The sequence below is a fragment of the Nothobranchius furzeri genome, chromosome 18 (assembly GCF_043380555.1).
Source record: "Nothobranchius furzeri strain GRZ-AD chromosome 18, NfurGRZ-RIMD1, whole genome shotgun sequence".
In the NCBI taxonomy this organism is placed as follows: Eukaryota; Metazoa; Chordata; class Actinopteri; order Cyprinodontiformes; family Nothobranchiidae; genus Nothobranchius; species Nothobranchius furzeri.
The window spans coordinates 19,451,791-19,595,257 of NC_091758.1; the positions used below are offsets into that span (position 1 = coordinate 19,451,791).

The window sequence follows — 143,467 nt, forward strand, 5'->3', positions numbered from 1 at the left end:
CAGGCGAGGAGGATGCTGGGTTTGTTCCTGAACTGAACCTATTGAAGAATTTGTTCAGTTCATTGGCTGTGTCCAGGCTGCCATCTGTGCAATCCTTCCTCTGCTTGAAGCCTGTGATCTTCTTCATCCTTGACCAGACATCTCTGATATTGTTCCTCTGTAGTTTGTTCTCCAGCTTCTTCTTGTATGCCTCCTTGCTGTCTCTGATCTTGATCTTCAGTTGCTTCTGTATACTCTTCAATAATTCCCTGTCTCCCTCCTTCATCAATGACTACGGTCCTGTTGCACTTACTCCCATCCTTATGAAGTGCTTCGAACGGTTAGTCATGGAACACATTCAGTCTGTTCTGCCCCCCTCCCTGGACCCTTTGCATACCGGCCCAATCGCTCGACCGATGACGCAATCTCCACTGCACTCCACTCAGCACTCACACATCTGGACAAAGAAGACTCATATGTCCGAATGCTGTTCATAGACTTCAACATTCAACACCATCATCCCCCCAACAGCTTACTCAAAAACTGGTCCAACTGGGTCTCAACACCTCACTGTGTAACTGGCTGTTGGACGTCCTCACTGGAAGACCACAAGCAGTACGGGTCGGCAGAAACACATCCAGCACCATCATTTTAAACACGGGGCCCTTCAGGGATGTGTGCTGAGCCCCCCCCCCCCCCCCCTTCACTCTGCTGACCCACGACTGTACACCATTACACAGCTACCTCTTCATCAAGTTTGCGGATGACACAACAGTAGTGCGTCTCATAAACCACAGGGATGAGACCAACTACAGGAACGAGGTGAGCTGCCTTACCACATGGTGTGCTGACAGCAACCTCTCTCTAAATGTGGAGAAGATCAAGGAGATTGTTGTGGACTTCAGGAGAGCACACACTCAGCATGCTCCTCTGACCATCGACGGTGTGTCTGTGGAGAGTGAGCAGCACCAAGTTCCTGGGTGTGCACATTACAGAGGATCTCTCCTGGATGAAGAACACAATAGCATTGGCTAGGAAATCGCAGCAGTGTCTCTTCTTACTCCGCAAACTAAGAAGAGCAAGAGCACCAGCCCCCATCCTGTACACTTTCTACAGAGGCACCATCGAGAGCATCCTGTCGTGCGGCATCACTGTGTGGTTTGGAGCCTGCAACGTATCCTGCCTTTAAACCCTCCAACGTATAGTGAGAGCAGCAGAGAAGATTAATGGGGTCTCTCTCCCCTCCCTACCAGACATTTACAGCACCCGTCTCACAAAAAAGGCCCTTCACATTGCGGCTGATCCCACTCACCCAATGCAAAGCCTCTTCGAGCTGCTGCCGTCAGGGAGGAGACTGCGGAGTCTCAAGGCTAGGACCAACAGACTGAAGGACAGCTTTATCCATCAGGCAGTTAGGAAGCTAAACTCCCTCCCGGCTCTCCCCCCTCTCCTCTCTTTTCCCCCACAGTCTCTCTGAACTTGGTTACTTTTTTATACTAAATGTTTATTTGCTATCTAGCGAGAGTTTGAGAGTAACGTAATTTCATTTCTCTGTATGTCCTGTACATGTGGCAGAATTGACAATAAAACTGACTTTGACTTTGAAGGCTCTTTTTTTCTCATTTAGCAGATTTGTCAGTTCACTGATGATCCAGGGTTTGTTATTAGCGAAGCATCTCACTGTTCTGATGGGTATGATGTTGTCCACACAGAAGTTTATATAGTCAGTGACACGTCCAGTCAAGACATTGATGTCCTCTTCATATCCTTGGCAGAGAGTCATCCAATCTGTGGTCTCAAAACAACCCTGCAGGGCTTCTTCAGCGTCCTGTGACCATTTTCTCACAGTTCGTCTTGTCACAGGTTGCCTCTGAACAAGTGGTTTGTATTCTGAACAGAGAAAAACAAGATTGTGATCCAATTGTCCCAGAGGAGGTCTTGTTTTGGACATGTATGCATTCTTTACATTTGCATAACACAAATCCAATGTCTTGTTTTCTCTGGTGGAGCAGCTGACAATCTGTTGAAGTGTTGGAAGTGTATCAGAGAGCGAGGCATAATTAAAATCACCAGATATAGTCACAAATGCATTGGGGTGCTGGGTTTGTAGCTTAGCGACAACGGAACTGATGGCATCACATGCATTTTCAGCAATGGCTGAAGGTGGAATACAAAAGGTTGCCAAGACAACACTGGTGAACTCTCTTGGCAAATAATATGGGCAACAACTTACTGCCAAGAGTTCAACATCTGGGCTGCAGAGACGACATTTCACTGAAACATGACCTGGATGGCACCATCTGTTGTTGACAAGCACTGCCACTCCACCTCCTTTTCTTTTCCCGCTCCTCTTCAGATCTCTGTCTGCTCGTACAGTCAGGAATCCTGGCAGAGAGATGCTGGAATCGGGTATATGGTCCTGCAGCCACGTCTCAGTGAAACACATAACACTGCACTGCCGAAACTCTGGCTGAGTCCTTGAAAGGGCTTGGAGTTCCTCCATCTTGTTGGCCAGTGATCTCACATTGCCCATTATGATCGATGGAAGAGATGGTTTGAATTTCCTCTTTCTCTGTCTCCGTTTTGCTCCCGCTCTGCACCCACTCTTCTTGCGTTTTAGCTGATTTGGGATTTGTGGCTTCAGTTGAGGTTTTATTTCAGCCTTTCCAATGTTAATCAGCTGCTCCCGATTGTAAACCAGCTTTTTGCCATGCTTACGCATCATAACAAATGCTCAAAAAGTGAAAAAAATAGCAGTAAAAATCCTCCAAGCTTCACAGCACCAGAAACAGAAAAGTAAAATGTAAAAAAAAAAATAATACAGTTTTTCTTGAGAAACTAGAAGACCAAATCAGAATCAGATGAATTTTATTGCCAGCACTCCTTTCAGAGCGTAGGAACTTGACTCCATGGTACAACCTGACCAAGGTTACACACACACACATATAGACAAGACAGATACAGGCAGACCATGGGAGCAGCCATAACGGCGCTCCTTTGTAGATGAGTAAAGGAATACATGAGGGAAGTTCAGGGAGGGAGAAAAAAAGGCATTAACAGGGTTACACCAGCAGGGTGTAGCACTCCAATGCAAAAAAACCACCCGACATGTAAGCAACAAACGTCACAGTTCACAACATGAGACCCGGTAGGTAGGGGGGAGGGGCTGGGATCATGGTTTCCTCAGCGGGGGCGGCCTGTGTGGCGCTCAACCAGCTGTCTCCGCAGGTGGGAGGGAGGTCATGAGGAAGCAGAGAGCAGTGAGTCCTTCAGCTTGATGACCTCGGTGGAGACCACAATCTGAAGGCGGGGGTGGGGGGGGGGGTATAGAGATTCACAGCATTTGTCAGCATTCCTTCCAGCGTGGGGGTTTTGCATGCAACTCCAAGGCTGCTAATGGCGTCAGATTCGATAACAGAAACTTTGTTTGGGTCAGACAGAGATAATTTTTCCTCTCTGCCTTAAGTCTGTATTGATCATTCAAGTCCTCCAGTGAAGCCAATTCAGTGATTAAACATCTCCACACCGTCCGGTGACCCTTTCCGAGATGTTATCAATCCTGCGTGCTAACACCGGTAACGCAGCCAAGACATTGTCCAGCTTGCGATTCACCTCGAGCAACATCCCAGTCTGTGAGGTATCCACACGGACGGTGCCGTCCATGGATGCAGGTCGCCCTCCAATCGCTCCCGTCATCCCAATTTTATGGAAAGCCAGATATCCTCCCACTCCAATCAGAAGAAATCCAACGATCATCAGGCCAAATATCCACAAATCTTCGACGTCCTCAATGGACAGCTGAGAGAGACAGATGATATTCCACTTCTTCCAGGAATCAAACATATATCCCGCTGCATGTGTCCCCTGAGGACAAGCGTGAGCCCCCTCCTCCGTCCTCATTGTAGAAAAAATCTTATCAATCGCGTTGAATGACCAATTAATTAAGTCCATGTTGAAAAATGCTGAAAAAGGTGATTGCAGAGGAAATGCAGAGAAGTGCTCTGTAGGCAGACGGGACAAAAAGAGCCTTGGGAAAACACAGATAAGGGAGGAAAAGGCAGAAGCGTCTGCTCCCTGTGAGCGCCGGAAGAAGAGCCAAGAAAAGTATGTCCAAGAAAAGGCAAAACTTACATAAAGTCAACAGAGCTACTCCAACATGCAGCAACCCAGAGCAGCGCAGTTCCGGAAACACCGCCATCACCCGCTGCAGCCTGTGGCGGGGTGCTGTGGGCCGGCTCCAGCCCAGGAATGAGCTCACCCTGCCTGCTGGGAGGGTTTGCAATACCGCCATCCTCTGCTGGAGACCGTGGTGCGGTGCTGCGCCCTGGTTGTATATTCTGTTATTGTTACCGGTACTTGTCTTGCAATGTGAAATGCTTGGTCTCAGATTTTGTAAGAAAAATAATAACATTTCCACCAAAATGCAACTTACAGTCCAATGCAACTCATACATGTTTTTTTCTTCTTCATTACACATTTTATGGCTGGTGTGACTTATACTCCGGAGCGACTTAATACTCCAGAAAATACGGTAGTTGCCGGTTGGACCTCGGCAGTAACTCCCCACGTGATCATGAAACCTCCCTCTGTTGTGCCATGGCACACTCACCATTTATAAGACAGACAATTACCGAAATATTACTACCAAGCAAGGTGGAACGAATGCAGCTAAATTCGCGCATCGCCGTGCCGTCACTTTTATAGAACACTATTGCGATAATATTACTCTGATTTGCCGGCACGGTGTGTTTTGTAAAAAATGCCATTGACTCCCATGTTAAAAATGCCAACTTCACGGCAGAAATAAAAGTGTTTGCAGCAGGTACAAAAAAAAGGTCAAGTTTACTATCATGACAACGATTTTTTTGTACATGTAAATAACCTTGAACTTATGAATAATGAGTGTGTCCTTTTGATTTACAGGTGTCCAATGAGCCGTCAGCGCTAGCACTAGCAGCTTGCCCCCTGCTTGTTCCAGAAAAGGCTTCAGCTTGACGTTAAAAGTATTACAGCCTAAGCTGAGGGTAGCAGAGTCGCTCAACCACGGCATTCTGGCTGAAAGCGCCTTCCATCCTCCATTAGCTTTAGTTAGCTCGTAGCTACATCTTCTCAAAATTTGTTGGATGTCATCTGCCCCCACCCTCACTGCCCCTCCAAGAGCTCAATTTTTGTATTTTCTGGAAGAGGCAACATGCGAGACACAGCCAAGATGGCGATGGTGGGCTTCAATTCAGCTATTCAAAAACCTACGGGTGACGGTGTGTAGTGCTTGTCCATATTATATATATGGCCATGGACTAAAACACGCTTCCAAGACATGTCAGACATTTTTAAAGAACAAGCAGTCAGTCATAATTCTGGCAGGGAGCATGGTTTCTGGATCTGAAAATCTGGAATAGAAATAAGGAACTGGAATTGTTCGAGTTCAAATGATGACCAATTCTAATGGTAAATGGTAAATTGCCTGTATGTATTATAGTGCCTTCTAGAGTCCTGGAACCCCCCAAGACGCTTTACAACACAATCAGTCATTCACCCATTCACACACTGGTGGGGATGAGCTACGAGGTAGCCACAGCTGCCCTGGGGCGCACTGACAGAGGCGAGGCTGCCGAGCACTGGCGCCACCGGTCCCTCCGACCACCACCAGCAGGCAAGGGGGTTAAGTGTCTTGCCCGAGGACACAACGACAGCGACAGACTGAGTGGGGCTCGAAAATGCAACCTTCCGATTACGGGGCGAGTTAATCCTGTGCCACCGTCGCCCACCAATTCTAGGGAGCAGCTTGGACCATGTGGTACAGAGGTGAAGCTCCAGGGACCATGGAGTAAAAAGTCAGAGGTACTTGCAATGTTGACTAGTGGAAAAAAACACCCACACCTTTAGACTAGTTTCCTGTTTGTTTCCATTGAAAACAAGAAATGTTCGATGATCTCAAACTTTCAGTACGCTGACTGTTATGGTGCTAAAGGTGCATGACAACACCCCACATCTCTGACTCACCACCAGAGAAGACCCTTTTGTTGGTGCTGTCAAAAGCCAGGCAGAAGATGTTAGAGAGGTGCTCTCCCTTCAGCTTTACTGGCTTTGAATGGGAGTGAATGGCTTTCTCCATGTGCCACAGCAGCACTCGTCTGTCATCTCCTCCTGCAGCAAAAACAGGAAGCCTGTCAACATGTGTGTAGAAACCAGGAATTCTCACAAGTTCTAACCTCGACTCGTCTGAAGTAAATTAAAGAGGTCTTAAATTAAAGTGTATAATTTATCATGTTCGCCAGACGACAGGTCCGAAGTTTAAGAACTCCCTAACTGGATCGAGCTGAATTCAGCAGGTATGGAGGGCTTCCAGTCAACAACAGCGAAGAGTAAACATGCCAAGTTGAACCAAAATGGCAAACCACGAGATGCAACACTGGGCCAGATGATTATTTTTAATCCACTCTGGACATAAACAGCCCTGTGATTCCAAGAGGGTGTGATTATTACATACAGCACAGCGAATCTTTAGTGGTGAAGCCTAACATTTTTAAGGCCGACATATAAAACTGGACCCATGTTGCTGCTCAGACAGAGCTGTTGAGTGGCTTAGAGCTCGACAGCTAGCTAGCCAAACAAGCTAGGCTAAGTTAGCATCAGCACATAGGAATCGTTTCAGCTGACAGCCTGTCGAGCTAGCATTAGCATGCTAAGGAGTCTGTCAACTTACCGGACACCAACCACTCTCCGCCGTTGTTGGAAAACTCTATGGCATTGACGCAGCCAAAATGTCCCTCCATGTTTTTCTTGTAGAGGCTGGTGCAGCCAGCCAGCCTGCGTCTCTGGAATTCCTCCATCATGAGCGGCTGACCTGTCAGCTCCCTGCGGGACAGAAAGCCCACCGAGGAGCGCATTCCGCAGCCCGTCAGGTCCTTCATTTTCTCCAAAGAAAGACGCCTCGCTCCGCAGGTATTTCCACCAAAGCTCGGTGCGCTTGGGTCAATGTAGCGTACTCTCTGTTGGGTCTACATTATGGAAGATCGTAGAACCGCTGTCTGTCAGCCTGCTGCTGCGTCGCTCCTCCTCTCTAGTTCGGGTAGCCGCTGTGTGCTCTGGTAGAGGATCTCCCTCTCCCTCCCTCAGGCTCAGCCCATTCTCTACCACCAGTCAGGAATAGTAATAATAATAATAATAATAATAATAATAATTTCTGATTTTTTATTTTACTACTATAGTCTGAATTATTTGTTCTTTAAACGAGTTTCCACTTTTTATAATTAATTATTCAGATGGAACTAACTTTTTAATATTAACAAGCATCAGTCTTCCAATTCACATAGGACAATCAATTTCCCTCTGGGATTAATAAAGTATTTTTGAATTGAATTGACTGTAATTTTGCCTCCAATGAAACTTTTTAAAATTATAAGTAAAGTTTTTGATTGCACTCATCCCAGAAAGAAAATGCAAAGTGCTTCACAAAGATCAACAAAACAAAACAAAGTCAGAAAGTCATCCCAAGAACAAAACAAGATATAAAACAAAACAAAAAAATATATTGATCATTTAAATCACAAAATCTCTGTTAATAAGGATCACAAAGCTGAAAATGGTTCCCCAGTCTCTGGAGAGCCATAAAGAAAGATTAAAGGAAAAACGGCCCAATGACCACAATGTTCAAGGTTTTTAGAATAATCTGCCTGGAAAGTCACTTATTTGGAAATTTTGACAGCTTTTTGCTCGTTTTCTAAGCAGCTGAAATGTTTTATTTTATTTACCAATAAAACTACAAATGGTGTAAATGTGATAAAAATGCCCAAACTGGGGGTCTGCAAACAGAAGAGCAACTAATTTTGTCTAGTTTTAACTTGCACAAACAAACCTTTTCTTTCTCTTTTTTTTTTACTGCTGAACAAAAGCAGCTGTGTCACGACTGAACCTGAGATGACAGCTGATCTTTATACCTGCCCCAAGTCCCTGAGCAGGAAAAAAAACAATACCTGATTTGTGTTAAAACATCAGATCAGAGGAAAATTTGTTGTTTTTCTAATGTGACCCTGATCCAAGCTCAATCTGACGGTGATTTTTCTCCCTATGATTGGTATTTTTAGTGGCCTCCTCTAAGATGTTATTAGGAGAGATGCCACCATTTTAAAAGTCCAAGCTCTTACAATGACATCAAATCTGTTTTCTGTATCAAACTCACACAGCAGGTAAGAAAACCACATATTTTCCCTTATCTGAGGGAGTTAAAACTCTGAAGATGTTCTTTTATTCACATTTCTCCTTTTTTGTTGTAGACCTTTTGTAGGAACTTTTTCTTACTCTTGTTTTTAAATCTTTGTGTTTTCAGTTAATTTCATGAAAAAAATTATTGTGGAAACTATTAAGATCTGTGAAGACATCTTCTGCCAGGATTTTTCTGGAAGCCGATGAACATTTTGCTGCACTGATTTCACCATCTGCCTCCATGTTGCTGTCAGGGAAGGATTTGAATGCATAAATTGGGTCAAAGGCATAAATTATAATGTCTACATCTTGTAAATCACCAAGTTCTGCCTCGATCACTCCACAGACGTACATCTGAAGATCTTTCATCCCCCTTAGCATTCCAGCATTCCCATGGGACAAAACAGATTGCGTTCATGGGATCCGGAATTTTAAGAGGTTATGAAAGTTTGCTGATGCAATTTCAAAGCTTTTAAATTGTTTAATTTTCATAAAATGGCCATAAAAACTCTTTGCCAAGTTCCGGCGTACACATTATCATGGTCCCTCTCAGAACCACGTAGGGCTAGGCGATATGGACCAAAATTTATATCTCTATCTTTTAGCTGAATTCCAGTATACGATATACAGGGTGGGCCATTTATATTCAATTCAATTCAATTCAAAGATACTTTATTAATCCCAGAGGGAAATTATTATTATATGGATACACCTTAAAAATGGGAATGATTGGTGATATTAACGTCCTGTTTGTGGCACATTAGTATATTTGAGGGGGTAAACTTTTCAAGATGAGTGGTGACCATGGTGGCCATTTTGAAGTTGGCCATCTTGGATCCAACTTTTGTTTTTTTTTTTTTTTCAATAGGAAGAGGGTCATGTGACACATCAACCTTATTGGGAATTTCCCAAGAAAAAGAATGGTGTGCTTGGTTTGAATGTAACTTTTTTTCTTTCATGAGGTTTTTTTACAAGTTTCTCTTTGTTCAAATCAAATCAAAGCTTTATTTATAAAGCGCCTTCCGCAACCCTGTCAGGAAGCCCAAGGCGTTGAACATGGTACAGTACAAAGTTAAAGAAAGTGAATAAATCAGAAAATAAAAGCAATTCAAATTACAGATTACAAATTACAAAAAAGGTAGTAGAAGACAAATGTGTAAAACAAGGGAAAAAGTGAACCAATGAAAACTGTGAGATAAAATCAACATAAAAGAGGGCCAAATTCAAACATGTTCAGGAAATGCCAAGCGGAGGAGGTGGGTTTTTAGGCAAATCTTGAAGACTGGCAGAGATGGGGACAGCCTAACTGAGGGTGGCAACTGGTTCCATAGTGACGGTGCTAGTACTGAGAAAGCCTGGTCCCCGCGAATACGACACCTAGAACGAGGGACAACGAGCAGGCCTTGGTCAGAGGAGCGCAGAGCGCGTGATGGGCAATGTCTGTTCAGGAGCGTGGCTAGATGGGGGGAGCACCACCCTGGAAGAAATTAAAAACAAAGACGAGGAGTCTGAAGTGTGAATGATAGCAAACCGGAAGCCAGTGCACGGAGGCCAGAACCGGACTGATGTGGTCCCGTTTCCTGGTCCCAGTCAGGAACCTGGCTGCGCTGTTCTGCACAACCTGTAGGCGACGCAGTGATGACTGACACAACCCTGAATAAAGAGAGTTGCAGTAATCAAGCCTAGAAATTACAAAAGCATGGAGTACCCGCTCCAGGTGGGCTCTTGACAGCATGGGCTTGATTTTTGCAAGGCGTCTCAGGTGAAAGAAACTGGGCCGGATCACAGAGTTGATGTGAGCATCAGATTTAAGTCCAGCATCAAGTTTCACCCCCAAACTGGTCACAACTGGTTTTGAGTAGGGAGAAAGAGGCCCAAGATCAACATGACGATCCACATTCCTGCTATTGGGGTGAAAAACAATGAGCTCCGTCTTTCCCTCATTCAGATGCAGAACGTTGGCCATTAGCCAAGACTTCACCTCGTTAATACAGGACACAAAGGACTGGATGGAGTGTCCTTTCTCCTGACACAATGGAGAGTAAATCTGGCAATCGTCAGCATACAGATGGAATGATAGGCCATGTTTACGAAAGATTGACCCCAGAGGTAGCAGATAAATGGCAAACAAAAGATGACCAAGGATCGATCCCTGCGGGACCCCCCAGCGGAGCCCCTCCCAAGATGAAAAAACATCACCCAGTTTAACACAGAATGTCCTGTTGTGGAGATACGATCTAAACCAATCCAGAGCTGACCCTTTGATCCCAACCCATCGTTCCAAGCGGTCCAGTAGAATCGTGTGGTCAACTGTGTCGAAGGCTGCTGTCAGGTCTAACAACAGAAGCACCACAGATGTACCCTGATCTAGTGATAGATAGATGTCATTTAGGACCCTCAGTAGAGCAGACTCTGTGCTATGGCCAGACCTGAACCCTGATTGGAAAACCTCAAACAGATCAGAGTCAGCTAAATGTGAGACCAGCTGCTGATAAACGACTTTCTCAAGCAGTTTTGATGTAAAAGGCAGGGTAGAGATAGGCCTGTAATTTTCGATCACAGAGACATCAGCACCAGGTTTCTTCAGGGTAGGCCGGATAACTGCTGCTTTCAAAGATGCTGGGACCACACCTGTGCTGAGGGTCCCATTGATAATCTGACCAAGTGAAGGGCCAAGGCACGGAAAGGCAGCCTTCCAGAGATGAGGCGGCAGAACGTCAAGTGGAGAGCCAGATGGCTTCTGCCTCGCAACAAGCTTATTCAGCTCAGAGTATGAAACAGTATTGAGGGAGCTCAGGGTGGGTGGTGATGGAGGAACTGGAACAGGGTCAACAGAATTACCAGAAATGACTGCTCTAATGCCTGACACTTTATCCACAAAGAATCTGTGAAAAGCTTCAGTTTCCAGCAGCTGTAGGAGACATTAAGCTAGGCTCCTGATACACCAGAACAGAGTTTAGTGTTTTGTAGAGGATCTTAGGATTATTGGAGTTAGTTTTGATGATGTCTGCAAAATAGGCCATTCTGGCAGCCCTCACATAAGCAACCAGTGATGCTCTGAACAACTCACGCGAGACCTGTAGGCCATCCTTTTCCCACTTTCTCTCAGAGGATCTACACGCCCGCCTGCAAGCCCGTGTGACATCAGAGAGCCAAGGCTCCCTCTAGACTTGCAAAGTTTGAGAGGGGCAACCACGTCCAGGACCTGATTACAAAGTAAATGAAAGTGTTGTGAATAGTGTTCAGTGTTAGATGGATCAGGGTTAAAGGTCTCTAACCTTACAGACATACTGTCCACAAACTTTGAAATAGTTTCTGCATCCAGGGCTCTGAACCTAGTAGCTGGAGCTTCACACACAGGGACAGGACATGGCAACGTAACATCACAGAGTATTGGAGAGTGGTCAGAGAACACAGGAGGCAAAGTCACAAGGTTCATGATGGGGAGACCAAAAGAGAGAACCAGGTCCAGGGTGTGACCCCTGGCATGAGTTGGGGATGATACCCATTGAGTTAAATTGAATGAATCTAGCAAATTAAAAAAAACCTTTAGCAAGCACATTGTCAGGACAGCAGATATGGATGTTAAAATCACCAAAAAATAAGACATAGTCATATTTTAGGATGCAGTCTGCCACAAGATCACAGAAATTATTAAGGAAGTTAGAGTCAGTCTTTGGAGGCCGATAAATCAGCACAACGAGCAGGCGGGGGGAGATGCACAGTTCAAATAAGCATAGTTCAAAGGAAGAAAATGACATGGTGGGTGTACAGGTGCTGGCCAGTAAATTAGAATATCATCAAAAGGTTGAAAATATTTCAGTAATTCCATTCTAAACGTGAAACTTGTACATTATATTCATGCAATGCACACAGACCAATGTATTTCCGATGTTTATTACGTTTAATTTTGATATTTATAGGTGACAACCAATGAAAACATCAAATCTGGTATCTCAGAAAATTAGAATATTCTAAAGGCCAATGAAAAAATGTTTGTTTCTCTAATGTTGGCCAACTGAAAAGAATGAACATGAAAAGAATGTGCATGTATAGCACTCAATACTTAGTCGGGGCTCCTTTTGCCTCAATAACTGCAGTAATGCGGCGTGGCATGGACTCGATCAGTCTGTGGCACTGCTCAGGTGTTATGAGAGCCCAGGTTGCTCTGATAGTCGTCTTCAGCTCCTCTGCATTGTTGGGTCTAGCGTATTGCATCCTCCGCTTCACAATACCCCATAGATTTTCTATGGGGTTAAGGTCAGGCGAGTTTGCTGGCCAATCAAGGACAGGGATACCATGGTCCTTGAACCAGGTGCTGGTGGTTTTGGCACTGTGTGCAGGTGCCAAGTCCTGTTGAAAGGTGAAGTCTGCATCCCCATAAAGTTGGTCAGCAGCAGGAAGCATGAAGTGCTCTAAAACTTCCTGGTAGACGGCTGCATTGACCCTGGACCTCAGGAAACAGAGTGGGCCAACACCGGCAGATGACATGGCACCCCACACCATCACTGACGGTGGAAACTTTACACTGGACCTCATGCAACGTGGATTCTGTGCTTCTCCGCTCTTCCTCCAGACTCTGGGTCCTTGATTTCCAAAGGAAATGCAGAACTTGCTTTCATCAGAAAACATAACTTTGGACCACTCAGCATCAGTCCAGTCCTTTTTGTCCTTGGCCCAGGCGAGACGCTTCTTGCGCTGTTTCATGTTCAAGAGTGGCTTGACACACGGAATGCGACACCTGAATCCCATGTCTTTCATGAGTCTCCTCGTGGTGGTTCTTGAAGCGCTGACTCCAGCTGCAGTCCACTCTTTGTGGATCTCCCCCACATTTTTGAATGGGTTTGTCGTCACAATTCTCTGCAGGGTGCGGTTATCCCTAGAGCTTGTACACTTTTTTCTACCACATTTTTTCCGTCCCTTCGCCTGTCTGTTAATGTGCTTGGACACAGAGCTCTGCGAACAGCCAGCTTCTTTAGCAATCACCTTTTGTGTCTTGCCCTCCTTGTGCAAGGTGTCAATGATTGTCTTTTGGACAGCTGTTAAGTCAGAAGTCTTCCCCATGATTGTGGTGCCTTCAAAACAAGACTGAGGGACCTTTTAAAGGCCTTTGCAGGTGTTTTGAGTAAATCAGCTGATTAGAGTGGCAGCAGGTGTCTTCTATATTCAGCCTTTTCAGAATATTCTAATTTTTTGAGATACCAAATTTGGAGTTTTCATTAGTTGTCACCTATAAATATTAAAATTAAACGTAATAAACATCGGAAATACATTGGTCTGTGTGCATTGCATGAATATAATGTACAAGTTTCACGTTTTGAATGGAATTACTGAAATATTTTCAACCTTTTGATGATATTCTAATTTACTGGCCAGCACCTGTAAGCTGTTTACAAGGAAAGCTGGATTTAAAAACAACAACCAGCCCTCCACCTCTGCCCCGTGATCTGGGGATATTAAAACAGGAGCAGTCAGGTGGTACCAGCTCCAGCAGGGCGCTTGAGTCACCAAACGGGATCCAGGACTCACAGATGCAGAGAAAACCCAAGTCATGCTGAATAAAAAAGTCACAAAGAATAAAAGTTTTGTTCAGCACAGACCTGGCATTGACCAGACCAAACCGGGTCTGCGGCGGGGCTGCAGCACCGATTTCGCGCACAAGCCCAGTCTCCTTTAACTCTGTGCCCGTAACCGAGCGCAGATTCTCCCAGCAAACCCCAGTCTGGCGAGATCTTCGAGCCGATCGGCTGTGGCGCAGTGCCGATTCACCCTCAGAGCCGGCCAAGTTCCCTGGGCAGGGCACCGAGTAATCCAGGAGACATCTCGGAACCACCGGGTCAGAAGCTGGGCCGAATCGGGCCAGCCGCTTCTTCAGGGATCCAGGCCGACATCTCACGCGCCGGCTACCTCTCTTTCCCCGTCTTCTCCGATGCTTCCTTCTCGAGCTGGGGCGGACAGAGGGCTGACACATCACGGCTTGGGTGGAGAGAGCACGCGGGCAATTCAACCAGCAGCACCATCCGTGAGGTTCCCGGCTCACGCAGCCCGGTTCCCAGCGCGCGCTGCCCGCTACATCAACAGAAGGACGAAGCCTCAGCAGCACAGCTCGATCATATGTCAGCAGAGGATCCACACCATTCAAAAAAAGCATCAGAGACAACAAAAATGCATAAAAGCCAATAAAACGCCAATAAAAACCAGTAAAAAGCAAGGTGCCAGTGCATAGAGGACGAGCAGCTCGCACCTGCGCGAGCGCCATCTTACTCAAATTACTGTTACTATGTTCACAGCCATTGACATGTCGACGAGGTTAACATGTGAGGAGCGGATCGAAATTGTGTTGATATCTGGTGAACGTAGTAACCAGGTCATTGCAGCAGATTTCAATGCAAGACACCCTACGAGACCACCCATCTCCCATACTACAGTTAGCAAACTGCTTGCTAAGTTTCATGAAACTGGTTCATTGTTGGATTTGCCAAAATGTGGATGCATGAAAACTGTCACTAATGAAGAAACATCAGTCTTAGCTTCATTCAGCAAGAGCAAGTAGCACTCGCCGCATGTCAGTGGAGAGCGGCATTAGTCGCACATCCCTTATGCGGATATTAGCTACTCACAAATGGCATCCTTACAAACTCCAGCTACTGTAGCATCTCAACGAGGATGGCCCAGACTGGCGCACAGAATTTGCAGAATGGGCAAAACAAATATTGGAACAGCGCCCTCAGTTCACACAGAATATTTTGTTCAGTGATGAGGAAAACTTTTATGTGAATGGTGCAGTTAACAAACAAAACCACCATTATTGCTCTGACACTAACCCACATTGGATAGATCCCTCCGAGACTGTTGGAACAAAAAACGTGATGGTATGGTGTGGTATATGGGGTACAAAGATAGTGGGGGCCATTCTTCATCAATGAAAACCTCGAAATTGCTACATGATGATGTGCTTCCCTGTTTATGCACTGAAGCGGCCACGTTTCCTGAGTTTTTCCAGCAAGATGGTGCACCACCACATTATGGGCGTCAGGTCTGAGCATTCCTAGATGAACAGTTTCCTGGAAAGTGGATTGTCATTGTGGGCCAGTTGAATGGCCCCCAAGGTCTCCCGATCTGACCCCCTTAGACTTTTATCTTTGGGGTCATCTGAAGGCAATTGCCCATGGTGTGAAGATACGAGATGTGCACTGTGCAGCACCTGAAACTACGGATACTGGAAGCCTGTGATGGCATTTCTCCTTCGGTGTTGCTATCAGTGTGTGAAAAGTGGGAGAAGAGAGTTGCATTGACAATCCAACACAATGGGCAGCACATTGAACACATTTTATAATGGTCAGAAACTTGTAAATAACTCATGAAAGAATAAAGTTACATTTAAACCAACCACACCATTGTTTTTCTCGTGAAATTACCAATAAGTTTGATGTGTCACATGACCCTCTTCCTATTGAAAAAACAAAAGTTGAATCCAAGATGGCAGACTTCAAACTGGCCACCATGGTCACCACCTGTAGCTGACGTTGAAATGTTTGTGTTGGTTGCCATGACAACACCAGCAGGGCATCTGAGATCGTTACGTTGTCTCTGTTTGTTTTTTTTTATTTGGTACTCATATTGTGTACCTGTGCAGTGGAGTGATACATCTTTCTTATAAGAAATGTTTCTGTTGAGACTGTTGTGAGGTAGTCGCTTCCTGTGAGTCGCGGGAGAGACAACACAGAGCGGTAACACGGCGGACTTTCGGTATATACATCTTTTCTACTGCTGGGTTTACAAGGCGTACACGGTAAAAAACGTTATACTGTTCTTTGTTTAGCACTTGTGCACTTTGTGAAAGGAAATAAGTGGCTGAGATGAATATCATATGTGCTATTGATATTATTTTAGTGGTTTCTAGTTTTCACGGTGCTCCATAATTGTGAGAGAGAAATAAAAGAATTGTGGACATCAGTACGAAGCGTGGATTCTTTTGACCAGAGTAGATACAACATCACCCATCTTGAAAAGTTTGCCCCCTCATACTGTATATACTAATGTACCACAAACAGGATGTTAATATCACCAACCATTTCCATTTGTATCCATAAAAATGGTCCACCCCGTATATCTTGATATTTTTTTCTCCTGTAAAATGTTTACAAATTAACTCCCATCAAGCTGTCTTGCGAAATTGTATTTACAACCAGGATAAACAAATCTCCTCATCAGCCATGATGAAAAGGCTCGCTAAAACACAAACTTCCCCAAATAATTAATAACCACGTAGCCAGATCCAATGATTAAGGCAGAACATTGACCCAGAGGTTTCCTGATCGAGATGACATGTGAAAATACATGTAGTGACCACTTTGTCTAGCGGAGAGTGGTAGCTGCACCTGCTAACTCTAGAAATACACTGATTGTTTATTTCTATTAATATAAATGATAGAGTCATCTTGTTTCTTGTCTGTAATGATACTGATATTTTTAAATATCGATAGATTGCTCAGCTCTAGAAGCACACAGAGTTCTGACAGATGTGGGCCAAACTCAGGTCATCCCGTAAAGTCAGCCATGATGACGATCAAAGGTGCATTGTGGGGTCCAATTCAAGGACGGTTGCACCAAGGGGGTCTTGTGTTTGACTTGTAGAGGGCTCATGACTGTCCCCTGAGGTAGTCTGAGGGACAAGCTGTAGGGGGAGCACTTGTAAGGGCAATCTCGTTCTTCTATGGACAAAGCAAGAGCCGAGTTAGCCATCAGAGTAGCTGTCAAACTTCCCCACAGCGACCTTCTCACAAGTGAGATTACAACCATTAGCATCATCAGGCATTTAAAACTTCAGAACTTTTTCTGCACAAGAGAAACTTTAGTGTATAAATGGATCTACAGCATCCTAACCTATCCCTCATCTGTTGGCCAACCCAGCTGCTGTCATTTGATAATATCTCACCCAGCTAACAAACTGTCCTCTAATTCCTTTGCTCCTTATCAGATCATCCTGATTTACCAGCCCCTCCATGTTCCAGCAGCGACCTATGGTAACAAGGTTTGAATGGTGACCAAAAGAACACAATCCTGGATTAGATAGGCTAAAATGTTCTTCTGGCCAGACATGAGGCCATTTGGGTACCTGATGAGGACGTTTATTAGTTGCTTCCTCCTGGAGACACGTCCCACTAAGGCAAACTTTGGGGTTGACCGAAAACTGGAAGGATTGTATAACCTTTCAGGTCTAGGATCCTTGGGATCCCTCAGATGGAGTGTGTTGTTGGAGAGAGAAGGTGGATGGATGCATGGATGAGACATCCACCAGGCTGTTTTTGCATCTTATTCTGTTGTATCTGATGAAGGCATGCCACCAAAACAATAACAAGTCAGTTTTAGTGTGTATAGTAGTTTTAATACTCCCTTTTTTGGGGATTACAGTGGTAGTCTTTAAGGAACTCAGCTTCAACAAGCCTTCTCTGAGAAAACGTGAAAATAAAAACATCTAAAGACATCCATTCTTTGGTTCTTTTTTAAACAGCATAGTAAAGATTTGTTTTTACCTTTTAAGCTGACAAGTTTCAGCTAACACTGTAGCCTTCCTCAGAGCACCGCCGACGTTGGTGGCATCACTTCCTTTTCTGTTAAATGCAGGCAGCAGAGGAAGGCTACAGTATTAGCCGAAACTTGCCAGCCTAAGAGGTATAAACAAATCTTTACTACGCTGTGTTTAAAAATGAACCAAGCAATGGAATTTGACGGATCACACAGAATGAACATATAAAAGATATCAGAAAACATCTTTTAAACAGAGACAACAGAGATATTGTTCGTTTAAATACTGAAAGATGAGTTGCCAAATCGGGATCATCTATCCCTCACACCAACAGGCTGCATTCGTGTTGTGTTGCAAAAATCAATAAGCTGTAGTCGTTGCTGTTGGTCTGGAATCAGCGCCATAGCAGCCAGAGATGTTTTCTACTCTGATTTGTCAAAATTATGCAATTTAGGCACTTCTTAAACATCAACAAGGGTTATGATCAGACTTAAAGAAACTCTGAGTAATAATGTTTTTTAATTTTGCTTGACAACTAAAACTACTGACGGATACAACTACACATCCCATCGAACACAGAATATTGAACTAAAGTCTAAAGTAGTCAACGAGGCCCCACACTAAGCAGAAGGTCTTTTTATCGACTTTGCATATAAATTATGTCCAATTGTTTGTGCTGTTGTCCAGCTATTAGAGCCGCCACTATAACTACAGCTTGGGGGGAGTGTCACACATTAATCTACATCAGAAAAACATTTAAAAGTGCTTTACATTAAGGTACCTTTGATACATTCAACTCTACAGTTTGAAGTTTTCCTAAAGTACCACAAAGGTAATATGTTAGCTGCAATTAACAAGTAACCCAAAATAATCTGCTTTTAGCTCAAGAGCTGGAGTGCAAAGGAGGGAGAAGATTTTGGAGGAAGACATCGAACAATTTCAGTTCCTCAATAAATTTTACCCATCAGTTCCTATTTATGATCAAAGTTCAAAGGTCAAGTGAGAGGCTTTTCACCCAAACATGAGTCCAGAGCTTAACAGGTGCTAAAATAAATACAGAGGTCGAAAGAATCTTTTAGTAATCATATTTACTAATGGACACTCCTATGTTTGAGTTTATTAAACCTATAAAGGACGAATCTTTGCTTACTAGGATCATTAACATTTAAATGAACCTTTTTATATATTCAAAACTGCCCACTCCCTCTGATGGTAGAGGAGGATATAACACAGAGTTGGACAAGCAATCATAGACTAAAAGATAACTAAAAACAGGAAAAAGATAAATGTCTGATGCACAAATGTCAGATTTATGGGAAAATGCTAATAATACAGTTGCTGTTAATCATGATTCAAATGTTGCAATTTGCGGACGGTCCCTACCAAGCCAAAATTCATAGGTGGGCCCCATATGGATATCTATTTATACATCTATAAATGGCAAACCGTATGGGTGTTTGTCCACGGTTTGTACAGTGACTCCACTGGGGGTTGCCCACAAAGGTTTGAACAGACCCATGTATGAGTCAAACCATCTGGGTCCTTCTAAAAACCCATGTAGAGCTTGTTAGTATCTAGTGGAGCTTACACATTAGCGTTGGCACGGTCGGGGTTTGATCGGACTGTATGGAACTGGAGTTCAGTCTTCAACGGGTGATGCGGTTTCACTTATAAAAATACAAATATTTAAATACATAAATCCGAGGGACTTCTCAAGAATGTGGAAATCCCAGAGTCTGTGGGCGACGTTTAAAACACGCGGAAAGTCTGCTCCATAAGGTAAACCAAAGGCGGACATGAGCTATGTTGCTGTTGGAGACTCTGAACCACATTATTTTATTAATTTGCTGTGTGTGTCCTCATAATCTTGTGCCACACACACCCTGATTTCTCCCCTGAGCAGCTGTCTGCTCGCTAGGGCAAGAGCTCCGATGCAGAGCAGGCACGCACACACACACACACACACACACACACACACACACACACACACACACACACACACACACACACACACACACACACACACACACACACACAGAGCTATTCTCTTCTCCCGTTCCCACACTGAATGGCAGCTCGGTGCTACAGACATAAGTTTACTCAACAGCAGCCAGCATGAAAATGAATCGTGCATGCGGGAAAACCCCCGCTGGCTCATTCTTCTCGCAGATCGGAGGCGGTAGGCGTAATTTCAGCTGGCCGATCAGTCCATAGTATCGCCTCGGTCCCAGTCTGACCGCTGGGGAGAAGGTCTGAGAAAAAGAGTCACCTCGGTACCAAAAACGCAAATCTGACCTGGGTGTGAAACCAAATCCGGTGTCGTTTGATACCTTTTGGGGGCGTGCCAACACTAATGTGTAAGCGCCATGTGGGCAAACCCGTGTGGCCACCGTGGAAGCCACGGATAAACCCAGTTGGCACCCATACGGTGTGCCCATAAATATCCATATGGTGCCCACCCATGTATGCTGGCTGGGACAAACTTTTCTCAGTATCAGAATTGTGTTTACCTGTTTCCATGATTACACCAAAAACAAATTTCACCACCACATCTGCTGTAAACAAACACCTAATGTTATTTGCAAGTTTCTGCTAAAGTTGATCAAATGGACCTTTTAAAGCTGGTTTTATTTCTGATACTTGGTGAGCTCCATACATTAGCACACTGGTGTCACTCGGGAGTATCGTATGCAAGCAGATTAGGTAAAGCTGACCTGTGACATGTATGACTTTTGAGACATTTTAACAAAGCTGGATAATAAATTTGTTGATTAAACGTTTGGTCACGTTTTAGCATCAAAGCTAAAATAGCTAACCTAGCTCCATTCCTGACCTAATTAGGTCAAAACAAAAAGTAGGTGGATAATTTCACATTTAGACTAAGCTAGGCCAGTTTTTATGCTACGCTAAACTAACTAGCTCAAACTGTTGTCTTGATGACTCTTTTTAATTAAACTCACAACAAGAACAAAACAAGCACCTCTAAAGTCATTGGTGTAATAATTTTTGTTTGTCCTCTAGTTCATTTTCCAGACAAGGTTTGTTTTGTGACTCATCCTTATGTATGAATCGATTACTTGAGCATCACTAACGGAGATTAGGAGAATAAAGGTGAAGCCTCCCAGCTGAGTGTATGTTTTTTGAGAGCAGGGTGAAGCCAGACTTCAGTTTTTATACAACATTCAACCAATTGCACATTGGTCTTTTTTTTTGTTTTTTTTATTTACTTTCTGGTAAAATTAATAAAAAAAAAAGATTTCTGAAATCTGCTAAACCTAAACCTTCAGCAGTTTGAAACCAAACCATTCCATATCAGCTGATCTTTATTTATTTATTTATATATTATGCTTTATTGAGTGTGCTGCTGGCTAAGTGCTTTAAACCAACATTAACACACACAACAAACCAACAGCAGAGTTAAACCTGGGGACTTATTCAACACATTAAAAGGTTAACATGATTATTTATCATGTGTGTTCTCATAAGTTTATAAACATCAGCAGATTTACTTTTTAAAAAGCAGAGTAAAGAGGTTTTTCTCCTTGGCTGCATTGCTCCAGAAGGTTTTACATAAATAGAGGAGACAAAACTTAGCAAAATATTAAAAAATCAGATGAATGTAACAATAGGGAGTAAGACTTTAACTTAAAACAGCAGAATAAAACAACATGTGCTGGAAAAAAGGAGGAGGGGGTCAAAATTTGTTGGCACAATGGGGTGGGGACTGTCCTCTGTCTCTATCCCTTTGGCCACTAGTAGGGCCCTTTAGTGTGTCCAAAGATCCCAATAGGGAAGTGTTTGACATGTGAGGACCACTGGGCCGCCAACTGGAAAAACTTGACATCATTCCACTCGACACCATCAATTAGAACTGCAGGGAAGACACAAAATAACGATGGTGGGTGCATGTTGGTCAGAATGCTTATACATGTAAATTACACTATTAATTAATTAATTAATTAATTAATCACGGGATGTACATCTGCAACAAACTCAATGTGGGAGTCAACCTAGATCAAGATGGCCACCAAGGCAAAGGGAAGTCAGAGCATGCAATAATGACACTTTTAGAAGATAAATGTTTGCATGGTGTTAACTAAAAGCAAAATAAACGTATTTCACCAAAATCTCTAGGAAGTAATCACTGAATGAACATTTACAGCTGATTAAGAATTGGAGTCAACCCAATTCAATATGGCTGCCAAAGCCAGCTGAACACGGAAAACAGAAAATAACTTCTCAGGTACTGAAATGTGTTCCTCAAAGAAATGCTAAGCTTTTAAGCCCCAGTGTGTGATGTTTTTACCACTTTACTATCAAATCCTGTGTTTTCAGTTCACAAACTTGTCCTTTTTCACTAATATTTCTCACCAACATCAATTCTAAATATTCCTCTCAACTTGAAATTATGTATTTTTATATACATAAACTGTGGTCGACGCTCCATGGACATCCACCATCTTAAAATACAGTAGCTGTTTAGGGACATACAAGCTCCACGTTACCCATTTGGACTATGACTGTAACCTGAAGCATGGAGTCTGCTAATTCAACTAAGAAATAGAAAAGAATAGCTACATCATTGCTGTACTTGTTAGTTTGAATAAAAAAATTAAATCAAAGGACATACAATTTGTCAGTTCGTCATCATGTACACACAAGGCAGTTGTTCAGGCCCCCGCCCGCTGTCAGCTGGACGCCAGCCTCCGATTAGTGTCTCTGACTCCCAAACTCACCTCAAGTTGTTCACTAGTCTTTTCTCAGTACCAGAACACCCAAACCGGTCCCAATGTGTCTGTTCCAAAGTCCTTCTACTCAAGTGTCCTCTCTTCCCGCAGCCTGCCGTCTCTCCCAACGCGCTCCAGCGCTCGTCCGCTAGCCAGTGGCTAAGTCAGCGTTGTTTACTTTATCTCCACAACACTTTACTAACAGCGATGTAGTTCTCCACGCGTTACAGAGACGCTCCGACACAGAGGGCTTCTTCTCAAATGTTACCTTTAGACTTGGGTCTCCTTTTGCTAGTTGTCCATGGAAGTTTACACACAGCATGTCCCCGGCTCTAGCTGTGGCTAACTAGTAGCTCATGAGGCCAATCTCCACCACGCCAGCCGTGAGCCACGATTAGCTGGTGGCTAAGTCAGCATTGTTTACTTGATGTCCACAGCGTGTCCCCGGCTCACCAACCCTCCTTCACCAGCCGTGGCTTAACGAGCAGCCAGTGATCCCTCCATAGACTGTAGCGGCAGCCACTTTGTTTACATCGTGCGTACCATGATCCACGTGAAGCGGGTGTTGTGGGAAATTATGTTCCCCTGAAATATTCTGTTTCCCTTAGGCAGACATAATTTTCCTGTAAAAGTTTATCATAAATGTTGTGAAAATAGTCAGAAGTGTGATTTCCCGACACAGGGGACAGAATAATTCAGGGGAACACAATTTCTCACAACACCTGGCCTCCCAGCTGACGTCACCCCTCCTCCGTGTGTGAATCGTGACCGCTTCAAGATCTAACATAACTAGGTTGCTTCCTTCAGAACTGGTAGGTTGATAAACAGTCATAATCATAAATGATTTTTCAAGAGGTTGAGCAGCTTGGTTTAAGCTTCGTGTGGGTTAGGCTAGACAGGTTAGAAATTGATTGTACAGTCAAACTCATGAGTGAGCCACCATAGCTGCAATACTTTCTCTGAACTGCATGGCGCTAATGAGTCACATTTTTTCATCATGATTTCAATGGATTTCACACATGGGGCCTTTAATGTTAAAGCTCACTGCTCTATCAAGTCCTTCTGAAAGAAACTAAGAACCATCATCCCTCACAACCTCAGGTGGGAGCTAAACGTAACCCCAGTCGCCTAAAAAGCACAAAGGTTGTTTTTTCTGCAGCTGCTGCACAAATTCATCCAGCCACTTTAAATGATGGTGCACTTCTACACGGCCACAATCAAGTCCAACCTCTTCTCATCCATCTCTGTCAGTGTGTCTTTGTCATTGTTCAGGATTGTTGCAATAATAAACACACATTTGAATTAACGAAGTATGTTTATCTGCTCTTGTAGTTTCACTAGAAACATGAAAAATATCATGTTACGGTACATTTATAATCTGTTACTGACTGATTCACAGCCTGATTTTAATTATTTAAACTCTGACCCTAACCCTTTCTGTGGTTTGGTGATCATACTCCTTAAAGATGTTACCTCTCAGCATGGTCTGCTGGTGCTTGGCAGTACAGATGAGGCGACTGATTCCATCGATCACTTGACTCTTTGACTCCACTTCTTTGTCTTTGCTTTTTTTGGGCAGAAACATGACTGGCAGAAGGTAAAAAGAGACATCCACATGTGTATTAAAAGAGTTTTCATATTTTTGTGCAACATTTGAGATCAGCAACTCTAGCTACAGCCTTCTATGATGAGTGAATGAGTAGTAGTGCACCTAGAGCCCAACATACCCTTCTTATTCTTCTCCTTAGTTACAACAATCATAGACATGCAGGGCTGGGGGCCTGGCTCTGTGCCCCCTGGTGGCAGCCGGCTGACCTGCAGCGAGCGGAAATTGCACTTCAGAGAGTTTTTGGAGGAGGAGTCCCGCTTCTCCACGTCTTTCTTCCTCTCTGTTGGAGCCACCCAGTAATCTACCTGAAGACCCATCAGCTCTGTGGACTGGCTGCTAGAACTGAGAAAACATGGAACAAGACATTATTCTAGGAGCTAATTTGTTATATAACTGCATAAACAAGTGTCTGGGTGACACTAGTCACATGTGTTTTTTTTTTTTTTTTCATTTAAAGCAACACTAGATAGTTTTGACTCATCATAATGGGCATCACTCTAGCCCTCTGGTGACCAGAAACTTCCCTTAACAGTTTTGTGGTTCGGGTAGGAATACTAGTGGGAGGTCTCGACCTGCTTTAAGCTGATGGATGTTTACTGTGCCAGGAGATGTTATAAAAGCTAGCATTTAAAGGTATCGCAATCAATGTTTTTCTTCCGGGTGGATCACGTCAACCATTGGTCCGCAAAAATGTCAATTTCTGGTGAAGCCAATCCTGGGTTATGTTTCACTTCCTGCGCATGCGTACTCTGTGCACCCCCGCACTCTCATGGAAATCAGGAAGAGGCTACAGCGGTCCAGTCCGCTCCCCACAGATGCCACTGTTGCCGATTTTCTGCTCGAGAGGTAAGCTAACGTTCTGCATGCTATTTTTTAGAGCCTCTTATTACACATCACGGCCGGCAGCTACTTGTAAACAGGCGCTGGGAGAGTGTTGCGCAATGTGGAGAGGGCGTTTCTTTCCTGAAATTCAGAAGACTATTTTCATGTTCAGCCTACATGAAAAACCTCTTGAAGATCTGGGATTTAAGCCCCACAAATGCAGGTCTGGCAGCAAAAGGATAGTTACGTTTGTTTAAATGTGGGGTTGTGCGGTACCTATGAGCAATAAGTGTCTTTCCTGCAGCAGAGAGAAATCAGAGCGATCTCTGCTTTGAGAATCAATGAGAAAATGTCACGGTGAAGTTGAACTAACCATTACAGGCATGTAGTAACAAAAAGGAACTGATTCTACTGTTTACCTGTATGCACAAAAGCTAGTGTTGATGGAGGGAGAGGGAGGGGGTGTGGGCGAAGCCTCTTTCAGGGCAGGTGAGACTTGTGGAGGGGTGGAGGAGAGGAGGGAGGAGCCTAGAGGTGCTGCATCATCAGAGTCACCTGAAAAATAAACCAAGCATAGATAAACAATTTATGACATATTTTGTATTTAATCAACATTTTGTTTTCCTCAAACTGAAAAGCGTCACCGCTGTTATTCATCATTTTCAGGTTATCTTTTCAACATTAAGGGTTCTCTGAGACATTCACATTCACACAAAGGCACTAAGTGAGAAGAAAAGAGGGCTATCAACATGTTCTCCAAGTGAACTTCATATTTGTAACAAAGGTAAAGTTCCTCAGCTGGAGTGAAGTTCTCTTCAGGTGCACGAATCACCTAAACCACGTAACCCTAACCAAATTCTGCTTTTCTGCGACTCCTTACAGCTTTGATCAAACTGCCGTTGCACAAAACACAAGTCTGAACGCCTTGCCTGATGTAGCAGAGGTTTGCTCCACAATGCCGACTTTCACCATCTGAAGAATGAACACAGAGAAAATCAAGATGCACACAATCAGCCACCGAAGAGCTGCACGGTCTGACAGATACACACTTGTTTTACAGATGATGGGAAGTCAGAGTAAACCGCCACTTACCCCAATAAATGGGATGAACTTCTGACACGAGTCTTCAGTGGGGCTGCAAGGCAGCAGAAACCAAAGAAAGTTTACAAAGAAAGCAAGAAAATAAACATTTCAATATTAAAGAGAAGATTAACAAGGGGTCAGATGACAAATCTATAAGAATTACAGTCAAAAATGACCAAAAAATTTATAATATTTTGATTTCAATTTAGAGAAATAGCCTCTACAGTTACCAACACTGATATCTGGTGATAAAATTAAGATTACAAAAACAACTGTATTAAACCAATGCATCTATACTGTGTTATGCAGACCAGCTAAGCATGCAGTGGCTTTCTAACTTAAACTACTGGATTCATTTCCTGAGACTTGCAGACTTCTGACTGCAGCAGATCAAGCAGAAAGCAGAACATGCAAACTACTGGCCAACATCTGGCCTGGAGGAAGCCATCCAATCAGTGCAGGGACAGCTTTTAAGTGCCTAGACAGAGTCTGCTAGGCATTGGGCAGGCAGCAAGTCCAAAATTGGAGCTACAGCATCATAAAGAAGTGGATTAGAAGGAAGAGCACCAACCTAAATCCTCTGCTTTAATGCACTGCCTCTGAGCAGTAGTGCATAATTACAAACACACAAGGAACTATTTTCCTGGCAGCATCCAGAAAAATAGAAGACTAATTAACGTCAGGTTATCCTAAATGTTCATGTGGGAGGTTGTTGCTCTTGCCTTGGAGAAATCTGCCATCGCCCCCCCAGGGAAGAAACAGAGAGACTAGAGAGGGGGAGAGAAGAGAGTCTACAGTAGGTAATGGTGGGTTTCCGCAGAGTCGGTTCAGAGCAGGGACTACGCCGGATGTCTGCGTGCTGCGTGAGGGAGACCTGCTTCATCTCATTCTGGGATTAGTGATTCTGACAGAAAACCACGTCAGTCAGACATTCTTCCTGTGGATGCGTGATGTCACCTGTGGCTCAATAAACTCGCTTTTCTAAAGTCTGGAAACAGCTGATCGTTTTTTTATTGTCACATAATCAGTCTTGAAAGAATTTCCCAAAATAAACATGTATTTTGTTCTAATCGCAGCTTCCCCTGAGTCAGAAATCAAAAGAGCATCAGACGTGTTTTAATCAAACTATCTGCCTTTTAAATTATTTTAAATTGAAAATACTTTGGCAGAAACAAATTAGGAAATGACTAAGCTATTGTTTATAAATAAATGTGAAAAAGATTATATGTTGTTATTTATTGAAGATAAAATTTATCTGTGACTCAAACATTTGCCCTAAAAGGTGAGATAATCCTTTATTAGTCCCACTAGTGGGACATTTACAAAAAGCAAAAGTGTTTCTAATTAATAAAAAAAAAGATTAAAACCAAACATGCATTTTGACCTGGTTTGAATTCTTTTATGAAAGGATGAATGAGGCGTGATCAGGACGAGTTGCCTTTACTAACAGCCTGCATCAAACTGGATGAAAACAGATCGGATGTGTCTCTTTGTCACTGGATTGGACCGAAATGTCATCAACAGGATTAAAAAATAATGAGATTTTTCTTTAACTACACAAACTAAAACATAAAAGGACATTTTTTTTCTATTATTGTGGTAAAAAAAAAAAGTTTAAATGTTTATCATACTAAAGGAATTATTTGATACTCATTCTTTTCTTACCCATTTTAGAGGTCTTCTCGAAGGGCCTCTGTTCAGAGAAATAGCGTTTAGGACTGATATGCTAACAGCTAGTGTGATCAAAGCATGTATGCTTTGCATTTTAACCACAAAATACTTTTGTGTTTTGTTTCAGATTTGTACAATTTTAAACAAAATTCTAACAGGTACTTTTTAATTTGTGTTTCCGTTCCTGTTTCTGAACGGTCCAATCCAACGGCCCAAAGAAAAGGCTCAGGATGGAGGAGAAGAAACAAGCTGATAGCATTTGGTCTGCTGCCACTTTACCAGCATAGATCTCCATTTTTAAACAATGTTTGATTTGTCTCAAAGTTTAAATTGTTTGTTAACATTTTCACATTTTTAATTCTTACTTATTTTTTTATATTTTAACTTATTTTCTCTCCCTTTTGACTTTTTCTTGGCTTTTTTCCTCGTTATTCTGGAAATAGTAATAAAAATTTTGTCTGGACAGGTCGATGTTTTTTCTCTGGACATTTTGACTTGGTTCTGAAAAAGTATGTTGATTTTTTTTATAAGACTGACATCCTGTGGTCAAATTTGGTTACTGCAGCCCATTTTCAAAACACACGAGTCACTTTCTCATTCCTGCTCTGGCTCACGACTGTTGCTGGTTACACATCAGTGCCAGAGGATTCTAGATGGCAAGCCATGACTAGTCATACACATTACGTTGATAGGTAGATAAATGCATTTCACTTTTAATATGAAGTTGTTTTTGATTTACTAGCGCTGACTATTTGCTTCTAATTCACTGTTAGCATTGCTAGCTCAACGTTAGCATATAGCCTTCTCTACCTGATATTAAAGTAAAAAAAAAAGATTCCATGGCTTCTTAGGGGTTTAAGACATAACTTCCGGGTCACACCTGTTTACTGACTAAGGATTTTTACAAAATGCTGCTGCATTTTACCGACTGCAGCGCCGACTCTGTGATTATTTCACTGTAAAATCTTTACATATTGTACCTTTAATTGTCCTAACTATTCTGGAAATAGCATTTTAATTTTTATTAGCATTTTTTCGATCCCTTGTTTTTTTAATCTCAACATTCTGATTTTATTGACAAAGTTTAAAATATTAGGACCATTTTTGTTTCTGGACGGCCCTAATGTGACATAGATCTTGTCTGTATTAGAACAAAGCAAAAACCTACAGCCAGTCTTTTCTTGTCTTGAGAGAAAGGACAAACACATAACCTGCGTAAGAATAATACTGTGACTTTTATGAAGCATTAATAGCCATTTCGCTGCTAAATCCAATTAAAGTCTTATTGGAATTACTGATTTATTCGTGTTTTGAGTCTTTTACACCAACACACACCGACCTGATGTGACTCTATGGAAGAAGAGAAAATGTTTTATAAGTGGACTGCTTTCTAATGGTTCTGATGTTTTAATTAAACAGGTCAAATAGGACAAAACAGACGTCCCACTGGACATAAGGTGACTTAATTGCCTCTTTTCAGTGCTTTTAAATTAAAGCTCAGGCCCAGAGAAGAAAAACGCTTATAGGCAGCTGTTAAAGTGGCAAGCTAAAAAACAAAAATAAAACAAACAAAAAGAAGCATGACATGGTTGAAAGGGAAAAAGCTCAGACAAACAGAAAGCACATGAATCATCAGGCTACGTGAGACACAAACTCAATCGACCACAATACCTTACTGCAAAATCAAAATGAAAGCTCTTTTTCCTTCAGAAACAAAAAAACAAACAAAAATAAAACAGATCAAATATGTTATTCACACACACACACACACACACACACACACACACACACACACACACACACACACACACACACACACACACACACACAGAGTGATGGTGAGACAGATAGACCAGCTCCACAACAGTAGTAACAGTAGTGTTTCATTTCATTTTTCAAAGGGAGTTGAACCAACTTTAATTCTTAGTACTTTTACTTACATGATAAAAATCAAACACTTTGTCTAAATACGTGAATCAAAGTAATGATTCTGAAAAGCCAGTTGTTGAATTTTATTAATATCAGGTATAATCTCATAATTTGTTCACACAATCTTTCAGCTCCCTTTGAAAAACAAATGAGTTCCGCATTGAAAGCATCTGTTAGAGATAACATTTAGACATAAATGGAGGCTTTTGGATGATTTTTATATCTCTTATTGAGCAGAAATTGAGCCCTGAAGCAAAATGCTACCTCTTCTGTTTGTAAGTGAGCATGGCCTCAGCGATGGGGAGCTGGTGAGCTCCGTTAGCTCCCTCCATGTACTGCGTTACCCTCGACACCACATCTGGGCTCTCCTGGGCTGCACAAGAGACGTGGTTAGCATGCTTTACCTGAACATGCAGCAAACATAATACTGAACACTGTAGTAAAGTTTCTCTGGATGCTTTAAATGAATGAGAACTGTTGCTGAAAGGAAAAGAATAGCAGTGTGAGAGCCCACCAATAACAGGAGCCTCTGGCCGGTGAAACAGATCCCTCCAGGCTGCATCTTGGAACAAACTATTGTAGCGATAATCGATAGTGCCGAGGTATTTGGAGACGGGATGAGCACCTACAGACAAAATATGTTGTGTTAAAGTTAGCACTAAAAAGTCAATATTTTAATCAAAGTTGCTTTATGTAAAAATGGAGTAGGAACGACATCCTGTGGTCAAATTTGGGTACTGCAGCTCATTTTCACAACAAACGAGTGACTCACTCCCGTTCCGTGAGTTTCCCTGTAATATCTAGTTGCTGGTAATTGAAACAGTAGCTTTGGACAATTTTAGAGCCGACCCTTTGTTTCAAATTCACCGTTAGCATTGTTAGCTTAACATTAGCATCCTGCATCTTCACCCAATATTAAAGAAAAACATAAAAGAAGAAGAAGAAGAAGAAAATATCATTTCTATAGCGCCTCTCAAAATAAAAAACACGAGGTGCTTCACAAAAACAAAAAAATATGTAAAAATATAAAAAAGCATTTAGGAAATGTTTAAAAATATATTTAAAATGAGCAAAAAAGGCAATTGGGATTTAAAAGAAAACATTTTAAGAAAGAGAGAGCGTGAATAGGAAAGAGAAATCAGTGGATCCTGAGGAAGGTGGAATAGGTGGGGAGAGCAGAATAACGAGAGAGTGGTGAAGAAGGTCATACAAAAGCCAGCTTGAACAAGTGAGTCTTCAGCTGCTTTTTGAAGGAGTTCACTGAGTCCACTGATCTCAGGCTCAGGGGGAGAGAGTTCCAGAGTCTGGGGGCCACAGCAGCAAATGATCTGTCACCTTTGGTCTTTAGCCTGGTGCTGCACAACCAGTAGGCTTTGGTCACTGGACCTCAGGGACCTGCTGGGGGTGTAGGGACTAAGAAGATCACCAATGTAAGATGGTGCTTGTCCATGTAAGGCCACATAGACCAGAACCAGGATCTTGAAATGAACCCTGAAGTTGACTGGCAGCCAATGAAGCTGGAGGAGAAGCGGGGTGATGTGGGTGTGTTTGGAGGACTTGGTCAGAAGCCGAGCACAGGCATTCTGAACCACCTGTAGACGGTTCGGGGAGGTTCTGCTCAGGCACGTGAAAAGAGAGTTACAGTAGTCTAAGCGTGAGGAGATGAAGGTGTGGATAACTGTCTCATGTTCAGAGCGGGACAGAATGGGACTCAGCTTAGCAATGTTCCTGAGATGGAAGAAGGAAGAGCGAACAAGAGAACTGACATGAGAATCCAGGAATTCTCATGTCCATCTGGGACATGAGAATCCCTGGATTCCCACCTCAGGAATCTGGATCCAGAAAAAGATGTCGTGACTTCTTACGGGTACAAGAAATAACGTTCAGATCGCTCCGGTTTACTCGCTTTGGTTGTTTACAAAATACTACTGCATTTTGCCGATGGGTGTCGAATTACAAATACCAGTGCTGCAGCGTTTGTCAGCAACCCACAGGCTCACAGATTGTCTCCTTTGACCATTAAACTGACAGCCCCTCAGCCAGCTTAGAAGGAAATCAGGTTCATCAGTTTAGCTCAGTTTCTGTAAAACTGATCGGGTTAGAGAGTGACTCAAAGATTTTAGATAAACATCCATTGATTACTTACACTAAAATTCATCCAGTGGTGAATGAAAACTTTGTCTAACAGACAAATGATCATACTGCAGGTGATGACGACAAAGTAAGAGAAATAAAACGTGGCGAAACCAAAGCTGCACTGTCACCAACCTAGTGGGATGATGAGGAACCTCATGTAACCGAGCCAGTCTGGGGTCTTATGGGAGAGGTGGTCCACAAAGAGCCTCAGAACTGCACTGAGGTAGTATTGAGCTCCTGCCACGGCTATCTTTATGGGGATGGGCGTCTGGGAGTTGCAGTTGCAGCTGATCAGAAACAAATGATGCAGCTTTTTACTCCTCAGTCTATAGCTGTTTCACTTTTACACAGAAAAATAGGTGCTTGACTCACAATCTCTGGATGCGCGTCACTATGGTGTTGAAAGCAGCTTGGATGTCGGCTGTGGTGCAGGTGCAGACAACTGGAAGGTGCTGGTTTTGCAGCATTTCCGAAAGATACTGAAATGAGAGCAAAAACAGGTAAAAAGTCTAAGAATTTATGATGAACAACTTTTGAGTTTGTGCTACTTAAACTGACTGAGTTTACTAAAAGTTTGAAGGATTCTGACAAAACCAATCTTTTAAGGAGTTAAAGTGGAGGTCTTACCTGACCTTGCCACTCGGACGTGTTGATGAGGATGATGCTGTCAGGGAGGTGGTTATCAGAAACCAGGATGTGGTTCAGTTGGTCGTACACCGTTTTTCTAGGAATCTGGGTGCACAAGAAAACTTGTTTTTATGAGTCTTTATGTTTGATCAGCTGGTATTTTTTATGATTATTTTAAAATAGAACAGTTGTTTTTGTGAGCAGCTGTTTTCCCCCACCTGTAGGTGGCACCGTGTGTCCAGAGATCGCTCATTATCCAGGCTGTTGGCCCTCTCATTCTGTGGCCTGCTGGGCTGACGCTCCTTCAGGGATGTGCTCCTGCCTCGTCTCCCAGCCATCTTCGGTTCCTGCCTGAAAACCAAAACAGGACATCAAACTGACGGGATTAGCTTCACTGAAGCTAAAACATATATTGGAACAAAGATTTCTGTACATTTTAAACATGGGTGTAAATTACATTTAAGCAAATGTACCTGTTGGATGAAATGATGAGGGACTCAGTCTTAGTCATTTTGCCACTAGGTGGCAGTCTCTCTAAAAACGTGTCCATGTTGTCCATCTCCAGCTCTGTGGTGGGAGTCACCGCCTCTGGCTGCTCCTGATGAAAGGTCAAAAACATAAGAAAACAAAAATCAGAGCCATCTTATTTTCATTCCCTAATGTGATCTGCCTGATAAATCAAAACACAAGGAAGGTTTAATCACACTCACATAAGCGACATTATCCGACACTCCATCATCTGGAAACTTTGCACTGCCACACTTTGATTTATTCACATCGATCTGAAACGAGAGGGTGAGAGGAAAGAAGAAAGCGATTAAGCTGTCATGATGGATTCTTAGTTTGCGGGAATTTCTGCAGCTTCAGAATCAAGTTGTTGGTTTAAGTGGAATTGATTGGTGATACTTTTAGAATAACGAGCTACGATGTGTTGGAGTGAAGCGTGGGTCTCACCGGGCTAGGGGGCTCCTTGTGACTCCTACTACTGTGGATGCTGCCAATCTCAGTCTGAGAGCTGGACAGAGACTGTCCCTCAAAATATGGCCTGAAACAGAGGAAATCTATATAACCTAAAGATACTAGTCATTTATAGACATTATACATTATAGACCTTATGCTACTAGCATAATAAGCATTCTATTGTGTCCATCCTCAGAAAAGCCAATGTTTTATTCAAGTCTTTTGTTATTTTTATGCATATTTATTCATTAAGAAAAATCATAAATTGGCCTCCATCAATGTCCACCCACACAGCAAGCTCTATCACACAGGAGTTCCTCATGGATGTGTGTTCAGTCCTTTGCAAATGCATGCCCTGCTAAATTCATACAGAATTTAGCATAAACTCAGCTAAACGTCTTACAGAGCAAAGGTGAAACAGCTGCTTAGCTGGTGAGGAGCTGATAATCTGTCTCTTTACATCAGAAAACAAAAGAAGCAGTAGATTAAGAAAAAGACCCAGCTGAAGAGGGTCAACTACAAAATGTTGGGGGGTCAACATCACTGAGGATCTCTCTGGGGGTCTAAATATTACACATCTGTTCATTAAAGTTCAGACTCCTGGACTTTCTCAGAAGACTGAATTATGCATTTACACCAGCTGTTACCATGACAACACCACTGAGAGCATAACAGCAACTCTTTAACTTGTAATGAAAATGAAAAAGTGATCAGGGAATCCCCAACCTTAATTAAGAGTCCAATTTATGGCAAAATAAAAGAAAAACACATAATATTGTAAAATTTCGTCATTGTTTGCTCATAAACTGTTCCACCAGATTCTCCAACCGCATCATCCATCTGGTCAAGAGAACGTTTTGTTTATATACATGAAATGACAAATAAGTCATCCTATTACAAATTATTCAGACAGATGTAAGCACAGACGTTGCTTTGTTTACTTGAGTTTGGGTTTTGGTGTACTGAGGACGCTGTCATCGTCATCCAGCTCTGGACCGCTGTCACTGGGGTTCTCAAACTCCACACTGTCCAGATCCAGATCCTCCTCCTCCACCTCAGGTGGTGGCTCCGCAGGGTCCTGCTCCGAGTCCAGCACCTTCACAATAATCACATCCCTGCTCACAAGAGGAACAAACAACTCTCTGTGGAAGGTGCAGGACAGAAACACTCACCTCATCTGAAACTCTGAAGCGCTTCAGCAGCGCCACCACTCGCTGCTTAAAGTTCTGCTGCTAAATCATGAGCAGACAAACACAGAAGGTCAGCCTGACTCAGAAGGTGATTTACAGACAAAACCCAAACTGAGCTGGAGCTCATACGTCTCAGTGATTTTACCAGCAGCACATACGTATTCGTACTCTTTTGCTGTATTGATTTTACCGTGTGAGTTCATGTAAATCAATCATCAAACAACATCAGGACCTACTTTGGGCTTTTATCTACTGAACCTGCTCATTGAACCATTCACCATCAAATTAGAGACAAGTGTTTAAGCTCATCAAGCCTTTAATTGCTAGAACACACACGAGATACATTCAACTGGAGCACCTGTGCTTCTGTTTCCTGACTAGATCCTTTTGGGACAGCGTGGAGATTTTTGTTCAGGGTTGAACAAATGAAAAGTCAGAAAAGCAGATGGAGAATATGTTATAGCTCATGTGACGACTTCATGTTAGAGTGAAGCAAAAACAAATACTCTTCAAAAGTAAAACATGAAGTCTCTGTTTACTCTACAGAGTCAAAGGTCTGTTTACATGCTTGGCCTCCAGGGGCGTACAGAAAAAGAGGCTTCAGGTGCCATGGCCCAATTGAATTCTGTATCCAAGAGTTATTTTCTATCATCTTTTGTTGGTTTTTCCTCCATTTCCTCCTCTCTAAACTTTTCTATTTGACTTTCAGAGACATTCTAACTGAAGGAATCCCAAACTCTGTTAGTTAGCAGTGTGGACTTTGTGGTGGCCACTTTACCTGTTCTATACGATCAGAAACCAGATCCTCCAGGTGTTTGCATTTTGCCATGTGATACATAAATGAACTTTGCTGCTGCTCAGATTAGGCTTTCTAACACGATCTGGCAGCCAGGATGCTGCAAACACTGATGAAATTTCCTTAATTGGTTCGAAGAGGAGGAATTTCAGCTGCTGGCAATCAGACACAGCAGCAGGACGATGTTTGTTTTTATCTGCAAATCTCAAACAGCCCTTTGCTTTCAGTCATTAAGAACATATTTGTTTTTCTCAGGCTTCTGCAAAAGCCTTATTTCTCTGATTCTTATGACATGTTTTATTTTGGACAAATTTAGTTTTTTGTCTTTTTAGAGAATGTGTCATTCTACATTTATATGGAGCTTTAAGAACTCGTGGTATTGTTTATGCACAGGTCTTTAACCTCCATGCATTTTAAAAAGCTATAAGCATAAAAAAATAAATAAAAGAAGCTCAATGTGGCAGCAAAAAGCAACAGATTCCCGTCAGAGCAACAACCTGCTAAAAGTACCCTATTAGGAGGTAATAGTTTTGATTTCTCCAGGTACTCTTCTCACACGATCAGGTTAAACACTAGTGTCTGTCCGTGTGTCTCTGTGTTTCCCCGTGATGGACTGGTGACAAAGCCGAGGTTTCTCCTGCCTCTCGCCCGATGACTGCTGGAGATGGACACCAGGTCCCTGCGACCCTACAGAGGGATGAGCGGAACAGATGATGGGCGGAGCTCTGGAGGTCACCTGACCCCAGCTGTGGAAACCACCGGTTTAGACTGCAGATGTTTCGTTTTTAAAGTTACAACCAAACTAATCAGAGCTTCTTTTTCTATATTTTCATTTTGAGGTGGATGTCTTGTTGTTAAGGTACAGGATCATTAGCTATTGCTAACAGAAACCCATCTCTTACCCTGGTTATGGAGGGCGTTCTTACAATCGATCTCCTCTGCTTCTTTGGCTTTCTCACTTCAAATTCATCATCTTCAAGGTCCTGAAATCACGAGGAGAGGACATCAAATAATGAATCCACCTATGTGACTTCAGAGTGTATGAATACAAAACAAAGGGTTTCATTTCCTGATGATTCCGGATGGCCTCACCTGTCCCTGTACTGCGTCATCGCTGGCCTCCTGCTCTGAGGAGAAGCTCTCATACTCTTCCTCTGAGTAGTTATCTACAGCAGATAACAGGCAGGGACATTAAGAATTGCAGTAATGTTTACAGTTATGATGCTTCATGCATTTAGCAAAATTTAGATTTAAATGTGCATAAAATCAAGTGCAGCAGCCTGTATATGACCTGGTGTTGATTTCTTTTTGTGAGAAAAGGAAAACTATTTCAGCCCAGAGTGCATATCAGGTGATTCTGAAGGCCTCCTGCTGGTTTCACTCTGAGAACATGATGGGTACTGAGAGGCAGAGCATACCGGAGCATTTGATCTTCTGTCCTGCCTGCAGGGCGGCCTCCTCGTGGTCGATCGGCTGACTGGACAAGGAAAAGATCCAGATCTCTGCCACTTTGCCCAGCAGGTCTTTCTGACTGCTGCAGAGAGGCAGAACCTGACCTCCTTCTGTCGGGTGCTGCATCACCTGGGAAACACACAACCGTAAAACACATGAGACTAGAAACAGATTTGTGCAGATTTGTAAAAAGTTTGAACCTAGAGTCAAAAATAAAATCTTAGTAGTAATTTTGTTTATTTCTGCTTTCAAAGCAGCAATTTCAGATGATATTAGATAGAAAATCCAGTCTTTTTCATGCTGTGGTCTCTGAAGCTAAACCTGGGTGTGAGGCAGGTTTAAGGAAGCACGAAGAGCCTCTAAATAGCTGGTCTGAAGAAATGGTTCAGCAGCTCAGGAGGAAGGAGACTCTGAGGTGATCATCTGGTGTAGATGAGAACCTGCTGAAGGTTTCTGATGCTGCCAGGCAGTTAAAAATGTTAAAAAAGCCAAAACCAGGAATTCTGAAAAATACGTCCTCTAAATTGGAAAACCGGGATGGCGAGTCCCATTTAAAATAAAAGAAACTAGACTGTCTGCTAATTAATTCTAAATTCATTATTTACTACAATAGATCATTTGTAAATCACTGTAATCCAGCCTCGATATTTATTCTCATAAATTTCTATCATGTGGTTATAATCTAGGATGCTAATGCTAACGAGAGCGTCTTTGGCTCCATCTTTGCTCCTCTGGGATTTTCTCCTTTAGCACGAGCAGCTCAAGGCTGAGCCTCTAGAGCAAAAGGTTTGAAATCTCAGAGGCGGAACTGGAGAAATGAGCTGATGACAAGTTTTTTCCAATTACTCACAAGTCTAATAAATGTTCTTCATTTCAGCGTGATGGTGCTGCTCTGGCTAGACACAGCGGGGTCACTTTGTTCTGCTGTGCTGCAGAACCTCAACAGAGGTGACTCATTCCAGAGTAAAGATCCAGACTTACAAACCGGGGTCATTTCAGGTAAATCCCTCCTTGTTCCCGTCTCCTGCAGGAATCTATGTATTTTGTGCTTCAGCGCCAATGTGGTACTCTCAGCTGCTCAGATGCAAACTTAATAAGCTCCGCTGAGCTTTGTCGGCCACATGGGAACTCCTTTGTGCATCAGCATCGCGTGCACAGAACTCCACCCTTTTATTGACGTAATCTAGATTTTTGTCTCAGAGGTGTGATACCTTTAATGTTTCTATTAGGATGCAGGAAGAACAGATTTCCACCCGATTTTATGAACTTTAATTTAATACTTGACACGATATGGATGTGATTTATCTACGGGAGTTTTGTGACATAAAGAGTCAGCAGCTGCAGCTTCAACCATCCTAATTTAGGTTTGTGTTGCTGTCGCTCTCAGCACGCTAGAAGTATCTCTGTCCTCCCATCTACATTCAGGACAAAAATATCCTGCACACACACACACACACACACACACACACACACACACACACACACACTGGCTCTACCTCCGCCATGTCGATGGATCCCAAAGCCAAAGTCTTGTAGCCTAAGATTGTTCGGTTCTTGTATCGTTTCCTCCTTTGCAGCATTATCTGCAACTTGTTCCCTTCTCGCTTTAAGAAGTGTGGATACTGAGAGAACACAGAAACGGGAACAAATTAATAAAATTAATACAGAAAAAAATACAAACAATGTTCAGAATTACATTTAAACTGTATGCTTTCATGAAACGACCAAAATCATTGAAGTCATTAGATTCTGATTAATTCAGAGTCATTTCCAACTAAACAATAAAGCTACAAGTGAATAATACCCTCGCTAACTTATAAGAATATTAAACTATTTCAGCACATTTTGAAGAAGTAAAACCACCCCACTGCATTGAAAAAGAATTAAAAATGAGAATTATGCTAAATAAATGTTTGATTCTGAATTTAATCAGAGACACATGATACAGTGGGTAAAACATTAGAAAATAAATGGTAGGGTTCTACAACCCCCCAAGGCGCTTCACAACACAATCACTCATTTACACACACATTCACACACTGGTAACGATGAGCTACGATGTAGCCACAGCTGCCTTGGGCGCGCTGACAGAGGCGAGGCCTGATGAATACTGGCGCCGCCGGTCCCTCCGACCACCACCAGCAGGCAAGGAGGTTGTGTCTTGCTCAAGGATCAAACCTGCAACCTTCCGATTACTGGACAACCCGCTCTACCTCCTGAGCTACAGCGGCACTAAAATAAACACGGTGCTGGTTTTGTTCATTTTCATGTCAATATTTTAACCCTTAAAGGGACTTTACGGAGTTTTGAATTTTTATGCTTGCGATTGCCCCCTCAGGCTAAAAGCATAACATCAGCTTCAATAGTAGGCTCGTGCACGAGGTGCACATGCTGTACGTGCACACTCCTTAACAAAAATAACAGCTGAGACAGTCCTGTGTGTGTGTGTGGGTGTGTGGGTGTGTGTGGGTGTGTGTGGCTTGGAGGACAGAGGACAATAATTTGGTTCTGTACCTTTCTCTTCAGCACAGCCGACAAAGGTTTATGATGGGTCAGTCCTCCTGCATGCTCAGATCATTCCCTTCCCTTGCTTGAAAAATTGTTCCAAAATGAAAGTTGAACCCACATCTTTTTTATCTGTGAATTCAATGTCGTTCGGCAAGTCTCAAATAAAAATTTGGGCATCTTACTGTAAAAAAATATAACATTAATGTAAAAAAGAACTCTTAATAAACTATAAACTATTTTTCTTTGTTTATTTTTAAGTTTATTTTAATTTAGGAATAAATAAACAAACAGCCCCATATGTAATATTTTTTTTGTTTATTAAATATTTTGTAAGTTGTCCGTTGAGTGCATGCTTCTGTAAAACTCACGGACTAAAATATGAATGTTGGAAAGTCATAAACAGCATGAATAATATATTCTACTTCTATTACCAATAGCTACTTCAATATTTATCTATATTACATATATTTTTGTTGTTGTTTAGTGCAGACAAACACACTAATACTAATCCTACACATCAGTGATCTGGGTGAGGAGTTACCTGTAGTGAGAAGGTCAGAGCCAGATCCGTCTCCACCACCCCACTGGGTGGCAGCACGATCTCATGGGACCTTAAAATACGTTTGGATCCCTTCAAAGAGAGAAAAAAAATCTGCTTTGGTGTTTAATTTAACCCACAGAAGTAGCACAACGCTACTGCTCCTCCTCACTCTGCAGCAATAATGTGGGCTGGAAACAATTTTTTCAGGATTAAAGGATTCCTGAAGCTTTTACCACTGTGATAACTTTTCACGAGAAAGACAAACCTATTGTCCAGCTTTCTGCAACAAAATAAGTCACCACATTCTCTGAAAGATTTTTTCATCCTACATAAAACTAATAAAAATAACAGTGTGTATCGCTGCATACCTGGATCTTGACTGCGATGACCACAGAAATCAGCTCTTTATCAAGATCCCTCAAGACCACCAGCTTCTTCAGAGTCAGACTACATAACCTGAAAGAGAAGCAGAGGGAACATTGTTGAGTACATCACCGGTGGTGTGCTTTATCATTACACACAAACAGGTGAGTCATTCACAACAAGCCAGCCTGATTACCAAACAGCCACAGAGAGAGGAACACAAAGAAAACAACACGAGCACCAGGAGCTCAGGTCATCAGGTGGTTTCTGCTAACAGGCTTCTGGGCATTGATGGAAACGTATTACTATAGTGGTTCAAATGACCATTTTACAGTGGAGGTGTACCTGTAAGCCTTAGAACCACAATTAAATTAGTCTGTATGGAACTTGGATGTCATTTTTATACATTAAACAGGAAAACATCATCCAGACTTCATATTTTAATTAGCTTGTTGGCACCAAATTACATCAGCAGGTGGGTGAGTTGAGCTTTAAATTAATTAAAATTAATATAAACTATAAGACCAAAATTAATTTGATTGTAATGAAATCAATATGGACTACCATAAAAACATTCAGACATTAGTTATAAACACGTTTAGAAAAAACATCTACGAGTCTTAATGCGATCAATCAGTCTCATTATGTAAACTGCTATAAAAGCAGAGAAGAGATGCTACGAGCCAAGCAGGGAGTCGGTTTGCATAAAGAAATGATAACATGGGTTTATTTGGCCAGTGAAAACATCTGGAAACGGAGCCCTTCTGCATGTTAACGGAAAACCCAGACAAATGTAATTGTGTAGTTTTTTTTTATTAGTTTTGAACTTTAATTAAAACATAACTTTTTATTTAAGCAGTTTATATTATTCACTTAAGGCTTATTGTTACTGAACCAATGAGGGAACTTCAGCATGTTTACTTGTTCTAAACTCCAGCCCAGTAGGTGGCAGAAAATGCAACAATAAACTGGTTTAATGGCAAAGTGAATCCAACACAGCAGAGAGAAAAGCCCAATCCCAATACTCGCACTTGCACCCTCTAAAGGCTGGTTCCAGAAAGGGTCAAGTCGTCATTGACTCCCATGTTAAAAATGCCAGCTTCACAGCAGAAACAAACATGTTTACAGCCTGGTACAAAAAATATTTTAGGTTTAATAGGTCAAGTTTTTCATCATGACAACTCTGAGGATTTGCAAAAGAATTCAGCCCCATCAGTTTTGATGTAATTAAAGCTTGAAATTATGAAAAATTAAGGGCGTGTTCTCTTGAATGACAGACTGACTCCACGGAGGGTTCGTCCATCTTATATTTACAGTCATTGGTTATCATTTATACTGTTGAAAATGTAAATAAATTAACCAAGCCTTAAAGCTTCAGTATTAGGGGTGTGCCGATTTAATACCGATTTGTAAACGATCTTAAACGATTATAAATAAATGCTGAAAAACAGCCGCAAGGCATAGCAGGAACATAAAAGTTACGCATGCTGCCCAGATACTGTAGGGACAGGCCATCATAAAGAACAAACAGCAATAGCGACAGATCATTTCTCAGTTTCAGCCACTGACTGTGAGATTTACTCATCATGGTTAAAGGAAAGTTGTGTAAAACTAAAATAAAACACAACAGCAACACAACCAACATGCTACAGCACCTTACACGTTTCCAACCCGGGTTAAAAGAAGAGAATAAGTCAGTGGTTGCTAGGACCAGACAACAATCGAGGAAGGGTTCAACTTCGGTCGTTTTTCATAAAACTATGGTGGCGGCACCAGGGAGCCTTTGGTCATTTATAAGTAGTCAGTCTGTGGCTGTAATGTGGTGTAATCAAGTGTTTTCACAATGATTCATAAACCTAAACGGTAAAAAAGTGCATCAAACACAGTGGTAATCATGGTAATCGTTTAAAAATCAACCAGATCGGCCCACCAGAACTTGTCCAAATCGCCGGGTTGTACCCTGAATCAAAATCTAATTGTGAAGTACTTATGATGGCACACCCCTATTGGATTGGGGAGGGGGGGGGGTTGAAGGGGGCTTACAGTAAGTTCTAGTGGGAAGCAGGCATTAAAAGGAACTCCGGCTATGAGGACGTGTATGCCCTAATAAGCCACAAGTTTTCTGTTGTACCAAACTATATTGTTAGAAACACACAAAATATAGTTGTTTATTTATAAATCTATAATATTTAATACATTTTCTGACATACATAGGACGCCATGTTTTCCACACGCAATGCACTCTGGGGGCGATGACGTATATTGGTTGCACTTGGAAGAATAACTATTGACGCCAGTGTTTGTTTACGCGCTCACCGTATTAATAATTAAGTAAAATGCCAACATTTTTCTCCTGATGCGTTTGAGGCTTATAGTCGACCAAAACTACTTAAAGAGCTCACTAGAGCGGCTGGGTGTAAGAGAAGGCGGAAACTAAATGCTTTACCAACCATTTTCCCACACAAGGAGCCTAAACGCCCTCGGAGAGACAAGAGACGCTGGGCGGTCTCCCGAGCCAACAACCCGCTCCTGCAGTTGCCGCTTCTGTCATGTTGGGCGAGCCATCGGACACGCCACTCATCATGGATGAAGCTGAGCATTCACCTCTCTCGTCAGTAAAACAAGCAGTAAGTGTAGCAATACAGTGTTCTCCAAATCTATAATATCTGCAGAAATGATTAAAATCGATGCATGAGAAGAGTCTGGATTGTCCTGAGCGTGGCTAGCAGTGCCTACACCACGCTCAGGACAATCCAGAGTCATCTCGTGCATCGTTCCACAAATGTGGAATGACCTACCAAGCACTACCAGAACAGGGGTTTCCTTTTCGACTTTCAAGAAACTCCTGAAGACCCTGCTCTTCAGAGAGCATCTTCTAAACTAGCACCCTCCCTGCACCCGTCCCCCCTCTCTACTGTCCACTCCTTGTTCCCTCCTCTCCATGATTCATCATGCTGCCTCACTGCCACCTGCGACTCACTGGAAATTGTTTGTTGTTGTTGTTGTTGTTATTGTTGTTAGCCTCAAGGGCAACATGCCGATTTTAACTTGTAAGTCGCTTTGAACAAAAGCGTCAGCTAAATACATAAACATAAACATAAAATCGTTTCACTGAGTATCCTAATCATCTATGAAGCACACAACAGCGCTGGATGCTAAAATTCTCCAAAATCATTCATAATTGAATAAGTTTGATCACACGATAGCTTACCGTTAACTTCTGCTGTCAAAAATGTGAACTCTTGACAACAAACACTCTCCCTCTTGGTTACCATGGAGACTCATTTGCTGCACACACCACCGGTTTTGTCCTGCACTCACTTCATCACGCCCTTCTTGCTCTTCATTTTGATGCTCGTTTTGTGAAACATCGTCAGTGATGTCCTCATTAATGTTTCGCTCTGCTTCAAATTGAAAAGGCTGAACAGATGACATGTTGATGTCGCTGAACAGTCACCACAGGGTCTCAAAGCTGGCCGGTTCAACTGAGGTACAACCAAATGACGTCACTACCCAGAGTGCATTGCGACGCTAAAAACAATGGTGACCTACAAGTGTAAACAATTTTTAACAAATTTTATAAAAATGAAGACATTAAGAAGGCTTTTTTACACATGTAAACCCCCCCCCCCCCCCCCCCCAAAATAAAACACTACATCCATGGCTTGGGAACATCCCACCCTCAGTCAACATCAGTCAGGATGGAGAAAGAAAGGAGGGAAGGTAGAATGAGTGAATACAGTGCATCTGGAAAGTATTCGTAGCACTTCACTTATTCCACTTTTTTGTTTATGTTACAGCTTCATTCCAAAATGGATAAAATCCATTTTGCCCATAAAAAAATATATATAACAAAAAAAAAAAACCTTGAGAAATCACATGAACATAAGTATTCACAGTCTTTACTCAGTACTTTGTTGATGCACCTTGGCAGCAATTACAGCCTCAAGTCGTTTTGAATGTGATGCCACAAGCTTGCCACACCTATCTTTGGGCAGTTTTGCCCATTCCTCTTTGCAGTGCCTCTCGAGCTCCATCAGGTTGGATGGAAAGCGTCGGTGCACAGCCATTTTCAGTTCTCTCCAGAGATGTTCAATGGGGTTCAGGTATGGGCTCTGGCTGGGCCACTCAAGGACAGTATTCACCGAGTTGTTCTGTAGCCACTCTTTCGATATTTTGGCTGTGTGCTTAGGATCATTGTCCTGCTGAAAGGTGAACCGTTGCCCCAGTCTGAAGTCAAGAGCACTTTGGAGCAGGTTTTCATCCAGGATATCTCTGTACATTGCTACAGTCATCTTTCCCTCTATCCTGACTAGTCTTCCAGTTCCTGCCGCTGAAAAACATACCCACAGCATGATGCTGCCACCACCATGCTTCACTGTAGGGATGGTATTGGCCTGCTGATGAGCGGTGCCTGATTTTCTCCAAATGTAACGCCTGGCATTCACTCCAAAGAGTTCAATTTTTGTCTCATCAGACCAGAGGATTTTGTTTCTCATGGTCTGAGTCCCTAAGGTCCTTTTAGCAAACTCCAGGCGGGCTGCCATGTGCTTTTTACTAAGGAGAGGCGGCCACTCTGCCATACAGGCCTTATTGGTGGATTGCTGCAGAGATGGTTGTCCTTCTGGAAGGTTCTCCTCTCTCCACAAAGGACCGCTGGAGCTCTGGCAAAGTGACCATCGGGTTATTGGTCACCTCCCTGACCAAGGCTCTTCTCCCCTATTCACTCAGCTTAGAAGGCCGGCCAGCGCTAGGAAGAGTCTTGATGGTTCCAAACTTCTTCCACTTACGGATGATGGCCACTGTACTCATAGGAACCTTTAAAGCAGCAGAAATTTTTCTTTAACCTTCCTCAGCCTTGTGCCTCAAGACAATCCTGTCTCGGAGGTCTACACTCAATTCCTTTTTCTTCATGTTTGGTTTGTGTTTTGACATGCACTGTAACCCATGGGGCCTTATATAGACAGGTGTATGCATTTCCAAATCATGTCCAATCAACGTAATTTACCACAGGTGGACTCCAGTTAATCTGCTGAAACACCTCAAGGATGATCAGTGGAAACAGAATGCACCTCAGCTCAATTCTGAGCTTCACGTCAAAGGCTGCGAATACTTGTGTGCATGTGATTTCTCAAGTTTTTTATTTTTAATATATTTGCAACAACTTCAAAGACTTTTTTCACATTATCATTACCTGATGTTGAATTTTATGGGCAAAATTAATTTAATCCATTTTGGAATGAGGCTGAAACATAAACAAAAAAGTGGAATAAGTGAAGAGCTATGAATACTTTCCGGTTGCACTGTACATCCAATTTAATTACTCCTTTGTCATCACTCAAAAGTAAATATCACTGGTAGAAGGAAAACAACCAAATTAAAGCAAACCCAGCTGCTCACTAATAATTCAGACCAGGCAGAAGCAAAGATAGGTGGCACTGAATTATGAGAAGGACAGAAACCTGTCACAGCGTTTCCTCTAGTCACCAATTCAGTCCGAAAATTACACAAGTTTAATATAAGCAAGGACAAACTGCAGCATTTTACTCAAGGTTTTTACTATAGGGACTGATGGACGAACATCCAGGCATCTTGGGGTTAAATGATGATTACTGCAAGTTATATCCCATCAGATTAGAGGCCTTTTTTGGTTGTTTGTTGATCTTTCCAAGCATGTTGAAGTTTACAGTTCCAGTATGAAATGTATATAAAAAATCTTCACTTGTGTATAGGATTCAATATCCTAAAACAGATTTATTCTGGCCAGCCAGAACAATATAATCCCAGCATTCTGCTGCATAATCCTCCATCCTGGCATCCACCTAAGCACTTCCTCGTCTTTATGCAAATGTTTCCTGGTTATGTTTCTAGGTTTGAAAGCTTCCAAAGCAAAAAAAAAAAAAAAAAAAAAAAAAAAAAAATCAGTATTAATATAATCAGGCCATAAACTACAGGTAGTTATGATATGTTGCCTAAAGTGTTGCCTTTTACAATTGAATTCTTGGTCATTTTTGGGATTAGCTTCCATTTTAGTTTATTTAAAGCTGAAAGCCCATATAGTGTCAACACCTACATTCTGCCCAATGTAACCAAACAACAGCCATGAAAATAGCTCTCAGAAGTGCTAAGGAAAGGAGTCACGTTGCTTCCCTTATGTTCTTAAACAGAGGAAACCCTGGAATAGACTACAACTTCTAGCCTTCTATTAGCCACCCTGCAATTTCCTAGCATCGTTCCACTGTGAAGTCAAAGAAAAGGGCTTAGCGTTTGTTAATAAGAGCTCGTTTTAGACTATTCATCTGAAACACAGCAGCAGAGACACAGTCAGCTGCAGTAACATGAATTATAGTCGAGCCCGTGATGGAAAAACCTTATATTTAAAGCACATTAGAAGAACCGTTGTCTACAAAACATATGAGTGAATCTTTTAAATTGGATCTGCATCTACAACTAGTTTATTTTTGGAATCGAGTCTTATTCAAGATGGCCTCCAAAGCCAAGTGAAATTAGAAATCACAAAATGGTTACAAGTCTGTTGGTTTCACATATATTTAGATACAATTTGGTGCCATGGTCGCTGAGAGTGACCCTAACACATACTCGTGGCACCAGATTGTTGATTTAAATTTTGTCCGTAGGCAAAACATCTCATAAACCGTTAGCTGGATTTTAATCAAACTCAAAGGAATTATTTGGATGGACATCAAGAACAGAGTCACACTTGGGGACAACCCAGTGAAAGATGGCCACCACAACTAATCAGGAAAAAGCAGCCGATCCATTTCCATCGGGGGGTTTGGGCTGGGTGGGGTAATTGTCTTTACATTTGCGTTATGCGTGCATTGTCCGTGCTGTGTCTGCCATTTTGTTTTCAGCCCTGCTCCCTTGCGGTCAGCTTGATGCTGAGCTGACCCAACACACCCACTACAGACTGATTGGTGAGATTCTCTGGTTAGCAGGTAGAATCAGTCAACGACAGGTTCATCAATCGGGATGCAGTGGGGTAAACATGTTCTGTGGAGCTGCAGCGTGAGAACTGCTGTTAGCACTCTTGGGTGGGAGTTGGAGGCCACGGTGGCACTGCTGCACAGTGAGAAAAGTAGGAAGCTGTGTGCTTCATGTCAGAGTCTCCAAAAGCAACACTGCTCACACCCGCTTTTGTTTACTAAAATGTAACCATTGACCGTAACAATAAGTACGTGTTGTTGCTCTGATTGGTCTTAGCTGTCCAGTTGCGTAGGGAGAGGGTTTGGAAGATGAACGTAGATTTCACCCCAGGACTGAGCTCTGTCATGGCCAGACTATATATTTACATACAGGATGGCCATGCCAGGCTATAAAACCCCATCATTTCTCAACATATCGGTTTACAACCCAGGCATGAAAGATGGTGGATGATATGGTCTCTCTATGCACAATTATCCCTCTCAGAACCAAGAGAAAAGACTTAAATGTTGACATGTAGGCCGGTTGTGTTGTGCTTCCTTAAAGATGTGGTTCACTTATTTAATCAAGACATTTGCAGTGGTCACACCCACACCCATTATTGTACTTGATACTACGAAGGAAACACCTCCTCTGACTGAAAGCGTCTCTGTATGAGGAGAGCGCGCACGCACGCGCACGCACGCACGCACGCACGCACGCACACACACACACACACACACACACACACACACACACACACAAAGAGACAGCGCTGCCAGGCATGAGCTTCCCCTGGGCAGGATTTGGAATTTTATTTCCTGATATATTGACATCTCACCTCGGATTGTATAACAGCAGTCAGTCTCTACAACTGATTACATTCTCCACAAATACCACAAGCCTGGAGGGGTTTGGCTGTGTGGTGGAGTTGCCAATGCTAACAGTTAGCTTCTACTAGCCGAGGCGTTCTTTGCGGTTTCCTGGACGCTAAACCAATAACAGCCTTCCTCATTGTGATCCAACATGGTTGAGTCCATGAATGTTAAGTGACGGTGTGATGTTGATCTGTCAGGCTTTTCCAATCTTTTCTATCAGACGCTAATGCAAGAGATAGGTGTATGAGACTATTTTCATGTTCAGCCTGCAGCAAAATGTTAGAGTGACCGATTTTAATCAGAGATAATCAGTCAAAAATGTTTTTTCAGCGATCCACACTTTTAATAAGAGCAGTAACCAATCAGTAAGAAGCCAAAAAGTCAACATCCTGCTGCATAAACGTGCACATCAGTGTGCTCCCCTCAGTGGAATCCCAAAACAACAGTTTGAAGTCAAATTAACTAGCAAAGAATGGAGTTTCAACATTTCCACAAATGTTAGCTTCATGTGACGCCGCAGCTCAAGTTAAATCATCTTCAGCTGTTGGCCTGATCCAGCAGAGTAACACCAAAAGCAGACTGATGGTTGAATGAGGTATTGTTAGTGTGATGTGTGTAAGAAGCCGCTTTAACAAGCTTGTCACGATTTTTGCAGACACTTCCTTACACGAGGGAGAAAGAAACGTTTCTTTCAAAGTGGCTTTTCTTTGGTTCTTTGAGTAAATTCTTCAGAACAGCAGCTTGGAAAAGACTGTCTGGAGGCCAGCCATTTATCATCTTGCTCGCCTTCTCATGGCTAAGTTAAAGTATTAACAGCGCTGTGGATTCAAATGACATCATCGTTAATTTATTCTGTTCAGTGGTAAAAAGCAGCTATTCAACCAGGTTTATGGCCCTATGTGGGTTGAAACTATAGAAAGGAGAGAAAAGTGCAAAGTGAAGGCCTGATTTAACTAAAATCATTGTTAGTTGGAACTTGACAATGCATGTAACCCAACTCCTCTGCAGTTCCCCTATTTTAGAAACAGGAAATGGATAGGTGAGGCTGCAAACAAAAGAAAACAGCAGCATTATCAGAGAAGGCCTTTCCAAAGCACACGGTTTAGTGAGTTCCATAATTATAATGTGTTTTCTGTGCAGCTGAGGGGTATCTATCAGCCACGGTGTGAAAGAAGACATCAGGACAGAGAGTGGAGTCATGACAATAGCAGGTTTGAAGGAACACCAGCAGGGTGAAGAAAGACCTCTCTCCACTCCAGATGACACAACCCAAGAAATCCCAGGGACAATGGACACAAGCCAACTGAAGGCTTGCATTGTCTCCAGCCTGCTCACATACAGACAATATGCAGCATTCTTGCACTCCTGTTTTGTATTCTACCCTGTTTCCACTTGCACCAGAAGCCCACAGCTCCATCTATTTCAGTAATGCTAGGTGGCTGGATGTTGGTTAGCGTAGGCAAAGATATCCCAACAATTTCCACCCAGGCAACTCAGCTAAAAGTCCATTTAGCTTTTGAAATGGATTTTAATCAAATTCTCAGAAAACTTTTTCCAAAAAGAAAAGCATCATAGCGCATTATCGTGGCTACTAGTCTTCTTTTTTGGACAAATAATTTCAGAATGATAAGTATTGGCTTACACAAAGTTTGCTGCTTTAGTGTCAGAGAATCCAGAGCAGTTTAAAAGTTTTAAAGGTTTTTACTGACAGCCTAGCCAAAAAAGTAATATTTGTTTGCTGTTAATCAACCTCTGGTCCAAATCCTGTCTGGTGACAGTCCATTTATGTATAATCAATCAGAATTTGTGGGTTTTTGTTTGTCTACCTGGTGGTGGTCCGAGGGACCGATGGCACCAGTGTTCGGCAGTCTCTCTTCCATCAGTGCGCCCCAGAGCAGCAGTGGGTAAAGCGTAGCTCATCATCACCATGATGAATGGGTGAATGACTGATTGTGTTGTGAGGTGCCTGGGGTAGGGGGATGGGGGGGGCGGGGGGTCTGTGGTAGAACCCTAACCCCAAAATTCCACTATCTCCGCTCCGCCCCCGCCCTCCGCTGCCACTCGCTTCCGAACTCAAATTATACTGGTACCCGCTCTACAACGGCTCCGCTAGGGTGCGGAGACCTGAGGTGCGCAAACAAGCATGCGCGGGATTTTCGAGATCTTGCGATACAGTCTGAGCAATAAACGGAAGTTAGATCCAAACACCCGTTGTGTGGGAGAAGCATCGAATTAAACTGTTTAATCTGCCCATCATTTGTGTTGAGAGATCAGCAGTGTTTGGATCAACAAAGGCTGACTACTTTGATAGTAGAAACTGTATTTATGGCTTATTTTTGTGCATTTAAAGTTCAGCCGCCATTGATAGTTGTTAAAAGTTGTTAAACCTGTGCATATGAAACAAAAACACTTTTTGTTTATCGATTTATTGTGAAATAACGAAAGTTGTGCTTAATCCCTTTCCTGTTGGGCAGTTGTGGTTTCTGTCCATTGATTGCGGAGGTGCTCCGGCGTCCGGCAAAAATAGAATCAATCCTATTTTTGCCGGATGGTGGAACGGCGGGCGGCGCACTGCGCCGCACGGCCGCAGTAGTGGAACAGCTCTGATTGACTACAATGGGACCGTTTTTGCTGCGGAGTTCGTGCCGCAGCGGAGCAGGGATAGTGGAATTTTGGGGTAAGAAGGTGCTATACAAATGCAGGCCATTTGCCAAGGCAGGAATCCAAAATGTCGGTGTCTTGTGCCACAAGTCATAGTTAATCAAACTGCTGTTGGACAGTTGGAAGAGTTCCTCTGGGAAGATGTTTAGGTACCATTCTTTATTTTCCTCTGAGGCTAAACTGTGAGTGAATCCACTTCCTAGATAGAGAATCAATCCCACAGATAAAAGGTCTCATGACATCTAATTTGGCAGAAAAAATAAATGTTCCCTCCATTCTTCAGCAGTCCAATCCCTAGACCGTCAGTAATTATGAGTCTGTCCCTAATGAATTATTTGAGTTAAAAGCTTACTATGCAACTTTTTTCAGATTTGTAACTCATTTTCTTGAGCCAGAATGTGCTAAAGCTAACCTGCATGGTGGCACAGTTGTTATCACGGTTGCCTTGCAGCAATAAGGTTGCAGGTTTGAAACTCGGCTGCTGCCTTTCTGCGTGGAGTTGCGTGTTCTCCCCGTGCATGCATGGGTTTCCTCCGGGTACTCCGGTTTCCCCCACAGATCGCAACATGCCCTATAGGTTAATAATTGACCATTGCTTTGGATAAAAGCGTCTGCCAAATAAATAAGCATGAACATAAAACGAGACTTTACAGAGTTAATGAAATGTAAATCAAACTCCCACCACCCTCTGTGGCCAGAATATCGCACTTGCAACTTCAGAGTGCCAGTTCGCTTGCTGCCTGACATGCCTGGCGTTGGAGCCTGCTTTCAGAACGTTTCCAGTATGTTTCAGATTGTGGACACAGCTGATTTGTTTAATTTAGTGATGAATCACTCCTGTAGACACTAATGAAGGCTGAGGAGACATTTCAGCCATTAGATTAAGGTGTTAAAAGACAAACGCACAGCGAGTAGATAAGTTTCACTTTTGCTTTCTCTAACAGACAATATGGGTGTGCTGTTTAATATTTATAAATTAACTTGTCTTGTTTCTTTTTCTTAAATATAATAAGACGCGAAGAGTTGAGTGTGTGAAATTGACCCATTTAAAATAAATTCTCTAAAACGCTAAATATTACAAAAAAATCCACCAGAATGTGCAGCCTTGGCAACATCTGTAATTCCGATTTATTATAAAGACACAGATGAAGTCGTACCTTCCAGTGCCACCGCTCGCTGCTTGTTTGCACCAACACACACACTCACACACAGCTGCCGTTCTGGGACTGCAGCAAAGAAACCTGTTCCACTGCTCCGTCTCTCTTTACTTCCACCCCAGAGGCTCTGTTGCAATGCGCGGCCCCAGAGCCAAACCCTGATCCAGCAGCCAGCTCAGCACAGATGCTCTGGCAAAGCTCGAGTGGAGGACCAGCACGTCCAGTGCTGTGTTGCGATAGCGCAATCACAGTCACTACATTTGCCAAGAACAGCTAACTGACTGGAATTTGTTTTGGTGTTACAAATGAAGAGGCGTAAAAAGAATGTAAACACACAGATCCTGATCAGAAAACACAACTGTGTTCATCCAACTCTGTTACCGTTAGCGTCTACTGCCTTTGTGCTGCAGAAGCTTTATTACATCAAAAGTATGTTCAGATTAACGCTGAGGCTTAGACCAGGAGGCAATGGAAGGAGAGGAGGATTTATCATATTATAGCCCTCTTTTTTCCTTTTCATTACATGTTGCAGCCGAGCTCTGAGAGAAATGAATAGGTGGAGTCTCATATTCACTTTTGTCAAAATGGTGGACAGTACGTGTGGAAAAAACCACGGTGAAATGGCCTTTTGGAGTTTAAGGATTCAATTTTACTTTGTGGGTTGGCAGATGTCAAGACTTCAGCGCTTGTCGATGTCTGGAGAAAATGCAATTTCTGAATGTGCTGAACTGGAATTGGATTTCAACCAGTTTTCAGAATTCAAAATCCTCAAAGATGTTCAAAAAAGGCAATTTGTTTCTGAGAGATAAGCAGTCGCCACCGTATGACATCCATCTCTCCTACCGTCACAGCAAACTTTACACCTGCTTTTTTAAGTGAACAGGGACATTAGTACATTCAGTGAATGAAACAGCCTTTACAGGGCCAAATGTTTTAATAGTGGAACAAGAATCAAGTATCTTGGATCTGCTCCAGAGTGCTTATGTTTATGTGCTTAGCAGACGCTTTTACCCAAAGCAACTTACAATTTTATTTTTTTTTATTTTTATTTTTATTTTTTTTAACCTATAGGGCGTGTTGTGATCTGTGGGGGAAACCGGAGTACCCGGAGAAAACCCACGCATGCATGGGGAGAACACGCAACTCCACGCAGAAAGGCGAGTTTTGAACCTGTGACCTTCGTGCTGCGAGGCAACAGTGCTAACCACTGCGCCACCATGCAGTGCTTTAAACAGGATCATCAAGAACTTCAAGGAGAGGAGTCTAGTTGTATTGAAGAATGCTTCAAGGTGCCCAAGAAGCACAAAGACTGACCTAAATCTGGTCCAGCTGTGTGACTTTATAGTGAGGTGACTTCTGCAGAATGATCTGGTGTCAAGAAGGGCTGCGAAAAAGTCACTTCTCTCCAAGTTAACACCTGTTTGATATTCTGCTAAAGGTCCAGGGATTGAACTTCTGAGGACAGGAACGAGTTATATTCTGATGAATCAATCTTTCGATTGTCTTGAGTATCTAGACAAAGGAATGTCTGAAGATAAAAAGATGGATGTTTCCATCATTCTTGTGTCCTGCAAACATTAAAGCATCCTACGGTCAGCCATGTGTGTAAGGAGCGGGGTTGTTGCTTCTTAGCCAGTGGACTGGACTCACAGCTTAGCCTCCTAAACATGAATAAAGTATGGTGCCTAAACAGCCTCCCTGAGGAACTCCTGATGAACAACGTCCTTTCCTGTCAGAACTAAGTGGATGGGGCAAATCTAAACTCCTCAGTCCTTAATCCCATCCAGAGCTTGTACCAGAGATGTGGACAAACAAAAGCCAATACATTCTGACAAACTCCAAGCATCAACTTAGCGGTATTTGTCTGCCATCAGTCAGTAGTTGATTCACAGCATCTCATTGTGATTTACAGAGGTCTTAAACATAAGCACTTAAAATATTGACACTTTCCATAAACTTGATGTAATTGTCAATAAAATACTAAAATACTTTGCAAATGTTTGTGAATCTATTTCAGTAACTATAGAGACTTATAAAAACTCTGAATCAGCTAGTCTTGTGAAATCCAACATCTGTTAGTCTCTAGACTTTTGGCTCCAGCTGTAGGTTTTATCAAGGCAGACACACGGCTAATTAACTAGCTAAAACCACTATGTCATGCTCCAGCCGTCTGTTATTTGCATATTTGTTTTTAATCTTCCATCATTCTGAACATCTTAACTCACATTTTCCTAAATGACCTCCTGCCATTCTGGTGTTTTTGTTGACTGTTAATGCTAAAGAGAGCATAACTGTATCAGCAAGCTCACTGGTGCTCTGTGTGTGTGTGTGTGTGTGTGTGTGTGTGTGTGTGTGTGTGTGTGTGTGTGTGTGTGTGTGTGTGTGTGTGTGTGTGTGTGTGTGTGTGTGTGTGTGTGTGTGTGTGCGTGCGCGCACCATGCAGGTTAGCTTTACATCAACACAGACATACCAGAATCAGTAATGTAACATTAGTTCAGTTTAGGAAGTGTGATAGGCTAGTGTCACCTCCAAATAAACATTTGTGACTCCGTGGTCGGTTCTACAAACTCCTTCAAACTACTTGAGCATTCCACACTGAGTTGCATACACGGCATACATTTCGACCTTTGCTCCTGCTAACCCCTTCATATCAATAGATCTTCACGTCATGTTAAAGTTGCCACAGGAGATAGTTTCAGACAAGCTGAGTCAAGTGAGAGCCCTAACTGTCAGTGAAAAAAAAGTAAAACAACAAACTTTACAATTCTGTGTATTACAGTTTTTCTCAATTGTTTACACACATTTTCTGAGAGCATGCCTCAAATTCTCAGAACTCTACAGACAAATCCACAAAAACACAATGGGCAAAACCCCTCAATTAGCCAAAAATGCTAAATGAAACTTCACATTCAAAACAATGTTATTTCTCCTCACAATGTGATTTTGTTGTCAAATGACACACACAAACCATCATGTGAATAGACATTTATAAGAACCAGCTGAACACGTATGTGCTCTGTGTAAAACACTAAGATGAATGGAAAACACGTCTTCTCCATTCATCATAATGACTTTAGCCTTTTTGGTTCAGTTTGGTTGGTTCACTTACTACAGACAGTATATACATACATGTGCCGTAAAATATTTCACAATATTGTTTTTACACTCTGAACACACAAATACATGGAGTGGTCACTATTGTGAAGCACAATCATTATGACTACAATAATTATATAATTATTATATAATTTACTGTACACAGTGATGGGCATCAATTGTGGGACTCACTTGCACATAGTTATATCGTAATTCTTTGACTCGTTCTGAATTGCGTTCAAATGGCACCCTGTAGACCTGCTTCATCCTGAGATGATATCTGCGCAAGACACGGTCCAGTGTTGATAAGCTGACTTAATATGAAACATGTCATTGTTTTCTATTGTTTCTTGGATTTGCCGTAATGTTATGGCATTGTTTTCTAGGACCATGTTCATGATTTCAGTTTCCTGTTCAGGAGACAGAAGACGTTCCCGACCTCCTCGCTTTGGTAATCTTTCAGTTCTGCCAAACAAATAGTAAAATACTCGGAATACAAAGTAGGTATACATTTCCTAAATACTGGAAACATACTTTACAGTATTTTTACTGTCCAACTAAACAGTCCACAGGCAATACTACTACTGTACTCACTGAATATTGATTGTATTGATATGCAGTACTGCCATTTTCTAGTGAGAGAAGATTTCTTACCTATTCTCATTTCGGAAAGTCTGTATGATGGATGCTACAGTGTACCTGCTCAAATTTGTCTGTACTCTTTGCCCAGCCTCCCTCCTTGTAAGACCATGGTTGACCACATGATTAACCAAAGTGGCTCAGACCTCAGAGATTACTGTCATGGTTTGGGGAATGAGTGTAACCCAAGACATGCAGAATCACAACAGAACACCAAATGAGGGAATAATAATATGTTTATTTTAAATGGGGGGAAACTGAAGGCGCACTGGGAAGTCCAGTGGGACTGGGAACGGGAGCGCAGCGTCTGTAGAGGGGAGAACAAACACAGGTGAGTCCTGGGAGGTAAGTCTTAACTAGGAAGGTGCTCCCAGACTTACTGGGAGTTGGGGGGGAAACACTGGTGTGAGGGGGGCAGGTTGAGAGCCGGGGTGTATCCAAGTGGCGGAGTCCAGTGAGGCGAGCAGGAGAGCTTGTTGGTCAGGGTGATCGGAGAACGTGTCTGAGCGGAGTCCGGGAATCCTATGGAAAACGAGTGAAGAAACACTGGGGCATAGCAGTATCCTGAGGCGTCAGGAAAAAACCTGAAGGCAGGTAATCAAAAAAAATCCACAATCACGAGAGTACAAAAAACACTAGAGTCTCAAAAACCTAGAAGACACGACGAGGGCTGGAAACTACCAAGCTGTAGCAATCATCCGGCTTCGAGCTGTGTTCTCCATCCACTTTATGTAGGAGGCCCGCTAATTGCTGACCAGGTGCAGCTGGAAAACTCCCTCTCCTGCAACACACTCAAAGATAGGTTGTTGAGAGGAGTACTCACCCCGGCTCATGACAATCACAGTCCTTGGTCTTCCTTGTTCTCATCCTCCCCGTCCTCCTCCTCTTACTCTCACTCCTCTGGCTCTGCCTCTGTTTCCAATGTTGGCATCAATTGCTCCAAAACAGAAGAGCTCACCTGTTGCCCTTTTATGCTAAAGCTCTGAATGTTGACTGTAAAACTGTGAGACGGGTGTTTGTCCTTGTGATGAGTCAGTGTGCACATTTGAAAAGCAGTGTGTTCCTTGTGAAAACAAGATATTTTCTGCATGAAAATTGTGCCAACAGCAGAGAAGTGTGTGTAGTGTTTTGAAAAAAGTGTGTTTTAGATTTGCAATTTGAGTGCAAAGCAGGAATTGTGCTTGTAGTTTAGCAGAATTGGTTAAGGGGATTGGTGAATTGGTTACATGTTGTAGTCATTGTGTCTCAAGTACCAGAAAATGTGTGTATACAATTGAGAAAAACTGTAATAAGAACACAAAAATAATGGATATAAAGCAACACAGAAAGAACGTAACAAAAATGGTTTCCTCTAATGTTTGAAGCATGAGACAAGCATAAAATGGACAGATGATGCACACGACTGATGGGATTTAATTTTTTAGACACATTAGTTTGCTGCTCCTGCTCTTTGAATTGTCTGGGTTGCCATGGAGCAGTGCAGACAATTAGCCTGCCTCTAGTGTGTGTTAGTAGATCAGAGTGCCAGTCTTTGTATGTGCTGGAGTGTGCTCAGGGCTGATTTGATGTGCATCTTATTGATGCACCTGACATTTCCGTAAGTGTACCACAGTTGGAAATGCTGAATTAATTATCAAAATTATATTATAAATATAAAATGAAAACCAAAAACATGGACAACATGTGACTGCGTGGGTGATACATACTTATCTCAGCTTGATTGTCCCCTTCAAACATTTTTAGACAGCAACACATATTTGTTGAATGACATCAATATAGGGAAGCACAAGAGGTGGCATTACATGACACCTTTGCCGTGTGGCGGGAAGATCTGAGAGCTGAAAACAACTATACCCCCGAAAAAAAACAAATAATTAAAATGTAAAAAAGATTTTAAAAATGATTAAAACATTGTTTAAAATGAGAAAAATGACTGTAATTAAAAAATGTAAGGAAAGGGAGAGAGAAAATGAATAGGAAAGAGGAAAATCAGAGGATCCCGGGAAAGGCAGCAAAGAGCAGAATAAGGAGAGGGAGGTGACGAAGGTCATGCTAAGCCAGCTTGAACAGGTGAGTTTTCAGCTGCTTTTTAAAGAGACCACTGAGTCCAGTGATCTCAGGCTCAGGGGGAGAAATTTCCAGAGTCTGGGGGCCACAGCAGCAAATGATCTGACCTTTGGCCTTTAGCCTGGTTCGCCGCACAACCAGTAGGCTGTGGTCACTGGACCTCAGGGACCTGCTGACATCACCACAGGATCTCCTCTCCCCTAGCGTAGCTGCTACTTACCACAAGGCCAGATTTATGGTGGTTCTTTCCTCCTGTGGGAAGGATTTGAAGTTTCCTGAACTTATAGCCATTTTCTGTTTTCTCCGTGTCTGGTTTGATGACGTCACTTTCGCGAAGCGCATTTGTAGTCCTGGACTTATTTTCACACAAAACCTAAAATAACGTCCCCCTCGTTCGAAAATAAGCGAGTTCTTAGTATCAAAAGGCTTCTTTAAAATTCACGGACATCATTTGTAAAATCCATGGAACATAACAAGCGGAATTAGAAAATAGCGTTTTAGCCCCATTGCCTTGCATTCGTTTTTTTTTTGTTCATCCGGAGACCCGTGGTCCAAAAGTAGATGGGCGTGACTTAGGCTCCCTACGCTTTGAACCACTTTGAAGCAGGAATCAAAGAAGGGGTGGATTCCACAACTCCCATAGTGGAAAAGCCTTGTGAGAGGAAGTAGAGGCCAGGGTCTTTCACATTTCACCCATCAAACATCCCGCCCTGCCAACACTCAACTCCACCAATCCCACTCTGATCAGCACGTGTGACCACGCTCACCAAACATCCAGTCCGGACCATTTCCAATCCCTGGTAATTGGGCCTTGGTTGCCGTAGTAACCTTAGTTTAAAAAGATCTGACGTACAGTGAAATATGTCACATATGAAGCATTGGATGTGTGTTACCATGGAGACAATATTACAGCAGTGATGTGGAGAGCCTTCACCTGCCAGTGGAGGAGAGGAACATAAATGAAACACCTTCTTAATAAATAAACCAAAGGAAGTCCATATCAGAGGGTTGTTGATGACTTCTAATGAACTTGTATGTGAGGACAAAATATTAAACATTACTGAAATTCAGTTACGGCTACTGGTTTCATTGGTCGAACTGCATGAACTACATTTTTCCCAAAATGAAAGTATCTGCAACCCAACAACAGATAATTATATTTATTATATATAACTTTTATACAGAAACACTTGACACTGAGAAGATCGGGCTGAACGCGTATCAAAATTTGATTTAGAAAGCTTTAATGTTGATGTGCAAACATAGAGCAAGCTGTGGGCACAATGAAATTGCAAATGCTCCTTCAAGGTGATGCTCCTAATATTCATAAGATGAGTAAAAGGGAAAAAGATTATTATTTAAATAAAGTAAGAAAGCACACAAGTACAATACAAAACCCAACTGCAGGTTTACGTACAAAACATGGCATAATAAATAATAACAATATAAATGACCTATAGGTTATTGTGTGTAATGGATTCACACGTTGGGCTGTCCTGGATGATTTCAGGACTTCAGTGATTTAACATTTGACCACTGTGGATTTTGCGGTTTTTTTACATCGATCATGCTTCCCAGGAACATCATCAGATCCCGTTTGATTTAGAAATCTGAGAACCCAAGTGGACATGTTAGATTCTCTGTTAATAAGCAGCTTTGACTCAGAAACTGCTACTATACTCCCAAGTCACAAATTAGTGCTTATAAGCATATATATATATATATATATATATATATATATATATATATATATATATATATATATATATATATATATATATATATAAGTTCTGAGTAATGAGGGATGATTGCAATGGTCATGTTTCTACACATCCATAAACATCTTCATCACAGCTCAAACTCAAAACAGAATTTTCACGAGGAAGCATCTTGCACCTGTCACTTATTATTGCTACCGTGGCGATAATAGGACTGCACCACACTCTACATCTAATACCCTTATTATCACATACGTCTTCTTGCATTTTAAGACGCAGCAGGGGAAAGATGCTACTGATGAGTCACGTAGTCCTGCCGGCACACCGGGCCCAAGCTGAAACCGAAGATGAAAACATTACTGAGGAAAACTACACTCCAGATACTTAAGCATGCTCTTAACACACCACACACACAGAGAGAGAGAGAGCACGGTTTGGTACACGGTATCCTATCCTAATCGTGTCTCACCCTGAGCCTCACATGCCTGACATAGTATATAACAGCTTCTAAAATCACACGCCTCAGCTGCTTCTCTTGGAAGCTGAAATTAAGAAACAAGACATATCACTAGCTAGGTTAGTAAACCTTATAGAGCCTAAAAAATTGAAAGGGGTTTAAAAAAAGACACTTTAATGCACCTTTCTGCTGCAGTGGTGATTTTTGCTCATTCGAGCTGAACTGTGACATAAAACCTCTGGGAGTCAAATGTAATTTTAGCTAAATATTTCATCTTTCTTTGGTCTGATTTTGGTCTCTACCCTCTCTTGAGGAAAATATCTGGCTCTCTCACTTCTAACTACAAAAATATGTAGTAATACTCAAGCACTAGATACAAATTGTAATGTTTAGTTCAAGAACGAGCCGAGGGCAAAACATAGTGAATGTGTTTTCCTGCAAGCTCAGCAGCATGTCCCTTCCCAAATAAAGGGAGTGCTGCAGACGTGAATCGACAGCAGAAGTGCTCCATGCAGCTGGTCCCACGAGGTCACAAAGTCACTGGAGAATTGCAAAATCAATGGCAAGATTTAATCAGTTCAAACAAACAACAAGAAAGATAGCAGCTTGTTTCCAAAAAGGTCTGTGGTTTATTTACTGTTCTCTTAACCTCGGCTACGTAGGTTTTGCAGTTAATCGCTGTTCTTTTTTACTAGTTAAGTAACTGGAAATCTGTATGTCTTTTACTGACCCAAAACACTGTAGTAACTCTGCCAGGCCTGTGAGTGGTGCTGCAACTCTATCAGAAAAACACACAAAAAGCAAGAAAGAAGACATGGAGCGTAGTGTAGGGAGCCTTTGGGTGTTTCTCAATGCCAAGGAATCTTGCCTTGTTGTCTTGGCCCCGCCCTGGTTGCCTAGGAGATACGTCATCGGGAGCCGCCAAGACGTGTTCCAATGTTCATGTTCAACCAAGGCGTGTGTTCTCCGTTTGTTAGCCGTTTAGCTAGCTGAGAAAGGATACACGGGAGGTGTCTTGTAGCCTAGCCTTGGTCAAAAATTACACAGAATACACCGCAATATTTTCAAAAGGACGGCGGATCAGAAGCCGGCAGCTACTTCGCGGACAATTTTCAAGTTTAAAAGTAAGTCAACTAATTTAAAATGTTTTTTTAGATCCAACGAAGTTATCTATTGTTGGTTAGTTGCTTAGTAGTTGCAGCTTCGGCGGCTAGCAGGTAGTAACTCACTTATATTTCTTATTTAATAAACATATCCACAATTGAAAAAGTTAAAGTCTTGTTATATATTTATATTGAAACTAATATGGATAAAATATAATGTTGTCTCCCGTGTCACATGACGTTATGTGACCGCCGTGGAAGCCGCGGTCACGGGATGCAAGTTTGTTCCATTTAACCGTTTTCTTTGACCAAGGACGGACAGTGTCCTTGTAAGCAAGGCACCTGGCCTCGCAAAGCCAGGCGCCTTGACACTGAGAAACACCCAATCTCTCTATCATCAGAGATGCCAGCGATGGTGGCGTCACTTCACGAATAAAAGGAAGTGACGCCACCATCACTGGCGATCTCTGATAACGGCTAGAGCGTCTAGCTGTCACATGTAAGGTAAACAAATAACTTTTACTAAACTGTGTAAGAAAATAACAAAATGGATTTCAGCCATTATATGAAGTGAAATCATAAAATTAGTAATAAAATGTAGTAAAATCCTGTCAGTGTACATTCCAAACATATTCAGGATGGCTTAAAAAGTATCTTCCCTTCTGAGAATTTTTCTCAATTCTCGATCTCAAAATCAGGTTCAGAAATCCCTTCTCCTTTTAACAAAAGAAGCTTAGAACACATTGAAAGTTTTTTTTAAACCTCAGCGTTTTAGTCTTTTTAATTTAAAACTGAAAAAACCCCACAAAAACTCAACTATTTGAACTCAACTTAGCAGTAAACCAACATTAATTCAACACGAAACAAAGGAAGAGCTTTCTCATCAGCAGTTTTGTAACAACCGGAGAATTCAAAGTCGATTTTCCCAGTGAAGGAAGGCACCAGCAGAAACAACCTCCAGAGACTTTAACACAGAGAGACAACATTGGTAATCTATTGGTGGAATAATAATCTAAACATTTTATTTTGGGAACTTGGGTTTCACAAATACGCTAATTAATAAACAGTTTTGTTACATAATTTGTCAACTTTTAGCACACCATCAAATGAGCTTTATTCATACAGCAAACTGCTGAAGCTGGCAGCTTCCTGACTATTATGCAGACGTGGGAGTAGAAATGTTTTTCTCATCTGCTGTTTTGCTCAGCGTGTCCAAAAAGTGATAAATCAGACAGTTTTCTATCAGTCATATGGTCGTAGCAGTTGCAGTCCATCCTTCAGAGCCTTCAGAGCCACACGACATTCACAGAACTGTGATCCTGTCATGAATGAAGACATCAGGAACTTACTTAATCTTTTCTATGACTGAAAATCCTGGGAGATTAATCTGATGATTATTTAACTTTATAACCTAAATCTGGGCGTACACTGTACCACTTTAACTTGTATTAGAACCATCTGAAACTGTAAAACTTTCTCTCTGGGCAAAGCTAATGAGTGAAGTTCCCACACTGTTCAAAAATAACTGTTTTCAAACAATATTTACTGTTACAACATCCTCTGGGCTCAGAATCAGCTGCTTGACTTGTTGAGTCTGCCATTTTCAACAGTCCCAGCCTCGCCTTGCTGAGCTGACTTTTTAGCACAACGGTGCCCCCTAGTGGCTGGTAGATGTAAAACGTAAACCCAGTGTTGTGCCCGACAAAACCCAATGCTCGGATGCAACTGCTCACACTGCACCTTGTGGTAACAAGTGAGGCTTCAAAATCTGCTAATAATAGTCATTTTTACACAACACATCAGGCTTTCTGAGTCCCAAAACCTGGAAGAGAGGAGACTGTTTGTTGTCCTTGAGGCTTGCTATAGTTGCAGGAGGACACAGGAGTTTTTTGGGTTTGGGGGTAGAAGACCAATGAACGGAAGTAAGCCAAGAACAAGCAGAGTTTCAAACATGTTTGATTATCGTGCGACCGCACAATTGCCGACCGAGAACTGGTCACGAGGACATAATCGCTTCTTGTTACCCCCAGTATACGACACCATGCATGACGCAAACATGGAGCAACCACGAAAAATATTACACAAGAAGAAAACAGGCTCACGATACGCCAAAAATCGCAGTGTACAAGCGGCTTAAGTCCAGCAACAGCAATAATCAAACTAATACCTTAACCAGAATGGGAAACTTTATCCTACCTTTAGCCTATCAGGAAGTAGGCACCCTTTAAAGTTCTGGTCCTGAGAGCAATGGATGCACAAGACGAGGAAAGTTTAACTTCAGGGTGCAAAATGTAGAAAAGAACAAGAGAAAGAGAAGGAGGTGATGAGTTTTAAGAGCGCGGTTTTGACAGAAATGGAAAAAAGTAAAAGCAGCAAGCTGACAACCAGTTTAATGAGGTTTTGTTTTAAATCAGCTTGGTCCTTCCTGTGGCGACATATTCAAAGTAATGAAAAAAAATCACATTTTAGTAGACAAACATACAAGAAAAAATAAAACTTTAGTCTTAGTTTATGTTTATTTGGCAGACGCTTTTATCCAAAGCGACTTACAATTTATAACCTATAGGGCATGTTGTGATCTGTGGGGGAAACCGGAGTACCCGGAGGAAACCCACGCATGCATGGGGAGAACACACAACTCCACGCAGAAAGGCCACAGCCGAGTTTCGAACCTGCAACCTTTGTGCTGCGAGGCAACAGTGCTAACCACTGCACCACCATAGTATTCAACACCACAGTCCAGAGGACACATTTTTTCTGTTACTAGTATTTCTCCCCCCCCCCCCCCCCCCCCCCCCCTTGAATGGAACAACAAAAGGAACTCTGTGTTTTATCTGCAGTAGGTGGAGCATCCTTGGGTTGGAGGATTACAAAGGAAACCGTGACAGTTGAGCCAACTTCATTAAACTCTCAAAGCAGAAGAATTTTTGTTACTAAAAACAACTCAAACCTCTAATAATCATACAGACTACAGCGTTGCTGGACCAGGGAAAATACTGACTTTTTTGGAAAAGAAATACAGGATTGTTGAGTTTAACCCCGGCTTTCCACAGGAGCCGTCAGCAGCACGTTACTGCAGCAGCACGTCATAGCTGCTGAAAGGAACCGCTGTGGTCAACAGAACCTTTTCCACTAGAGCCGTCGGCAGCCGTCAGCAGCGCGAGTCGGCCGCCTCTCAGGAGCAGCATGTCGCGGCCTTTACGCGCCGGTTCTATTTTCTACGCGCGACGCCTCTGAAACGGGTCAAGTTCGACATTTTTGGGGAAGGAAAGACAGGAAATCGGATGCGGAAATTGAGAGAAGCTACCGAGATTTTCAGAATAAAGAACGTGCTGCCTTCCGGTTGCTTTACTTTTAAAAAAGGTTACTAACTGTGCGTCCCCGTGAGAAGTTATCACCTAGCTAGCGGTCTCCTTTGTTTTTCAGGTCCGTATTGGCGATTATAAAACGGACAGAACATAAAACACAAACCATGTTGTAATTTTCTCCTGCTTGTTGTTGTGTTTACTGACGAAGTCACTCGTGTGACTTCGTGCTCGGTCGGTGACAGCTGCTCCCCTGCTGCTTCGCGTCTCATGGGAAGGGCCAAGCAGCAGCTTACGCGAGCAAGACGTGCTGCTGCAGTAACGTGCTGCTGACGGCTCCCGTGGAAACCCGGGGTTAGACTGGCCTGATGATCAGCCGGTCATCAGCCGACTTCTTGGTGCATACTTTCTTAGCTCTGTATCTGCGTTAGCTCATGTTAAAGCCTAATTTACACTTTTCGTGTTCAGCTTGCATGAAAAACTCAGAGTAAACAATTATATTCAGAAATTATACTTTAAAAATGTTTTTTTCTGTTAAGTAGAACTTTTATATGTAATTTTCTGTTAAACAAACAGCATGGTTTGTGAGCACCATTCATAAAACTGGTCTAAATCATGGCTGACGAAAGTGACCCAGATCATCTTGTTGCTCTGAAATTAAATCAAATTCATTTTCATGAGGAAGAAACTAGAAGACAAGCGACCAAAAAATCCAGGAAATGTGATGCTTTGTTTTTATCTTCTCTAATATCTATAAAGATTTGCAGATTCTTTCCTACAAAAATAAAACACAGAATATGTTTCGTTGCAATAACATTTTTCATTTTGATCATGAAAAAAAATCACAATAAATGCCGTCAGCTTCAAACGGTGTAGACATTAAATAAGTATGAATGCCAAATCATATCAGTGCCAACTTGATGCCAATACAATGCTGGAGACCATCACTAGATCTCTCTATTAAGAATCCTCGATCGCTGCTCAGCTGACAGCTACAGCCATGAGAGATGAGAGGATGATGTAAACTTTATTCTAACTGAAAGAAGAAGGCCTTTCTGCAGCCAGAATGCTCACATAATGCAATCGCAACACAAACATCTATTACACTTCAATTACACGTTTAGCTACTTCCAACACAAATGACCTCAATAAGAATGTAAACAGTCGTCAACAACAAACTAAAAATGGAACCAGGCCAGCGGCACGGAACAGGAAGTGACACAGTGAACTACTTCACCTATTTCTGAGTTAAGAAACTAGCTGTGAGTTCTCTGTGTAATGTGCATGACTTTCACTAAAACAAAAGGTCTTCTTCTACTTAATGCAGACAGAGGGCGGCGTTTTGTACTGCTGGATGTTTGTGAGTAAGCATAATCGGTATGCTGCGTTGCTGCAGAAAAACCGCCTGGGAACAGAAAGATCCTGCATCAGCACGCTTCAAGTTTGCTACTCTGTTGGGAAAAATGTGATCCTTCCTGACTGTTTATTAGTGGTGGGCAGACCTGTTTGGAGCCAAGCCTCAGCTCTGAGAACATTTTCTTGGTCAAGGACGAGGGTCAAGCACGTAATTAGCATCTAACATCGTCATCGTGGAACTGAGTCCAAACGACACCCTGATCTTCCCTCTGAGGTTCAATAACAGACTAAAAACAGACCATCAGAAACACGGGAGGAGATCAGTAAGTCACAAGCAGAGTTCTGCTGGGGATGGAATCACACACACACACACACACACACACATATCAGTCTGTCGTGGTTCGTTCCCATTATTCATTTGTGTGCTGTGGCCCTCCAGCGCTCAGCTGCTCATGCAATATTCAGCTGTGCGATTTACTGGCTGGCTGAGGAGAAGATGTAGAGGAGTGACAAAACAGAACATGGTAAAGTGTGTGTGTGTGTGTGTGTGTGTGTGTGTGTGTGTGTGCGCGCGCGCACGCGCGCGTGTCGGTTACGAAGCCTGGGACACACTGAGCTTAAAATAAATTTGAGTTTAACCTGTCTGACAAGAGAGGACAGCTTTGACAGGAGGAGTACAAGCCAGTGAATGAGCGTATGCTTAAACAAAGTGCATGCACGCATGCGTGCGCACGCACACACACACACACACACACACACACACACACACACACACATGCAGAGCCACATTTCTTCGACTTCAGAGAGTTGCATTCCTGTCTTGAAACTTTGCTCCACCTTAGCCATGACTGATGCTACTCACTGTGACAGTTACAGAAAGAAATCCCGAGGAGAAATCAAGCCTCAAACCATCACTATGTAAAAATTTAAATTATGTTAACAAAAATCATGAACTGTGAGCTGAATCTACTTTTTGTCAATGCCCCAGCATCCTGAAGCATAGAAATTTGTCTCAGCCGTACAGCCTGGCCAAAGTTACACACACAAAGCATGTAGAACAAAACAGATAAAGGCAGACCACGAGAGCGGCCGTCAAGGCGCTCATTTGCAGTTAGATAAAAAAGGGTTACATGAGGATAAGGGGGGAGGGGATAAAGGCATTTCAGTTACTATTTTGTTAGAAGAAGCATCAAAAGAGTCTGAAGTAGGGATGCTCAATATAAAGATATCAGATATACCGATATTGAGACCATTTCCATATCGATATCTGCTGTTTTCCTGTAATTAAAAGAAAATTTCAAACATTTTAGATTACTAATGTAACGTGAGGAAGTATGGGTTTCTGTGCCAAAGGTCGTATTTGCCCGGCTGGGTCAAAGCTGGGTCACGCAGCACCTTCACCCACAGATTAAGACCTAAGCCGCCAGCAAGTCTGAAGGACTCCACAACATCCGAACACGTGCTCTCCAGAAGAAGGACTTCACACACAGCCTAGTCATAATAAAACAGAGTCTTAAGCTTTCTTTAGTTTATTAATGTTAAATAATCATTTGATCACTTTGCTCATTATAAATGTATTTTAATCAAATGAATGATTATTATGCTTTGGGTAATCATAATGAACTATAATGAATCAATACTTAATTAAATAATGTTTTTGAAGATGTTTAGCGATGACCTTCACACCTGCTCACACAGGTCCGTATCCACAGTAACTCAAAACACATTTGCTCTGACGCACAACAAGTTTGCTTTGGGAAGAGAATTGGTTTCGGTAGGGAGGAGAACGGAAGAGAGCTGAAGTGCGGAATGAACGCCACGGGGAAAGGAGCCCTGCAGGCTCCTGTTCTCCCACCACGCTATTTCTGTCAAGCCAGACAGAATAGCTGAAATGCAACCCGCTAACGCAGACTCGTCCCAGAGTCTTTTGATTTCTGAGTTAATTTAAACATGATAAAGCGCATCTGCCAAAACGCTTCAGCAACGTGTACCGAGGTCAACTCTGGACTGGACCGTCGCACACCGTTGTCTTCTCTGTCAGCCAAGGTGTCATCTGGATAATACATTCTCCTGAGGTCCGGATCTAAAAGAGGGTCCTAAGTGCGGTGAGGCAGAACACGGCCAGATAGCGTTCTGATGCTGTTTTTCTAATAAGAACTAAAGTTTAATTGCAAAACATCATTTTTCACTCAGTTCACCTTCCCTCTCCCTGAAGCAATCTCAGACACCTGCATGCACGCATTCATAATTCCATCACCCTCAAATCTTAGCACATCCAACACAAGGTCTATTTGAGCAAGCTTAAAATATCAACTGTTAAAGATTGTCCAAAAAGGTTGCCAATGTTGATCGTTTTTCCTATGATTGTCATTTCAAATCGTTAGTTTAAATTGAAGAAATAAATCTTTTAAAATTTAAACTTGCCTTTTCATTGAACTGAAACACAGACAAACGGATATGATCGTCAGTTTATCGATGAAAACAATCTTTGAGTCTTCTTATCTCTATAACATTTGGTTATTAATTTGTTAAAATTTATATTCCAGATTATTATGTAGAATGGTTCATCATTCATAAAAGAGCCAAGAACCATTATGCTACACTAACATCATATCACCTTTCATGGATGTTTAAGTTTTGAACATTTTCTGTGCAAAATGTCAACTACTTCAATTTAAGTCAGCAACAGGAAAGGTTCCATATTTATTTAGTCTCCAACAGCAGCGTGACGCTAAAATGTGTGTATTAGTCGGTAATGTGTTTTCCCTTCTCTGTAGATTGCAGTTATGAAGATAAAACATTTACAAAGATGTTCAGATAAGAAAAGTAGGCTTGGGTAAAGGTTCTTTTTTTGTTTTAGTCGTTTGTGAGCTTCTAGCTACAAGTAGCTTCGTGCTGTGAGGACAGCGTACGTTCACAACACAGGGCAAATTTCTATTTCACAAGTTGTGCCAAATAAACTTGCATATCTCTAAAAAACCTTACTTCAGACCTGTTATATTTTTACATTTTGAGGGAGAAGAGAAGCAGCTGCATGTTTGATGTATAACATGTGTATGGTATATAAAAGTTGGATCAATAAAAAACTCAAAACCGACACAGATATTTTTTATTGAAAATTTTAATGTCGATATCGGCCGATATCAATGTTAGACTGATAATATCGAACACCCCTAGACTGACGGTCACATGTGTGCATTTGTGAGTGTCTCAAGTGTTTGATGAAGAAAGTACGATGAGCTCAGAGTGTCATGTGTCACGTCTGCGTCTTCCCTCCTGTGTCTCCTCGTGTTCTCCATCCTCTAGGTTCCCATTTTGGGTCTCATAAGTGCCCTCATGTGTCTTTTGTCTGCGTCTCATTTATGTGTCTTCTCTTGTAGCTCCAGCCTTTTTGTCCCCAGCTCCCTCCTGGTTTTCTTCATGTCTCTTGAGCGCCCTTCAGACAGGCCATGAAAAACGGAAATGTTTCAGACTCTGTCCGTAAGACCTTTAGTCTCCCCACCTCAGTTTATATAGGTCTTTATTTCAGTGTGTGTGTGTGTGTGTGTGTGTGTGTGTGTGTGTGTGTGTGTGTGTGTGTGTGTGTGTGTGTGTGTGTGTGTGTGTGTGCGTGTGCGTGTGTGTGCGCGTCCTTCCCCAGCTCGGTGTGTGTGTGTGTGCGCGTCCTTCCCCAGCTCGATGTGTGTGTGTGTGCGCGTCCTTCCCCAGCTCGGTGTGTGTGTGTGTGCGCGTCCTTCCCCAGCTCGGTGTGTGTGTGTGTGCGCGTCCTTCCCCAGCTCGATGTGTGTGTGTGTGAGTCCTTCTCTGCTCCTCCTCTAATTATTGGTTTCACCTGTGCCAGTTCCCCACACATCTGCTCCTTGTCTCCTATCACTCCAGTCCCAGTGTATATAAGCCCTGTCTTGTCTCAGTGTCTTGTCGGTCCATTGTTGTTGTCAGCGTGGTTTTTGGTGCTCTGTGTGAGCTTTGTGTCTCGTCCCCAGTTTTGTGCTCTAAGTGAGCTTTTGTTCTCCTGATTCAGGGTTTTGGATTTTTGGCTCCCTGCTTTTGGATTTATTTTTGTTCATCCTTCAAAATAAAGGATTTTTCCTTATATCATCTACTGCCTCGTGTCATCCTGGGGTATCTGCATTTTGGGTCCTAACCATCTCCTACTCATCCCGTGACACAGAGGAGTTTGGAAGGGCTTAGCTCTGGTATAATTCCAGGTATGGGAGCTACAGAGTGCACACTCCGCACTCTGGGGGGATTTAGACTTAGACGCAGAAAAACGCGTGTATATTTTGATGAATGAACTGTATTTAGATTTTAAGTATGTGGGAGTAAAAAGCAAATATTTTAGAAAGCTTAGACAGCTCAGAAACTAGAGGATTTTCCACCAAATTCTTCAAGACCGATGAAACTAAAATGGTGGTTGTGAAAAAACGGTAACAGATATCCAAATGGCATGTCACACATGTAAAGTTCAACCTTACATGATCCATTTCAACTTTGATGTTTTTGCTGAGATGCAAGTCTGAGCTACAGAGCTCCAAAGAGGGCTAGGTTTTCTCACTTGCTTTGTCAAAATCTCCTATTTTTGAATGATTTTTCTCAGCATCATAGTGTGCTGCAATAAAAACATATATACAAGTTTTTCGGTATTTACTTGCATTCAGTGTAAGCAACACAGCAAATTCCTGCAGAATTTGCACTAAGAACAAGAGCACTGGCACATGAAATCATATCGCAAACCAAAAGCACTCCTAAAGCTTCGTCCAGTGTTTGAAGTCCTGAGGTTCATGCATATGTCCCCTCTGCTGCTCATGAATAATAAACAGACAACTGAAGGCAAAGTCTAAACTCCATCCTCAGCGGCGCTCTCGCCTCCAATAAATCTCACTCATATTTGCTCCGTGAATCTGTGTCAGTAGATCATTAAGCTCTGAAGGCCAGAAGAGCTGCAGACAATAGATGTTACTCCACTTTAGCCTTTTTTGCTCCCCCAGTTTCCCAAATTGTCTTTATTATCTGTAAAGGAAGAGAGGAGCAAATGCTGCCAAACACAGGAATGCCGTTAGGTGGAGAGGAAAGTCAGAAAGCCATTTGGATTTCTATCTTATCACCTTGGTATTTCCTAATTGACTCTAGGATAAAAACACATAAATGTAAACAGATACAAATGAATGTTGGTGCATGAGAGACACAAAACACTTATGGTTGAGTGTAGGAGAAACAATAAGCTCTGTTTTCACGTGGCTTCTCTGAAATTAGTCTGGTAAAAACAGCCTGGAGTCGTGTGTGTGTGTGTGTGTGTGTGTGTGTGTGTGTGTGTGTGTGTGTGTGTGTGTGTGTGTGTGTGTGTGTGTGTGTGTGTGTGTATCGGTGTGTGTGTGTGTGTAGCACTAGAATTTCTAATTTGCCCAGCAGGGTAATAATGAGCGCTAAATTAATTGAACAAGCTTCAAATGGATACTTGCCTTAAAAATAAAAATAATTAAGCTGAAAAAAAAAAACTACAGGAAGATGAAAGAAGGAAAAATAACCCTAAACCACAGGCAGAAGGTATTTTTATTATTGTTTCTGGTTGGTTACATGAAGACTAGTTAGTTTTTGACTGATTGGCTGTCCCCTCCACCCTCAGACCTGTGTCGTCCTACACGTGCCTTTGACAGCTCAATAATTGACTCCTTATCTTTTATTAATAGAAGGAGCCATCAAGCCGTGAGGCTGTGTCTTGGCTTCAGGCTGTTTGAGACAAAGAAACGTCAAATTCTGACATCTGTTCCACGCTTCGCTGCTGCCCCGGCCTTCTTATTAGCCCGATACGCTACAGAGGTGTCCCTAATATAACTCTGACTCGACCTGGAGAGCAGAGGCAACACAGTCAAGATGAAGAATGCATTGGTTCATTTAGGGGGAAATGTGGGTTAAAAAGCTCCAAATATTTTAGTTCTTGTGGAACAATAAAAAGGTGGTGCTGGTCCCTGTAGTCCAAAATGATAAAGACTTGTATTTCTTCATGTGTGAAACTCAAGGGTCTCAATATCTCAAGACACAGGTTGAGTTTTAATCAATCGTCTGCTGCTTTAGTAATGCTTTGTTTGTTTAGTTTGGCAAAATGAGCAAAGAACAGATGAGTTCTAGAGAGAAGTCACCTGTGATGGATGAAAAGAACAGAAAAGCAAATGGGACAGGAAGGATTTTTGTTCTTGTGATGGATTTGTTTTACTTTATTAATTATTTATTTTAGAAATGCCGTACCTTCCAGACTGAGCTGTTTCAGGGCTCTGTCACTTTAAGAAGATGAGCTGAAACTGGCCACGCCGACCCAACGCCACTCAGGCTGCTATATGCTGAGAAGGTTCGATAACCAGGAGGGGCTCAGAGTAGAGCCGCTGCTCCTCCAGCTGCTACATTACCCATTTGTGACATCACATACAGGGACTTTTTAAAACGTCTTGTTTTAGGCACATAATAACACTAGTAACTCACAGAAAAAAGATGGACGTATATTTTTCATGTTTGGAGTGTTTATAGTGATAGCAGAGACTAGGGCTGGGCGATATGGCAAAAATAGAATATCACGATTTTTCCAATATTTTATCACGATTTCGATTTTATCACGATTTTTTATCCATGAATAGCATAACTTCAATTGCGTATTAAAGAAGAGAAACATTGAATAAATAAACATTTATTCATATTAGGGATAATCAACACAGTGCTAACACACATATTTTAAACTCACACCAGAGATGATAAAAGCCCTGAGAGAAACAATTACAAAAATCAGTTTTTCTCATTTTTCAAGTAACTTAACATAAATTAAAATCGTAAACATAGTTAAAGTGCAAACATGTCAATTGCAAACGTATTGTGCAAACATTAACTTGTTCAAAATACTATGTAGCTCCCAGTTACTCATGTAGTGGATAGTTAAGCTCAAATACGGCTCTGATGTGCGGCTGGACCAGAGATCGCTTGTGGTAGCAAAAAACTGCGCATTCTGAATATTTTCTGCAACAAATCTCTAAATAAAGTAAAATTTTCCAGTGCAGATTGGAGACAACCCATAGAAGCACTGATATGATCTAATTTCAGAGAAAAATAGAACAGGTTAGATGCACCTAATAAATAAAATTACTAACAAACTCAGGAATCTTTCTTTGCTTCACTGTTCTGGTGCTGAAAATATCACTAATGCAGATCAAAGGAGATACACAGATGAGTGCACCTCCTATTATTTGGAGACTACATTTACTGCAGCTGGCAGAGATTGTTTCTATTGATACACAGAGTTTACAGAATCATTTTAAATGTTAATAGGGGAAGACTGCAGGAGGGAGCGGTAAAATACAGGGGGTCCCCAGCAAAAACAAGAAACTTTACGAGTCTGATGAAACCCGCTGGTTTTCCATCAGGCAGTCACGGGGCAGCTCCAACGACCCAGTGACCGAGCTCAGTCCGGCTCGGCAGAGGGTGAACGAGCCGAGGCGACGTCGTGCTCTGCTTAAGAAGAAGTGTTATTTTCCTGCTTCAGAAGAAGCGTCCAACGTGTTTTTACGCTTTCTCCGAGACATGTCACGTCGCTAAGTTGTTAGCGCCGCGCGCTAAGGAAACCCTGCGTTCCTCTTCGGAACGAAAACCTCGTTGTCGCTCAGCCGCGGCCGAAGCCATGTTTGTTCACAGACAGGTGAAAACAAGCGGGGCACTAATATATTACTATGACTCACTCTGATTGGTTAAGGGTCAAACAAAGGCGTGTCATTCGCCTGAGGTAAGTTCCATTTTCATTCAGAGGCAGAAATTCAACAGCAGAGCTGTGAATCGTGATAAAAAGGTCTCTCAAAAATGACAGACCGTCAGATGTGTAGATCGTAAAACGGTCTAAAATCGTCATATCGCCCAGCCCTAGCAGAGACCCACATGCCAAAGGTGAATTTTGCATAACATGTCCAATTAGAGATATTTATCTACTACTTTTTTAATTAGGATGCTAACATTTGCTGATGAGTCCATATTTTATGGTTTTGAGGACATTTATGAAAGTCTTCTATAAATGAATGCTCCTTTTGGTGGTACTCTGGCAGTCACCTGTGTTTCTGCTACCAGAAGCTCTCATTAGATCTATATCAACTAGTAACTCCACTGATCAGCAGAAGTCATCAGGTCGATGTATATCAGTGAAGATAAAAGAAAGGCCAACTTTTACTGACCCCTGGAGTAAAGAAGCTCCTTTTAGGATCAATAGCAGCTTCGCTAGCGCACCTCCAGCACGGACGGACTGGATGTTCTTGGTTAAGGGTGTTAAGCTCCTGCAGACACAGAAGCCTCAGAGTGAACTGATAGCAAAGCAGCAACTCCTTCACTAATATGAGCTCTGCAGGGGAGATAAGGATTATTGAATGTGCACTCAAGCAAACACAAACCTTCATGCTTCAAGCTGATAACTTGGAAACTTACTTCGTTCTGCAGAGGCAAAGGCAGATGGGGGGTGAATAAAAAAATATAGAAAATATCATTTTTGAAATGAAAATGAATTCATGGTTGAGCAGTGGTTGTCACTCTGGTCAGGATTAATCTTCTGAGGGTTTGACGCTCACTGACCTTCATAATGACTACTAGCTATTATGATAGGAATAAATACCAAGGAGCATCAGGGCTAGTGAGAGAAAAGCAAAACAGTCAAAGTCAAAATGTTGAAAAATAGTTGAAATATTTTACAGAAAAAGCCTTAATATTATTTTCAGGGAAAAAGTTTAAAAGTGGCGTGTTTCAATTATTTCCCTAGTTAGACTAAAAAAAACACCTAGTTCCAATAAATCAACACCATAAATAAATGAGCCCACCACATAACAGTGACATAAAGTTATGAGTAATAATCATATTACCTGTTGTATTCTACACTCACCTAAAGGATTATTAGGAACACCATACTAATACGGTGTTTGACCCCCTTTCGCCTTCAGAACTGCTCAATTCTACGTGGTATTGATTCAACAAGGTGCTGAAAGCATCTTTAGAAATGTTGGTCCATATTGATAGGATGGCATGTTGCAGTTGATGGAGATGTGTGGGATGCACATCCAGGGCACGAAGCTCCCGTTCCACCACACCCCAAAGATGCTCTATCGGGTTGAGATCTGGTGACTGTGGGGGCCGTTGTAGTACAGTGAACTCATTGTCATGTTCAAGAAACCAACTTGAAATGATTGGAGCTTTATGACATGGTGCATTATCCTGCTGGAAGTAGCCATCAGAGGATGGGTGCATGGTGGTCATGAAGGGATGGACATGGTCAGAAACAATGCTCAGGTAGCCCGTGGCATTTTAACCATGCCCAATTGGCACTAAGAGGCCTAAACTGTGTCAAGAAAACATCCCCCACACCATTACACCACCAGCAGCACCACCAGCCTGCACAGTGGTAACAAGGCATGATGGATCCATGTTCTCGCTCTGTTTACCCCAAATTCTGACTCTACCATTTGAATGTCTCAACAGAAATTGAGACTCATCAGACCAGGCAACAGTTTTCCTGTCTTCAATTGTCCAATTTTGGTGAGCTCGTGCAAATTGTAGCCTCTTTTTCCTATTTGTAGTGGAGATGAGTGGTGCCCGGTGGGGTCTTCTGCTGCTGTAGCCCATCCGCCTCAAGGTTGTGTGTGATGTGGCTTCACAAATGCCTTGCTGCATTCCTCGTTTGTAACGAGTGGTTATTTCAGTCAAAGTTTTTCTTCTATCAGCTTGAATCAGTCGGCCCATTCTCCTCTGACCTCTAGCATCAACAAGGCATTTTCGCCCACAGGACTGCTGCATACTGGGTTTCCCCTTTTCACACAATTCTTTGTAAACCCTAGAAAAGGTTGTGGGTGAAAATCCCAGTAACTGAGCAGATTGTGAAATACTCAGACCGGCCCATCTGGCACCAACAACCATGCCACACTGAAAATTGCTTAAATCGCCTTTCTTTCTCATTCTGACATTCAGTTTGGAGTTCGGGAGATTGTCTTGACCAGGACCACACCCCTAAATGCATTGAAGCAACTGCCATGTGATTGGTTGATTAGATAATTGCATTAAGGAGAAGTTGAACTGGTGTTCCTAATAATCCTTTAGGTGAATACATAACTCTGAACAACTTCAGTTTAAAGAAAAATAGTTAATTCTGACTGGATTGACAGGCTAATGACTAGATTTAGAAGGGGCAACACTTTGTGCTTAAAGCAAAGACTACATTATAAACCTTTAAAGTCATTTTTCCATTACATGAAAGGTTACAAATAGTTTTTGAGCAAGTAAAACAGCAGGTGTAACACTTTTAGTGCAGCAGCTTTACTAGCAAGGATGTCTCTTTATTTCTGGTGGAATTACAGGCATTGTGTTTACATGCACATCAGAAAACTGTATTGCCCTAAAAAGAATTGAGTTGTTTTTTTTTATTACATGTAAACATGTTAGTCTGGCTGAAGATGGACTGGTTCTACTCGAGCTGATGCACCCAGATAATGCGGTAGCAATCCGAATACACTCTGCATATGTAAACAGGTCAGCTGAGCTGAACCAGTAAGACGCTTGCATACCGGTAGTGACAAGACCACGAAAGTGGTCTTCTGACAAGACCATCGTGGCAAAGCAACACGCGTAACACCATAAAACAGGACAGTACATCAATGGCGCCCCCAAGGGGTGGCCATGGCCACCCCTTGACAATTGCTGCCCCCCCCCCCCCCCTTCCCCAGCAAAAGCCAGTGCTAATAAATCATACTAATGTTCACTCAAACCAATAAATTGATCTTATTTGTTCAAGACATAATAGTAAAAAATATATATACAATTAATGAGTAAAGAAATAATCAGAATAAAAAAATACATATGTTTCTGCTGCTCACCATTTTTTAAAAGTTTTTATCTCCATAGTTTTTTGGGAACACAGCAACAGGTGAAATAAGCTAAAAAATATATAAGTTTTAAAATAAAAATTTAAACAACACATTAAATAACTGAATTGTATTTTTCTGAAAGTTTTTTTTATTTAAGTTAAATGTTTTGGATACGTACTGTTATTTTTTGTGTTTTTTTTAAATATAATTGAATAAAGGAGCAATGCAATACAGCGCCACAGGCTAAACTTTCCCAGAGTTAAATGGACCAATTTGGTGTGCCACCCCAAAAATGTCTTTGGCCTCATCTGGCCACCTGTATCAAAATTTTTTGGAGGCGCCCCTGCAGTACGTACCAAATAAGCTGTGCTGCAGCGTTGTTGCTGTACATTCCTTCAGCCATTGTGCATATCCTGTCATTATTCCATCTGCTTCACTCCCCCAGCCTCTGTTTACTGCTTGTGTTGCTATAAGGTAACCAGAAGAATGCCGACATGAAAAGGGGAATGTCGCCACCTACAGTACCGGAGTAGAACAAACTTTATTTGAGAGGCTGGTTTTCTAATGTGCATGTAAACTAGGATAAAGACTCCTAGCTTATTACAATAAGAACGACGTGGATCGACTTAGATGTCGGTGAGAGCGCATGTAACAGCACTGTGATGTTAAACTGTTAAAGTGACAATGTGTAGTTTTTACCATTAACCTCTGGAAATATCCATCAAAATGTTGTTGAAAATGAATTAAATGATGCCCAGTTGTTGAAAAACATTGGCAGCTTTGTAACATTTAGCCATAAAAACCGGGTCTAAATTACATGGGAGCGGGTCTAAGTCTTTGGGCGATGCCATATTAGAAAAAATAGAAGAAAAGATCTTTTCTATAGCGCCTCTCAAGATAAAAATCACGAGGCGCTTCACAAAAACAAAAATGTAGAAATATAAAAAAGAATTTAGAAAATGATTAAAAATATATTTAAAATGAGCAAAAAATAGACAATTGTGATTAAAAATGTAAAGAAAGAGAGCGAGAGAATAGATAGGGAAATCAGGGAAATCAGCGGATCCTGAGGAAGGTGGAACAGGTGGGGAGAGCAGAACAGGGAGAGGGTGAAGAAGGTCACACAAAAGCCAGCCTGAACAAGTGAGTTTTCAGCTGCTTTTTAAAGGAGACCACTGAGTCCACTGATGTCAGGCTTGGGGGGGGGGGGGGGGGGGGGGGGGTTCCAGAGTCTGGGGGCCACAGCAGCAAATGATCTGTCACCTTTGGTCTTTAGCCTGGTGCGCTGCACAACCGGTAGGCTTTGATCACTGGACCTCAGGGACCTGCTGGGGGTGTAGGGACTAAGAAAATCACCAATGTAAGATGGTGCTTGTCCATGTAAGGCCCTAAAGACCAGAACCGGGATCTTGAAGTGAACCCTGAAGTTGACTGGCAACCAATGAAGCTGGAGGAGAAGTGGGGTGATGTGGGTGTGTTTGGAGGACTTGGTCAGAAGCCGAGCACAGGCATTCTGAACCACCTGTAGACGGTTCAGGGAGGTTCTGCTCAGACACGTGAAGAGAGTTACAGTAGTCTAAGCGTGAGGAGATGAAGGTGTGGATAACTGTCTCAAGTTCAGAGCGAGACAGAATGGGACTCAGCTATTAGACGCCATGTTTCCTTACATTACAAAGTGCATTAACAAATCTTTGCCAGTCATAAATGTTGTTTTACACATTTACTTCTTTGCTTGTTGCCAGTGATGAAAGGGAGTCTGGTTGTCTTTTTGCTAGAGGTGAAACAATCTGAAGAAGTACTTGTTCGAAAACTGCACTCTCAGGGATCTTTTTTACCCTTATGCCATCCGTTGGTAAGGTCTTACTCAAACACAAAAATATCGCTTGCATGCAATGATTTAGGTATACACTGCCCCGTCACCAGAGAAAGTACACACAGTCACTTTAAGCTAGCATTAGCACGACTCACTGTAAAATATTTAAAATTAGCATCACTCTGGCCAAATTTTATGTGTTTCTCCAAACTGTTTCAGCTTAACTATCGTCCAGTGTAATCTGTCTTTAACTATGATGCAGCAGGCCTGCGTGCAGGAAAAGATGTAAACTAGATACAGGAGTATCTCATTTTTAATCCATAATGAATGCAAAACCCATTAAAAATGCAGAACGGGATACATGAATAACTACACCTTCATCAGATCAGAGCAAGACTGACCTAGAATCAGTTCAAAACCACCATGGATCCTTTTTTCTCCACAGATACCTATGACTGCAGTTGCAAGAGTGTGCAGGATAAAAAAAAAGGTGAATTAGTTTTGAAACGAGGGATGAAAGTCAGAAACGGGGAGCCTGGAGATCGACTCTGGAGGCTGAGAAACATCAAGCAGCAGAGCCAACTTGTAGGTTTTGCAGAATCCAGGGAAGAACATCAAGTGATCTGTATCCTCTAAGAGGATGGGGGGAGGGGGGGGCAGAAAGAGGAATACAAATGAGAGCCTTGTATGCAGCGATGTGCAGCACGCAGCTCCACTCCAAGTGCCGGACACCCACTTTAATTATCTCTAGGTCAAAAAGTCAGAACATTTCCTGCTTGCCGTGTTAAACCTCCACATCCAGCACTTCTGTGTGGTCGCCCTAAGCATACAGGATGTAAAAACTAGCTTCTGAGATTAAGACATTAGCAAAATGTTCAATCAGGTAACGGCGATGTCTTTTTACAAACAGCAGAGTCACTTCGTGGTGTCAGAGTTCACAGCTTTACCTCTGGGTGAGTTAAACAAACACTCACAGCACCATGGCAGCTGATCTGTGACGTCCGAGATAATGATTTTCAAACCACTTGAGAGTTTGTAAACAGGAGCTGTAATTACACAAGTTAGCAGAGTTCTTTTGTCGGAGTAATTATAGAACAAATTAACTGTGCACCCAAATCAGCAAAATTGCATCTGCGCTCAGTTGCATTTGGCAAGATCTTCCCTCGCTGTTGTGACAGATTCCTGTTCTAGGGGGGCAGCTGTAAATGGACATACGAGGCACTCTGTCCATTTATATCAATGTTTATTGACTAAAGTGGATGAGAGGATCAAACTGCAGCCATGCACAGTGCAACTATTTCAATCTAATGCATGAACATTTAACAGGCGTCTGTATTCTGTGGCTTTAGAAGATGTTATAAACCCATTTTTAACAACGAATACTCAGATAAACGCCATTACTTTTATTTGATGGCTGCCCAATAATCTGTGGAAGAAATATATCTGATAATTCAACAATTTTAATATAAATAAGTCAATTTTTGAAGAGATTTTAAAGGATTTTGAATGCAGCTTCAACCTATCATTAATCAATGTTCTTCAATTAATCAAAAAGTTATATAGTTCTAACGCGGATTAAATGTTTTTCCATTAATTCATAAAAAGTAAGAAGAGAATCAAAATCAAAAGTAATGATAAAGCTGCTGCTAGAGGCTCATTTGGGTGGGCAGTTGCCATGGAGACACTTCAGGTCAGGAGGAAAGAATTCCAGGCTGGTCTGAGATTGAGTGGCTTGGCTGTGTGAACTCTGACCTCTGGGGGGATTTGGGAGAAAACTTTAAGTCCTGAGAGATGGACCAAATCACAGAAAACTAAAACGTTTGGACGTATAAATTGTATAAAACGTATAAAGTTTGGGAGTAGGACTCAAAGTGTGGATTGTCACATCTCTAAATCCTACAAAACTTTGTGTAAAAACTTGTCATTTTGAGGTCGTTTTTAAAATGTATGCCTCTCAAACTGCTAAACCAGCACAATATGGTTTTATTTGTTCATTAGATTTTTTTTTCAGTTTAAATCAATATAAGTTTGACCACTTTTAAACTGGGACTGTAAAAATTGCAGTTCCCCCCTTGTCCACTAGGGGCTGGCTCCAGAAAGGACCAAGTTCCCATTGACTCCCATGTTAAAAAAAAAGCCAATTTCGCAGCAGAAATAAAAATGTTTACAGCCTGGTTTAAAAAAACTTTTAGGTTTATTATGTCAAGTTTACTGTCATGATAACTCTGAGGGGATGTATTTTTTTTATAACTTGACTGTTTAGATGTAATTAAAGCCTGAAATTCTGAATTTTAGGGGCGTGCCCATTCATTTACAGGTGTCAGATGAGCCTTTAGCGCTAACCTCACTTACTCCATGGAAGGCCTCAACCTCAGCCTCACATTAAAAGTGTTACAGCATAGAAGGACTCACTAAACCATGGTTTTCTGGCTAAACGCGCCCACCAACCTCTATTAGCTTCGGTTAGCTCAGTTAGCTCATAGCTACATCAGCTCAGAGTTTAATGGGTGTCAATTACCTGCCCCCACTCCAGCCCTGCAGCTACATTTTTGTATTTTCCAGCAGTGACAAGATGTGTGGCACAGCCAAGATGCCGGTGTTGGGAGCCGCCCACTTGACTTTAATTCAGCTCTTCAAAAACCCACTGGTGATGGCGCTGAGGCTCTGTCCGTCTTATATATACAGTCTACGGGTGGATCAGGTTCCATTTCAGTGGAAAAATGAGATTTCTACAACATTTTTGTTTTGTTTTACGTGTCACAGGAATCTGACCTTTGTGGATCCTTCAGCTAAGCTTTCCTGGTTCCATTACAGAGTATTAAATCATCAAATGTTTAATATTTGCATAAAAACAGCAAACGCATTGATAAATAAGGTTATATTACGCACTATCCCAACACCCTGCTCAAAGAAGGAGTCTGTGCTCCAAATGATGCTCTTAACTTTGCAAATAGTAACAATAAATACTTTATTTCACTGAAAGGGCTGATAAAAACATCTCCACTCCCTGGCCCGGATCTGGATAAACCCAGATGTTTGTAGTTCTCAGACACAAAGATTTATTTGTGTTATTTTAGTCGATGGCTGCGCCGTGGAAGATTAGCAGGTCTAACCTCAGCATCCAAGAGGTCACCGAGGTCGTGTTTTACAGGCTGGTAAATCGACGCTTTTCTTCTGACAGGCGGCGATAATGAATGCTCACTCCTACATGTGTCCGGGCGCACGGATGAAAGGTTTCTGTTGCTGGTGGCAACCACCGTGTCCATCCGTCCACTGGAAACGTGAACAAGGAGCAACGTGACTCAGACACACAGATGCCAGAAGTGGCGCAGCAGCTCTCCTAATTATTCCAATATGGTAAACCTTAGCACTACTCCAGGTTTTCCAAAAGGAACCTGACCTACATTTCTGCTGCGTGCTCTCAATCCAGCCTCAGCGCGCTGAAACAGCTAATTCTGACGCTGGCCGCTGCATGAGGAAAACCTTACATTCGTCTAAAGAAAAACACCGGATAGCCGATGCTTCTCCTGCTAATGCCCCAAACACTGTTGCTATGGAAATCAGTGATTATTAGAGTTCAAGGATTTCCCCTGATGAAAGAAAGAAACAAACGGTGGTAGTGGGAGCGAGAGACGAAGCTTGGTACAGGAACTCACGTCCCTTTAAGCAGGATGACAGGAAATAAATCAGGACAGAATTCTTCCAGCGTGTCAAACATAAACACGGTAATTTGTCTTATCGCATCCAGCTGAGGTGCTGCAAGGACATCCATCCAGGAAACATGGTTCGTTATCTGTGTGTTTGTGTGACAGAGGAGATGTTTCTGTTCCGAGCACAAGGAGTTCAAAAGGGATCGCTGCAATCCACCTTAAATGTGGTCCTGGACTAGGAAGGCACATCAGAACATTTTATCCAGGAACACACAAATCAGGCCGAACATCAGCTCCGTGAGCGTCACACTTCCTTTAGACGACATTAAGCCTCGACTGTTGGTGAGCAGCTTCGACATAATCTCATCTGCATCTGGCACTAAGTTTTGACACGTCTCTCCCTCCCTCTCTCCCTCCCTCTCAATGCCTTTTCAGCCTGTTAACCTCGTTTTCTGCATTACTCTGTAAAGTGCTGGAACACGGGACAAAGTAAACAGGCCCAGAACGCTTCGTGTAATCACAGAGCTATTTCGATAATTTGAGCCACATTTGGAAATAAGGTCACCTCGGCAGTCTACAATGAGAGAAAATCCCGTTTTACACGATGATGCTCTTTAGAAATGAACTTCATCTATTAGCAGAATTGAGATGGAAATGAGATTTGGGGATTTAGGTTGCCATATAAAGCGGAAATGTAATGATGGGAGCGTTATAGTTGTCTCAGGGGGGTTAAAGGGATCAGCTGTGGTGTCTTGGTGGTGGTGTTTTATTTTGGTTTTGACTTTAGGTTGAGGTTTGTGCATCTTATGGTCTTTTGAGTCAATTCCACAACAGCTAAGAAGTAGAAAAATGCAAATAATCCTCATGTTAAAAGCTAAAACCGGTTTTGGTTTTCTTTTGTATTCTGTAAATGACAATCATTTAGATAATTAAACCAATTATTTTATTTCGTAATGAAACTGCATCGTTATTAATGTCCAGTAAAACCTGAGGCATGCTTTGATCAGTCACTTCCAGTGACTCATTTTGCATCCTTCCTTCGTTTTTAAATTTAAAAAGAGAATTTTATGGGAAGAAAAAACTAAAAATGTGATTTTAAACATGGACTCATAAGCTGAAATAGTCTGCAGGGTTGGAGTTCAAGCAACTTTTTTAAGCTGAAGTTTGGGTGATTAGCCGTTTATTTTTTTCACTGACACATTTTTCTGCACAACACCTGCCAAAACCTTGCATTTTTGTCCTTGTAGATTTATTTTGAAAGGATCATAAAGTGGAAACAAGAGCCATTAGTGAGCATACCTTTCTCTGTTCATCCTGTATTTACTGAAAGTCTTCATCCAGACCACGTGCACGAAAAAAAAAACATAAAACAGGCAGTAAGGGTGCGTTAATTAGATCAAAACTACTAAATAACGGCTTGGGTCTGATCTGCCTGGCAACGGTGTGTTCATGGACTGAAAAATCAAACCAGATTTTTGAGATTCTGGCTGACTGATCAGGATCAGGCTACATGTTTTTAGCATATCCCAGTGATACGCCTGTTTTTAGAGTCTTATCTTGTTTTTTCCATTCATTCCCCTTTTTGACCAGAAGGCAGCACAGAACGAAGCAGAGAGTATTTTTACCTGCAGATTGGAAAACAGCAGCAGAAAACATCAACTCCTGTAATACACTCCATGAACCAGAGACTGTTGTAGCTTAGCAGCAATAAAACTTAACTTTACTGAGTAAGAAACGTTCACACAGAGTCAAATAAACCGAGTAATTATTAAGTCTGACTTTTTTTAATAAGCCATTGTTACGTCACTCTGGTGCAGCTGGATGCACATCGGCCTGTTTTCTGTCACTCTGGAGTTTTGGCTACAAGGCCTGCAGCATCATCATCATCGCCCTTGAAGTGCACATTTATAACCACTGGTTGAACTCTGAAGGGTCACGTTCTAACCTAATTAATGTGGCTTTTCAGTGCAGGATATTTTCCATTTCTTCTTCCAAATCTCAATAAAAACGTATTTTAGCAAATATCAACATTTGTCAAAAGATCCCATTTCTGGGACCTGAACAGATAAAGAACATCCACAGCTCAAACCAGGATATTTACAACAATCTTGTGTTTCTGTGTACTCTTTATCAGCTGACAGACGGACTTTTTACTGCAGCTGATGTCCCGAGCTCGCTCTTTCAGCTCAAGAACACCAGCTTAATTTAAAGCAAACAGCAGATTTTGTGCACACAGAACTGACACAGGCAGCCACGCAGAAACCTCGTCTTGCTGCTGGTGTCGTCCAGTTGAGAGGCTAAGCAGATATTATCAGCTTCACGGAAATCAAATATTGTCTGTGGGGAAATAATAGGAGAAAAAAAGAAAACAAGCAGGCACCGAGGCATGAAGGAAGTCAGGTGGAGGCAAAATTGATCGACCTGCAGAATAACAAAGCATCTCAAATGCATTGTGTGTGTGTGTGTGTGTGTGTGTGTGTGTGTGTGTGCGTGCGTGCGTGCGTGCGTGCGTGCGTGTGTGTGTGTGTGGTGAAGAGGCGACTACCCTTTCCCGTCCCACCCCTACTGTCCTCCAGGCCACACTGCAGCAGTAAACTGTGTTCTGGACTTCTTACATAAGACTCAGACCAGAAACAGAACAGCTGCTAAAATACATAAACAACCACTGGATGGATTGTTGTTAAATATTAATTAAATCTAATTTAATCCCAATCCAAGATGCAACAACTATTTAGTCAGCTATAAGGGAATAATGAGCGTTGACAGTTTGGACACTTTTAAAAATCAGCTAAAGACCCTGTTATTTAAAGCTGCTTTCACCTAAACCTTTTATTTTCTTATTTTTAACTCAAATATTTAATCTTTCATCTGTTTATGAAAATTTATAATTTTATGACTTTATTTTTTCTGATGTTGATCTAATTCTGTTTTGAGAGCATTTTGATTTTATGATAATCTGTTTACAGGTGCTGGCCAGTAAATTAGAATATCATCAAAAGGTTGAAAATATTTCCGTAATTCCATTCAAAACGTGAAACTTGTACATTATATTCATGCAATGCACACAGACCAATGTATTTCCGATGTTTATTACGTTTAATTTTGATATTTATAGGTGACAACCAATGAAAACATCAAATCTGGTATCTCAGAAAATTAGAATATTCTAAAGGCCAATGAAAAAATGTTTGTTTCTCTAATGTTGGCCAACTGAAAAGAATGAACATGAAAAGAATGTGCATGTATAGCACTCAATACTTAGTCGGGGCTCCTTTTGCCTCAATAACTGCAGTAATGCGGCGTGGCATGGACTCGATCAGTCTGTGGCACTGCTCAGGTGTTATGAGAGCCCAGGTTGCTCTGATAGTCGTCTTCAGCTCCTCTGCATTGTTGGGTCTAGCGTATTGCATCCTCCGCTTCACAATACCCCATAGATCTTCTATGGGGTTAAGGTCAGGCGAGTTTGCTGGCCAATCAAGGACAGGGATACCATGGTCCTTGAACCAGGTGCTGGTGGTTTTGGCACTGTGTGCAGGTGCCAAGTCCTGTTGAAAGGTGAAGTCTGCATCCCCATAAAGTTGGTCAGCAGCAGGAAGCATGAAGTGCTCTAAAACTTCCTGGTAGACGGCTGCATTGACCCTGGACCTCAGGAAACAGAGTGGGCCAACACCGGCAGATAACATGGCACCCCACACCATCACTGACGGTGGAAACTTTACACTGGACCTCATGCAACGTGGATTCTGTGCTTCTCCGCTCTTCCTCCAGACTCTGGGTCCTTGATTTCCAAAGGAAATGCAGAACTTGCTTTCATCAGAAAACATAACTTTGGACCACTCAGCATCAGTCCAGTCCTTTTTGTCCTTGGCCCAGGCGAGACGCTTCTTGCGCTGTTTCTTGTTCAAGAGTGGCTTGACACACGGAATGCGACACCTGAATCCCATGTCTTTCATGAGTCTCCTCGTGGTGGTTCTTGAAGCGCTGACTCCAGCTGCAGTCCACTCTTTGTGGATCTCCCCCACATTTTTGAATGGGTTTGTCGTCACAATTCTCTGCAGGGTGCGGTTATCCCTAGAGCTTGTACACTTTTTTCTACCACATTTTTTCCGTCCCTTCGCCTGTCTGTTAATGTGCTTGGACACAGAGCTCTGCGAACAGCCAGCTTCTTTAGCAATCACCTTTTGTGTCTTGCCCTCCTTGTGCAAGGTGTCAATGATTGTCTTTTGGACAGCTGTTAAGTCAGAAGTCTTCCCCATGATTGTGGTGCCTTCAAAACAAGACTGAGGGACCTTTTAAAGGCCTTTGCAGGTGTTTTGAGTAAATCAGCTGATTAGAGTGGCAGCAGGTGTCTTCTATATTCAGCCTTTTCAGAATATTCTAATTTTTTGAGATACCAAATTTGGAGTTTTCACTAGTTGTCACTTATGAATATCAAATTTAAATGTAATGAACATTGGAAATACATTGGTCTGTGTGCATTGCATGAATATAATGTACAAGTTTCACGTTTTGAATGGAATTACGGAAATATTTTCAACCTTTTGATGATATTCTAATTTACTGGCCAGCACCTGTACTTTGTTTTATTTTATTTTGATCTATGTGAAGCACGTTGTGACTCTATGTCTGTGATAAGTGCTATATAAATAAAATGTACTTACTATCGATTATAGTTCATGGACAGCTTCATTAGTGAAATTAGAGCTCACATTTTTTTCATTTATTAGGTAATAAAATGATAGAAACAATTAATTTTCCTCCAAAAATTCTAAACAAACTATTTAATTTTAGGTAATTTTATAGGGATTTATTGTCAACCACAAATTAAAATGTTAGTAATTATTTTGTATTTAAACAATAATCTGCCGATTCCTTTTTTTGTGAACTTTAGAGTGTTTCTAGACATGAAACTGGACTGGAATTAATAAGAATAGGCCAGATTTCAGCCATGCATATAAATATACCTCTGTATATAAATATTTATATTTATATTTTTTTCTTTAAGTTAAATAACATGAATTATGTATGTAACCTTTGCAACTTGCTGATAAAATCTACTCTGCTATTTCCATCTATGAAAATGTCAAAAACATCTTGACTGAACATCATTTTTTATCACATTTTAATCTTTTAGTGCAATTTTGATAGATAAGTATTCAAATCCCAGTAGATATTGCTGAGTTAAATAAACAGATGTATTACTATAATTTAAGTTAGCAGAAACAATTGAAAACAGAATAAATATTTAACAAAAATGTTTTTTAAACAATCAAATCACAGTAAAGCTAAGTTGGAATAAAGCGAGAGCTTTAACAGAAAACATATTTAGCTCTTTATAATCAGACAGAAGCGATCAGGCTCAGAGTGTGTCGCATCTAAAACGGTCCAGGTGGAAACAAATTTTAAACATGCTCAGTATTTCTGATGGATGAAATAAAAACACTACAATAACCCCTACTATGTATTATGTGTGAATTTGTCAAGTTAAATGTGTTTTATTTAGTTTTATCTTTATTTATACAAAAATAAATGTGCTTGAAATGAGAATATGTCAAACTGCTACATCGAGTAAAATATGTGCAGGCACCATATTAGTCAATCCGATGTGGACCAGATCTAAAAAAAATTTAAAAAGTCTGAACAGATTAAATCTTACAATTCAACATTAGAGATGTATTTTGTTGTAAAGTGGTGCTGTTGTATAAATAAATTCCACTAAAAATGTATTATCATGGTCAACATCATGGACTTTGACAACTATTGGCCCCAAAGTGTTTTGATTTCAGTTGAAGCAGGTTTGTCACATACTGGGACCTTAAGTGGGCGTCAGCTGCATTTCTACACAGCAGATCCTTTGATGTAAAGGCTGAAATTTTTATTCAGCTTTCAAGAACTTTTTTCTAGATTTCATCCAATGTCATTTGGGGTCAAAGGAATTTCCCTTTATTTGTTGTGGGTGAGAAGCTGAAAGTTCCCGTTCCAGTTCAATGAAGCCGATCAACAGCATTTCAACCTATACGGCAAACATGTAGACCCACTGAAGCACATGATTGGAACTTTGTCAGCCTGTGGAGGCGAGGAATTTAAAATAAAGAAAGAAGCAGAAGGTGGAGGTCACATCCTCATGTCCCTGCAGCCTTAGTCGTGTTTAAGCTCACAAACATTGGTACAGATCAGGCGTGGAGTGCAGCCCAACAAGAACACAAAAAAAGGAACATTAAACAATGAGATGCTTTAACTGCCTCTCGATCGTCCTACTCTGAATTCCCACAGAGCGATTATCCAGCCAGCTCGGGGACAAAAGAGCAAGTGTCTTCTTGCAGCTCAAAGCGACATCTCAGAACTCTCGCCTCCACCAGGTCCAAATATGACGGCCTACTGGCTCCAGCTGCCACCCGAGGGCCCGTTCAATCCGGCTCTGTCTCTGAGATTGGCCCTAAACTCTAGCGGCACTTAGCCTCACTGCTCGTGTGGGCTGATGTGTAGAAATGCAACTGATGCCCTCGTCAGGAGCTGAAACGTGGCTCTTTGATGCTGGACCTTAACAACAGAGAAGCTTTGGTGGTAAAACTGGCTCTGTGTCTGACGATAGAAGCTTTTGAAGCTTCTGCAACAATTACACAAACATATTTAGATGCCAAAAATGGCCCGCTGAATACTCGTTTGCATGAAGGTGACACAACTTAATGATGCATTTCAAATTCAGGAAGTCAAACTGAAACTTCAGTGAGCAGCAGGAAGTAAGAGGGACATCCCTCAGTGTGCCCTTTAGGTTCCTTAGATTGGTTTCCAAAGCTATGAGCCCTGGTAGGGCGCCTTATTAAAACCTTCATGAGAACATTTCACCTGGAGTTCAACAACCAATTTTCATTCCACCAACATCTAAATTAGATGAGGGTCCCTACCTCAGCATGGAGCTGCACCGCACGTGTCCTGAAATGACCGCAGGAAATATGAGAAGCAGCACTTCCATAAGCCTCACACCCTAAAAGCCTCAGACCTTTGAGACCTACGAGCCATAGTGAGAGAGCTTTAAGGAGACAGAATTAGATGATACACTAAGTACTAATTCACTGACAGATCACTTAGAGGGGGCTCAGAAAATTCCTCAGATGAGGTGATAGACAATCCAACCATCAAATTTCCTCCACTTATCCAGGGTTGGGTCGCAGGGCGGCAGCCTAAGCAGGGAGACCCAGACTTCCCTCTCCCCAGCCACTTGGACCAGCTTCTCCGGTGGATTCCCAAAGCGTTCCCTGGCCAGGTGAGACATAGTCCCTCCGGCATGCCCTGGGTCTTCCTTTATGTCTCCTCCAGGTTGGATGTGTCCAGAAAACCTCCCCAGGGAAGCGTCCAGGAGGCATCCTAACTAGATGCCCGAGCCAATTCAACTAGGGATGCAACGATACCACTTTTTTCCAAACCGATACGATACGGATACTTGGATCTGAGTACTCGCCGATACCGATTACCAATACCGATACTTCTACCACGCAAAAAAATGCAATGATTTGGAATACAGATTTTATTTTCTTCTCTGCTTTCAACAGGAAAAGACTGTGAGGTACATAAAAAGTAAAATACAGTGGGGCAAAAAAGTATTTAGTCAGCCACCGATTGTGCAAGTTCTCCCACTTAAAATGATGACAGAGGTCAGTAATTTACATCATAGGTACACTTCAACTGTGAGAGACAGAATGTGAAAAATAATCCATGAATTCACATGGCAGGATTTTTAAAGAATTTATTTGTAAATCAGGGTGGAAAATAAGTATTTGGTCACTTCAAACAAGGAAAATCTCTGGCTCTCACAGACCTGTAACGTCTTCTTTAAGAAGCTTTTCTGTCCTCCACTCGTTACCTGTATTAATGGCACCTGTTTGAACTCATTATCTGTATAAAAGACACCTGTCCACAGCCTCAAACAGTCAGACTCCAAACTCCACTATGGCCAAGACCAAAGAGCTTTCGAAGGACACCAGGAAAAGAACTGTAGACCTGCACCAGACTAGGAAGAGTGAATCTATAATAGGCAAGCAGCTTGGTGTGAAAACATCAACTGTGGGAGCAATTATCAGAAAATGGAAGACATACAAGACCACTGATAATCTCCCTCGATCTGGGGCTCCACGCAAGATCTCATCCCGTGGGGTCAAAATGATCGTGAGAACGGTGAGCAAGAATCCCAGAACCACACGGGGGGACCTGGTGAATGACCTGCAGAGAGCTGGGACCACAGTAACAAAGGTCACCATCAGTAACACATTACAACGGCAGGGAATCAGATCCTGCAGTGCCAGACGTGTTCCGCTGCTGAAGCCAGTGCATGTCCAGGCCCGTCTGAAGTTTGCCAGAGAGCACATGGATGATACAGCAGAGGATTGGGAGAATGTCATGTGGTCAGATGAAACCAAAGTAGAACTTTTTGGTATAAACTCAACTCGTCATGTTTGGAGGAAGAATACTGAGTTTCATCCCAAGAACACCATACCTACTGTGAAGCATGGGGGTGGGAACATCATGCTTTGGGGCTGTTTTTCTGCTAAGGGGACAGGACGACTGATCCGTGTTAGGGACAGAATGAATGGGGCCATGTATCGTGAGATTCTGAGCCAAAACCTCCTTCCATCAGTGAGAGCTTTGAAGATGAAACGTGGCTGGGTCTTCCAACACGACAATGATCCCAAACACACCGCCCGGGCAACAAAAGAGTGGCTCCGTTAGAAGAATTTGAAAGTCTTGGAGTGGCCTAGCCAGTCTCCAGACCTCAATCCCATAGAAAATCTGTGGAGGGAGTTGAAAGTCCGTATTGCTCGGCGACAGCCCCAAAACATCACTGCTCTCGAGAAGATCTGCATGGAGGAATGGACCAAAATACCAGCTACTGTGTGTGCAAACCTGGTAAAGACCTATAGTAATCGTTTGACCTCTGTTATTGCCAACAAAGGTTATGTTACAAAGTATTGAGTTGAATTTTTGTTATTGACCAAATACTTATTTTCCACCCTGATTTACAAATAAATTCTTTAAAAATCCTGCCATGTGAATTCATGGATTGTTTTTCACATTCTGTCTTCCACAGTTGAAGTGTACCTATGATGAAAATTACTGACCTCTGTCATCATTTTAAGTGGGAGAACTTACACAATCGGTGGCTGACTAAATACTTTTTTGCCCCACTGTATATGAATGGAAATCATCACAAACTAAAATATTAGGTGAACAGAAATGACTAGTTACAGTGAAGCCATTTTCAAGCAACTGCATTGGTATCGGTTCCTGGTATCAGTTAACTTTTACCGATACGATACTGGTATTGGCATCAGTATCGGCACCGATACCAGTATCGTATCGGTGCATCCCTAAATTCAACTTGCTCCTCTCTATGTGGAGGAGCAGCAGGTCTACTCCAAGCCCCTCCAGGATGACTGAGCTTCTCAGAGCCTAGCCACCCTGCAGAGGAAACTCATTTCGGCCGCTTGTATCCGCAATCTCGTTCTTTCGGTCACTACCCAAAGCTCATGACCATCGGTGAGGGCAGGAATGTAGATCGCCTTCTGGCTCAGCTCTCTCTTCACAACGACAGACCGGTATAACGCCTGCATCACTGCAGATGCAGCACCAATCCGCCTATCGATCTCCCGCTCCATCTTTCCCTCACTCGTGAACAAGACCCTGAGATACTTTAACTCCTCCACTTGAGGCAGGACCTCATCCCTGATCTGGAGAAGGCATTCTACCCTTTTCCGACTCAAGACCATGGTCTCGGATTTAGAGGAGCTGATTCTCATCCCAGCTGCATCACACTCGGCTGCGAACCACTCTAATGAGAGCCAGAGATCCCGTTCTGATGAAGCCAACAGGACCACATCATCTGCAAAAGCTGAGACCCGATCCTCAGGCCACCAAAACAGATCCCCTCAACACCTTGGCTGCTCCTAGAAATCCTGTCCAAAAAAGTTATGAACAGAATCGGTGATAAAGGGCAGCCTTGGTGGAGTCCAACTCTCACCGGAAAAGAGCCCAACGTACTGCCGACAATGGAGACCAAGATCATGTAGGACCTAACAGCCTGTGTCAGAGGGCCTGGTACCCCATAGTCCCAGAGTACCCCCGACAGGTACTCCAGGAGTACAAGAAGTCCTCCATATTTCTGCTGAAGCTGATATTTAAGCTCATAAATAATCAAAGAATTCCATATAAATAGCGTAAAACTGACAGTGGTTTTATAAAATAATGCTGAATGGACCAATATGATATTTTGGATATTGAAGCAGTTCAGGACAGCAGCAACACGTTTGGGTCTAGCTGTTGGCTTATCAGTCCAGAAGAATTAAATTTCTACAAACAGAACCCGTTCAGGAATCTACTTAGAATCATTTATAGATTTGGCACAAAATTTCTCATCAAAATGACCAAAATAGAATTTCTGTTTAGGCAGATGGGAGAAGATGAAACAACTGCAGACTCTGCCTCCCATCAGGATGAGACAGCTGGTTAACAGATATCCAAACTCTGACAGGCAGCGGTCAATAGAGAGCTACAAGCTTTAAGAAAACCATCTTGCATCATTTAAATCGAAGAGCCTGAATGTTGGTCTTTATTTACAGTAACAGTTCCGCTATAATATCGCAGCTATTCCTGGAGATGAATTGGTCTTATTTCAGCTAAAAGCCATTTGATGTACAGTCTACTGAAGACATTACCCAAGAGGATAGACAGAAGCTTCAGAGAGATAGTCATCACTTAAAAGAATAAAAACACACATGCTCCACCCCAATTCCCACTTTAATTAAAGTTTTTTTACTGTCTCTAGTGGCTGACAGCAGCTGAGTAAAGTCAGACAGGAGGACGGTAGTCTGACCTCTTCTGATGAGGTTTTGGGTCACGTTTTCATGGCTGCATGTGGATTGTAATTATATGAACACTACATTTAATTTAAAGGTTATTTAAAGGTAAAATGAGTTCCCAAACAAACCTACCGATTTATACTGGAGGCGTGTTTAAGCTTCAAAACACAACCTAATTGAAAATAATGCAATTAATATGTGGATTTATGTATTTTTAGCAGAAAAAAACAGTAAGTTGTTTTGTCATTAATTATAAAAGATTGATTGTGGAAACAGACTATTTTGTTAAATCCTGATATCATGATTACTACCAGTGTTTTACATTATTTTAATTAGTATTTAATATTTTCATAAAAATTTTATTTTAGTCTTGAAAGATTTCATTGCAGAGGTTTTCTGATTAAATAAAACCAAAAGTAGCCACAGTACCCAGCTGAAGTCGCGGAAACGAAAGGCGTTTGGACATGGCTCTCTCTCGTTTTCCGTAGAAATGCGTGCTCCCATATGAGAGGGTGTGAGGGTAGCCTACAGGAGGGGTTCTGTGAGCGTGTTTTTGTTTGAAAGCTAGTTTGTTTTTGCAGGTTTGCCGTTGCAGCTTTGAGTACCTCTATCTGCTCATGTCTCAAAGAAAAGCCCAGTCTAAATCGCCCAAAGTTGATGCCAAAGCCGTTTTTGAGATTACTCCATCTTTTTAGTTTTCTTCGTCACAGCTCTGGTGCTAAACCCGCACAACGCCTCTCCACAAATGTAGAGCGCGGTGATTGGCCAAACCTAAAATAGTTCAGGCCAGTGGTCCTGCTGAGGTTACAATTAGGACTGAACGATTTAGGAAAATAATCTAATTGCGATTTTTTTCTTCAATATTGCAATTACGATTTAATTAACGATAATTTTCTCGAGGGGCTTTTCTCAATTTTCAACTAACAGAAGCAAAAAACTAATCTATGTAACTTGTACTGAATATAAACAAGTTTATGTACCTACATATTTATCTACATATCATATCAAAAATTTGTATTTGAAGGTGAAATCTTTGCAGCCAGGAGCGCATCCCTTGAAGGAGCATAGGTATTGCATCATCAGTGAAAACTGATTTGCAGGAAATTAGTGCCCAGTTTTTGATGTCCTGTCCATGCAGTTCAGTTACATTTATAGCTGTTAGCCAAAACTCTGAAGTTAAAGTCTCTTAAGGTTTTCTAGCTTTACTAAAATATCTGTCTGTACTTATTTGATTGATGGCAGTTTTTACTTTTTAATAAACTCCAAATGTAATAATTTGGCTCGTTCCTAATTCATAATTTGTAAGAATGTAATCGGCGATACTAGCATTAACATCCCTATAGGTTTTTCAATGTATATTATAGCATTGTGCTAACCACTCGCTGCCAGACAAATCACAGCCTTTGCGATTAGAAAATCTCCTTTTGTCACAACGCATTTTAATTGCATATGCAATTAATGTTCCGCCCTAGTTACAATGGAGTGTGGATAGACCGACCTGCAGAGCAAAATGTTTTGCTACTTCTAAGGGTTTGTCTAGCATTCTAGGCTAACAGACAACTTCAATAAACGAGAAAAAGAAGATAGCACAATTGTTTATTTTGAAGCCTCAAATTTAAAAACCGCCAGATGATTTCTACTCATCTGGAATTAAAAACCAATTTAAAATCATTCAGTGTTTTAGCCATCTTCCCAGAAAATAAAATTAAAGTTAAGATCAACTTTTTGATTTCATGAAAAAGTATGCTTTTAATAAAATAAGCTGATCTGCCACACATTCTCAAGGACTTGACTCTTTTTCTTCACCACCAGTGTGTGCATCATCACCTCACTGACACATAAAAAACACCCACTGCTTTAATTAGACACTTGCACAACTGCTCTCTCGTTGATTGGTAATTGGGTTTCTGCTCAGATATTAATTGAACAACAAATTTAATTGGCAATTAATTGTTTCCAGCATCTCAAAGAGACGTTTGATGTTGTTCTCTTCATCAGATCTTTAAGTAAATTAACCTTTGGGGCTAAAAGCATATTTGTTTTTGTCTGCTTTTATCTCTGATAAAACCAAAATGACAATAAAAGGATTGTTTAATTTAACTCTGTCAACCAGTGAGAGCCTAACCTGAGTTCGTGAGGGTCTCCAGGTGCAACCTGTAAAGATCTGCCTTGTGGCTGACCTCTCATGCAGCAGAAATCACACCTTCACAGCTGCAGCTGCTCTGATTGTAAGCAAATATTCAGCTGCAAGTCGGTGGTTTTCACACCTATGTTGCTCTGCATCTACGCGGTGCTGCAGACGCACGCCTGGAGGCTCGTTCCGGGGCCTGCACGGGCATCCGCTTGGCATCACGTTACAACTCTCCGGTGCGGCTGTAATGTTCTCTAATGACAGGCTGAGCTGCCAGCCGCGGATTTAAACTTTAAACAGACAAGGGCAGCGCCATGCCTGCAGCCTCTTACCTGGGGATGCAGTTCGGGGAGGATCCGTCTATCTCCCACGTTGCAAACAGGTTCATCGGTACCGGTCTGTTGAGAGCCCCGCTCCCGGGGAAGCTGAGGCGACCGCTCCTCTCCGCCATGGTCTCGGATGCGGCTGGGACCGTCCGACACCGAGCTGCGGGTTCGTAAACAGGACACCGGCGTGCTTCGCGTGTGTGAATGCGTGTGTTTCCACGAAGAAACGATCGTCGCGCGCTCACGTTCGATCAATGTGGACGGCGGAGGACGAGCTCATTTCTCCGTCCGTTTGGAGCCGGGCGGGCGGGTCGATGGGGGGGTCCTGTGTGCCAGGAGGGACTGCAGCGCGGCGGCTGGGCTGGACGCACCGACCGCTGGGCTGTTGTGCCAACCACGCTGGTCCCAGGGTATGACGGGTGGATAGTGCGCACCGCGGTGGCAGCAGCAGGAAAATACTTTTTCTGCTAATCATTGCGTGTAGTTTCACTCGGGACTGTCGTCAGAAAAACATTCACATTGTTGTTTTGCCATTTTATTTTTTAATGGTGTTTGCAAAGAAAGCTGGACACTGGCAAATGCTCGTTTTGTCCTCAACACTGATGAGATTGATTTGTTTTTCTTTCTCAGCAACTTTATTCTCTACAGTTTCAGTAACTACCTTCATGCCTCACTTCAGAACCCTGACTCTTTAATGAAAATAAGATTTTAACGCCCATGTCCACCAATTACCTAACTGGCTGCTGTGAGGTGAGAAGCTTGGATGTTGGGAGGGGCTCACAGTAGAGCTGCTCAACAACATCCAGAGCAGAAGCCTCCTTAAGAGTTGACAGGTGGTTCTATACTAATTTTCCATGATTTGACATCCCAATAGAAGACCTTTCGAAATTGATTGAAGCATAGTATTCCTGAAACCAACCTCTAACAGAAAATGAATGGATTTTTTATTTATTCAGTGTTTTAGAGACCCACATGCGTGGCAGCATAAAAGGATGCAAAAAGGCAGAGTTCCCTTTAAAAACCACCACAAAACATGAGTTTAGGCAGGGGTTGAAATGGGTTAGGGTTCATTCATGTCACAAAAGTACAAAAATGTATTTGTAAGTCAATGTGGCTGTACAGACGTAAAGAGCCAGTTTCATTCATCTCTGATATTTGAACAGGAAAGAGAAAACTAAGTTTGTTTCCATAAAGCACATTTTCTGTCTCAACAACAATGTTTAAGTAGGTGAAATATCTTTTGTTAGCCAGCCATCCTATGTGAATATATAGTCCTCATTGAACAGCGAACAATGCGATGTACTCACGATACTATTTATGCCTGTTTTTATTGTCCTAGACATTGTTTTTTTGTTTTTTTGTTTGTTTTTTACTATTGATTGTGTGTTTTGATTGCTGTTTTATCTGCATTTAATGACTGTTTATTTGTATCTTACGTTGGGAGGCGCTTTGGTCAGCTCCCGTGCTGTTTTCAAATGTGCCGTATAAATAAACTGGAATGGAATGGTACAGATGCCAATGATACGCTTTTGAAGAAGATGCAAATACATCTGTTTTCTTAAAAAAGGACTTAAGTACCTCGATCTGCTCTTAACTCAAAGAAAAGCCCAAGTTTAAATAGTCCAAAGTCTATGCCAAAGCCATTTTCAAACACGGTGTCACCATTTTTGTTTTTTCGCCCAGTAACATCCCGCCCACCAATCCAACAGTGTGATGTGGTTGTCAAGACCTAAGACTTTTCGTGCCTGCTGAGACTCCTATGTAGCAGGGCTAGACTGTCCTTTAGAGCAAAAAGATTTTGCTTCTGCTACAGTCTCTCTAGATTTCTAGGCTAGTCGTGTAGCTGTGTGGGTATAATAATTTTGTACAGCAGGGCACTAAGCACCCTTCATATTACTCCGCTGGACTGGCAGTTAGCAAGTAGTTCCCCGACTAAATCACAGAAGGATAATAAAAGTGAATTTCATTCTGCAGAAAGATAAAAAAATCCCTGCAGTTGATGCAGGTAATTTGTGGCTGAATGAAACAGTTCACACTGATGCTTCCACGCCTCTGCAGCATTAATCTGAACTTCTGGATCCAGGTGTGCATTCTTAAAGTAGGTGTGGTTCCTAAAGGTATAGAGGGGGTCACCTAAAGGGTCATAAGTGTGAGGGCAGAAAAACAAAGCTCTGATTCATAAATGTCAACTAAAGTTTTGAACTTTATGTCTAAATATTTACTTTATTTTTGAAAGAAATGAAGTCAGACATTCAGAGGAGAAACAACTTTACAACCGCAGCTTCCATCTCAGACACCTGCCAGGATGCTCCGTTTTACACTTTTCAGTTAAATCTTGATATTAAACTCAGACTCTATCAAATGAAAATGGGCTAAAACAATTTTAAAATAGTTGAAAACATAAAGGGTACAACACTAAAATGTCTGAAAAACTATTTAAAATCAGCACTCAACAGAAAAATGAGCTTTCACCAATGAAGAAGTGGGAAATAACATAAACAGAAGCTCTGTTTAGCTTCAGCTGAGAAAGCACTTCCTGTTTTTAAAGATTATCGCAAAACTGAACGCAAAACTAGATTAACGTACATTATTTTGTGCATAAAAATCCACGTAGTTTCCTCACAGCACAGGGAGGTGCTGCCACCGTGTGGTAATCATCATTAGTGCAGTTGAAATGAGCTAAAACCTAAAACATATTAAATCACTAGTTTTTGACTAACTTACCCATCAAATGTAACGGTTTCCTGGGATTGTGCTCAAAAGTAACTAAAACTCTGATCGTCAAAGGCACCACAGACATAGATTAGCAGAAGCGGCTGGATTAGGTGTTACTGTTTCCCCAGTTGAAAAACTATTTTCCTCTGCGTTCGCTGACTTGTGTAGCCAAATCCTGCAGTTTTTCTTAAATAAAATTACTGTAATCAGAGCTCAGATTCACCAAACCAACCATGTTCCTGATTCATTTATCCCCTCTCATGTGCAACTTCAAAGCTTTCAGCCCATCTCTTTGCCCTATCTAGAAAAAACTGTTGCAGCCATGAAACCCTCTGGCTCCCCAGATGATGTTATCCCACCTCGTCTCCTGAAAGAGGTGTTTCCTTTAATTAGCAATAGCGTGCAAGGCATTATAAATAGTAGCTTGACATTGGCTGAAGTTCCTCATGCCTTTAAACACGCTGTTCTACAGCCAATCTTGAAAAAACCCAGCCTTGATCCCACCGATTACTATAATCTTCCTGAACAGGAAAGAGAAAACTAAGTTTGTTTCCATAAAGCACATTTTCTGTCTCAACAACAATGTTTAAGTAGGTGAAATATCTTTTGTTAGCCAGCCATCCTATGTGAATATATAGTCCTCATTGAACAGCGAACAATGCGATGTACTCACGATACTATTTATGCCTGTTTTTATTGTCCTAGACATTGTTTTTTTGTTTTTTTGTTTGTTTTTTACTATTGATTGTGTGTTTTGATTGCTGTTTTATCTGCATTTAATGACTGTTTATTTGTATCTTACGTTGGGAGGCGCTTTGGTCAGCTCCCGTGCTGTTTTCAAATGTGCCGTATAAATAAACTGGAATGGAATGGTACAGATGCCAATGATACGCTTTTGAAGAAGATGCAAATACATCTGTTTTCTTAAAAAAGGACTTAAGTACCTCGATCTGCTCTTAACTCAAAGAAAAGCCCAAGTTTAAATAGTCCAAAGTCTATGCCAAAGCCATTTTCAAACACGGTGTCACCATTTTTGTTTTTTCGCCCAGTAACATCCCGCCCACCAATCCAACAGTGTGATGTGGTTGTCAAGACCTAAGACTTTTCGTGCCTGCTGAGACTCCTATGTAGCAGGGCTAGACTGTCCTTTAGAGCAAAAAGATTTTGCTTCTGCTACAGTCTCTCTAGATTTCTAGGCTAGTCGTGTAGCTGTGTGGGTATAATAATTTTGTACAGCAGGGCACTAAGCACCCTTCATATTACTCCGCTGGACTGGCAGTTAGCAAGTAGTTCCCCGACTAAATCACAGAAGGATAATAAAAGTGAATTTCATTCTGCAGAAAGATAAAAAAATCCCTGCAGTTGATGCAGGTAATTTGTGGCTGAATGAAACAGTTCACACTGATGCTTCCACGCCTCTGCAGCATTAATCTGAACTTCTGGATCCAGGTGTGCATTCTTAAAGTAGGTGTGGTTCCTAAAGGTATAGAGGGGGTCACCTAAAGGGTCATAAGTGTGAGGGCAGAAAAACAAAGCTCTGATTCATAAATGTCAACTAAAGTTTTGAACTTTATGTCTAAATATTTACTTTATTTTTGAAAGAAATGAAGTCAGACATTCAGAGGAGAAACAACTTTACAACCGCAGCTTCCATCTCAGACACCTGCCAGGATGCTCCGTTTTACACTTTTCAGTTAAATCTTGATATTAAACTCAGACTCTATCAAATGAAAATGGGCTAAAACAATTTTAAAATAGTTGAAAACATAAAGGGTACAACACTAAAATGTCTGAAAAACTATTTAAAATCAGCACTCAACAGAAAAATGAGCTTTCACCAATGAAGAAGTGGGAAATAACATAAACAGAAGCTCTGTTTAGCTTCAGCTGAGAAAGCACTTCCTGTTTTTAAAGATTATCGCAAAACTGAACGCAAAACTAGATTAACGTACATTATTTTGTGCATAAAAATCCACGTAGTTTCCTCACAGCACAGGGAGGTGCTGCCACCGTGTGGTAATCATCATTAGTGCAGTTGAAATGAGCTAAAACCTAAAACATATTAAATCACTAGTTTTTGACTAACTTACCCATCAAATGTAACGGTTTCCTGGGATTGTGCTCAAAAGTAACTAAAACTCTGATCGTCAAAGGCACCACAGACATAGATTAGCAGAAGCGGCTGGATTAGGTGTTACTGTTTCCCCAGTTGAAAAACTATTTTCCTCTGCGTTCGCTGACTTGTGTAGCCAAATCCTGCAGTTTTTCTTAAATAAAATTACTGTAATCAGAGCTCAGATTCACCAAACCAACCATGTTCCTGATTCATTTATCCCCTCTCATGTGCAACTTCAAAGCTTTCAGCCCATCTCTTTGCCCTATCTAGAAAAAACTGTTGCAGCCATGAAACCCTCTGGCTCCCCAGATGATGTTATCCCACCTCGTCTCCTGAAAGAGGTGTTTCCTTTAATTAGCAATAGCGTGCAAGGCATTATAAATAGTAGCTTGACATTGGCTGAAGTTCCTCATGCCTTTAAACACGCTGTTCTACAGCCAATCTTGAAAAAACCCAGCCTTGATCCCACCGATTACTATAATCTCCGACCAATTTCCAAATTACCGTTTTTATCTAAGTTCCTTGAGAAAATAGTGTATGAACAGTTGCTGAAACATCTAAATGAAATTCAGGTAATGGACATCTGTCAGTCTGGTTTCAGACAACAACACAGCACTGAAAATGCTCACGTTCGGGTGTTTAATGACATTTTTCTGGCTTTAGATTCAGGTTTCCATGTGGTTCTGGTACTTTTGGATCTATCCACAGCATTCGACACGATCGATCATGACATTTTGATCACAAGACTTCACACTTGGGCTGGCATTTCATGCTCAGCCCTAGATTGGTTTAGGTCATACTTTCGTAACAGGTCCGCTAGAGTCATGTTGGATGGCTGTTCATCCGAGTCACAGCCTCTACGTTGGGGTGTCCCACAAGGTTCAATTCTCGGCATGTTACTGTTCAACCTCTATATACTGCCCTTAGGAGCCATTTTCAGAAAGCACGCTGTCTCATACCATCTTTACGCTGATAACTGTCAAATCTACTTTTCATTCAAGCCAACTCAATCAACAAAAGTTCTGTCTGATTGTATCCTTGAGGTCAAGCTATGGCTAGCTGATAACTTCCTCCATCTTAATGACTCCAAGACTGAGTTATTCGTTTTTAGTCCTTACAGTATCACGGCTACTCATCAACCTGACCTCAACTATCTCTCACCTAATGTATCCTCTGTAATCTCCAACCTTGGAGTAAAAATGGACCAGGCTCTGAAGATGGATGCCCAGGTCAATAACACAGTTAAATCATGTTTTTACCAACTAAGAGGCATCTCGAAACTAAAGCACACCCTGAGTGTCCGTCTTCTGAAATCCGTGGTCCACACTTTCATCACTTCAAGGCTGGATTACTCTAACTCCTGCTTATACGGCATCAGCAAAGCAGCTCTTTCTAGACTTCAGCTGGTCCAGAATTCAGCGGCTAGGTTCCTGACTGGAGCTGGCAGAAGACAACACATTTCACCACTTCTGAAATCTCTCCACTGGTTGCCCGTGCAGTTCAGGATAAATTTCAAAATTTTGCTTCTGACTTACAAATCCTTGAACCATCAAGCTCCTCCATATCTTTGTGAACTTGTCCATTACTACAATCCGCTGCGTGCTCTCAGGTCTGAAGATAAGCTCCTCCTAGCTGTTCCGAATGCACGTTTAAAAAGCCGTGGAGAAAGGGCTTTCTCTGTCTGTGCACCCAAACTGTGGAACGCATTACCACTACTAGTGAGGCAAACACCAACAGTAGCATTTTTAAATCACGCATGAAAACTCACTACTTCAACCTAGCGTATACCACATAATTATGAACCTCACTTACATCTGCACTGTTTAAAAATGGAATGCACAATATCAACTTCCGTATTATTTGGTGTTCTTTTTTTAAATGTTTTTCTTATTTTTTATATTCTCCCTGTGTTTTATTGATTTTTAACTGTTAGTTCTAGGAATTTGTTGTTTTTCCTTTTTATCTTTTATCGCTGTTCTACATGACGGTCTGACGCCGGTTTAATTAACTAACATTTTTAGTGTACAGCGCCTTGTTTGGTTGTAATGCCTTGTTGAATGCGCTTTATAAATAAAATGGTATGGTATGGTATGGTACTTTACGTTATATTTTGAATGAATTAAAAATTAAACTGTCTAGTTTATCAAAAATACTGTTCAGAAGGTGATCAGATGAATTGGACTAAATTGCAGAGTCCTTATTTGCCATGAAAACTAACGTAACATTTCTTTTTCATTTGTGAAAAAGGCTTCAGGTCACCCACTAAAAAGGCAGCTATGTCAGTGTGGGGGCCCAAAGCTAATGTGGCAAGGTGAAGAAACGAGAGCCCGGGCGGGATTCAATCCCCAGACTGCCAGGTGAGAGTCACGGATGCCATAGGGACATCCCTTTGGCCAAGTAGCCTGGGCACATGATCAATTGGGTCACAGTGACTGGACGCTCACACTGTCACACTAACAAAAGCACAGGGCCCTCTGCAGATCTTGTTCTGAACCTTTTTTTATCCTTACATAGAAAAAAAGCATTAGTGCAAGCAGCAGCTTCTTGCTTTTCATTTGCAGCTCTGGCTTTTCGTGGCATGTAACTTAATAGACACCCTGTAATCAGAGGGTTGTTGGTTCGTGTCTAGTCTGTTGCAATCGTGTCCCTGTCATTTTCATCTGAGAACACTTCAAATGTAAACCTGGCTTGAAAAAGTGTACAAGCAAAAGGGATAACTGCACCCTGGAGAGGATAGTGAAACAAACCCCATTCAGAAATGATGGGGAGATTCACAAAGAGTGGACTGCAGCTAGAGTCAGTGCTTCAAGAACCACCACGCACCACTCACTCTCTCGCACTTTTTAAATCAAAACTCAAAACCCACCTCTTCACACAAACTTTTACCACATAGTTTTAATACATAGTTTTAAATTTTAGCATCTTCTGATTGGAGTGGGAGGATATCTGGTTTTCCGGAAATTTGGGAAGACGGGAGCGATTGGAGGGCGACCCACACCCACGGAAAGCACCGTCCGTGTGGAGACCTCACAGACTGGGACGTTACTCGAGGTGAATCGTAAGCTGGACAATGTTCTAGCTGCATTACCGGTATTAGTGCGCAAAATGGATGTCATCTCGGAGAGGGTCACCGGACGGTGTGGAGATGTTTAAAACCTGAATTGGCTTCAATGGAGGACTTGAATGATCAGTTAGACTTCAAGGCAGAGAGGAAAATTATCTCTGACTGACCCAAACAGTCTTGTAATCCGAATCTGACGCCATGGCAGCCTTGTGAATGCCAACAATAAATCCCCACGAAGGAATGCAGACAGATGCTGTGGAAACCAGACCCCCCCCCCCCGCACCTTCGGATTGGTGGACTTCAGCCTGGCGAGGTCATCAACTGCAGGTATCAATGTGCTCTGCGCTCCTCCCAAGATCTCCCTCCCACCTGTGGCTACAGTGGCTGAGCGCCATAGGGCTGCTCTCGCTGGGGAGGCAGGATCCTCTCGGTGTCTCATGTTGTGAGCTGTGATGTTCGTGCTAATATGTTTGAGGTGTTTTTTTTGGGTTTTTTTTTGCATAGTAAAGCTACACCCTGCCGGGAGTAACTCTGGTATGCCTTTTTTTCCCTCCCCCCCAATTTATCCTCATGTGATACCCTTTTCATCAAATTAATGGTAGCGCAACTCTTGTTGCGAATGACCACAGTACCAATTCTTCTGTACTGAAACAATTGCCCCTCGGGGATGATTAAAGTTTTTTTGAATTTGAATTGAATTTGTTTTTACATATTTCTGTACTGTTTTTCTTGTTTTACTATTTTTCCCCATTGTTGTAGTGTCCTTGGGTGTCATGAAAGGCGCTGTTAAATAAAATGTATTATTAACCACCAGCCAGACGTGCAAGCCATGGTTTCAGCTGTTGCACTCCGAGTGTCAAGCCACTCTTGAATAAGACATCAAAAGCATCTCACCTGGGCTAAAGACAAAGGACTGGACTGCTGCCGAGTCGTCCAGTTATGTTCTCTGATGAAAGTAAATTTTGCATTTCCGTTGGAAATTAAGATCCCAGAATCTGGAGGGAGAGGAGAGGAACAGAATGAACGTTGCTTGAGGTCCAGTGCAAAGTTTCCAGTCAGTGATGGTTTGGGGTGCCATGTCATCTGCTGGTGTTGGTCCATTATGTTTTCTGAGGTCCAAGGTCAAAGCAGCAGTCTACCAGGACAATTTTAAGCACTTCATGCCTCCTGCTGCTGACCAACTTTATGTACACGAGATTTCATTTCCCAACAGGACTTTGCACCTGCACGGTGTCAAAGCTACCAGTACCTGATTTAAGGACCATGGTATCCCTGTTCTTGATTGGCCAGCAAACTCAACTGACCTTAACCCCACAGAAAATCTATGTGGTATTATGAAGAGGGAGATGCAATAAGCCAGAAGAGCTGAAGGCCACGATCAGAGCAACATGGGCTCTCAGAACACCTGAGCAGTGCCACAGACTGAAATCCACGCCTCACCGCAGTAATCCAGGCCAAAGAAGTGCCTGGACATGCTCCAAAATACCCGTTTTTATCATTGGTCTTGATATTCCATTATGAGACACTGAATTTGGGATTTCTATTAGCTGTCAGTTATAATCAAAATTAAAAACAAACATTTGAAAAATATCTGCCTGTGTAATGAATGATGACTAATATACAAGATACTTTTTGAATGGAATTACTGAAATAAACCTTTTCATAATGTAATTTTATGGCCAGCACCTGTAGATAAACTGGATTAGTTGCTTTCTTTGTGGAACATTAAGAGCATGAGAGGCACAATAATAGAAGCTTGAGTTCAGACAGACTTTATTTTTGTGTGTAAGAATGTTACGTTACACGTTCTCATCACTAAAGATAAGAAATCCGTACATACAATCTGTCCTATTAGTAACAAATTAATAAACATTTACCGACCGGCTGCTGTCAGGCTCAGCTCGCTGAAGGGAGGAGAGCAAGTATAGAAAGACATCAGTCAAAATTAGAACCAAAACATTTTGTGAAAATTAAATCATAGATTTTAAAACAGACAAAAAGAAAATAAATCAACAGTACAAATATCAGGGCACTGGATAAAAAAAACCAAAAGGGTCTCAGAGTATTTCAAAGCAAAGCTAAGACCTCGATCATATGTAAAATTAATTTGTTTAACTTAAGAGGAATCCTGGTATTCCTACCAAAATCAGGGAAAATACAAAGTGGATGAAATAAAAAACCAGTAGGAAGCAAGAATGGACTCTAGTGCTGCCACGAGTCATCCCACTGATACGACGGAGCCATAAACAAATGATTAAACTTCTCCAAACTTTACTTGCGTGGAAGTAAACTTAAAGCTACGAAAAAAACCCAAACCTGTTCCAAACCTTCATCCATAGGCTTCATGTAGAAGGCAGCATTTCACCCCTTAATTAAAAACAGCTCCAGTGACACCAGTCAGGCTCATAAACAACCAGTATGAATCCATCTTCAGAGCAACAGGTGCACCTGTCCTAATCTTTACCATCTGCTGAGGCAGAGCGGGAACGTGAGCGGGATCTGGATCCAGATTCTTTGTTTTGAGGAGGAGCGGGTGAACGTGAGCCGGATTTGGAGCGGGACTTGGAGCGGGACTTGGAGCGGGACTTGGAGCGGGATTTGGAATGAGACTTGGAGCGAGACTTGGAGTGGGACTTTGAGCGAGACTTGGAACGGGACTTGGACCTAGACGGAGATCTGGCTGCAGGTGTGCTTCTTCCTGATGACTTCTTCGCTGGCGTTTGGCTGTGAGATCTGGAGCGGCTCCTGGAGCGGCTCCGGCTCCGGGAACGGCTCCTGGAGCGGGAATAGCTGCGGGAGCGGCTCCTGTTGCAACAGAAGCAACAACAAAAATCATTGATATAGGAAAAAAACTCTTAAGAAAGATCCAAAGTTTCCCCCTTTCAGGAATAATGTGTGACTTTTTTAGAAATCTGCAAAGGTGTAACTTCTTGAGCGCCGCTCAGCATCAGACATTCACCTATGTACAGATGTCAATCACAGCATGCACAAGACACAGAAGTTGGGAGAAAGGTGTGAGGTTAAATACATATTCCACCTAGATGGGGTCACCCGAGAACAAAACTGGGTTTCTGCTTTAAAGATACCCCCACCAAAAACATAACTTACCTCTTGCTGTCCTCAAAGATCTTCAGCTTACGTCCATTCAGCTCTGTTCCATCTAGCTTGGAGATGGCATTCTTCATGTCAGAGCGGGATGCAAACTCAACCACCCTGCATTCAAACACACAATCAGCATTTCACACCAACAGGAGGATCATCTGATAAAAGAGCAGCTCACCCTTCATTTTTAGTGGGTCTGTGTGCGTCCACAAATGTAACTTCACCTGCTTTTCTCATCAGGTCTTTCAGGTCCTATTTCAAAAGCATAACGCACACTTAGTAACAAAATGAAACAAGAAGTGTCACTGTGAGCCTTTTCCACCCTGAAAGGAAAAATTAATCACAAAGCAGTAACAAACTACACATACATGTTCTGTAATCTAACTCTGAGCTTTTCATATGTTCCCATTTCAGCGCAAACCATGTAAACGAAAGAGCCAAACAGTGTTGAAGGCTGGGAAGTAGGGCTGCACGATATTAGGAAAACCTGCGATATTTGATAACAGTGCTTAATATTGTGATATCGATATTACTCGCGATAAATGAACAAATACTAAAGTATGCAGTGTTGATGTCGTCTGGCGTGTGACGTCTGCTCTGGGTTCAAAGCAAACAAAAACTAATGCATGAATTCCATTACAACATAACATTTTTATAGCAAAAATATGCAGCTGCACCTGCTACTGTATTAGCAGCAAAACAACAAACTGCATGCATGCAGTTTCTCAGTGACTTTAAAACATCACCTCCACCATAAAACTTTCTGATGCTCCAAATACAGAAAAACATCCCTTACCAGGGTTTTTTGAATAAATAAAAACATCAAAAAATAAGTTTAAATGTTAAATAATAGTTAACAGCACTTAAATGCAACAGCAAATTCTCTCATTGCTACTGAGCATTTTCTCCACTTATGTGGTTATGATATAAGGCTGTTGCTGTAATTGGGAAGTGAACTGTGCTGGGCCAAACTAGGAGAATATTGAGATTTTCTGAGGGAACAACAATTGTCTACCTTTCAGAAGAGGAACTGGCAAAAAAAACTACATGGAAAATATGTGACAACGTAGTTTTTAACCCCAAATTGAACAAGTTTACCTAGATCTTAAAAAGCAGCTCAGATGAGATGATGAAACTGCAGCTATGATTCTGATAACAAGCTAACAAATTGAACTAGCTCCTCTAAGATAACCGGCTAGCAGAGCTTCTGACTGACAGTTTATGTGCAGCAGCAAATAAACTATCCTGATTAACAAGGTTATAAAAGCTCATAAATGAAAAATCACTTTGATGTGTGGGGAACTTTTCCAGGCCCTCTTTAGCAGGGTGGGACTGGGAGGAGAGTGTTGTAGCCTTTTAGCTGGAAGCTAACCGGAGCCTGGGGCTAACATCACCACCCGGTGGAACACTAGCGACATGAAGGTGGGTTGGTTCACCGGCACATGTCGGAGTCAGCCCATGATTAACGACACCGAGCGGACTCACGTTCACGTTTGAAAGCAGCGCTGATTCCAGAAACCTCAGCACAAAATTGTGTTCGTTGCTCTGTGCCAGCATGACGAACAACGGAACGGCGCCGCTAACTCGGTTTGGGTGTTGCTTTCCATCCTAAGGGTCTACGTAGGGGGCGGGCGTATTACGTAAACGGACCCATCTGATTGGCCGCATATCAGAAGGGCTACATTTGATTGGTCAAATAATACTTCCGCGTAAAAAACAGAGCTGGTTTACGAAAAACTGATATATGACACGGATGGAAATGTTTGAACCAAACATTTATCGCTGTTTTTGCCGTGCTTTGCGATGGGCCTATCGCACGTCCTGTTATCCCGATGACGACAATTTTTCAATATATTGTGCAGCCCTACTGGGAAGTTTGGCCTTTGTATTTTGTATTATCAATGTTTAACTCAACAAAATCAAATCTGAAAGTGTGTGATGTTTTAAGACAATCCGAGTTTAAAACTCCAGATTTTTTTTGTATGATCAGAATCTCTACAAGTTTGTGTTGTGTCAATGTTGTGTTTTTATTTAGATCTGAAGACCCAGTATGACAAAAGTAGGTCTATGTGCTGTTCTTACAGTAATCCTACGTTGGCTCAACAAGAAGTCAAGTGTTTACATGATTTCTTTGTGACTAACTTTCTACCCCTTTACCACCCGACCCTGAAAGAACCCAATCAACTGAGTTTTATGCTACTTACCGTTTAAAACCCAGGGAGACATTAGCATAGAGCCACTTGTCCAAATACCAAATGGGAACCAATGCAGTGTAAAGCCCTTGAGCAACGCTCTCGAGAAACGCCCTCAGCATCCGGCCTCCACAAGTAAGGAACCACCAGAGAGAAAGTAGGGGGTGCGGAGTGTGCCCGACTCAACACCCCCCCAGCTCCATCAGCCACAGAAAAAGACCCAAATAGGAGACTGTAGGGGATGGTGGGTTTGAGGGGGTTACAGCAGTCGGAGATGCCAGCCCACAGAACCTCCAGACTGTGGCTACGGCCCTCCTAAGGCTACCGTATCCTGCGCTAGACCAGACCACTTTCACCCGCTACGGGGCCCAGCCAAGACTTTAGACCGGCAGCAACTGCGTGTAAGGAAAGGCACCAAATGAACACTATTCAGGAGAAAAAAAAACCAGCAGAGGGCGCTAAAATTTCTATCACACCAGTGGAGGGTGTTCTTTTTTTTATTACCTCTGATTTAAAGGAAACCATATCAGAGGATCTGTTTATTAAAAAAAAAAAAAAAAAAAAAAAGAAAATAGTTTTGTTGAAATGTTCATCATCAACAGTAACTAACGCTGTGTGAAAATAAGGGTGGGCTAGTGAGAAAAAACTAAAACTAGGGATTCAATGAGTATCAATAATATCTACAAGTAAAAAAAATAAAAAATCTTTACACCAATGCATTTAAAAACTAAAATTGCTTAAATTCACAAATATGCTGGAAATATAAAAATGCTGTAATCTTTTTAAAAGTATGAAATCAGATAATTCTGCATTCTTACCTGCCAGCTAATGCGTGAAGAGAGATTCTCCACAATAAGTCTGTGGTCGGTCCGCATGGGAGGGCCGTACCTGTACAGGTAAACAAAACCACGTTTAGCGCCTCGTGATTTTTATCTTGAGAGACGCTATAGAAATTTTCTTCTTCTTCTTAACACCCACAAAAGAGATTCACACACACACCTTTACCCTTTAACCTGAGCTGTGACCTTACCACTAAATCTAGTCTTTACCTCTTTATTTTCACTCCTGCAGCATTTATTTTGCCTTTGCCCAAGGCGATGTTGATATTTGCTTTTGCACAAAGTACAGAGAAACAAAATAGGTTTAAGTCTGTTGTACCTGTATCCACTGTTGCGGCGATAGCTGCTGCCACCACTGCTACTAAAGCGTCCTGCTCCTGGACCACCACCTCCTCTTCCTCTCCTGGAGCGAGCATGCTCAATTGTGACCCTAAGAAAAAGCAGAGCAGCTTTAAGTCAATTCAAAGAACAGAAATCACAAAACAATCTGACGTCGGATAAAACATGCATCCAGTAAAGAGAGAAAAAACTGCTTTGTCATGAATAGCGTTGTAACGGTGCATGTTTTTTTAATTCTGATTTTTGGCTACGAAACATTTTGGTTTTTTAACGACATGTACTGAATTATAAGGCTGAACAGTTAATTGCATATGCAATTATATTGCAATGTGACTAACTGACATTTCCTAATTGCAATGGCTGCAATTTGACTGGCCGCGAGATCTGGGAAAATCACTTGAGAGCTCCTCAAACAAGACAGGGAGAGAAGAAAACACTGCGCTTTAACCTGTTATAAAATGGCTTCAGGCTCAACAGAATCCAACGCTGCACAAAGTTTGGTACCAAAGAGGACATCAGTTGTGTGGAAATATTTTGGCTATAAAAAAGATGCTGCGCAGAATCTGCCTTGCTACTGTTGCTGCCTCATGAGATAACACTACGAACCTTTATCAACACCTAATAGAGATGCATGTTTTTCAAAATTTCTTCAATCGGCTATTGACGCCCCCTAATGGTTAACCAGAACTATTGCGTTCCAAGAATGAAATAACTAAGAATAAACTGCTCCTATGCCATGCTCTTTGCCAACAGCTCCATATATGAGTACATTTGTTTGGTCACGGGACAAGCTCATTTCTTCTTCGGTGGTTGCCCAGTAAACATATTTAAAGTGGTGCTCTTGTGCCCTCTAGTGGCACAAAATAAATTGCACTCAAACACAGCAGAAGTACTTAAATCTGCATTCCGGAGTTTTCCCCTTTCAGAAATGATGTATGATTTTTCAGAAATCTGTTAAAGTGATTATCTCATCATGTACTGATCTTTTTTTTGCTAAGCACGCCCCCCTGCCCCGCAGAGCTCCATTCAATAGGAAACTGGGCGCTGACCAGAACTAACAATAGCGTTAGACTACCGCTTATTTGCTTCAAATTTAAGGAATACCTCGGTTGATGCAGAGTTGATGAACTTTTCACAGACAAGTCTCTAAAATATAAATATTATGAGAACACAACATGACATAATAATACTCGTAAAACAGCGTGTTTTTGCTCTTTTTGTCGGCTAAGAAGCACATTTATAAACAGAAACGTGCAGCCGCGATGTTAAACAGAACGATACTTTTTGTGTGATATGCTTGTCAGCCACTAGATGGTGCCATCAGATAAGCAGTGTTTCCCTTACATAGGCGTAGCTGTGGTGGCCCGCCACGGATGAAATCCCAGCGCCACGCCTACAAGACGCCAAGTTTTTTTTTTTTTTGCGCCGTTTCCCGAAGAAGCAGCGGGAACTACTCTGTTGTTGCTTGTGATCACAGCTGGCAGGGTAGGGTGGTTACAGCTAGGGATGAGACGGATACTCATTTCAGACTAGTATCCGGTAAAGATAAAGCATTGTTGATGAAGCAAAGAAACAGATTCCTGCGTTTGTTAGTAATTTTATTTATTAGGTGCATCTGACCTGTTCTATTTTTCTCTGAAATGAGATCAAATCAGTGCTTCTATGGGTTTTCTCCTCTCTGCAGTAGAAAATTTTACTTTATTATAATGTTCACTGTAATGCATCTTGGTGTTCTTAACAATAAATTAAATCAAAAATATTGGTCAATAATGCTAAATATGTAAATTTGTGTTTCAGTCATTTTTATACTGACTTAAAAATACTTCATTAAGTCTACTAAGCAGGGGTGTAGAACGTGTTTAATAGGGCCAGCCCAGTAATGATCTTGGACCAAAATAAAGAGGACAGAAAGTCAAATAAGGGAGGGCAAAAGGAGATGTTTTTCCAGACGCCAAGAAAAAAATAAATGCCAAATCCCCCCTGCAAAGTGTGTCACTGAGTTTAAAACAAAAATTATTTTTGTGCAAATATTGGTGTATCCACCTTTAATACTAGTTATTAAAATGCAGTACTGGCTCCGTTGTTTATGAGAAACTGAAAGTTGCAGTGTGTGACATCCACGATGCTGTAGTTTTTTTAGCTGTAGTCAAAAGTAATGTCTAGCAAAGGTGCAAACATCTTTCTTTAGAAGAAGGCTTTTAGCGCTTCTACATGTGGTTTTAAAGACATTTAAGACAATTAGAACAGAGGAAAGAGCTGCAGCGATGTCCGCTTCAGATGCCATCTTCATTGTTTGAGAAACTCAGCATTGTGGTGTGTGATGCACGCTGCTCAGCCATACCTGCAAACTCGAAGGGTGTGGAAAAAGAGGACTGAAACCCATTGCTGATACCAAAAAGGACCCCCCCCCCCCCCCCAACCCCAAAAAACCGCTTTGGATCTACACGATTCACGTGAATGCCCCATTTGGCTTCTAAAACAGCGACTTTCCATTTGGCTTCTAAAACAGCGATTTTCACCAAAAAGCAGATACATCAGCACTGATTAGCTCGGTTAGAACTCTCAGGGGGTGGGGTTATTAGAAGAGTTCCCAGACCTAATGCTTCCCATAAAAAAGCATGGGGCTGGCTGGTCAGGCTACACCTGTACACCCCTTGTCAGGAAGCAGTGACTGCTCTTTAGTTGATAAAAATGATGACTGTATACATAGAAACTAAGAAAAGATGTTTACCTTTCGCTGCACAGTTCTTTCCCATTCAACTCATACACAGCGTCATCTGCATCCCTGTGGTCATCAAACTCCTGAAAAGGACAACATAATTTTATAGAATTGCTTTTAAAAAGGCAGGAAGAAATCCAGCCATCTGATATACTGTCATACTAACCACAAATCCAAATCCATTCTTCAAGTTGATCTCTCGAATCCGTCCATATCCTTTGAAAAACTTCTCCACGTCTCTCTCTCTGGCGTGTGAGCTCAAACGGCCGATAAATATGCGATTGCCACTCATTTTGATATTTGCTGGAACTAGAGGACATGTAAATGATTAAAACACTCCTTCAGAGGCCAAGGCAAGCATGAAACAGCCTAAATATTAACAGAGAAGTAGCGGTTTGTAACTAACGCCGTTTCTGCTGACATTACAAAATGCAATGCCCCTTATAAATCAATTAACTTGATGTGATTAGTACAGTTGTAGTTGTGCGTTCCCTGATGTATGGTCGTCACTTCCTCTTTAAACATTCATTAGTGAGTGGAAAAAGTTAAATGAGAGTTTATTATAAATTTAAAGCCTTAAAAACACCAGAGTTAAACTCGAGACGGAGCAAAACCAAAAGTATAATTATCCAGTTGCAACTTTCAGGATGTCCGAGCATCTTTCATAAAGTTTCATTCAATGAGACATTGATCTGCTCATTTCAAAGGTTATCAAATGATTTACGAGCTGTTTTTAGTTTGTGATCTTTCTAGAGAATCAGATGATGTATGTCTGCTAATAAAAGCTTCATACGTATTAGGCCTAGGGCCTCGCGCCTGCTGGAACACACCGTTAAACTGCGCAACTCAACTACATCTACTTACAAACGAGATAATCAAACAAGCAAAATTTTTACTATTGTCATACGAATTTAACTTTTAAGCTGTTTAACGTGACGTTCCACTATAATATCTTATTTCCACCATGACAAATTGGGTGTAGTAGTTCGCCTCATGGTCGCTTGGTTAGCCAAGGTAAGCTAAGAGCAGGCGTCACTGTTCAGAGCATCCTAATACACAGCTATCAGTCAAAAAAACACAAAAACATTGTTCAAAATGGTTTAGAATTAATTCATTCACCTGCTCACCAGTATGTTTTGATAGCTGGTGCTGCTTCGAGTCGGTTGTTTGTGACACTGGTCAGCTCTCAGAAGTAGGTCAACCACTGTACTACTGAATCAAAATGGCGACAGAGTCCAAAGAGCAGGAAACGGACGGTGTCCTCGCGTTGCCAAGTATTTTGCACTGGTCACGTGATAAAGTAAGAAAACGTTTATGGTGCGTTTAGAAAATCGCGAATACAAATTTATTATTTTATACTGATCCATAAACAATACGTAAATATTTCAAATGCTGTATAATGAACAAAATGTGCGTGTCTTTCTTTGAATTACGAAGAAGGGTAACAAAAGAATAACTGGCAACCCATCTTACCTGGTTTGGGAACATAGCTAGCTCGGAAATAAGGTCATTTTCAGCGTTCTCTCATTTTTGTAGAAACGGAAATTTCCATAAACTGTTGTCTATTTAAAAAGTAAACGTAAAATGCAATTTAGCAATAACCATATTCCAAAAAGGTAATTTAATACTCATTTATAATTCCTGGTCGAAAAAAATGAGGTCAAAATTGCTTTTGCAATTCATCTCTTTATTCTAGAACTAGAGTCATTCTTAGATCAGGTTGGGATTAGGAAAGAAAATACAGTTTAGGTTGACATTGTACAGCAGGAGATAAATAACTATTCCATGGCCTGCTTTAAGTGATAAAAAAATCGGTTAAACCGATCACTGTACAGCTCCATCAACTCAAAATATTCCAAATGTCTGAACACAATACATGGGGAAAGTAAATCAATAACATAGCTTAGTCGTCAACATGAAAAAAATAAAATAAAACGATTTCCTCCTGTTTCTGTAAAAGTCCTGCAAGAGAAGGTGGACCATCAGTTGTACCAGAAGTCATGTGATCTACTTCCTGACAGAAGATGGCTGTTCATCAACACACCACAGGGCCAGGAGAAACTTAAAATCACAAGGTCACAGCCACAAACGCCTGCTATTCCTGGGGAAAACAGTTGCTGCTGTGTCCAGTTGCCATCCTCTCTTCCCACTCTGATTAGAAGTAATTATTGACTTTAAAAATAATCTGCTGATCTCACTGTTGTAAAACTTTTCTCTAACTCTAGAGAAAAATGAATAGTCAAACTAGATGAAACACCACTATTTTGATTGTTGATGCAAAAAGTGGGGTACCTTGTAAAAAGGGGACGAAAACAGAACATAACAAGTACTACTAATAATGATAAAATTACAAAAATGGTACAAAGATACATCTTAAAACTTAAATCGGAAAATAATTGAAATGGGAAAGAGTGAGAATTTTACATCATTTTAATTTATTAATAATAACAATAATAAAATGATTTGAACACATCATACTGTTGGAAACATCTTGCAAAAATCAACACATTCCTCTGGACTGATGACCTTATTTCTTCCACACCTGTAAAGGCACCATCAGGGCTGAATAATAGAAACAGGTGTTGGTAAAATACTGTAAGCTGCCACCCAAATGGTCTCAGTTTCAGGAAAAGCTTTATGTTTTTCAGTAGGATTCTGAACCCGTGAAAACAGCTAAACTAACATATCTGTTGGTTTAAAAATCAAAACTGATTGAAATCATTTCAGAAATTGAAATATTGGATAAAAAACACTCAGTTGTTGTTCAGATATAACTTTATATCAAGCAACAGTGGGTAAACAGTTTATCTTACAAAAAGTCTCTTTAGCTTTACTTTTTTTGTTGAAACAAATTAAAATTTACAGCTTTAAAACCAGGATATTCTTGTTCACATTGAACATTTTTTATACGCCTGTTCCTAATTTAAATATTCCTGCTTTTTTTTTTCTTTGTTACATTTTACACAGCATGTTAACTTCTTTGAAACAGGGTTGTAATTGTGTGAGCATTAACACAGGACATGTGGAAAAAGACGAGCATGAGGCACACCCACAGGTCTCAGAACCTTCCCCGGATCCTACATTACATTACATATGGCTTGCATAATTTGACAAACACCAAAAGGACAAAAAAAGATCTTCTCTGGGGATTTTTGGGGCTAAAACTAGCCGTTGTTGAGCAAAAAGTGATTCAGAAAATAAACTTTTATCCCCATTCCTGATTTATCGATTTTAAGTTTTGCATTTACTAAAATAAATAAAATAAAGGGGACATATGTTAAACTCACCCTTTGCATCCTTTTGAGCTGCCATGTGGGTCTTTACTGCCTCTAGAAACACTCCAGATGTGAATAAAAGCTGCCCATCCATATTCTGTCAGTGTTTGGTTTAGGAGTTATGCGCCTAAAACAAGCCAGATCAAAAAGTCCCCTTTTGTGATGTCACAAACAGGTGAATTATAAAAGAACAACCTCTCATCTGCAGGTAGAAGAGCAGCAGCTCTTTTCTGGACCATTTCCAGATAGAAGAGCTTGTCAGCTTATAGCAGCCTGAGCGAAGAGGGGTGGGTGTGGCCTGCTCTAGCTTGTTTTTCTTAGTGACAGAGCCTGAAACAGCTCATTCTGGAAGGTACTAAAACTGTCAACAATAAATGTGCTGAAATTACTTTATGTGAGAGGGGTTTAGTGCAAAGAACCTCATGAACATGTTTTGTATCTCGACTATAGGGCTATTATAGGTCATAATATGTCTTCTTTAAACAATCTGATCTGAAGGGTTGAGCCTGCTGTTTTGGTCAAGTTAAATTCCCTTTTATCTGCCCAGATGTTTGAGTCGACCCACCATGATGGAAAAACATTTCAGTGTTTCTCTTTACTTTCATTAAAGAAAATAAGTTTAGAGCACTTTAAACCAACTTATGGATGCTTTATATTCTCTAATTTATACTCTTGAAGCATAAAAATCACTTGGATGTTAAAACAAAATGTGGATAAAAGGATTGCCAGAATAGAAGCTGAATCTTTTTAGAGTGGTTTCTTCTGAGATGCTCACCCAGAGTTAAAAGTAAAATTTGCTCAGGATTGTTTGCAATAATTGAGAAAGTTGTTACCCATCCAGTGCTCATTTATGATTTAAATTTCCGAGAAAGAGATTTTCTTTTTTATTACAAAAGTAAAAGGAAAATTAATACAAGACGACATCCTTGTGGATGTCTCAAGTTTTCATTTTTTCTCATTAAAACTCAAGTAAACAAAAACTCAAGAATGTCCAATGAAAAGTTCCACACATGAAACCAAAGTGAGCAGTATCATCTGAAGGCCACTTAAAGGTTAGTTTACCAGAACTAGGTGATTAGCAGTTTCCCGGTAACGTCACTGCCTGTTTTAGTTTTTTTAGTTTTGTTTTGTTTTTGTGGGTGGGGGGGTGGGGTGTGTGTGTGTGTGTGTGGGGGGGGGGGGGGTTGTCGTACAAAAGCAGCTTAGAAGGCAGGGTGGGGATCAAGGCTGACAAGGGTTTTGAACTTTTGTGGAAAAAGACTAAAAATCACTTTGAAAAAAAAAGATCTGTTGGAATCTGGTCGATGCGTCAGGGCTCAGATCAAAGTTTTGCTGTCATTCCTGTCGTCCACAGGTCCAAAATCTCTGGCAGCAGGAGACTCGGTTTTTCCTGCCTCTTAAATCTCTCAGAGGCTGAACTGTGAGGTCAGGAGGTCAGGGGGTGAGTTTACACCCTGGTGTGGCGACAGCTGTGGGAGGAGCCTGAGCCAGTGGCAGCCGCACCAGATGAGGGCGAAGGGTCCTCATCGCTCGACTCGTTCTGCTCCTCTTTGTGGAGGCCGAGGCTGATGTGGCTCTGCAAAGCCGCCGGGGTTAACCACTCCTTGGGCAGGCAGCTCTGCAGGAAGGGGATGCAGGAGCTGAAATAAGCCAGTCTGTTAACCCAGCGAGGGATTTCTCGTCCACACAGCAGCTGGAAAAAAGGCGTGGTGGCGTTCATATTAGGCATTTTTACTGAAAGTTCGAAACATTCACATATCTCAAATATATGCGCCCAGCAGGGCTCTGAGATCCTAGGAAGCAGTCAACTGGTAGAACCTTGGGTCAGAACCAAACAGGGTGAAGCTGCTTTTAGCTACTATGCTACACACAGATGGAGTCAGCTTCCTCATGACCTCAAATGTGCCCCAGCTCTTAATAACTTTTAAATCAAAATTGAAAGCCTTCATGTTTTCATGAGCATTTGAATGAATGTTCTTATACTGCACAATCTGCACTGTAACTGCTCACCCTTTAACTTTGTTTTTTTTTTTAAATTGTATTTCCTGTCACGTTGATTTTAATGTTCTTGCTATTCTTGCAAATGGAAAGCACATTAAACTGCCTCTATGTATGAAATGTGCTCTATAAATAAAGCTGCCTTGGCTTGCCTATAGTGGTCCAGACAAAAGGACCATTGTCAGGGCCGTTCTCAACCACCAGGAACAAAACTTTACACTTGCCACGAGATTTGCAACAAAATTTTAGAGCAGCCACATAACTTGAAACAAAACAGGATATATGTTACACCTAACACATAACATGCAACAAAACTTTACAACTGCCACAAGATTTGCAACAAAATCTTAGACCTGCCACATAACTTGCAACAAAATCTTAGACCTGCCACATAACTTGCAACAAAACTTTACAACTGCCACAAGATTTGCAACAAAACTTTAGACCTGCCACATAACTTGCAACAAAACTTTACAACTGCCACATAACTTGCAACAAAACGTTACACCTGCCACTAGATTTGCAACAAAATGTTACACCTGCCACTAGATTTGCAACAAAACGTTACACCTGCCACTAGATTTGCAACAAAACGTTACACCTGCCACTAGATTTGCAACAAAATGTTACACCTGCCACTAGATTTGCAACAAAACTTCACACCTGCCACCAGATTTGCAACAAAACTTCACACCTGCCTCGAGATTTTCAACAAAACTAGTCCTGTCATGAGATTTGCCACAAAAATTCACATCTGCCAACAGATTTGCAACAAAACTAGTCCTGTCATGAGATTTGCCACAAAAATTCACATCTGCCAACAGATTTGCAACAAAACTTTAGACCTGCAACATAACTTGCAGCAAAATTTTAGACCTGCCACATAAATCGCAACAAAAATTTACACCTACCACAAGATTTGAAACAAAACTATAGACCTGCCATGAGATTTGTAACAAAACTTCACACCTGCCACAAGAGCCTCCATAACATCAACTGAAGGTTTATGAAAAGCGGCATTGAAGTCCAGTGGGTGGTTGCCACCACTGTCACCTTGGCTGTATCACACATGTCTAGTCACTTCTGGAAAAGGTAACAACATAGACTCCTCACCCATGTATGTTGTCCTGTGCAGGACATTTAAGCATAAACTGGCTGGAACTACATTATTAAAGGTGGATTAAAATATGATAAAATGAATGGCCTTGCACAAACTAACGCCATATCCATATTCTGATACTCTAGCTCATTTCTCTGCGCAGTGGGAGCAACAACAGAAGATGCTGACCTCAGATAACGAGGAGGAGAAATGGTTGCAGTTTTTGTGCATTAGGTGGTAGGCGTTCCCTTTGAACTCTTTACCGAGCTCCTCCATGATTTTATCTATGTCCTCCTCTGTGAAGTCTGTGGTGCCCAAAACAATGGCTTCTCTGCGGAGAAAAGGAGTCACATCAGAGCACCTATCTCCATCTTTGACTTCCCTGTGCTTCATAAGGTGAAATGCTCACTTGAATTTGAACGTCTCTCCCAGTTCGGCGGCGTTGCCGGGGTTGATTTCAAAGATGCCGCTAAAAGGGTAGGGATGACCTCCGTATGCAAATTCTGAAGATGCAAAACATGGGTTAGTTACTTAATAGCTGTGATTGTAGAGAATGAAGCAAATATTGGCTTACACATTGTAATTAAATGACTTGGACTGACTTGAATAAAGGCTTCTGTGCTCTACCATTACAGCTCAAATTATTAGCTACTGTCTTCTGATTAATGCTGACTAATAGTTGCAGTGAATTCTTCTCTTTAGGAAAACAACATTAAGACAAAAACACAAAACAAGGCTCTAGACTAAAAGAGGAGAATGCCACTCTCATCACGTTTCTCTGCATAGAGTCAATATTTTCCTGTGCCAAAGGCATAATGGATTCCCAGTACTCAAGTTTCTTCCCCTCTATTTTGAAAATAACACACACACACACACACACACACACACACACACACAGAGTGACTTAGTGGTGACTCAAGTAAGAGAAACCAGGTCACGCTATAAGGAATTTGATTACATATACCTATTTTAAAATCGCATCTGGGTCTGTGAACGTTCAAACATCACACAAAGCTTCCTGTTTGGCCAGCAGCACTAACAACGTGTATTTTACGGAGGAGGAAGAATAAAAATGGTCTCACCTCTGCCATAAATCTCAATGCCTGAGTGGAAGACACCAATGCCAAGATTGGAGGTGTATTCGTTTATCCAGTACTGCAGGGAAAAAGGCAGAAGCACAGAGTCAGGGAAAAGAAGCAATGCAGCAACCGGGCTCTCATCCTTTCCTCCTAAATAATGCAGAGAAACACATTTGGCATTAAATGCTAACAGAGAAGAATTTTTACTTAAAGATCTTCAACCACGTTTTAGTTGTTATATCCTGTTAAAAGACAGATACAGTTGATACTTCTGGAAACAAGTCAGGTAAACTGCTGCTGAGTTTTCCCACCGTGGGACAAAATGGATATTTATTTTCTATTCTATTTATTTTATTCTAAAAGCAGACAGGTCTCTGAGTAGATGCAACTAAATAATCTGTTTTAGAGACCAGTATGTTGGTCAGCCACAGACTAGATGGATGTTGGATCTAATAGAAACAACAAGATTTCAGAGTGACCAACAGAAATTCATGACTGAACTGCAAACACTACCAAACTCCTAATGCTCTTATTTTGAAAATTCCTCACTAGCTCCACAGGAACAAACTACAAAGTGGTGTTAGCAGCTGTTTCTGTTATCGTTCCTTTAATCACATTTACAAATCTGATACATTCTCTGAATTAAAAAATAGTTTAAATACTGACAAGGCACATTTTCCTGTTTCTCTTTTTCAAAACATTTAAGCTTTTAAGTTTTTAGCGAATTCCCCCAGCTCCAGGTATAAAAAGCACATTTTTAAAAGTCTTTATTGCTGTGAGAAAAGGTCTGAAAATACCATGACCAAGAGACGTTGTTGATGGTGCAGATGCATGTGATCCATTTTAAAGCAGACTCACGATTAGAACTGCTGTTTACCTGCATTTATCAGCAAACATTTAATTTCCTGCTGCTTTTTCCTATTTAGACTTTTAACTAATGAGCAATCCTGGAGTTAACTTTGCAGAAAAACCTTGTTAAGTGACTGATCACATGGCTGATGATCAATCACTCCCTCTGGCTAAGGAGAGGAACATCAATCAGCCTTGGACAGCATTGTTAACGCACACTCTCTCTCTCTCTCTCTCTCTCTCTCTCTCTCTCTCTCTCTCTCTCTCTCTCTCTCTCTCTCTCTCTCTCTCTCTCTCTCTCTCTCTCTCTCTCTCTCTCTCTCTCTCTCTCTCTCTCTCTCTCTCTCTCTCTCTCTCTCTCTCTCTCTCTCAGCAACATTTCCACATTGCTTTTCTGGTCTCTGCGTTTCCCCAGTGACCTCTAGTCTTATCGACTCACAAGACTTTGTTTCCCAACAACAAAATCCTGACTTTCCTCCAGGGGAACATCCTGCAAGGACAAAATCTTCATCCTGAATTAAATTAGATTCAACCCGAGCTGAGTTAAAAAAAAAGAAAGAACACCATGGATAAACCTTTGATTCTTGTCACTTTGTATTGTTGATGTTCATCCTCCCTCCATCCTGGTATGACTCACTCTTATCATGCTGCCTCCTTCTTCTATTCTTGAGTTTAATTCTCTTTGAGGAATTTCAGGCTAGATCTGACTGCCGTCACCCCCATAATGCCGCTCTGTAGCACTCAGCGGGCCTGGCGTGACCTGTTAAGTTGCTCCACAGCAGGGGAAGGCAGGAATTTATTTAATCAGACCTTTGAGCAGCTGTTGCTTCTGTGAGATGACTCGATGATATGAGGAGAGACCTGTGAGTGCAACGCTGGACCTTGGCTCCAGGTGTGAGTACGTTTTCATATGTGTGAGCATGTCCTCCAAAATCACAGCTCCTCACATTAAGAAGGTCTGAATGTCAGCTGCAGCCTTTTGTGTGGGTTTGAGATGGCTTTCCAAGCTCTGAGTGGGTTTTCTCCTCCACTGTATAATTTTTTTTTAAATTTGGTAACGTAGAAGTTAAAAGTCATCCCCACCACTTACTCCAAGCAGCAGATGATCTCTTAAAATATAGCAATCAACCATTGGCGTGAATCTTGTTTATTAGTTAGTAAAACATCTACAAATTAAAGCAACACTGAAGCCTTTTTAACACTGATTTCAAACTGGTTTCAGTGATTCTTTAGTCAGAAACTTGAGCAACTTCTTGTGGTTCGGGTGGGCGGTCGCTACCCGTTTTACAGCAACAGCTATTTACTATAGGGCTGGGCAATAAATCAAAAATGTATCTTTATCAAAACTTCTGACTCTAACAATATCATTTTTCCCATGACAATAAATTTGATAATAAAAAAATTAATAGATAGTGCAGATGTATGTTGGCGACGTTGATGTCCCTTTAAGAAGCTGTACCAGCTTCAGTCATAATACTCGTAACAGCCCCATCTAGTGGACAACTTTTGTTTTTGCGCAGGAGAGCCGGTGTCGGTACATGATCTGCTCGGGTGCAAGATCGGCTCGGGGTCCTTCGACTGCCGATGACGTCAAAGTACGGCAAACCCACTCGGACAAAATACACTACACATCTATACTGTTGGAAAGAATTTAGCAGTTTCGTTATTAAAATAATGTTTCTTAAGACGTAAGTTTGTGTTTATAAAGGTATTTGTAAAATAAAACACTATTTTATTCATAATGTTGAACTCCTCTTTGAGCACATCCCTTGAAGAATCATAGGTATTAGCAACACCTGTGAAATTGTATTTGCAGGAAAGAAGTGTGTCCCGTTTATTTAAGTATTTTGTGTTTAGAGTTTTTGACGTCTTGTCCATGAGTAGTTCAGTTACGCTCATAGCTGCTAGCATAAACTCTGGAGTTAAAAGTTTTCTGGCTTTACTAAAATACCTGTCTGTACTTATTTGATTGATGGTATTTTTACTTTCTATTAGACTCCAAATGTAATCATTTGGCACGTTTCTAATTCATTATTTGCAATAATGTAATCGGCAATATTAGCATTAGCATTCCTATGGGTTTTTCCATGTATATTAGCATTGCGCTAACCACTCGCTGCCAAATTGCAGCCTTTGAGATTAGAAAATCTCCTGGCTTTACTAAAGCCAGGATCTGTCTGTACTTATTTGATTGATGGTATTTTTACTTTCTATTAGACTCCAAATGTAATCATTTGGCACGTTTCTAATTCATAATTTGTAATAATGTAATCGGCGATATTAGCGTTAGCATTCCTATGGGTTTTTCCATGTATATTAGCATTGCGCTAACCACTCGCTGCCAAATTGCAGCCTTTGAGATTAGAAAATCTCCTTTTGTCACATCGCAATTTAATTGCACATGCAGTTAATCGTTCAGCCCTAATATACATGCAGCTCTATGCTAAAAGTGTATTTTCAAAGAGGTAATGATGGATTTCTTTGTAAAAGTTGTCCATCTTTCCAATAGAAAGATTTGCCTGGACCAACGTAACGTGATAACAACGTAACGTGATTACGTAATTCCGTCAGGTTCATGTTCAGCCAATCAACTACTTAGACGTCATCGGCGGTCGACGGACCCCGAGCCGATCTTGCACCCGAGCAGATCCTGTACCGACACCGGCTCTTTCGGCTCCCAAGTGGCTCCTCAGATTTTCTGTTGCGTAGAGTACATTGATAACCAAAATAATGCTAAACTGTATGTAAAATAATTTACTAATGTAAAAAAAGCAATATATCAAATATTTATCATTTCTATGGATTTAATAACTGAACACTTTAAGAAATCTCCACTTTCCGACTGCTGGCGTTCATTTTCTCACCGCCTTCGTCGCGCTCTCCTCGCTCTCGCTCGCCTTTTTCCTCCTCCTCATTCCCTCTCGTCTCCCTCCTCCCACATGTGCTCTGCTGTGTGTCTGAGTATGATCCTCCCTCTTCCCCGCCCCTACTGCTCTGTGTGTGGACAGTCTGGACACACAGTTACACATGTTGACCAATCGCCTGTAGCTTTCACCAGGGCAGGGGGGAGGGGGGAGGGGAGGGGACGGCTCCCAATGACGAGCCGGCTCCCGTCGTTCACTTCAAAGAGCCGGCTCTTAGAGCCGGTTCGTTCGCGACCGACACATCACTAGTAGTTATCGTCCATTTATCGTTATCGAGGCAACTCCTCAACACATTGTGATATTGATTTTAGGCGATATCGTCCAGCCCTACTGTTACAGCAGCTAAAATTAAAGTTAACAGTTACGTTTTTCCCGACTGTCAGTAAAAAACACAAGAAGAAGAAGATTGTTTATTTTGTTGGCATCATGGCGGATCCTAGAAGTAAAAGTAAGAGTAATGTTGGCAAATAGCTAAAACCTGAGGAACTTCGGCATGGCCTACGCTTGTTTCAGGATGCTAAGCTACGAAGTCACGGACAGATGGTGGCTTCTTTAGTATCAGTTGGCTTGTGTTAGCATTAGCTCGTTGTTAGAGTGTCTATCAGACGGACACCCACCGCTGATTCACTTGGGGACAACCTAATCCAAGATGGCTACCCCCTACAAGAGCGTGAAATGTGATTTTCAAAATTTAAACCAAAACAGCTCATACTGCATTATTTTCCAACACATGATGACCACGGTTTGAAAAAGAAGCGGATGGTCCTCCAAGGAGGACGATCTTTCCTGTTATGATAGAAACTTGTTCTAAATGTCGATTGAAGAAGACAAACTTGCTCATTTTAAACTTTGTGAAGCACTTTGGTCGGTGGAAGTTGTTTTAGATGTGATATAAAATAGATGTAAGCACATGATTTATGGCTCATGGTAAACAGAGTCATTGTGGTGCATGTGTGCTCACAGCAGCACAGACTGTTCAGTGTTTGGGAACAGGCAGTGGCACTGGAGGAGGACTCTTGTTTGTGTGAATGTCACGTGAACTGACAGGACACACTAACAGAGGTCAAACTGTTATTCACACTGAAGTTAGAAATATGACCCCCCCCCCCACCCACCCAACCCCACACACACACACACACACCCCACCCCAAATAAAATTGGGAATGTCTGAGGACTGCAGTCCTCACCAAACTCAGATCTTCAGTTTATTTAGAAAATTGTGTGGATTTGTTTTTAAATAATTTTGCATGTGCTCGAAGATAAAAACAATAGTTTATTCTTACCATATCATACACGTTAAGGATGACAGGTTCATTGGCCATGGTTTAAACCTGAGCTGGGAAAGGCAAACGAAGGTTTTCAGCACCTCCACACCCCGGTGATGGCTTCAGCTTCAGCTCATTCCCCCCTGCAGAGAAACAACACCTGCATGGACGCTGCTGTCGGAGCCAGATCCTCCGGGAGTCACAGGGCCATCATGGCAGGAGGAAACCGTGGAGCTCAGACCCCATCAGGGTAGCGGACGAGGCCCATCTACTGATTCCGAAAATGTCTACTGTCAAGAAAATCGATGCAGGCAGGAGGTTCGTTTGCGTGATGAGAGCAACCAGCGCGCCTCAGAACATCAGATCAGAAGTTAAACCAGATCCAGGAGCGAGATTAAAGGCCTGCATGTGTCGCTCCTGTCATCACGGGCGAAGAGGCGACAGCTGGGGCGGGCTGATGTCGACAAAGGAGGCGGACTGCGGGTCATTTTCACGCAGATGCTGTAGGGGCATGCGCCGGATAGGAGTCTCGACTTTTGGGGGTCAATTACAGCTAATGGGGGAGTCAAGTTCACCAGCAGCATCCCCGAGCGGTACTGGTTGTGATGGTGCTGCTGCTGGCCCGTATCCAGTCTCCTCCTCCTCTTCTTCTGGATCCGGGGGGCTCAGACCTCCCCGGCTGAAGTCCTCCACCGTCGACGACCGGGTTCCCCGAACATGGAGGCTGACACGTTCTCCAGAAGGTCTTGCTCCAGCTGAGATGTGTCGTGCCGCTGGGATCCGGTTCTTGGCTCTGCCTCGCTGCTTGATTACATCATATCTGCCTCCAACAGCTGATTTGAGCCTGAGCCACTGGTGGGAGTCCAGGAGCACACACACACTTGTTTCTTTCATGATGTAGATTTATTTATTCCAATCCGAGATTTACAGTTCACACATTAAAATATATAGTTTCATTTAATCTGACGATTTTGTATATTTAATCATTTTTTGCCTTACCTTTTATCTAAATGTATGCCGGACTTTTGTTAAAGATAAAATAAATTGTTGCAGGTTAATGTATGAACAAAAATAAACGCGTTTATTTAAATTTTCACTGCGTTTACGTCATTTGTGTTCCAACTTTTATTTTAACAACATCCACATAACTTCCGGTTTTACTTTGGAAATATTAGAACAAACTTCACCGTTTCCGGGTCTAGAAACTAGAACAAATGATATCTTGATAATGACAAAATAAAATCATTAATTTTTGCCGTTTTTTAAATTCAACAACATATTTAAATACAAGAATATTATGTAATTATTTAATCAAAATTTAACTAATTATTTGTAATATTTATAATTATAAACATTTTAAATTTTCTGAGATCCTTTAAATTGCACGCACACACACACACAAATTATGAATTCTACAATTTTCACTCTAATCAGGATTTAGTTGTTTTAAAGCATAAAAGCACCCGTGCATTTCTACGGCAATTACAAACAATAAACATAACAAACTGAAGGAACCAAATGGATGTGAATTATATTTTTATTTGGTATGTGGAGGTCAAACACGGACTGTTTATTTATGCTTCTGATTGGTTTTCAGGCTTACTACACAAACAATCTCACTCAGCAGTTACATGAAATATATTTACATAAGGACCACAACCAGACATTTATTCTACAGATGTGCAGAAAGACATCCACAATACACATCTGACTAATCCCCATTTAACAGCAATTGGTCTGTCACAATAATGGTTTATTTCACGTCAGCTAAACCAAAAGGAACGTCTCAGCCTCCAGCTGAGGACAGTTTCCGTGGATCAAAAATAACTGTAATATAGTTTATTCCTTGGGATAAACATTATTGTAAACAATTATAAACAGAAATGTGATTCAAACTAACGAACCCACGGACAGGTTGGATTTTATTTTGAGGAGGAAATTCATAAGAATAAACTGATGAGTGGATTTGATGGGTTGATTTTCATTTATGGCAACAAGGAGCAAACTGATTCTGCCATTAGCATCACTAAAAACATAAAGACACCCAAAACGTTCCTTTTGGGATAATCCATCACATTATTTGAAGGAGTTTCTGATCCTACAACTGGATGTGAGTAGCACAACCAGGAGATGCTCCCCTCATGATCCTGAGCAAAAATGAAAATCAAACCTTGAACTTAGAGATAACAGTGAGCTCCTCCCACGCTTACACATCTACCATCCATAACGGAAATACGAAGAAGCCATTGAGTGATCGATCACAAACCCGTCTTTCAGTGTAATTAATGAACTCGGGCACAGGAAGCCACGCAGTGGAAACATCCACGTCCTTCTTCTCTGTGCATCACAGATAGCTTAATTTAACATGATCTCTGTGTTAAGAGAGAATCCTGTTGCTTAGGGTGTCAAACCACCAAATATGGAGGAACAAGGAAAAAATCATTACCTACTAATCAAAAAATAAGCTCTAATGTTCAGACTTTGTTCCTTCATTTACTTCTTTGGCATTTAAGCAAAGTTTTTGATATTAAAATGAATATATAGATACTGCCAATGTAAATAAAAAAGGTGTTTTGTCTATTTTTTCATTTTATAAGCGACTGCTAGGAGTACTATGACTCCAGCAAATAGAGCTAGGATTTCCAGATATGACGACGGCGAGTGGTGCTCGGGTTGTGAGTCTGTGGGTTGGTCCTCGAGAAAGGGCTGCAAGACAGAAAACAGGCATTACCGTTAAAGCTGATCCGCCAAGGGGAAGTTAGTCACTTTATACACAGGTTTTATGCTAAAAGTACATTTTGGTGCAGCTCAACCCACAAGGAAAAATAAAAGCCTGCCTGCTACCTTTTTCTGAACACGGAGCTCCACGCTCTCTCCCGCCGTTCTGAACAGCTCCACCACAGATTTGTGTGTCCGATTCTCCAGCGGGATCCCATTTATCTACAACACCCACAAGACAAACAGAAAACCTTCATCCAATACATCCACCTAAGCAGCTGTTAATCATTAGTTTCAGTTGGTTCCAAACTCAAGTTACAGTTTGCACATTTTATCTGACCACCTTCAGAGATGATCTAGATTATAACAAGCAGCATTTAATATAAAATATGAGACAGGCAAATAAAAACAACATGATCAGCAAAGAAGACCTTTCAGAATAAAAGTCCTACATCCTTGGTCTCATTACCGAGAGAATCTTGTCTCCCTCCTGGAGTCTTCCATCCTGGGCTGCTGCTCCATCTTGTTTGATTTTGGACACATAAATGCCGTTGTCATTAACAACATATTGTTGGTCCACGCCCCCGATAATATTGAATCCTAAACCTAGGAAAGAGAAAGGTAAGTCAGGTGCCAGCGTGAGTTTGAGATTACAGCGAAAAAATCCAATAAACACAATTCTAGCTGTCTTAAAGGCCAGCTAACATTTATCTTAATGGATCAGAGTACAAAAGGAACACTTATAACTCTAGATTGTTAAATGTGAGCGTTCAAGAAATATTTCATAGTGCTAAAATTTAAATGAGACACGTTTTCTTTAGATTCATCATCAGCTTTTCCTATTGAAACTGTCCTTCCATGACTTTTTAAGATTTAGACAAATCTTTGACTTTAACTGACTTATCCTACTTCTAGCTGCTTCAGCAACAATGTTTCTAATAAAACGCAATAAAAAACAATACAAGAAGCTGATAAGTCAGGTCTTTATCTGTAAATTAGCCTTTAGCTCTAGAACTAAGCAGCAGCTTGACATGATTGACTTTTGCTGCTACGTAGCTAGCTAACGCTGCTAACACTGCTAACTGTGCGACTAGTTTCTCTTCTTACCTGCCGGGCCTCGCCTAAGTTTTATCTCCAGTGCGTCCCGAGATGAGTGCAAGGACCCGTTCATTGTGTCAATACGCGAAGGGATTAAAATAAACCCGAGCGGAAAAAAGAAAAACTATTTATCTGAAGGTGAACTCATTGAGGAGTTTCGATTTTGCTTCCTCTGAGTGCTGATGAATGATGCGTCTGTGCCGCCCCCCGATGGTGAAACGTGGAACTGCAGGCAGGTCTTTGAATCGCTGTCAGTAAAAACAATCGACTGTTGAAATCTGTGATTAATATAATTGATTATAACTAGGTATGACACCAAAATCCACCCAAGACTGAAATAAGTGTCCATGGTGTTGAATCAATCGAAAAACAAAACAAATGAGTACAAGCATGCATATAAACCTTTAATCCCACAGCAATAAAGCTACTTTATTTATAGGTCACCTTTGACCTTCTCTGCCTAACACAAACTGGTGATGGGTATGTAAAACACTGATTTATTATTGTGAAACAGTGGTCTGTTTATGGTGTCGAAAGTTTAATTTTCAAGCAGTTTTTTAGTTGGTTTGTACTCTAGCACATCATTTCCCCCATTTATTCCTGCTACTAGTTCTAATACTATAAGTGGCTGTGGGAGTTTTTATGCTTCACTGCATTAAACATGGGCATGAAATAAAAAATAATCAGCTTAAACATTTTTGTTTGGTTTCTTATATCCAGAGCTAAATTGCAGGTATTGTATTTTGTTTTGTTGCTATAGCAACAAGCAGCATCAAAACCCTGCAGACTTGGCTCTGCTTGGTTTTATATTTGATTATCTCTCACTGCACCATCTGAGGCTTGTTAGCATTTAAATCTGCAGGGTAAACAAGGCTCTGCAGCTTTCACTAGAGGGGGCAGAAGACGGTTTGCCTTCGGTCACTACGCTTAAACAGAAAAGGCATCATCAAAAACCCTGACAGCAAAAGAAAATCAGCTTTCTGCCATTACTGAATGACAAAAGTAAACAAAGGAATCAGTGTTTATTATGGATGCAGGCAGGCAGCACAGTAGAAGCATACAATCTGCACCAAACAGCTTTTATCGAGTCAGCTTTAGTTTTCCTCTGGTCATAAAATACTGCTTCGTCCATCTTTGGCACCAAGTTGGAAAGTCCATCCATCCTGATCTCCTGGTTTCTACTCAACTATTTGTGCCCTTTAAGGGTTTACTCCAACATGTAATCAGAATACTAATCGGTTCCTGTGACCCACTTACGACAGGAGAGGAGGAACAGATTCATGTATATACGCTTTAAGAAACGTCATGACTACACGCGTCTTGCTGAAATAAAAAGACACAGAGTGAATTTTCAGCATTACACTTTCATGCACTATGAAAGACTCCCATAATTCCTATAATGGGAAGAATAATCACAAAACACCACTTAGTAGTGGAAATCTTTTGAAAGGTTCGGACCACTTGACACTATTCCCACCTACAATCCTTACATTTAGTATAAGTTAGTTTGTTTTACATACATCAACTGCATTTATGTAAAAAAAGAAAAAAACATGAACTTTAAAGTGAGATACTGTCCAGATCGAAGAAAAGGAAAACTGATTATCGAGCGCAGACCTTCCAGACCAGGTCTAATTTGCCTTCTGCTCTGTGATGAATGTGCAACGTCAGCTGCCCTCTGCTGACTTTAGTGCCTTGCTAATTTTATCAGTTGCGACTGAGTGCATTTGAAAAGATTTCAAACACACGGATAAGGTTTGAGCTGGGTTTCCTGGAGAGCGTGCGGTTCCATCCCAGGTTCAGATCATGCTTGGGGCTGCGCTGTAGAGGATGATGTCTCCTTCCACTCGCAGCAAGGTCACTTCCTCCAGGCCGCTGGCTCTGTGCTCGTACTCCAGCAGGTGGGTGCCGTCTACCGCCACTTTGAACATGTCCTCCTCCACCAGGATTTTCAGCTGACGGAACAAGGACAGACATGAAAACAAAATGGGGTTTTGACAGAAAAGTAGCTAAAACACAACATTTTTGATAATATGCTGATGTGTGAGCAACTTCCTTCCTTCCTTCCTTCCTTCCATGGCTGACTGACTTTCTCCAAATCAACTGCACAGTCTGCAGATTTGTTGTATTTACTTTGGCAGATTAGACCATGAACATGAGAACTGCAAAAGGCAGTGATCCGATCTCAGTTTTCTCAGTGAAGACACTGCTAACCTACTAACTAGGGTCTATCAGTCATTGTGAAGCGGCTGCTGCAGCCATCTCACTGCGAATCACCATTCATTTTAATTTAATGAGCAAGTCACCCCCTAATAAACCTTTTTTGCTAATAAACTCTATAACTGAGTGTCTGACAGTGCTGTAAATATGTGTAGTCATTATTTAGTGTATTTTTAAATTTAGACATCCACCCCAAAAACCATCAGTGTAGCGCCCTCTTCAGGTTAAAGGCCTGCATTTGAATTGGCCTTCACTACTGGCTGAGAGCTACCTGGTGACGAGGCTGGTGCCACGATGTCAACTGCACTGCTGCTGTGGGGCATAAAAGCAGTCAAGTCTTGGGCTCAGCAGCTCCTCCACAGGGAGTTTGAGTTGGAATAGCAAGTGAGGGTTTGCAGATCAGCACCAGTGGCCTCGGGCAACGCAAGAGCCACGGGTTTGAAACGATACGGCTCAAGGTCGCTTGCCTCCTCCAAAAAAAATAAAAAACCCTTCCTCTTTCACCATCTGCTAAATGAGGAGGTGGAGAAAAAGACTCTACCTCAAATGACTGCTCTGAGACAAAGGAGCTAGCATAGCTATGAGAATCTAGAAAATGGTTCTTTTTCTGTCTGAGCAGGATGTGTGTGTGTGCTTGTTTGTTAGCTGCTCAGTTCTCGAACTGAGAACCATCGAGCGCAGGGGGGTGGGGGTAGCAGTCTGTCACTCTCTAGCGCAGATCTGCCCACCTGGTCTGCCAGGCAACACCTCCTTGTGCTTTTTTCAAACAAGAAGTGTGAGTGGAGAAAGACTCAGGCAGGGTGGTGACTTGCTCTTTAAGTCAGGACCCTCACTAATAAAAAAAAAAACCACCACTACCATAGGAAGTTCACATAAAAGTTACCTTAATTCTGTAATTATTAGATCAGCGGGCCCGTCAGGAAGCTGCTGAGATGACACTTCTGATACTGAATCTAACTAAAGCTTGCTGAATTAGGTGTAAATAAATATTGCATCTCACGCCTGCATAAAACATGTCGTGGTGGAATCACATCTAACATGGAGGACCACCGTAGCATCACTCTCAAAAAGCTGCCTTTACATCTTTTATAAAATTTCAAAAGTCTCTGTGTTCCGTTACATTTGCTGTATTCTTATTATAAAGTACAGATGTAAAAATAAAATTATATTTCTTTCTCCTGAGCTTTTTGTTTTGATTTTACCTCAAAACGGCGTCCCTCAACGAAGGGGAAGGGTCCTTCGCGCTCCTCGGGCCCCCAATAACCTCCTAAGTTAGAGTTTCTAACAATGGTTTGCTCATGAAACCGAGGGTTAAAGTGAAAAACCACATCTGAACCTTTGATGAAGTCAACATTGAACCTGAAAAAGAAAACAAATAGTTGTTTTTCTCCCCTAACACCACATCTGACATCAGTCCCATGAGCTGAATGCTATTTGTGAACGTGTACCTGACTGCACCAGGAACAGGCTCTCCGATTATCGTGATTAAAAGTCGCGGCATGATTCCAGCGTGAAGGGGGAGATCATGCGGCAACATCTGCAAGAAACATTTACAACACAAATGAGACAGGCACTTTGTGCATAAATATATAAATAAAAACAGTTTTTACCCGATAAATGACATCCGACAGGGAAGATTCACACGCGTTTAACCTTTATTAACAACACTCTTGACTTGGTAACATACAAGTTTATTGTCAGGAAATAAAGGGAATTCAGTTAAACATTAATCAAAACTTTGACCCTGCCAACATTATTACCACAGCACCTGAATGAGTCATAACTTTCTTCATTTGTTTCAACACCCGGTGACTTCTCAAAGTAATGAAAAAGTAAAAAGTTCAGTTTAACGATTACATTTCCAACACCTCAGATCTGAATCTGTCCTGTAATGATAGAAAATATCCGAGTAAACTTTCATCATTAGGGAATAGATGTTCTGTAAAAATATAACTTATTTAATATTGCACTGAAAGAATTACACCCAGTTTATTGTTTACATTTGAACACAACTGCCATCAGATACGGAATACAGTCAGTCTTTGGCACTAATCAAACCACGCTTTGAAGCTGGAAGTGATGTCCTTGTCCGACTTTTCAATAAAATGGTGGATTATATCTGGGCTGAAAGACAAAAATAGATTTTTCTATGATTCCTTCTGAAAAGAGATTACTTCTGCTTATCATAAAAATTGCACCCGAGCAGTGTTCAAAGACGAAGGAATAAAACCCAAATGCAGCCGCCACCAAAACCAGATCATGAACGTGACCGTTTCTGCTCACCACCTTGACTTGCCACCAAACACCAAATGAGAAATACACCAGATAAGAAGTGCAGCAAGCAAGAAAAATGTTTCCAAGAAGAACAAGTACTCACCAATGTGCCTCCTGGACAGGCTGGCCCCCCATATGGACTCATAGGACTGGACCCAAAAGGGCCAGGTGCAGGAGGAAAACCACCTCCTGCCGGTGCTCCCCATGATCCAGGTGGCATTGGGGGAAACCCACCAGCAGGGAATGCTGGAAATGAACTGGGGCCAGCTGGAGCTGGGAATGTACCTGGACCTCCTGGTCCGTACATCCCATTTCCTCCTGGTTGCTGACTACCAGGAAAAGGCACATTTGGATATGGTCCAGCAGGAGCTCCAGGGCCAGAAGGAAAAGGTCCAGCTGGGTAAGGAGTAGGGCCTCCAGGTAATTGTCCTGGAACTCCTTCAGGGGGATACTGGCCAGGGAACTGCCCAGGTGCCCCAGGACTTGAGGGAAACTGGCCTGGAGCTCCTGGTGCAGGTGGGTACTGCCCAGGTATACCAGGACCAACAGGGAACCCAACAGGTGCTGAAGGAGGTCCGGAGTATTGCCCTGGTGCTCCAGGACCTGAGGGATATGAGAATGAGCCTGGTGCACCTGGGCCAGACAATCCGCCACTAAAGTCAGCAGGTGCTGTGGGCTGGATGGGAGCTCCTGGGGCAGAAGCAGGCCATCCTGGGTTTGAATGAGGCGGGGGATTTCTGTCTGGTACAGAACGATTGGTATTGTCTATCTTAGGCGGGTTTGATGGTTCGTCTACTAAAGCATCTGTCAGCTAGAGAGGGAGAGAAAGTACAATTAGCCGTCTCCACCCACAACAACAGATCTGTTCAACTACAAGCTAATAATAAAAACAATATGAAGGGACGTAAATAGGTGAGTGTAAACATTTTCAACTTACCGAGAAATCCGCCATGATCTAAAAGAAGGAACAAAAACAACTCTCGTGAGTTTATAGTAACCGGTTTTAACAAGCTAGTGTCAGAATCACTGGGCAGGTCTGAGCTCTGAGTAAATGTTTCCATCCTACAACCGTGGAGATTAACAGAATCCATTTTGACAGGCTCCAAACAACTCGACATTACTTAAATATATTACAGTGGAAAGTTACACAAATGCCATGACAGTGAATAGCATATTAGCGAGGAAACAGGAACGAATTTTCTAGTAATATGTTGCAGACTTGGCTACCGATCTAGCTAACACCAGCTAACTGTTAGTAGTTTACGCTTGTTTAGCTCAGATCTGAGTACAGTAAAATGCACTAAAGCGGATTTTTGAACATACCGGACAAAAGCTGGACTTTCCTTAAACCACGGAGGGTAAGAGCGACGAATTATCCAGCACTGGAAACGGTTCAACCTGCTTGTTGTGGCTGCCGAGGCTCACAAGTGTAAGCTAACGTTAGATGTGCTTTCACAACTACAACTCCTGAAAAGGAAAGACGCACACGCGCTTAACTGATGACGTATATTACGGGGTGGGTGCGTTCCGGTGCGCGCGCGCACACAAGCGTCCACAGCGGGGGTTTTTTTTGAGGGGGGGCAAAACTTTTCATAAACCAATCTAACTTTATTTACAATGCACATTTTACACAGTTGGGTTCGGTTGGGTTAAATATAAATACACACATTACATATAAATATAATGTACATTATATACATTATATATCAAATATAAATACATACAAGCCCACGTGGATGAGCAAAAAGGTTGACTACAACGTTTAGAAAATGGGGAAAAAAAGTGTGTGTATGTGTGTGTGTGTGCGGGCGCGCGTGTGTAACCAGTAGAATCGATCACAGCCAGACTGAGTAAATGAAGAATGAATGATTACAGCTCCTTATTCCTGATATATATGCAAGAATAAAATGTAAATATTTATTTTTATGCTGTGAAATTAAACTGGATTATTTAAACAATGTGTTAATCGTGCGGTTGTATCATTTAAAATAACGTTTTACTGCTGAGCTGAATGTATTGGGCAGGGTTTAAGTGAAGGGGTGCCTGTTTGGGATTGGTCTAACCAGTCACAAGATGATATGAAGTAAACGAAAAAAAAAAACACAGAAAGCGTTCCTGCCATTCACAACAGCAGCAGAAGCGTTAGGAGGGATTTTACGCAGCAACAATGGTGAGTTGTTCTGTTTGCTTGTGAACGTGGAGTGGCGTCGTTGTCATTTTTGTGTTTTAATAACGAACTCTTCACAAATTAATTCTGCGAATTATTTATGAAAAGTCGCAGATTGTAATTGTTAGCTTGTTAGCCTAGCATTAGTTCCACCCTCTTTTTGTGTATCGTGGCAAGTTTGTCAACGCACATCGAATATGTTTCCGGTCAGTATTTTCAGAATAAAATAGATTTATTGGCCTCGGAAAGCAACATGCATGATCATTTATCAACACACATTATTTATATAAATAATCTCTGACAATTTATGTATTAATCATTACCTGTTGATTGTCAAATTTGAAATTGATTACTTATTATTCAAATGTGTGTATTTTGTGTATTCGACCCACTCAAATGAATAATTGATGATTAAAAATATATAATATCCTTTTAATAATTTATTAGCAATAGCTGTTTCAAGGTTGTGACCAGCTATTGTGTTTTTACCGTTGAATCGGCTAGTTTGGGTAAATTTTCAAGTCCAGATGCTTTTACTGTGAAGTGCGTGGTGTCGTGTTCCTGCTATGGTGCGTAGGCAGCTTGACGCATCATTCATTTGTCTGATGATGGGTTTTAACATGCCTGGCTTCTGGGAGCTGCTTTTACGCTAACTCGCCTTCTTTTTCTGATGAATTTCCCTTCGGGTCGTTAGGACTGTGTCGTGACACCTTGACTCTTTTCAATATAAATTTATGCTGGGTGGTTATTTCTCATTTCGTGTCATTCGGAGTGGTAGAACATTATTATTTAGATAACACAAAACCATTTCCTGTTTGTTCTATACAAGAAGTAACCCCGTGAACTATTTTACTGTAATGTAGTTTCTCCAATGGTGCATCCTTTTTTCTTATTTCTCTCCATGAACCCTGTCTCAGACATAAATCTCTTCTTAATCTGTAAAATCTTCCTCAGAGCTGAGTGAAATCCTGACTCCAACCATTCCATCTGTTCACGAAGGTGCTATTAAAGATTTCACTGTCTGCACTAAAGAGTTTTTCTCCTTTTCTCCTCCTGGTGACGAAGTAATGTAATTCTGTGTGTGTGTGTGTGTGTGTGTGTGTGTGTGTGTGTGTGTGTGTGCGCGTGACAAAGGTGCAGAGCAATAAAACCCTGTTCAGATTGGTGTTTTTATATTCTGGATTAAATCCTCAGGGTTAGAGATTATACTTATGCAGCCTTGGCTGCATGCGAGTTTACAGTTCATTCAGGATTTCTCGGTTCATTATGTTGTCTGTTTCACTGCCAAGTATAAGCAGCTTCCATTTGTTTTGACTCATCATCATTGAGATTAAAACCGCCGTAACAACAAGGACACAGCAAGTTCATCAGAGTTGTCTAGTCTGGCTCATTTTCTGTTGTTTCATATGCTTTAAGTACAAAACGCTGCAAAAATCATTAAAGTGTGGTGAGTGTATTAGTCCAGGAAGAAGCACGTTTTAGTAAGGATCTTGTCGAGAACGTGCAGTTTTTGTTTGTTTGCTGAGCTGAGAAATTTGAGCATTTACCATGAAAGCAGAAGTCGGAGACAATTAGCGGATGTGAAGGCACACATCCTGTTGCAGATGCCGGGTTGGGGTTAAGTTACCAGTGTTATTTTCCTTTAGATCTAACTGTTTAACTGTCTCGTTTTTGACCAGAGTGAATCACTGGTTGTGTGTGACGTGGATGAAGATCTGGTTAAGAAGCTGAAGCAGTTCCGTTTCCGGAAAGAGACCAACAACGCGGCTATCATCAGTGAGTCTCTGGCTGCTGTTTTAATCATTCTTGTGAGAAAACTTAAAAGCTTAAATGATAAATGACCAGCACTTGTATAGCGCCTCTCAGAGTAAGGACTCCAAAGCGCTTTACACTACAGTGTATCATTCATCCATTCACACACACATTCACACACTGGTGGTGATGAGCTACGATGTAGCCACAGCTGCCCTGGGGCGCACTGACAGAGGCGAGGCTGCCGAGCACAGGCGCCACCGGTCCCTCCGACCACCACCAGCAGGCAACGTGGGTTAAGTGTCTTGCCCAAGGACACAACAGCAGAATTCTCTGTCCGGAGCTGGGATCGAACCTGCAACCTTCCGATTACTGGACAACCCGCTCAACCTGTTGAGCTACTGCTGCCCCAATGCTGCGGTCCGTAACTTTTTCGTTCTTGTAACAGACATTTTTTCATAGCAGGAAATGCAGACGATGTGCTGAAGTGGGCAGCCGTGTTGCTTGGGTTTGTTGTGCAGTAAAATGAACTTTGCTTTCATTCCTCTTTTATTGCTTCTGTGCATCTGTAAGTGCAATTTGAAATGAGGCAGGCGTTAGCTCTACGTATGTGTGTTTGGAGGCCGGGCCGACTCAGTGAGTCATCTCCAAATGCAGCAGGTGGTGTGACAGAGGAGTGAATTGTTAGAATGGGAACAGCAGAGGCTTTCTTCTCCATCCCGTTTGCTTCAGAATGTCATTTCTGGTGAATGGGATCAGCAGCGAGTTTTCATCCCGCAGTTGGAAATATCCATTCATTTTCTTGGTATCTGTCCCACAAGAAGCTGTTTTGGACTCCTTGCTCTGTTTTCATGCACGCTAACTCTGTTTTTGACTGCTACTGTTGTTTCTGTCCTCCAGTGAAGATCGATAAAGACAAGCAGCTTGTTGTTCTCGAAGAAGAACACGAGGTGAGTTTTCTGTCTTTAGAGGACTGATTGGGGGAAGAGTGACTCAGATTTTAGTTCTTTATTTTGAAGTGACTCATCTCTACATGAGAGTACTCGGAACACTTCTGTCTTGTAGGATATCTCTCCTGATGATCTAAAGGATGAACTGCCTGAGAGACAACCCAGATATCCTTTCATTGACATTCTTTTCCCCCAAAAGCTACATAAATGGTTATCCTGTAACTGTATCACATCTGCATACATTTTTATAGACGATTGTATCTCTAGATATTAGCTTCCTGTGATGTAAAATCCACAAACCGTCCTTAGCCTGAGGAACATTCGTTGTCTACAGTTATAAGTATCAACATGATGATGGACGTGTGTCCTATCCACTCTGCTTCATCTTCTCCAGCCCAGTGGGTAAGGCCATTCCTCCTGTTAGTTCACACAATGAAAGCCAAAAACACTCGAGTACACGCAGGTGTGTTTGGTGTTTTCCAGGTTGTAGACCAGAGCAGCAGATGATGTACGCAGGAAGCAAAAACAAACTGGTGCAAACCGTTGAACTCACCAAGGTTTGGAAAATAATTTATTTTTTTGTTTCGTTTTTAGTAAATCTAGATCAAGTCAATGTGCAGCAAGTAAATCATTCAAAAAGAAATACCTGCACAAGTTAATGCAGCTGTTGGTGCCGAAGTCCCTGCTGAGCATCAGTGTTTGTCAGCATCTAGCAACAAGCTGCTATGGCCTTCGAGTTTTCTTCAAATTGCAAATCGCTAAAAAAGTAACAGTACGCGCTCATACAATGCATTTTGTAGATAAAATGTTAAACGTTAGGACCTGATGTCTGACATCTCTAATGAACAAGCGTTACTGATGCCAGATTTACTGCGGAGGAACAGATTTGAAGGTCCAGCATGTTTTTCTCTTGGACGCTCCAGTGATATGATTAGCTGTGGTTTACAATGTCTTAATGTATAATATTTAGGTTTGATCTTTGCTGCTACTTCAGCATTTGTAATTTGACACCAGCTGGCAAAAGCACCAGAGTTGTGGACCGAATGCTAGCCTGTAAACAGGAGCGACCAACAAGTTATTTACTGTACCCCTAAGAAGCCATGGCATCTTTTTGTTTTACTCTAATATTGAGTGAAAAAGGCTAGAAGCTAACATTGTGCTAACAAAGCTAACGGGGAATTAACCTTCTCAGGGGCCTAGTGGCAGAGCATCTGCCCTGGGACTGGGAGATCAGTGTTCAAATCCTGGTCTGGTCATACCAAAGACTTTAAAAATGGGACCCAATGCCTCCCTGCTTGACACTCAGCGTTAAGGGGTTAGATTGGGGGTTAAACCACCAAATAGTTCCCGAGCGCAGCCAGTGCTGCAGCTCACCGCTCCCTATGGGGATGGGTCAGATGCAAAGATGAATTTCACCAGTGTGTGGTGATGACTGTGAGATTTTAACTTTATAATTGACTCTAAAAATATCTCTAGCTGCTTTTTCCAATTACCAGCTACTCAATGTTGCAGTTAAATGTATTTATCTACTTATGGACCTGCTGTGTATGACTCGTGTTCACTTGTCATCTAGGATCTTCTGGCGCTGTGCCGTAATAACCGGCAACAGTCAGGACACTCACAGAACAGCAGTGAGAAAATCACTTGTGTGTTCTGAAAAGACTGCAGTACCCAAATATGAATACATAATGTCATTCTTACATCATGCACCTTTAATTCTCTGTTTACATTTTTAAGCTGTTTGTTTTTGCTACAATCTGAATAATGCTGTAGTTTCTGTACCACTGAGTACACACTGGTCAGTAGCTTCATCACTAAATCACTTCATCAAAACTAAAGTTCTCCTTTTTAATTCTAAAAAAACCCACAATTTTTTTTTTGTTTAACAAAAAATGAGAATTTTTCCCCCTAAAAAACATGACAGTTCAAACATCACTCTTGAGTTTCTTTTTGACAGGTGTTTGAGATCAGAAACACAGAGGACCTGACAGAAGAGTGGCTCAGAGAGAAACTGGGATTCTTTCGCTAAGGTCGTGACCTCCTCCAGAGGTACGGGACGCGAGGAGGATCCAGATCACACAAATCGTGTCGTCTTTCAAAGTGAATACATTGACATTAATTTTTCCCCTCCTCTTTGTGTGGACCTGATTTGAATAGTTTTTGCAAATAGTCTTTTTACAGCTTATCTGGGTGACGTTTACACAACCGTACAGTTCAGTGTGTGCCAGAAGGCATCACTAATTATCATTCTTCTATATGACGGTCCGTGGTCGCGCCGCCGACTAAACCTCAGCCATCTGGTCGCCTAAATCTGCAAATACTATTTGAAGTAGGCCCACTTTGTTTCCGTACCACTTCTCCATGTGCCAGTGACGTGTCGGTGTTGAATCAACGCTCCCATGGTGGCAGAAGTCAGTCGTATGTATCCGCCCCCTCACAGCACGCTCATTCAGCGTAACAATAGTTTCTAGTTCCTGGGAAAAAAATGTACTCTTCACCTTTTGTTTCCAACTCAGAACCTCAGTTTCACTGTTTTTTTTACATTTTTTTTTTTAAATATTAGAGCGTTAGTTTTTCCTCTCAGAACTGTAGAACAAATAACACAACTGAGCGCCGTCAGTCGTACCTTTAGTGTTTTCTTTTAGGTTATTAAATGCTAAAAGACCGGTTCCTGATATGAGCTCATTTTCTGCTCTGTTGGTTTGTTGCAGGACTTTATTCAAAGAAAACCACTAAAATGAACAGTGGGATTGTTACAGGGAACAACTAGCCAAACATTCCAAACGCTATTTCTACACTTTAAAGAGCAAGTCACCCCCTACCAGAGTTTTACTCCACTCCCACTTCCGGTTTGAAAAATACAACAAATGCTGTTGCCTAGCAGGCCGAGAGGGTGAAGTTGCTAATACACACACGGCATTGTGACATCATATGGTACCAGCTAACATTCCAGGGTACCTCTTAGCCAATAGATGGCAGATTTAAATTCAAATGCATTGCAGAGTTTTTACCTGACAACGGCACAAAACTGACCGTTTTAGGCAGAAAATTTAAATTTTAATTAAAATGCACTAAAGTGCTAAACTATTGACTACACGTGTCTGCAGCACGATTAGACACGCATTTATATAGTTTATCAGAAAAAAAAGTTAATTTGGGGGTGACTTGCTCTATATTATTGGTTCTAGTGACATCCTCTGGGCTAATCTTGTGCATTATAGCTTTAATAGTGGTGAATTTTGTTTGTTATGAAAAACAACTTTGACCACTTTATGGTCATGACATCCATGTGAATGATGCTGCGACTCTTCCAAACGCCAATTGTGCTTCATTTACAGTGGTGTGAAAACTATTTGCCCCCTTCCTGATTTCTTATTCTTTTGCATGTTTGTCACACAAAATGTTTCTGATCATCAAACACATTTAACCATTAGTCAAAGATAACACAAGTAAACACAAAGTGAAGTTTTCAAATGATGGTTTTTATTATTTAGGGAGAGAACAAAATCCAAACCTACATTGCCCTGTGTGAAAACGTTATTGCCCCCGAACCTAATAACTGGTTGGGCCTCCCATAGCAGCAATAACTGCTATCAAGCGTTTGTGAAAACTTGCTACGAGTCTTTTACAGCGCTCTGGAGGACTTTTGGCCCTCTCATCTTTGCAGAATTGTTGTAATTCAGCTTTATTTGAGGGGTTTCTAGCATGAACCGCCTTTTTAAGGTCCTGCCATAACATCTCAATAGGATTCAGGTCAGGACGTTGACTAGGCCACTCCAAAGTCTTCATTTTGTCGTTCTTCAGCCATTCCGAGGTAGATTTGCTGGTGTGTTTTGGGTCATTGTCCTGCTGCAGCACCCAAGATCGCTTCAGCTTTAGTTGACGAACAGATGGCCGGATGTTCTCCTTCAGGATGTTTTGGTAGACAGTGGAATTCATGGTTCCATTTATCACAGCAAGCCTTCCAGTTCCTGAAGCAGCAAAACAACCCCAGACCATCACACTACCACCACCATGTTTTACTGTTGGTATGATGTTCTTTGTCTGAAATGCTGCGTTACTTCTACACCAGATGGAACGGGACATTTGCCTTCCAAAAAGTTCAACTTTTGTCTCATCAGTCCACAAGGTATTTTCCCAAAAGTCTTGGCAATCAATGAGATGTTTCTTAGCAAAATTGAGACGAGCCCTGATGTTCTTTTTGCTTAACAGTGATTTGCATCTTGGAAATCTGCCATGCAGGTCATTTTTGCCCAGTCTCTTTCTTATGGTGGAGTCGTGAACACTGACCTTAATTGAGGCAAGTGAGGCCTGCAGTTCCGTAGACGTTGTCCTGGGGTCTTTTGTGACCTCTCGGATGAGTTGTCTCTGTGCTCTTGGGGTAATTTTGGTCGGCCGCCCACTCCTGGGAAGGTTCACCACTGTTCCATGTTGTTGCCATTTGTGGATGATGGCTCTCACTGTGGTTCGCTGGAGTCCCAAAGCTTTAGAAATGGCTTTGGTCTTGAATTTCTTTGGATCTTGGCATGATGTCTAGCTTTTGATGTGCTTTTGGTCTACTTCTCTGTGTCAGGCAGCTCATATTTAAGTGATTTCTTGATTGAAACAGGAGTGGCAGTAGGGGTGGCTACAGAAATTGAACTCAGGTGTGAAACACCACAGTTGGGTTATTTTTTAACAAGGGGGGCAATTACTTTTTCACACAGGGCAATGCAGGTTTGGATTTTGTTCTCTCCCTAAATAATAAAAACCATAATTTCAAAACCGCATATTGTGTTTACTTGTGTTACCTTTGACTAATGGTTAAATGTGTTTGTCACACAAAATGTTTCTGATCATCAAACATGCAAAAGAATAAGAAATCAGGAAGGGGGCAAATAGTTTGTCACACCACTGTGTTTTTAGGCAGATTTATGCTTTCCACACAGAACCGACCAGATTGAGACGCTCAATCCCTTCAATGATTGTATTTATCTCTAAAATCCAGCAGATTTTAAATTGACATGATGGACGTCATCTGTGTTAGAATGAAAAGAGAAAGAGGCCAGAAGCTGATTTTAAGCCTCCCCTTGACTTCAGGGATTTCTGAAAACTGAGATTTTCTGTTTGCATCTGCCGCCCACGAGGTTTTGAAGAGAAAACGTTGGCATTGAGTAATGTGGATACCTGGTGGTGCTGAGGAGGTATTTGATCATCTTGATGGAATAACATCGACAGAAGTAGAGCCGACGAGCCTAAAACATGATTCCTATCTGCTAAATCTACAAATGCCTTTTTAAAAATCATTTTCATATGTTAGAGTCAAAATGATGTCATTTTGTTTATTGAAGCACACAAACAAATTTTGTAACATTTTTTCTGAAACCTCTCCAAAGGTTACCCCCATTAAAAAAAAAACTTTCCGTTTTATAGTAAAAATATTCTTAGTTCCAGGAAAACGGCTCAAAACTACGTAGGCACAGACGGCTTTATTTACTGATGTTACCCTCTACACACATCTGGAAACGTACCTTTAGCTCGTTTTTCTGTCTGCTGGTATTATTAAAGCTCCGTCTCACCATGCAGGTCCGCCTGCATCGTGGAGCGAAAT

The 143,467-nt window shown here is 41.7% G+C and overlaps 7 protein-coding genes across 11 annotated transcripts in view; 1 reads left to right on the forward strand and 6 right to left on the reverse strand.

Annotated features, from left to right (window-relative positions):
- dcaf5 (ddb1 and cul4 associated factor 5) overlaps positions 1-7,055 on the reverse strand; it is a 19,489-nt gene extending 12,434 nt beyond the window's left edge. The window contains exons 1-2 of the mRNA XM_015969189.3: positions 6,686-7,055; positions 5,983-6,126 (exon numbers count right to left, since the gene is read on the reverse strand). Coding sequence (XP_015824675.3) covers positions 5,983-6,126; positions 6,686-6,893 — 352 coding nt within the window. The 5' untranslated portion in view covers positions 6,894-7,055. The remainder of the gene's footprint in view (positions 1-5,982; positions 6,127-6,685) is intronic.
- Positions 7,056-20,916: 13,861 nt separating this feature from the next.
- pacs2 (phosphofurin acidic cluster sorting protein 2) lies at positions 20,917-95,458 on the reverse strand. 3 transcript variants are annotated; one of them, XM_015969187.3, is made up of 25 exons: positions 95,130-95,458; positions 40,133-40,220; positions 39,765-39,854; positions 38,212-38,337; positions 36,682-36,844; positions 36,356-36,429; positions 36,166-36,246; positions 34,450-34,506; positions 34,219-34,373; positions 33,272-33,362; positions 33,028-33,099; positions 32,791-32,915; positions 32,536-32,668; positions 32,318-32,422; positions 32,063-32,169; positions 31,823-31,977; positions 30,069-30,179; positions 29,819-29,927; positions 29,297-29,329; positions 25,964-26,006; positions 25,801-25,843; positions 25,291-25,426; positions 24,168-24,391; positions 23,914-24,027; positions 20,917-21,584 (listed from the first exon to the last, which is right to left on the reverse strand). In XM_015969187.3, exons 1-25 carry the CDS (start codon positions 95,246-95,248, stop codon positions 21,466-21,468), a joined length of 2,673 nt encoding a protein of 890 aa, XP_015824673.3. In that variant the 5' UTR covers positions 95,249-95,458; the 3' UTR covers positions 20,917-21,465. The 3 variants fall into 3 exon arrangements, with proteins under 3 accessions (XP_015824673.3, XP_015824671.3, XP_015824674.3); XM_015969185.3 differs by having other exon boundaries at positions 34,450-34,509; XM_015969188.3 differs by lacking the exon at positions 29,297-29,329 and having other exon boundaries at positions 34,450-34,509.
- Positions 95,459-104,774: 9,316 nt separating this feature from the next.
- Positions 104,775-113,476, reverse strand: srsf5a (serine and arginine rich splicing factor 5a). Of its 2 annotated transcripts, none has more exons than XM_015969207.3 (8): positions 113,337-113,476; positions 112,376-112,518; positions 112,222-112,292; positions 109,471-109,581; positions 109,131-109,200; positions 106,299-106,372; positions 106,127-106,231; positions 104,775-105,823 (listed from the first exon to the last, which is right to left on the reverse strand). In XM_015969207.3, exons 2-8 carry the CDS (start codon positions 112,499-112,501, stop codon positions 105,472-105,474), a joined length of 909 nt encoding a protein of 302 aa, XP_015824693.3. In that variant the 5' UTR covers positions 112,502-112,518; positions 113,337-113,476; the 3' UTR covers positions 104,775-105,471. The 2 variants fall into 2 exon arrangements, with proteins under 2 accessions (XP_015824693.3, XP_015824694.3); XM_015969208.3 differs by having other exon boundaries at positions 113,329-113,459.
- A 3,224-nt stretch (positions 113,477-116,700) lies between these two features.
- On the reverse strand, positions 116,701-124,857 carry LOC107391762 (deubiquitinase DESI2). Its single transcript, XM_070547042.1, has 5 exons — positions 124,717-124,857; positions 119,664-119,736; positions 118,991-119,084; positions 118,771-118,912; positions 116,701-117,177 (listed from the first exon to the last, which is right to left on the reverse strand). The coding sequence occupies exons 1-5, from the start codon at positions 124,753-124,755 to the stop codon at positions 116,932-116,934; spliced, it is 594 nt and encodes a 197-aa protein (XP_070403143.1). The 5' UTR covers positions 124,756-124,857; the 3' UTR covers positions 116,701-116,931.
- A 1,766-nt stretch (positions 124,858-126,623) lies between these two features.
- Positions 126,624-128,714, reverse strand: synj2bp (synaptojanin 2 binding protein). Its single transcript, XM_015969220.3, has 4 exons — positions 128,524-128,714; positions 127,886-128,022; positions 127,543-127,638; positions 126,624-127,404 (listed from the first exon to the last, which is right to left on the reverse strand). Exons 1-4 carry the CDS (start codon positions 128,585-128,587, stop codon positions 127,276-127,278), a joined length of 426 nt encoding a protein of 141 aa, XP_015824706.1. The 5' UTR covers positions 128,588-128,714; the 3' UTR covers positions 126,624-127,275.
- A 940-nt stretch (positions 128,715-129,654) lies between these two features.
- On the reverse strand, positions 129,655-134,479 carry lgals3a (lectin, galactoside binding soluble 3a). Its single transcript, XM_015969203.3, has 6 exons — positions 134,332-134,479; positions 133,946-133,963; positions 133,112-133,819; positions 132,183-132,271; positions 131,937-132,093; positions 129,655-130,469 (listed from the first exon to the last, which is right to left on the reverse strand). The coding sequence occupies exons 2-6, from the start codon at positions 133,958-133,960 to the stop codon at positions 130,314-130,316; spliced, it is 1,125 nt and encodes a 374-aa protein (XP_015824689.1). The 5' UTR covers positions 133,961-133,963; positions 134,332-134,479; the 3' UTR covers positions 129,655-130,313.
- A 582-nt stretch (positions 134,480-135,061) lies between these two features.
- gmfb (glia maturation factor, beta) lies at positions 135,062-140,130 on the forward strand. 2 transcript variants are annotated; one of them, XM_070547044.1, is made up of 7 exons: positions 135,062-135,178; positions 136,855-136,951; positions 137,828-137,877; positions 137,993-138,042; positions 138,197-138,279; positions 138,361-138,434; positions 139,835-140,130. In XM_070547044.1, the coding sequence occupies exons 1-7, from the start codon at positions 135,176-135,178 to the stop codon at positions 139,904-139,906; spliced, it is 429 nt and encodes a 142-aa protein (XP_070403145.1). In that variant the 5' UTR covers positions 135,062-135,175; the 3' UTR covers positions 139,907-140,130. The 2 variants fall into 2 exon arrangements, with proteins under 2 accessions (XP_070403145.1, XP_070403144.1); XM_070547043.1 differs by having other exon boundaries at positions 138,197-138,434.
- Positions 140,131-143,467: the final 3,337 nt, after the last annotated feature.

Coding starts and splice junctions, on each gene's coding strand:
- pacs2 (XM_015969185.3), bottom strand. CDS start 95,248: ATGGCGGAGAGGAGCGGTCGCCTCAGCTTCCCCGGGAGCGGGGCTCTC. Junction 36,247..36,355: donor ATGACGCAGTACAGGGACAG/GTGAGGCCATCC, acceptor TCGTGATTTCAG/GACCTTGAAGATGATGAATT. Junction 29,928..30,068: donor GCCAGAGGCTCCTGTTATTG/GTGGGCTCTCAC, acceptor TCTCTTGTGCAG/CCCAGGAGAGCCCAGATGTG.
- srsf5a (XM_015969207.3), bottom strand. CDS start 112,501: ATGAGTGGCAATCGCATATTTATCGGCCGTTTGAGCTCACACGCCAGA. Junction 112,293..112,375: donor AGAATGGATTTGGATTTGTG/GTTAGTATGACA, acceptor TGTCCTTTTCAG/GAGTTTGATGACCACAGGGA. Junction 109,582..112,221: donor AAAGAACTGTGCAGCGAAAG/GTAAACATCTTT, acceptor GCTTTTTCTTAG/GGTCACAATTGAGCATGCTC.
- LOC107391762 (XM_070547042.1), bottom strand. CDS start 124,755: ATGGCCAATGAACCTGTCATCCTTAACGTGTATGATATG. Junction 119,085..119,663: donor CATTGAGATTTATGGCAGAG/GTGAGACCATTT, acceptor TTGCATCTTCAG/AATTTGCATACGGAGGTCAT. Junction 117,178..118,770: donor TCTCCTCCTCGTTATCTGAG/GTCAGCATCTTC, acceptor CCTTTTTTCCAG/CTGCTGTGTGGACGAGAAAT.
- synj2bp (XM_015969220.3), bottom strand. CDS start 128,587: ATGAACGGGTCCTTGCACTCATCTCGGGACGCACTGGAGATAAAACTT. Junction 127,639..127,885: donor AGGGAGACAAGATTCTCTCG/GTAATGAGACCA, acceptor TGGGTGTTGTAG/ATAAATGGGATCCCGCTGGA. Junction 127,405..127,542: donor AGCTCCGTGTTCAGAAAAAG/GTAGCAGGCAGG, acceptor TCTGTCTTGCAG/CCCTTTCTCGAGGACCAACC.
- lgals3a (XM_015969203.3), bottom strand. Junction 132,272..133,111: donor CCTGTCCAGGAGGCACATTG/GTGAGTACTTGT, acceptor TGTTTCTTGCAG/ATGTTGCCGCATGATCTCCC. Junction 132,094..132,182: donor CCTGTTCCTGGTGCAGTCAG/GTACACGTTCAC, acceptor TTTCTTTTTCAG/GTTCAATGTTGACTTCATCA.
- gmfb (XM_070547043.1), top strand. Junction 137,878..137,992: donor TTCTCGAAGAAGAACACGAG/GTGAGTTTTCTG, acceptor TCTGTCTTGTAG/GATATCTCTCCTGATGATCT. Junction 138,435..139,834: donor AAACCGTTGAACTCACCAAG/GTTTGGAAAATA, acceptor TCTTTTTGACAG/GTGTTTGAGATCAGAAACAC.